The sequence below is a fragment of the Platalea leucorodia genome, assembly GCF_965183815.1.
Source record: "Platalea leucorodia genome assembly, chromosome: 1".
Taxonomy (NCBI): Eukaryota; Metazoa; Chordata; class Aves; order Pelecaniformes; family Threskiornithidae; genus Platalea; species Platalea leucorodia.
In genome coordinates this window covers 104,267,587-104,411,622 of record NC_138823.1, presented here as the reverse complement: position 1 = coordinate 104,411,622, position 144,036 = coordinate 104,267,587, and the positions used below count along the sequence as shown (strand labels likewise).

Sequence of the window (144,036 nt, the reverse complement as noted above, 5' to 3'; positions counted from 1 at the left end):
GCTGCTTGTAAGCGGGAGTGCCTGTCAGGCTAGAGAGCTTTCCATCTGCTTAGATGCAGGGAGAAAAATTTTCGCAGACCATTTGTGACATGAGCTCCCTTACTTGTGCACCCCTTCACACAGAACACTTCACAGGTGATTGCTTTTGCTTTGGCCCCTTACTGCTTGAAATTTACAGGATGAAGCATCCGTATTGTGCGCTTGAAGTCTGCAGAATGAAATGTCTCTGTTGGTATGGACTGTGACTCCAGTATCCATAATGTTCAAAACCTCTCCTAGATTTTTATGTGTGAAGCAGTTCAAAAGTATACACTAAAATAGAGCAAACTTTAATGCTTTATTTCTGTATTATTTTTCTGGTTGAAATAAGTTGCAATTAGAAGATTTCAATGAGTGACTTACAGAAGTAGACTTCTGTAATGCTTTATGATATCATCCTGGGAAATATCTAAATGCTAGCTAGATACAATTTCTTTAATGAAATTTCTTGGGAGAAAAAGGAAGGAAGGTTATAAGACTAGGGATCATTCAGTGTTATCTTGAGTGAAAGGATCATTATCATGCCATCCCTATTTTAACTGCAAAAAGATAGAGAGCCGTTCTCGTTGGAATTCGTCAAACCTTTAAAGAATACTTCATATACAACAGCCCTTAAGAAAACCAAAAAGAGAAAAAGAATCAGATCAAAAGACCAGTGATGGCACTTTGAAGTACGAGCTTGTTAGCTTCAATATATATCAACATGAGTTTCCTTTAGTGTCCATCTGTTAGACGTGATTAAGAAGGCATCTGCGCCCTGAGGTAAATATAAAACCTCTGAGATACTGTAATCTTTATAGATCTACATTAATCTGAGTTTCTCATTTAGAGGCTGATGCAGTCCTGGGTTACAGTAATACTTACACATGGCGACTGAGCTCCTGCAGATTCCATATTTGATCAGAAAGCCAGGAGATTTAAAAGAACTTTGGAGAATTTTTTTTTCTGCACTCCTTAGGGTTTTAGTTGCATCCACATGCCTTATCTAAGTGGTATTGCAAAAACTAGGTGGTCTGCCCAAGACACCGACACACATGCACTTGTGAAGCAGCAGTAGTGTTTAAGGAGCTTCCAAGACTAGCTCTATGTTACTGATTCCTTTCCTAAGACATAGCTGCTCAGGCAGTGGTCTAGTCACTGGGGTTGTCGTGTGTTTTGGTGTGTTTGTTTTTCCTTTATAGTCTTAAGCACTATTGGAGGTGACTTATATAGGCCAAAGTTCAGGAAGCTGTCATCTCTCGAGATGATCTGTTTACCGTGTCTAAGCTGGAGTACAGTAACTTTATAAATGATTACAGGTGGTTTATATATGAGTGACTGATTAGGTTATGAATCAATCACTCAAATACAAACTTGTGTGCTTTTTCTGGCTCCCTGGCACCCTCTTTCAAACTGTCTCCCTGGATGAATCCTGACACTCGGGAAGTAGGAGCTACAAGTCCTAGCAGTGTATCTGACTGTGGGCCTGAAAGAGGTGGCGAGGCTGAAGGGACATTGGCTTATCCAGTTTTCACAAAGGAAATACTTTCAAGAATTGATGGAAGAAATTGAAGCTGATTCTCAAGCAAAGTTGTTCATGTGAGGCCCTACTCAAAGAAATGCATCGGAAAATTTCCATAAAAGCAAGGAAAGGGTATTTAAAATCAGAGATGATGCCAGAGAGGAAAGGAGGTGAGAGAGCTAGCCATCACTTGGTGTTGCTTAGGCACAATTTAGTATGGACTGATGGCTTTTTACCCAGGCAAGTATCTCCAATACCCTGTTCAAAACAGCACTGAGACAGTGACACATGCAATGAGAAATGAAGTCATCTTCCTTGAGGAAGGCTTGGGAGTCACCTGACAAGCTAAAAATAATTATAGAAAGAAAAGCATCATAGCAAGGAACATAATGCAGGTATTTTTGAAGCGTTCAATAAAGAAATGGCTGTGCAAGACCACAAACATGATCTTATGCAATAAAAATTCAAAAGATGTGAAAATGATAAATTAAATCAAGGCTGAAAAATCAAGGCTAAAAAAGTGAGAAAGAAAGACACCAAGCTGTATCGCCATCAGTTCTCATGCCATCTGTGCATATGAGGAGGTGCTAGACAGAATTTTGCTGATGCATCCTATTTTATACTGACAATAACACAAGTATTGCATTGTCTGTACTGCTATTTTCGTTCTTTCATACAGAAAATCATCCCAGAATGAGTTTGGTTTATATGGACTTTGAACAACAACAACAAGAAGACCCCAAAACATGGACTGTTGTAATCTAGGCAGCTAGAACACTGAGATACGGAGAAAGCACAGCTCTCCAGTAGAGAAAAGAGGAGTGAAACGATAACCACTGAAGGAAAACACACTTTCCTCCTATGTAGGAGGAAAACCATTATTCTTTTTATATATCAGCCATCTTCAGTATAGTGAAAGGACATAAAGCAAGCTGGAAAATACTCATGTAGTAGATTATGTTTCTGCTGTGAATGTTGAGAATAAGTTTTCCCTGATTATTCCATTCTGCAAAGGGCATCTTGCTACTGGCTTAAGGCAGCCAGAAAAAGCAGTGAGCTTTAGCATCCTAGTCTGTGATGAGGCTTCTTCCCTTGCTTTCACAGAACAACAACTGATAACTTTATCTTGTAGCAAGTCCTACTGGGCAGCTCTAACTTTTCTGTTAGCAGATGCAGTCCATATTTTAGTCTCCCACTGCATGCTCTGATCTACAGTGCAGTTACTTAGAAAAGGACCATAGTTAGTTCATGTGGTACAAATGCATAGTGCAATTGTAGCCAAGTATCGTATCGGGGAATGTGAAGACCGTATCTGTAGGTAGGACAGAGATTCACTGCAGTCAGGAAAATTCCAGCATTGCTAATGCTGCCGGGCTGCGCACCGTAGCAGTTGTATGTTCCTGACTGGAAAAAGTAGGTTTTCCATTCAGGTGTATTTTTATGCATGTGCAGTCATGTCATGCCACAGTTAGCAAAGCTACGCTTGGATCTCTTTTGAAGGGGAAGATTTTTCTGCCAAAAGCTCTACAACTACTACTGTTTTCCCTAGGTTTACAGCACAGTACTCTCCCATCTTGTTCCAAGAGTCCAGGAATGATGATGCATTGAGAAATGGAAGTTTGTTTATTTTTCAGAAACTGTTGTGTTTTACTGATAGTCCCCTAGGTTCAGCTGGAGGCATACCTGATACTTCTTGCACATTTTTCCTCTTGTCTTCAAAGTCACCCTTTTGTAAACAACATGGACATGCAGGATGTTTTAATATATTCACGTTTGTTACTGAAGCAATCTTCAAAAGCTAACTCTGGTGTTTCACTGTAACAGGAGAGTGTCTGAATTCTCCTGCCATTCTCAGACATTCATTTTCCACTGTTTCATACAGTTTGAGTCCACTTACAGAATTTAAGTACCTAAGTTATACATCTAGAGTAGGTTCAGTTGCCTAAACAAAGGCGTCAACTGCCATAGTAATGTCCTGGGATATCTCACACATTTACTTAAGCAGGCTGATACAACACAAAAGTGATGAAGACGCGCATCTTGCTGCAGTGCCAGCTGGCAGGCCCCAGAGCGTCTACAATGACAGTAACAGTTTTGTTTAGACTGAAACCTGTCCTTGGAGTGGGATGATGTGAATGTGTGCGTGTATGAGGTTATATACATAGACATCTGAAAATGGTAAAGATAGCAACTGGCCTTTTTGTAATTGCAAAAGTTTACCAGTTTTGAGTTTAGTTATTGTTTTGTTTGCTTCTATTTGAGCAAGTGCCTAAAATGAGCCCAATGTTGTCATTATTCTGTATGCTTTCCTGATAATGTCAATTCCTGTTCGTTACAACAAGAAATCAGCCTGTAATGCTGATCTTTTCCCATCTGCTGCTCTGTATATTATCTACTTTTGATTGTATGCTGCTCTATGGGTTTACTCCTTAAGTTGAAATAAAAATAGTAGGCTGTGGCATATCTTTTTTTAACAAAGATTAACTCTGGGGGCTCTTTCAGCTTCATTTTAATAATAATTTAAAAATATTCTTTGCTTTGAAGATCAGTCTTGGACAGAGGTGACTGGTCAGAATCAAGGCAGCAGGAAGCAGCTTTGGGTTTGTTCTGTTTTCATTTAAGAGGAAAAGGCACTGCACTTCCATGAATGAACTGAACAGAATGACCTTTTGAATTAAGACTGCTGTCTGAAACAGTAGGCTCATCCTATGGGGAGAGCAAATGTACAGATCAGAAAATTAGTTTCATCTTACTTGTGGTTAGACTGATGGTGTTATTTTAAGTTGCTCTTGTGCACGGAAGAGCTGCTGGTGTTGAATGTGAATACTTATACACTTAATATAAGAAGGACATCAAACTATTAGAGTGTGTCCAGAGGAGGACAACCAGGATGGTGAAAGGTCTCGAGGGCAAGACTTATGAGGAGCGGCTGAGGTCACTTGGCTTGTTCAGCTTGGAGAAGAGAAGGCTGAGGGGTGACCTCATGGCAGTCTACAACTTCCTCAAGGGGGGCAGCGGAGGGGGAGGTGCTGATCTCTTATCTGGTGACCAGTGGTAGGACCCAAGGAAATGGAATGAAGCTGCATCAGGGAAAGTTTCTTCACTGAGAGGGTGGTCGCCCACTGGAACAGGCTCCCCAGGGAAGTGGTCGCAGCACCAAGCCTGTCAGAGTTCAAGGAACATCTGGACAATGCTCTTAGTCAAATGGTTTAGTTTTAGGTAGTCCTGCAAGGAGCTGGGAGATGATCCTTATGGGTCCCTGTCCAGGTTTCAGCTGGGATAGAGTTAATTTTCTTCCTAGTAGCTGGTATAGTGCTGTGTTTTGGATTTAGGATGAGAATAATGTTGATAACACACTGGTGAAATTTTAGTTGTTGCTAAGTAGTGCTCACACCAGTCAAGGACTTTTCAGCTTCCCATGTTCTGCCCGGTGCAGAAGAAGCTGGGAGGGGGCACAGCCAGGAGGGCTGACCCAGACTGGCCCAAGGGCTGTTCCATACCGTATGGCGTCATGCTCAGTATATAAACTGGGGGAGTTGGCTGGGGGGCAGCGATTGCTGCTAGGGGATGTGCTGGGAATCGGTCAGTGGGTGGTGATCTATTGTGTCGTGTATCACTTGCTTTGTATATTATTATTGTATTATATTATTATTATTACTATACTACTATTACTACTATTTTATTTTACTTCAATTATTAAACTGTTCTTACCTCAACCCATGAGTTTTCTCACTTTCACCCTTCCAATTCTCTCTCCCATCGCACCGGGGGGGGAGTGAGCGAGCGGCTGTGTGGGGTGCTTAGTTGCTGGTAGGGATTAAATCACAACAGTCCCTTCCAACTCATGATTCTGTGATTCTATGACTCTCCTTGTGGCACCCTTTTTGAAGCATGAAACAGTGCATCAGAAACAGTGTGGCCAGCAAGACCAGGGAGGTGATCGTCCCCCTTGTACTGGGCACTGGTGAGGCCGCACCTCGAGTGCTGTGTTCAGTTTTGGGCCCCTCACTCCAAGAAGGACATGGAGGTGCTGGAGTGTGTCCAGAGGAGGGCAACGAAGCTGGTGAAGGGTCTGGAGCACAAGTCTTATGGGGAGCGGCTGAGGGAGCTGGGGTTGTTTAGCCTGGAGAAGAGGAGACTGAGGGGAGACCTTATCACTCTCTCCAACTACCTGAAAGGAGGTTGTAGCGAGGTGGGGTTTGGTCTCTTCTCCCTAGTAACGAGTGGTAGCACGAGAGGAAACGGCCTCAAGCTGCGCCACAGAGGTTTAGGTTGGATATTAGGGAAAACTTCTTCACCAAAAGGGTGGTCAGGCACTGGAAGAGGCTGCCCAGGGAAGTGGTTGAGTCCCCATCCCTGGAGGTATTTAAAAGACAGGTCGACGTGGTGCTTAGGGACATGGTTTATATTTATATATATTTATAATTTATTTATATTTATTCTGTATTTAATAAACAGATTAGTAAATATGAAACTACTTTTCATATGTTTGTTGTGTAATTACAAATCTATCTGGATATGACAAGCATTTTGACATGGTTGCTATATGATTTATTGTTTTCCTGCTGTTGAAGTTTTTTGGTATTTGGATTCTGGTTTTGTTGCAACTGACTGTGCTATTTAGATCAAAATGGGACACTTCCTTGCTAAAAAACCCGTATCTGCAAAGACACAGAGCTATTCTGTGCAGGGTATCACAAGCATTCAGTTCTTATAAAGTGTTTTTATTAGTTCTAGTCTAGGTCTTCATTGCACTATATAGGCTTGAAGTTTGGCATTTCCCACACTCAGTTTTTTATGTGCGTTATTTACTGATATGTTAAAAAATAGTTCGTAGAGAAGGAGGACTCAGCTGACTAAGATACCAGGTTGTGGCTAAAAACCTTTTTCCTTTCTTTTTAAAATGCCTTTATTCTCCTCGCTGCAATACCTGGGATTTTCTTTTCTGTCAATGTACTTAGTAAAAAATTGGAACAATTTACATTTTCTTCTTTGACTGCCATGTTCAGACAACTGGTATGTGTTGCCTCTGTTCTGTTTTTTCTGTTTTCTTAGTTTCAAAGGCATGAGCTTGACAGTCACGTAGGTAGATTGATTTGGTACCTGGAAGGAACAGGACAGGCTGCTATGTAATGGCATCTGCCTCTGTTTTATGTGGCTACTTCATGTTAAAGTGCAGTTAATTGGAGGCAATTAATTTATTTGCAATAAGTTTTAAAGCTTCTACAAACTGTAAAACGTCTATGGACCTGGCAGAAAATTTGAGTTAGGTGGAGTAAAAGCAGGTATGCAAACTGGTCATATGCTTTCTTTTTCTCCATATCTATCTGATGCAATACAATCCAGTACTGATACTTTTCTTATTTGTCATAAGCCCTATTTTTGTGCTGCTAATTCTGTTACTTTTGGCTATCACAGCCTGTCATAAAATTGGTCAAACTCAAATGCATCAGTTGTATGTGCACATTGATGCTGAACATGTAAAATAAAATATTTATTTTCTGAATATTGCATTTAATACTCATTGTAAAATCTAGCTGATTTGGAAAATAAGATTTTCTTAATACTGATGGGGGAGAAGGAGGCAATTTTAAGTGATGCCAGTCAAGAATTCTGAAACTCTTTATAAAAGCTACTGTTTATTTCAATGATTTCTTTGTTTTAACTGAAAAAAAAAATCTCCCCCATGTTTAGGAATTGCTGGATTATTCTTATTCTTGCCCCTCAGGAAGTGGCTCAGCACTGCTATTTTTTCTGCAAAATGCTAGTAGATGTAGGTAGGTCAAGAGTTAATCATGTCTTACAGCAAAAATGTAAAAGCACCAAATCAAAATACTTTGTCAAAACTTACATTATACTTGTGAAGCATTCATATCTGAATCTAAAAACTTTACAAGTCTTATTACATAAGATTATTCTACCTTTAAATCATTTAATACACGTTTTCTTCATTGGAAGGAAGGTCCAATTTGACAGTTACTCATCTGTTTTTAGTGATCTGCCCATGTATGGAACCAAAACAACCATGCTATTTCACATTTAAAGACAATTAATTGTAAAGTTAAAATGATAATTATTCTTCTGCCTTCCATCTTCTATGCATCTATACCACAGGTGAAGTACAATTGTAATTTAGTATTAGAAACAATCTCTGTTTCTCAAGTCATCTTCTAATTTTAAAGTATTCAATAGTGTATCGCTGTAGATACACTGGAGGGGATTACTAAAATTGCAATGCATTGAGTGATTGAGTTGTAATTAGTTCATTGACGTAGAAGGTGGAGCCAGTCTGGATGATACTATGTTTTACATATACCAATGAAAGAGTTTTTCTGTTGGGCTTTTGGCTTGCTTTTTTGTTTTTTCTCATCAACAAATAATGCGTGTCATTTTTTCATTCTTGTGAGGCTGGTTAGGGAACCACTCAACTCTTTTAGCTTCCTGTTTGGACCTATGAGAATAAGAATATATTTGCTGGAACCTCAATTAATTATTGTTCTGCTGCACTGGAATTAAAGATTTTGGGAACATCAGTACTGTTGGAAGAGGGAGAATGAGAAAGAACAGTCATCAACTCTACTTTCCCTACTGAAGATCAAAGACACAAGATAGCAATAAATCTTTTAACTGAGAGTGGAAGTCTATTATCTTTATTTTTCCCCAGAACTGAACATTTTTGCTTTAGGCATCAGAAAGACATCATTTCTTAAGAACTGAATGGCAGTGAATTTGTTTACAAAAACCTACCTAACCTTTTGAGTTATTGCAAACTCACTGCACCGCTTTAAAATCCCGAGACTCTCCCATCTTTAATCTTATTATAAATGTTCAAAAGCTGCAGAGAAAAACAACCAAAGTCCTTAATACAAATCTACTTAAACTTTGCCCAGCTCTGAAAAGAAATGTGTATTCAACATTATTCAACAATTTATATATATATATATATATATTTTTTTTTTTTTTTTTTTTTTTTTTTTTTAAGAAAAGGCCACAATAGAGAAGTCTGGAAAGCTCAGTGGCAAGGAGGGAATGTTGCTGTGAGTATCTTTTCATCAAGGGATTAAAAAAATCATGATTTAAAGAAGCTGACATTTTTAGTACCATACTACTTCGACATGAGTGTATACTGGTATCATTTCCAAGTAAAAAGCACTAATTTTTCATATATTTATCTCTTAATGAGAAAATCTTAGTAATGTCCTTTTAGGATTCGGGGCGGGGGGAGTTACGTTGTACTTAATTTTTGTTCAAGTGTATAATTCACTTGAAATTTTGTATCGAGAAAAGAACCTTTGAATTATCATCTGAATTATATGGCTTTGAAATATTTTTTCTTATAAGCTTGTAATTTTGCAGATAGTTATCTCTCTGGTTTTGTTTGTTGTTTCTTAAAGAGAGATTCAAAAAGAACATGATCTATATGATACAGAGGCTTTTAATTTCCCTTTTTCAAACTAAGGCAACAAATATTCAGGCTCCCTCATATGTTATGAGACTGGAGAAAAGTGTGCATTATGAATCTGTCTAAAATTATCATTTTCATAGTTTATTCATTTACTTAAATCCTAATAAAAACCAATTTTACTTCATTGGTGAAACAGAAAAGTAGTCGTTAGGATAAGACCAAGAAGGAATTGATCCCTTTTAATGGAATGCAATTCTTACTGATCAGTGAGTTCATAGTCATTGGCACAAAAAAGATGGTTTGATAAGAAACAAGGATTGTGTTTGGATTTTTTTTTCTTAAAAAAAAAAAAAAAAGAAGGCTGGAGTTAATCAGTAGCTTTACTGATAGATTTACTGATCTACTCCAGCCATATCAAATTATTTTCAAATGGAAGCACAGTAACACAAGTTAATGAGAAGAATTTCCTTTGTGTTTTAAGGTTCATTGCATCAGACGTGACATCAAGAAATTCCAGTAGAAATTCAGCCTTGCTACCACAAAAATGAGTCACTGTATAACTACCTGCAGTGACATACAGTTGATAATTTATGGTTGTTTAAATTTTATGCTTTTTGTTGCAAGTGGTCTTGTATATCTGCATATTAAAATATCTGGGTCAGAAGGTAAACCAGCGACAGCACATAGGCTTTAAAAAGTCAAAATATCTTCATTTAGAATTGTGCTGCTGCATTGCTGATCTCGGTAAGGAATTTTCATTGAACAATAATCTCTTTTGTAACAAATTCTGGATTAAAAATAACCTGTTCTCCTTGTCGTTAGTAAATCTGCCATGTGTTTGAATGAGGAAAATGAAGAAAATGTAGCATTTATTGGACAACTCGTGTTGCATACAAAATTATAATATATAATATAATATAATATAATATAATATAATATAGGAATAATATATCAATCTGATCAGAACTCTGACTCTATTAATCCTAATACGTCACAACTGATAACGTGTGGTTCATGATTTATTCACTTGCACACAGAAAATGCTAAACAGGATAGAAAGACGGTGACGAAGATATATAATGTCTGTTTGGTTGCATTGTACTTCACAAAAGAATGTTACATCTTTTAATTACCAGTGCTGATAGTTGAGGTAATTATAAAATCAATGATCCAGAAGCAAGGCAGAAACCTAGCAAGGATAACTTCTCAATAAATTATGAATATTGCTAGAAAGGATTTTTAATCTAAACTGCCTTTCTTCATAATATTTTTTCGAAACCTTCCTGATTTTTGCCACTTGACATTTAAGATTAAATAATAAAATAACTACTGCATATCTATTAATAAGTGTGCAAAACTAATTCTTTTATATCTTTTGGGATCTGGGTAATTTTATTTAGCTATGTATTTTCTGCACTGTGCTTTCTCAGATAGACCTGTGCTATACGTTCTTCTGAAGAAAATAGTTCTATAAATATATTTAAATCAAAGCACAGATTTTGCCAAGATTTACTATTGTCAGTCGTACACTCAAGCATCTGCAGTAGCAAGAGAGAAAGGAAGGTATATATAACTAATTTTCTTGGAATTAATTCTGCAGGGTTATTTCTCACTTTTTTTGTAGCATCTATAATTCCTTTCATTTTCATTACCAGGAAAGACTATTTTTATTAGCTTTTCTCAAAATCAAAAATCCCTTATATTATGGAGCAGAGAGTAGTGGTGTTAAGGGGTTGCTGCAGTGGTTGACTGCGCATACAGCACCGCAGCATATACAGTGCCTGCGCTAAGGCAGAAGACAGTCGTGGGAACTTTCATTGACTGTTGAATGAACTTTTTACAAAATTTAAGACTTGATAAGATCTAGCAATTAAGTTCACAAGAGCAAACAGAACTTCTCCTTCAACTATATAATAAGTGAAGTAAAGAAAACCCTCGTTTTCTATCTGTCTATCTCCTTTGAAGCATTTGAGGCCATAACTCCCATGATATGTAATCCCAGTTTGTTTCTACTATATCTTAAAATATAAGAATGTGTCACACAGAAAATGGATGGAACAGATATGCAACAAGGAGTTTGAACTTCGTGCTAGAAAGAGATGAAATCCAGGAGGTTTTGAATGTGGGAGATGAGTCCTGACATTTAGAAAACGTTCTCAAATGCAGAGCGTTTCCTAGAGATGAAACAGCTTTGTTTGTTGCGGTCTTTTGTGGTGATTAGGTCTTATTCTGAGGCTGACAGCATAACTTTTGTTTTTTAATCACCAGAAAGGCTGAAAAATTTCAACAGCTTCCTTTGCTAGGTTTCTCTTCCAGAGCACACTTACAGGCAGTCACTTACAAAGGCCCAGCCAGAACAAGGGTGCTTCAAGGTCCTTCAGGTTTGTTGATGAGCACCTTCAGATCTGCCCTTTACAGCCAAAAGTCCATTACAGTAGTCTCTGCCCTGCTAGTGAAGGCCCCATTCATTTCTGAGACACAGCCTGGAGGTCTGTGTGAAGAATCAGAGAAAAATAGTCCCGAAAAAGACTCCAGAAATCATCAAACCTTCCGCGATCCTCCAGAGCGAGATAACCCATATCCATGTGCTTGGCAAACATTTGCCTAGACTACTTCTGAAAGATTTGCCAGACTGTTTCTGGTGGATATTCTACAACTTCCCTAGGCAATACATTTCATTACTTCACTAGCCTTATCTTTGGAAAGCTTTTCTACCTGAATTTTCCTTGCTTCAGTTGTTGTGAAGGGAAATAAGATATGTTTGCCACAACTTGTTCGTGACAAAATGCATGTTGACCTTCGCTTGCTGTCATGGTGATACTCAAAAATAATATTGGATGATTCATTCCAGGTTTGTTTTTATTTCCCAAACAATCAAAACAAAATTGACTGCTATATAATTTCTTATCTCTTTCCTTTGTCCTTCTTCAAAAGAATCAGTGCCCACTATCCCAGCCTTTTGGTACATTCCCAGTCCTTCCCAAGCTGTCAAAATCACGCCAAGTCCCAACTGTGCTTCAGCTGTTTCTTTAAACTCCTGCAATGAGCAAATCACCTTGAACTAATTTGAAGGCAATATTCTACCTGTTTTCACTTTTTCTCACTAAGGAATATAGCCAGCTAGCTAGCATCTTCCAATAATATCAGGGTTTAATTAGTATAGATGAAATAATCTGCCACTGCCTGTTAAAGCATTTCTGCTTTGCTGTGGCACTTCAGCCTTTCTATGTATCTGATTTGGTATTAAATAGATAATACTGATTCATTAAATTAAACTTTCATTTTGAAATATTTTTTATCTTAATTTTAGGCCTTGCAGTAATGCATTCCTGGACAAAGAACGGTTCAGATGTTGGAAACAATCCTAGACTTGGCACAAAATGGTACATGGCACCATGTCACTCTCGATGACTCAGCTTTGGCTGAGGGCTTTGATGCCTATAAGCATATTGACATGTGGGCATTTCTTCTTGTTCTATGGGCAATAACAAGAACATTCAGTAATGGTAAGTCCAAAAAAAAGAAAAGAAAAATTAAAATTTGAGTTTTTCTAAACCTGTAAGTAGAATTAGGGATTCCTTATCAATGAGTTAGTGTTTTAGTGACTAATTAGCAATATTAGAATTGCACTACTAATATAAAATCTGTTCTGTAGCAACAATAAACACAGAAAAAGCAACAAACGTTAACTTAGCCAGCCAGAAAATCAATATGCCAGAATGCTCTTTTCCCTTACCTGTGCTGCATTTGGAAGCATGCCCTCGATACTTCCTATAAAGAATGAGTTTACTCTGTTTGTTGCATACCACCTGTTTAGGAGCAAGATGGAGTCTTTAGGCATTTTGTAGAAATGGTACCTTCAAAATTGCACACTGATGTTTGAGATGGTGTATTTTGCTCATAGGTAAGGTATTCAGAAGCTGCAGCATGCTTTACAGGGATACACGAATGATAATAGGCTCCTCTGGGAAAAATTCAGGGAATGCAAGAGGAAAGGCAAGGAACACGTACAATTCCTGCAATAGTGTACTAGCTCTAGACACGTGGTCTGTTTTCAGCTGTTGTTTTTTCCATTCATTGAGGGTTTTTTTCAACTTGTTTTACTTCCATTGTTGCATATTTTCTTCAATTTATATTCTGAGTGATTTCTAATAGGTATCATAATTTTTTTCCCCCCATTTTGATTTCCTAGTGCAACTGTAAAATCCTTCACATCCTTTTCAAAGGAGAGGATCTCCAGCTGGTCGTCATAAGGCTAGTGATCCAGAGACAGCTAGCTGATTATGTGTCCTGGTTTTCTTTGGTTTGCAGATAACGCATTAAGAGATCTAGAAGTGGATTACGTTATTTGGTTCAATGTCGGTTTATGTGACAAACAGCTCATCCCCACAAACACGAAGGAGCACAGAGGCACAGCGGCAGGTGGGCGAACCCCTAAGCCCAGTAAAAGGAATGGAGATCCTGTCCCAGCCCACCCCAAAGCTGTCCTGGGAGAGCCATCAGCCTCGCTGTTCAGGCGTAAAACCCAGACGATGAACCTGTGGGACAGACCCAAGGTGGGAAAAGGGAGGGATCAAGGTGGTTTAGGGAGGACCAAGCATGGGAAAAGAGAGGGAAAAGGGGATAAAAGGGGCTGGTTGTGTATAAACAGGTGGCCGGTCATTACACTTAAGGTCATTATGCTTTGGTCATTACATTAAGGCTGCACCCCGTGCTGTACCAGCACAGTCTGTCCTGTCATCTCATGAAACTCCATTTCTAACTATTTTCTTGGGCGAGGGACAGTGTATTCTGTGTGCACCAAGGTCCGAGTGCCAGCGAGTGGAGCTGGGCCACAGGTGACAGGGCCCACGCATCTGTGCTGCAGCAGCTGGCGCAAGGGAGGGTGCCTACGTGAGCGCGTGATCACGAGCGAAGGTCGGGCAGGGTTTGTTAGCGAGCAGGTCAAGCAGCCTGAGAGACAGGTATGTGCGTGCCTTTCTGCAGGTGGGACTCCTGGAGGAGCTGGCTGCCAGAGCAGCAGGTCCAGGCCAGCTGCTGGAGAGATCATAAGGTGTGGGGTTGACTGGGAGACCAGTTGGCATGTGTCTGTGCAGGAGGCAACTGGGGAGAGAGGATGCAGGACCAGCTACTGGATGCTCCGTGTGTCTAGGCCCCGTTACTGGGGGGATCCAGAGCACGTGCGCCTGCGTGCTGGTGTGTGTATGGTGGGAGGTCCTCTGCCAGCAGCTGAAGTGGGGCTGCAGGCCGTGGGAACTCACACGCCCAGGTGCCAGTGGCTGGGCAGGGGTGAGGATCCGGGGGCAGCTGCTGGATAGACTGCCAGAGCCTGGCTGCTGCAGGGATCTGCACTGTACGTACACATGGAGGTTTTACACTAAGAGATCCCCGTCCTGATCAGCCGGAGAGGGGAGCAGGACGAGGCTGTCGGTGCCGTTTGTGTGCGTGCTGAGTGCTTCTTGCTGTGTTGCTCTGGGTGCCCCTGCCCATGCCCGCTGGGAGGAGGTGCTCAGCCCTGCGACTCGGGGAACCGGGGGGCATGGAGCTGCAGCAGCCTCGCCGCTGTCGGGCTGCCACATTCTGCAGATCCCCAACATGTTGTTCCCATGAGATTTTTTTTTTTTTTAAGTGTTTTCCTCAGGTTTCAGCAAAATGACCATATTAGCATTTTGCAAACTTCCCTTCTGTTATTAATGCTATAGATATGATGTTAATTTAATTTCAGTCGTTCGCTTAGCAATTTGTTGTTCTTATTATTGCTGGATAGGTGTAGTCATAGGTGTTGAATAAATAAGTAAATAAACTTTCATTTAAAATAGCTTTTTCTTTAGGAATTGCAGAAGAATTTAAAGTACCATTTTAGGACTGTGTTCCACTATTTTTCTTACATCTTCAAAGCTAGGAAGTACAGAACAGCAGAAACCACACCAGATGACTTTCAGACCCTGTAAGTATTTTAAAGATAAAATTTTGCTTCTGTTTTTGAAAATACTCTTGCACCTCTAAATGTGCATGATGTATAATAAAATGCAGCTTGATAAAGTACACTGACAGTTCCCCTTTCCCCAGCTTTCATCTCATTATTGTGTCTTCCTTATTTGCTATTTACTGAGTTAAAACACAATTAGGTAGTAGTGTATATAGGTATGCATAAAGGGCATCACTTGTATAATTTAATTTGTGACATCACTAATGGATTACTTGATTTACCTATTGAGCCACTAGTAAGAACATTTTTAAACCAAGCTACTTCTTCATTTTCTCCTTTTGAGACACTATGCATAGGACTTCATTACATTTTTGAAAGGTTATTTATTCTCAGGCTTTCCTTGAGAAGAGCGTAGGCATCCAGAAAGGTGAGGGGCTCATAGCTTTTGTCTTGGATGTCGATACTTGGAGTGCAATGCTACAGGCTGGGGGAGGAGTGGCTGGAGAGCTGCCTGGAGGAAAAGGACCTGGGGGTGATGGTTGACAGCCGCCTGAACATGAGCCAGCAGTGTGCCCAGGTGGCCAAGTGGGCCAATGGCATCCTGGCCTGTATCAGGAATAGTGTGGCCAGCAGGACCAGGGAGGTGATAGTGCCCCTGTACTCGGCACTGGTGAGGCTGCACCTCGAGTGCTGTGTTCAGTTTTGGGCCCCTCACTACAAGAAGGACATGGAGGTGCTGGAGCGTGTCCAGAGAAGGGCAACGAAGCTGGTGAAGGGTCTAGAGCACAAGTCTTATGAGGAGCGGCTGAGGGAGCTGGGGTTGTTTAGTCTGGAGAAGAGGAGGCTGAGGGGAGACCTCATTGCTCTCTGCAACTCCCTGAAAGGAGGCTGTAGCGAGGTGGCGGTCGGTCTCTTCTCCCTAGTAACAAGCAATAGGACAAGAGGAAACGGCCACAAGTTGCACCAGGGGAGGTTTAGACTGGATATTAGGAAAAATTTCTTCATTGAAAGGGTAGTCAGGCATTGGAAGAGGCTGCCCAGGGAAGTGGTTGAGTCTCCATCCCTGGAGGTATTTAAAAGATGTGTAGATGTGGTGCTTAGGGACACGGTTTAGTGGTGAACTTGGCAGTGCTGGGTTAACGGTTGGACTTGATGATCTTAAAGGTCTTTTCCAACCTAAACGATTCTACGATTCTACCCACATCCTGCCTCTGTTCCACTGGAGGAGCTGAGATTTGGAGGATGGCAATCCACTAGGACAGCTGAGGATTTAGGAAGAAGTAAGTGCTGAAGGAACCCAGGAAGATGAAGCATGAAGTGTATACAATGTTTACATGCTTCCAAGCAGTCAATTTATTTTTTTCCATTTCAATTTTAGTTTTATGTATCTTCAATCTTGATTTAGATCACCAAATTTTACTTGGATCTTGCTGTGTTTTCTGTACATATACATATACACATACATAATTTGGATATCAGCTACAAGAGAGATCAGGTGCTTAGTGACTTTTACGGTCTGGTTTAGTCTCACTACCTAAGTAAATATGAGCATTTTAAAGGGAAAAGGTGGGGGTTTTTTCAGTCTTAGTTACCAAAGACGAGAAGAATTTAGCTACGAATTTTTGAATATATGGTGCGGGAGCTTTAAAATTATTCTTTAGGATTTGAATTCTGATCTATTGTATATGATTTCAAATTTAACAAGTTATTTTGCTATAGCATATATTATTTCAAGCTGCCTAACAGAAGAAGTTTCATTTGATCCTCGTGTCCCCGTGTAGTGATGGTGAGGAGGGGACTACTGCACGTGGAGGACCCAGTGACCCACGTCAGTGTGCCTGAGCAGGCTGGGCTGGGCTGTGCGCGGCCCTTGGCTGGGGGACAAACTCAGCCAGCTGACTGCAAGTGAGGAGCCCGCAGGCAGCACTCGCTCTCACGAGCCCCACTGCCTTGTCCCAGAACTTGTTCTCATCAAAAACGGTGACTCCCTCTCTCCATTCTTCTCAGACGTGTGTGGCTTTTCCTTTCCTAGCAAAGACATCAGAGTTCCCTAATAACTTCCTTCACTGTTAAACTTAATATGTAAATTATGCATATATATTTTTATTACAAAAAGTTACAGAAGTTAGAATAAATAAAGCACCTTTTTGACATTTTTATTAAGGTATTTTGAGAAGTATTCAGGATTAATGCATACTAGCAAATTTCTACCCTAATTCACATGTCACTCAAGTGTAGGTACAAATGGGAATAGGCATTGATCTGTAATGCACACAATTATAATGTCATCTTGACAGAACTTGATAGCTAATGTACGGAATAGCAAGAATAAAATAATTTTATTTTAGCTAAAACTGATTAGTTTCAGCTAGTTTAACTAAAACTGATTTAAATAGCGTGACACAAACTGGTTGCAAAAAATGGAATTTTATGCCTTCCCCTTTCTTTTTTATCTGCCAGTCTACATCAGTTTTTTTCTGTTTGAAATTAGAAGCAACTGCATAATTGTCAATTAGCAGCATAAATGATTTCATACTGCCCACACCCATTTTTGCAAAGCTTGCAGACTGTGTTCATATGGAAATGTATGTATAGCAGTGAATGAATTACACACAGTTCTTCAAAGATTACTAATCGAGAGAGTATTATAATTGCTAAAACGTGGAAGAAAACATATAAAGCTCTTTGGGTGCTTTAAAATATCTCGCTGTAGGTGCAGGTTATGATATAATTTTTAACACAATTCCATAGTACAGTAAAACATAAAAATAACCTTTGGAAAATATTCCAGCAGCAATTTGGTCCTTAAATGCCATATGGAGAAGTAACTAATCCTATACATGCCTCGATGATTCAGTGGGATAATCCACAGAAGAACTTCCATATGGCATTCTCTGTGTTCTTCAACACATCCTTTTCTATCTCCAACCCATGCTTATGATACACTGGCAGATGCACTGCTGATACTGAAGCCTGAGTTGAAACGCAAAATGAATATCCCTTTTAACTGTATTCAAAGACATAGATGTGTCATCGCTTGCTAAATGCTGTTATTTGTCCTCTTGGATGGTGAGCCAAGGCCAGAAAGACGACAGGATTTCGACTGGCACGAGCACGGCCCATCTCTACTACAGTACAGTTGTGGCAAACTTTATATTTAGACACGAATTTAGATTCGTATTTGGATCATTAAGATGGTTGGAGGATTCAACTGGACTGAACACGATTCCATTTGAAATACTCTTTTTCCACATTTTGAAGGGGTCAGTTTTCTACTCCACAAACTCCAGAATCTCTTCCAGTATAGTTTCCCTTATTTCCAATTTTTCAAACTGAAAAAAACCCACTTTTTTCTTACATCAATCCCTTAATGTTATTCCAGAAATCAAATTGAAATGATCTTCCGTCCCATTAGAGAGACTTTCACCTGAAGGTACTCCACACACTTGCTAGCAACCCTGGCCTACGTATAGTAGTCTTGAAGGCAGCAAATTGATACAGTTATGTTAATACATAACTCCATTATAGAGAGTATACAGTACAAAACTATAGAGCATACAACACAGTATAGAGAGTAAAAAGCATCTGACCAAAAGCGTAAATGTATCTTGGTGACATTTTTTAGGCATTGCTTTTAGCATCACCTTCTTTAACATGGAAGGAGATGGTAATTAGGCTTCACTAACAGTTTTTCTATGTCAAAGAGAATGAACGGTCTTGATCCTTCCATCAGACCACAAGCTGTTTTTAAATTATCCATTTCACAAGCTCTGTTACCAAGAAGTGTATTTTACTTCACTCAGCATTCTCAATTGAAGAGAAGTAGACATGTCTCTAATCCCATAACTGATTTCAGAGGTTTAAAATTTAGACTGATGGGTGAGTTTAGTTTCAGGTCATTTGCTCTGTTGAGAAAAGTTACGCAATGTAAAGCAGAGCCAGATTTTTTTATGGTACCTTTCATGAACATCAAAACTGCCTCTTTCAGCGAACATGAGATCTATTTCAAATTCATTTCCAAAACTATAGAATAGTTTCTTAACTTATGCTCACTGATGATGACAGAACCTTATTTACTTCTTTACTACCTTCATACCAAATTGTAATTAATTATATACTCCACATTTATTTAATCACTTTCAGTCAGCTATCCTTCCAGACTTGGATGTATGCAACATTAATTATTTGCCTATAGCAAGATTTTATGAACTCTAATATGCACCACATGTTCAACTTGCTTAAAATTAATTGCAGACATTGTATTTACCATTAACGTACATCTTTATTGGCTTTAATTTCACATTTGTGTTGCTTTATATACAACTTTCTGTATCAGTGTAACTGCACACTGCCTCTGATGTGCATAATAGCAGCCACCAAACCTTGCTTTGTATTTTTGTTTTACCTTTTATTGTAATTGTTATGAAAAAAACTCCACATTCTAGTTTTCTGGTTTTAAAAGAAGGGATTTGAAAACAAATTAATCTTTCTTATTCACTATTTGGAAAGTCAGCTGTAAAACGCTGCCTGAGATCTAATGGAGGAAGAATAAAGTAGCTAAGGTTTGCCTGACCAAAAAGGTTTGGCTGTTGAAGAACAAAAACTCTTTGAAAGAGGCTTTGTTGTGGCAATCCATCCTCAGCCTGAAGAAACAGACAACAGCCTTGCCTACTAGCTAGCGGCTTGTTAGGGACAGTCCCACAACTGGTCCAGTTCCCACCAGTTTGCACACAGATGCATTTGAGGTAGGTGTAAAGCCCTACCTAGTTCCAACAGAGATGAAACAGAACAAGCCTCACCATAGGAAAGCTATTCAACACGCACTAAAAATCTGGCACTGGCTTATCATGCAGGTATCTAGTTGTTGATACACAGGTTAGACAAATTAATGCTAATTAGGGTAGCAAATTAATGCTAAGTAGGGTTTCCAGTTGTAAGATGTAGATATCCTAAGAACTACAGCAAAGCAATTTTTTAAAAAATATTCATAGCTAAAATACAATGTTTTTAGAAATTACCAAGAAGGAAAATGCTACTGGCTTCTAGTAATAAGATAAAAATAGAAACAGAAGGTATACAAGGTGAAAACAACCTTTTGTCTGATAAAGTACTGTGCTGAGAGGGGTAGCTCTGTATATTGGTTCTTGAAGTTCTTAAAAGGTTGGGAAGCCAATTTTATGGTGCACAGAATTTATGTACATCTCAAAACAGTTATAATGGTATGTTAAATTCAAATATAAGGACAGTATATTTTCAGTCCAGAGAGTAATCTGCTGAAACATAAAGAGATATGCCATATTGACAATATGGTTCTCTAGATTTAAGAAAAATGTGGCATCATTTTACTTTCCAAGGCAATCCTGATCAGGTCAGATCTCTTTCAGTAAAATGTATGTTTGGACCAGTAATTCAGACAATGACTACATCAGAATCTTCACCTATTGCTGAGGGAGACTTCAACATAAAATACAGAGTAATGTTCGAACCTTTTAACTTTTCAGCAATTTTTAGGATAAGGAAGCAGGATCAAACACTGCTCAGAACAAAATATAATGAACTAACTATTCAAGCTAATACAAAAAATGTAGCTAAATGAGCAGTTTTTATTATATTCTAAGCAACAAGAAATACAGCATATAGAATAAAGTATTCCTTTTCCCTTAGCAGTTGACAGGAGCAGCAAAAAACAAGATACATTTGCAGAAGGGTTTCTGTCTGATCACTAGACTTAAAAACTATGCTGTCAGTGTATTTGTAGCAAACTGCTTTACACTGAGGCATTTGATTATTTCAAGCCCCAAAATTCCACTTTTCATTGTTAAACATCGGGCAGGAATCAATTCCAAATGCGTTCTGTTCTAAGAAGACTGACATGCACGGTTTAACTGGAAAACAGTAGTCCGCAGATTCAACATCCAAGCTCCAAAGGAACAGAAGTCTCTGCTTTCTAGAACAATTAGGTTAAAATTTATACTGTCCTTACTGAAAGCCAAGTTTTTAAAGCTTATATTATTTCAAAGTTCAGTTTGCTTCTTTAAAGTGAAGGAAATATTTTCAGTGGTCTCAGTTACTTCTTCTGGAACTGAAGCGGTGACTCGGAGTGATAACGCAGAGCCCTTAAATCACCAGACACACCAGCATCTTTTCTCTGCCTGTTCGCTTGTGGGGTAAATTATTGATAATGACTTCGCACATAAATGGCATTCAAAGGAAGCAGTTCACCCTCACCTAAAATCGAGCCAAATTAAACCATTTAGCATAAGCAGGGAAAAATGCATCTAATCAGTTCAGGCCCCTTGCATTTTCAGAGAAACTAAAGCAGCCTGCAAATTTGGCCATCTGGTTAATTTTGCTTTTGGATCTGCTGCCACCTCGTGGGGCCACAATGAATTTTAAGTCCCGAGACAGTAGGTGGAAAATTAACAAAAGTTAACCTTGGGTTTTGGGGGGAAAGTCCAGCTATTTAACTGACATGTAAGCCCACTTACATGTAAGCATCATTCCTGTCCTGGTGTGAAAAGTTTCTTTTACGGTCAGGTTACATTTGCCACTTTTCAGTTTCTTGAATTCACAATTACAGCAACAACTTTAATTTATTAGACTTCAAATTAAAATACAACTAAATGTACTCTTATTTCTTATGGCTTTGCTCCATAAAGAAGTAGTACAATTCAATCACTCTATACCAGTGTATAGGCAGATAGACAAGATACAAAACTTTTTCATCTCATTGGAGTGTTCTCCTCTATCTCCTTGGCGTTTTTTCTGGATCATTTATGAATGTGATACTGGAATTAAAAAGCACTGGGTTCCTACAGATTCTTCAGGCCGTAAAAAGACCATGGAGTCATTAATAGCTTGGTAGCTCGTCAGACTCTCTTTGGAGAAGGAGTTCATTGGGACGACAGATTGGAAAAAGGATATAAGCAGTTTGTGTGACACTGAATTTTCTGGGTTCTTAAAAGTTTTCCTGTTTACTATTGCCAGAAAACCCAATAATGGGGTGCTAAGGTGCTCATCCAAGAAATCTGGAGCTGTCAGAAGCTGATCCATTCGCCTTGGAATGGCCAGACTTCAAGGCAAAATCGTTCCTAGCTACGAAATGAGCAGTAACTTCAGTTTGCTTTGACTTCACTGGATAGCTTATATTTAATTTCTCTTGAATTCTAAAAAAAAAAAAAATGGGATCATTTGATCTCTACAGGGAAAAGAGACCACAGTGGTGGCCCTGCTGTACAGGGGTTTCTTCAGTTGCAGGCTCTTTTTCTAACTGCCGACACTGCGGGCTGAGCCTCCACAGGTTAGGCTGCCTTCTTGCTGCCAGGGCCAGGAACGTCTCGCCACTGACCCCGGCTGCAGCGCGGACACGGAAAACCGACAAAGGCCACGCAACCCAAACAAAAGGTCAAAGAAGAGGAAAAGCGGCAGCAGCCGGGCAGAGCTCTCCCGGTTCCCTTCCCAGACTGGAGTCCATCACAGGCAACACCAGGAGGGAAGGACAGCGAGGAGGCACGCCGTCCCGGGGAGGCCGCCGGCCGCCTTCAGCCTGGCGACGAGCCACCCCCAGCCGCGCAGCGGGCCGAACCCCGTCGACACCTGCCCGAGCGCCTCGGGGAGCTTGGCCCGGAGCGAGCGGCAAGAGCTGAGGCTGAATCAAGTCGCAGCCACGACGGCCCCCTTGTCCCGCAGCTGGGGGTGTCCTCCCGGCCGCAGGCACCCTTCCCCTGCGCTCACCGACGCCCCGTGCCGTTCAGCCCATTTCTCCCACACGGACACTGGATACACAAGGTGATTTCAAGCAGGAAGCAGCGCTACACAGTTGGCGTACAACCAATACTCTAAAAGTAACGTGTAGAACTATATTAATAATGCAAGTACGACATAAAGAGAAATAAACCGTTCCAATGGAGGGCTCCGCCTCCTTCACAAACGCTTTCTCCTAAATGGTGTCTCTTCTCCCCTAGCCCTCTTTTAAGCCATACCCGCCCGAAGCCCCGCTCCGGGCTCGCCCGTGCTGCTCCAGGGGCGCGGGGGGAAAGGAAGGCAGCGGGGTGCCGGCGCGGGCGGCGGCGGAGGCTGGCACAGGCACCACAGCGCCGGTGCCTGCGGACAGCCCCGCCCCGCCCCGCCCCGGCCGGACGGCGGGGGAGCGAGAGCGGCAGGGGCAGGGCGGCTGCTGCCGGTACCCACGGCTCCGCCGCGGCCCCGGCCCGGCCGCGGGCCCCGCCCCCGTCTGCCCGGGCGGGCGGGGCGGGGCGGAGCTGTCCGCGGCGGCGGCCCCGGGCCGCCGGAATGTCCGCGGCGGGCAGGCGGGGGCGGGGCCTGGCGGGGGGCGGGGCCGGGCGGGGGAGCCGCAGCCAATGGGGGCGGTGGGAGGCAGAGCGGGGCTGGGGGAGGGCGCGGGAGGGGGCGGGGGCGCTGCCCGCGTCAGAGCCCGTCCGTCGGGCGGGCGGGGGTCGCGAGGCGGGGCCGCGCGGCGGGTGCTTGGCGCGTCAGCGTGCTGCGGGTTCGCGACCGGGCCATGGCGGTAACGGCCGCTCCGCGGCCCTGGGCCCTGCTCTGCCTGGCGGCGGCTCCGCTGCTCTTCCCCGGGGCGGCCGGTGAGTAGCGAGCCGCGGACGGGGGGGAGGCGGCTCCGCCAGTCCTTCTTCGACAACATGGCGCAGGGCCGAGGCCGCCCGCGGGGTGCCGAAGCCTTGGGGCGGTGGCGTCGCCCGCGGGGACGGGGCGCGGCCCGGGGCCGTGGGTCCCTCCTGTCTCGCCGCAGCCGGGGGCGGGCTGTCTGGGCCGGGGGAGAGGGGGGACGGCACCCCGGCACCCGCCGCCGCCCGCACCTGCCCCGCGGGAGCGGGAGGCCGCGCGGGGCCGCAGCAGGTGAGGGTCGGGGGCGGCTGCCCGGGTGCCCGCGGGGCGCTGCCAGGAAGGGGCAGCGTCGCCTTCCTGGTGTCGGTCCCCTTCCCGCTGCTGCTGTCTCGGTGTCCGGCCTGCCCGTGGAGAGCGCCCGCCTGAAACCCCGGTGCGAAGGCCGGCAACCGGAGAGAGGGGGCTTCAGTAGCTGAGGTAGCGAGGAGTGGGGCGCAGGGGCACGGCCGTCTTTCCCACATCCCCCGGCAGTGTGATGGGGAGAGACCCCTTCTTTTACCCCACCGGGTTACGCGGCTCGGGGCTGGGATTTGTGTCTTTGGCTGTCAAGCTGGCAGCAGGTAAGTTCCGAAGATTATGGTTTGAAATGGAGAAGAGCTGGTGTCTTGCCCCAGGTGGGTAAAACCTGACTTTCAGATCGACGTATGAAATCTCAGAACAGCCCTTGTATTCCAGGGCTTGTATTCCTTATGGTTTTGCTAACGTTTTCAACAAGAAGAAGGGTGTTGAGCAAGGTATTGAATTTTTTAAAAAGAGAAGGCAAAACGTATAATAGAGAAAGATAATGGTAAAATAGTTTCCTGCGTTAAAGTTGGGATAGCAGGTAACTTCTTGACAGGACCGAAAAAAGAGTAATGAAAAAAGAAGGCAGCACAAGCACAACAGTTTTTACTAAATAGAGCACGTTGATAATGCTGTCACAAGAATGGAAAACACAAAATATGTAATACTTTAAAGCAGAAGACTGCAATCACTGAGGCATTTATGGGCATTTCATTGTTGTTGTATAGTTCTGATTTCTAGTGATGCACAGTTTTAGGAAGAAGGCAGTAAAAGGCTAGTGGAATGAAATATGACATACTCTAGCCTGACTTTCCCTTGATAAACCTACTCACGTTGCTGAGATAGCAGATCTTATCAAAGAAGGAAGTGTAGATATTTCATAGTTGGACACTAATACAATTTTGAAATGAAACCTGGAAATTTTTTAGTAAAACCAGAGAAAGTGGGAATAAAAAAGTAAGGGACTGACTGAAAGAGATGTCATAAGACATTTCAGAAGAGGCTAACTGAAAGACAACTGAGGAATTGTGTTTGGAATGGATATTGTTAATAACTTCCATTTCTGACTTAAGCACTAAAGATCACTCTGGGACATTTTAATTTGCTGCTAATTCAAGTTACCATCAAGTGATGAGGATTTTGTATAAAAGGAATTAAACAACCATAAAGTTTAGTATATTGTTACTTCACTGTTACACTCTTTGGTATAATTGATAAGACTTGAAACTCAGCAGTGGAAGTGATTGAAAAGGAGAACTGTCCTGGATGTGTGTTAGTTCATCACAGAAGGGTTGAGAGCCACTGAAAACTAATGGATAAAAGGCCACAGCGTATTAAATAATCTATGTGAAGGAGCATTTAATAAAATGTTGCCTAAGATATTAATGAAATAATATCGTAGTGACACATGCAGTTAAACATATGCATTGTCACCTAAGCCAATGTAAATTCTCTTTATAAGTTGGGAACTCTGAATTCTTGGGTCTCTTAAATGTCGCAGTTACTCTCAATGAAAATTTATATAATGAAAAATTTCTGGGACTTACGGTGAAACAAAACAGCAAAAATGTGATTGAGTAGCTGGTATTTCTGTTTGTAAGTAAAGCCTATGTTTAAGTACATTTGGTTGGATTTTTTTACTTATGACTCTTAATTCGCTGGATATCTTTTCATTGTGAACCTGAATGTTTTCTCCAGCACTGTGTTAATGTGCTTGCAGTCTGATTGCATAGCACTGAAATTAAGAAACAGTTCTGAAAACAAGTGCAACTCTTGCCTTAAGAAAAACTGTCTGTTCTTCAAAGTTAATGTTATTTATTGTAAATATATTTCTAATACCATGTCTTTATAACAGGACAGAGAAAGTGTAAAACAAAGCTTTTCAGTTAAGTAAAATAATAATTGAAGTTTGAACATGGTGGAGCCTGCTAATGATGAAGTTGATTTTTGGCACAGACCAGCTTACTGAACATAGTGCAGGAAAACCTGCAAGATCCCATGTGTAGCCCTCAAATCGGAAAGATTTTTAAGCCATCTGTGTCGTACCTCAGTCCTTTTCTGCAATGGTAGAAAATTGGCAAAAGCCACTAAAGTCAATTTTACAATTTCATTCTTTCTTTTCATCGTGTTGTAAGCAGGATTTTGGTGCTGTCCTCATTTATTACAGGCATTTTGCTGTATTGTTTCTAATTAGTAATTAAAACATTCACCAGTTACACATCCTACTTTGGTTTCTCTTCTTTCCTCTTCAGGAATGATAGATTTCTGCATTAAAATATAGCTCAATCCTGTAGCAGTCATTTTAAATTGTGACTGTTTCAGACAACCTTTTCGGTGATATCCTTCCCCCCCCCAGTTCCTCAACATTTTCAGGCTGAAATTTTCTTTTCTTTTTTCACGTCATTTCAATATTGGAGAATTTTGGGTTTGGTGGTGGTGGATTCTCTTGGGTTTTAAGTTGGTTATCTTCTTGTAACAGCTCTAAGCTTTCAGATGGAAACACTTGTAGGCTGTGAAATGATCAGGGAATTTATGCCCAAGATCACTCTAATTGGTTTGGTCAAAAATCTATTTGGTAACTAGGTATCGTGAAATACAACTTTATATGTGTGGTGTCATTGTACAGTATTGCTTTTTTGTTGTATCGGTGTGATGTGTAGTTCAGATACAGTTGAGCAGAAATCTGTAATCATTAAACTGTCCTGTGTGTGAGGATGCGCGTGGAAGTAAAAGCTTTGAAGGAAACCTCTGTCTGTCTGTTTTCTAATACGCTGTTCCATACACTGGGCAGTGAGGATGAAAATGAGTATCAAGGAGTTGTGCAATTCATTTTATATTGGCCAAGCTTAACTCTGAATGAAGGAAATATTTGGATGGTAGGGGGAACAAAGCACGACAAAGTATAATGTTAAAAATGCTGCTTTAAACTTTGGTGTTTCATGACTTCTCAGTGCTTCAGTTCTCACTTGTTTTCCTGTTGATGTGTTCATGTCTGGTTTTGCTCGATGACTTCCATCTAGTCTGGCAAAACCACTCTTAATCACCCATCACTAGTGAAACAATTTACAGTTTTGTTCCAAGTTTTTAAGAAGCTAGAATTCAATGAGCAGCTGTGTTCACCACTGTGTGAAAAGGGGTTCCTGCTCTGATTTCTTTTTTCCACCGGTTCCTAACTGGTTCTTGCACTTTTCAGATTCTGTGAGATGATTCCATTTGCAAAAGCGTATAGTCTCTGTGGCGTTTTTTGGTGGGTTTTTTGTTCCCTTGTTGTTATTCTATTCGGGTGGGGTTTGTTTGGTTTTTTTTTTTATTTCCCCTGGGATAATAAATTGAATTGTCTCATGAAGGAATATGGCAGGTGCCAAGCCAGTGCAAGTTCAGCAGCAGAAATGTGGCTAGAAGCAGAAGGAAGGGGAGTGAGGTCTCCTTTTGGTGGCAGTGAGTGTTCAGGGGTAATTCTGTGAGACTCGATGCACGGATCGGCGTCAGCTTTGGAACAAAAATTTCTCATGTTCTTTTTTGCCTGCTGGGAAGGAAAATTTCTCATGGTAGACCAGACAAATCATCCTGATAGGCCATCAAGTAGGCGCTTCTGTTCAGAAGTGATAGTTAAAGTGCTTCAAGTGTTTTAAGTATCTTTTTCCCTCCCCCTGCTTTTCCACAGGCTTGTCTTGTTGTTACCATGCAAAGGACAACTTAATGTGCCGTGATGTCTGTGAACAGGTAAGCTTGTTTTAAATTTGGTTTATCCCTCAGAGTTAAAATCATGCCTTTAGACAATGATGTAGCAAGATTAGGGTTATAAGCAAATGATTTTCTGTGTGAATACTATGTGTGAATCATGAGATGTAATGTTATTGTTATTTAAATGAGAACTTAAAGGTATAAAACTGTAGTCCTCTTTCATAGCGGAAAACAGGTTCTGCTGAAATTGGGGAGAAATAGAGATACAAATCTGTGGTCAGGATTTGGTCAAGAAGTGATAAGCGTGTTAGGAAATGGGAGGGGTGAAGGTATTTTACCCAATTTCTGGATCTTGTGTGTTTCCAAGTTTTGGGGAATTTAAAATGAAGAACAAGATGTTAGTACTGTTCTTTCTTCCTGACAGTTCTCATTTCTTAGCTAAGCATCTGACATACTTATTATGATATATGGCTTTGTGAATCCAGCAGAAATCTGCCTACTTACTCTGTTCATAAGGTAATAACAAAGAGCTGTTTGTGCTAAATTCAAGCTTGGAAAATATTTTTCCACAACTTATGTTTAGATTTGTACCTTTGGATAGTATGTCGTACAGCTTTGTATGTGTGTATTTATATAAATTTATACACATAAAAATTTTACATCAGTAAAGCTTACATACACATATGCACAATTTTTCTGTTAAAATTGTGTCCTTACATCATACCTGCCCCCTTTTCTTGTCTTCATTACCCACTTTGGGGCTATTCAAGCACTAAACCTGGTTATGATTAAGTTTATATTTATCTGTGATTGTACGAACTAACAAAACTTTTAGTTTAAATTGCACTTCTCCCTCCCTGATATATTTATAGAATGCAACCAAATCTCCTTTCAGCTTTCCTATTGTTAGGCCAAATAAAGAAAAGTCTGGCGGTCTCTTTGCATAACATATTCTCTCAATTCCTATAATTATTCTTGCAGCTCTTCCAGCATAAGTTTATCTCTTTGAATACAGGTAAGCAAAACTGTACATGGTATTATAAACAAAAATATAGCACTCAGTCTTAAAAATTGTGTTAAAACTTACGTGTAAGTTAGGGAAGGATATCTGTTCCTGTATATAAACAGATTTAATTGGCAGGTTTAGTAGCTGCATTGAGAGGGCATTTGGAACAACCTGTCCAATTCTTTCTTCTGTTCCATTGGTTTGAAGTTCCCAGTTTATCATGTGAATTCCTCTTAGCCCTTCATGAAAGGCCTTGAGCTTTTTACTGTCAAATTTCATTCCATTTCTGTTATACCGGTTCTAATTATTGTGTAGGGTTTTCTGTGGTTTTTGTAAGATACTCTGATTTTACCTCATCTGGATGATCTCTCTCTACTCAGATAATCAGCATATTCAGAGTCTTTGTGGTGAAAGGTCTATAAGAAGTCTAAAGCAAGACTGGCGCCCCTCAAATTCTCCTATAAGGAGCTGTCTTAGTTACTTCACATCAGGCTGGTAGCATTTTCTGAATGACCCTTTGATATAGAACAACAAACTGGCTGAAGAGGCTGTCTACTATTTTTCTACTGATTTTCATGTTCTGTAACTTAACCATTTTGTACAGCACAATTCAAATGCTTTGTCTTTGTTGAATCCATTTTGGAATGTATTATCTGATACTTATCCCCTTGGCTTAAATATAAAATTTGTAGGATGAAGGTTTACATGGGAGGTGACTGTAAGGCAACAGAGTTGGCTGAATGATTGGCCTTTTTCCATCTTTCCAAACACCTTTTCTAAAATATTTGCAATGCACTTGTTGCCTTGTCTGTACCACCACACTGTACCATACTAACATGATAATTTATTTAATAATAATAATAAAAAAATGTTTTCCTCCTAGACTTGGTAGTTTGAGCCATAAAACATTGAAGTTGCTTGCCAAGGACAGCAGGGAAGGAGAGCAGACTTGTGCCTCATCTTTGTATTTAACTAATGCTTAGGGAATGCCAGCAACCAAGGTGCACAGACAGAAATTTGGGTGTTAACACAGATGTTTCTTGTGGAGAGGGCCAGCAGGATGTACTGCTTGAGACTGTGTGCACCTGTTGTGTCCAGCAGGACAGTCTCTGGCACTGACTGGGCCAACCACTCATGACATGTTGGAGGTCTTGACCCAGAGGGAGCTCTTGTTGAAGAATGTGTCCATCCCCATCTTGGGCTGCAGGGAAAGGATGGTGTCTCTGCTTGAGTCAATGGCACTTAAACTGTGGGAGTCATGCTCTGGTCAGCTTCCTTAACTGTCAGATAAAGAAGCTGAGGATAGAAGCATTGCTTTAGTGTAAATGGGAGCTAGACAAGCTCTTCATGGAGAACCTGCAAGGGCAATAGCCTGAACTATGCATTGCATGGAAAGAAGGATGGCCAGAGGCTATGCTTAGTGGAGACTGAAAGTTTGTGACTCCTGACAGCAGGAAGAAGTGTCTTGGCCTGTCTTTGGATATACACTTACAGAATAGATTTGAGGCCTTAGAACAGGTGGGGAGGAACAAGCTCCATCAGGGAGCCATCTTGGCTTAATCAACTGGTTATAAACAGTGTCACCAGGAGAAAGACTCCCTTTGCAGGGGATGAAAGCACTCATCTGCAGATGACACTTGCTGTCTAAGATGGTTTGGTTTTTAGGGGCTCAGATCTAGGATGTTGCAGAAACTGCAAGGGTTTTTTGACCCTTAGACTATTACCCATTCGCTGCTCATCTGCATGGACACCGGTCATACTATTGAGGGAGGCCTTGCATTGGTAAAAGGTAACTACAGCTGAGGGGCTAGGGTGAAGGGCACAGGAGACCTGGTGGTGTTCTCCTTGCTTCTGCCAGTTAAGGGAAAAGGCTTGATTAAGAGTAAGGAATTCTGCTAACTAGTAATTCCGCTACTTTAAGTGAGCCCTTTGGAAAAGAAAACTTGGATTACAGATTTGTTTGTCAACTAACATGATTCAAACTTTTAATTATTTTGCATTCTTAGTAGGTACTATTCCAAGCTTAGTTTCAGTATCATCTCCTTTTCACGATTATTTGATAAGTCTGTCAGATACTGTAGCAAGGAATAAGTGGGCCTGTCTTTTTTTAATTGACTTTTTTTCCTAAGTTTATTTATGGGAAGTTTCACAATTATAAGGTTCCTGGCAGCATTCATCTCTGTACCACTCCAGAGATCTCTATCCAGATCCTCCTCCAAGCATAAGAACAGTCCATCCCAGTCCTCAGGAAAACACTTTAATGTTTCAAGAGGCTGGCTTGGCTAAACAGAGAAGTCAGGAACAAGCTTCAATGCAGAAAGGCAGTATAGAGAAGGTGGAAGCAGGGAAAGGTTGTAAAAGAGGAATTTGGAAAGTATGCCAAGGCACGTAAGGTTATACTGGGAAAGACCAAGCTGAACTGGAGTTGAGACTTGCAGAGGGTATTAAGGGCAACAAGACATGCTACGGCAGTAGTTAAAGGCTGAAGAAGGAAAAATGTGCAACTGTTGCTGAATGCAGCACGTGATTTAGTGTCAGCAAACACAGATAAGGCAGAGGTACTGAATGCCTTCCTTCCTGAGTCTTTGTTAACAACATCTCCCAGTCCTCTGTGCACAGAGATGGGGTTCAAGGAGGAGTACTACGAGTAACAGGTGATGGTTGAGTCAGGAATTACTTGAGAAAATTTGACCCATACAAGTCCATGGTACTAGACAGACTGCATCTCAACTGACAACTGGCTGGTGTCACTGCAGGGTTACTCTCTATCATCTTTGAAAGGTTGTGGAACTTGGGGGAGGTCCCCAACGATTGGAAAAGGACAAATAATGTACCCATCTTCAAACAAAAAAAAAAATCTCAAAGGACAGTTCTCAATCCAGCAAACTACAGACTAGTCGTCATCTGACCTGCTCCTCCACCTGGATGTGCACAAGTCCATGGGCCCAGATGGGATCCACCTGAGGATACTGAGGGAGCTGGCAGAGGAGCTTGCCAAGCCTCTCTCCATTATTTATCAGCAGTCCTGGTCAACTGGGGAGGTCCCGGATGACTGGAAACTAGCAAACGTGACTCCCCTCTACAAGAAGGGTCAGAAGGAGGATCCCAGGAACTACAGGCCTGTCAGCCTGACCTCGGTGCCGGGGAAGGTCATGGAGCAGGTCATCTTGAGTGCCATTATGCAGCAAGTGCGGGACAACCGAGGGATCGGGCCCAGCCAGCATGGGTTTATGAAAGGGAGATCCTGTTTCACTAACCTGGTCTCCTTCTATGACAAGGTGACCCATTTGGTGGATGAGGGGAAGGCTGTGGATGTTGTCTACTTGGACTTTAGTAAGGCCTTTGACACAGTCTCCCACAGCATTCTCCTGGAGAAGCTGGCTGCTCACGGCTTGGATGGGTGCAGTCTACGCTGGGTTAAAAACTGGCTGGACGGCCGAGCCCAGAGAGTGGTGGTGAATGGAGTCAAATCCAGTTGGCGGCCAGTATCAGGTGGTGTTCCCCAGGGCTCAGTGTTGGGGCCAGTCTTGTTTAATATCTTTATCGATGATCTGGATGAGGGGATTGAGTGCACCCTCAGTAAGTTTGCAGATGACACCAAGTTGGGTGGAAGTGTTGATCTGCTGGAGGGTAGGAAGGCCCTACAGGGGGACCTGGACAGGCTGGATCGATGGGCTGGGGCCAACTGTATGAGGTTCAACAAGGCTCAGTGCCGGGTCCTGCACTAGGATCACAAAAACCTCGTGCAACACTATAAGCTTGGGGAGGAGTGGCTGGAGAGCTGCCTGGTGGAAAAGGACCTGGGGGTGTTGGTCGACAGCCGCCTGAACATGAGCCAGCAGTGTGCTCAGGTGGCCAAGAGGGCCAATGGCATCCTGGCTTGTATCAGGAATAGTGTGGCCAGCAGGACCAGGGAGGTGATAGTGCCCCTGCACTCAGCACTGGTGAGGCCGCACCTCGAGTACTGTGTTCAGTTTTGGGCCCCTCACTACAAGAAGGACATCGAGGTGCTGGAGCGTGTCCAGAGAAGGGCAACGAAGCTGGTGAAGGGCCTGGAGCACAAGTCTTATGAGGAGCGGCTGAGGGAGCTGGGGTTGTTTAGTCTGGAGAAGAGGAGGCTGAGGAGAGACCTTATTGCTCTCTCCAACTACCTGAAAGGAGGTTGTAGCGAGGTGGGGGTCAGTCTCTTCTCCAAACTAACAAGTGATAGGACGAGAGGAAACATCTTCAAGCTGCGCCGGGGGAAGTTTAGGTTAGACATTAGGAAAAACTTCTTCACTGAGAGGGCAGTCAGGCATTGGAACAGGCTGCCCAGGGAAGTGGTTGAGTCTCCATCCCTGGAGGTATTTAAAGAACAGATAGATACGGTGCTCGAAGACATGGTATAGATGGACTTGGTAGTGTTAGGTTAATGGTTGGACTCGATGATCTTAAGGGTCTTTTCCAACCTTGACGATTCTATGATTCTATGATCTCTGAAATCCCTGGGAAAATCATGGACAGAGTCCTCTCGGAACACATTTCTAAGCATGTGAGGGGTAAATTATGCCTGACAAACCTGATTGCCTTTGATAACAAGGCTGGATTTCTGGATGAGCGGAAAGGAGTGGATGTCATTTATGTTGACTTTAGTCTCCCTCAGTATTTTTGTATACATTTTAGGATAATATGGTTTTGATGGATGGAAAACTAGATGAGTAAAAAAAACAGTTTGGTAATCAGGCTCAGAGATAGATGTTAGTGGGTCCTTCTCTGCCTGCAGGCTAATCAGAAGTGGAATACCAAAGGGGTCTGTCCTGGGACCTGTCCTGTTTAACACCTTTATTAATGACCTAGAAGAGGTGGCAGATTCCACTCTTGTTGAGTTTTCAGGCAATACCAAGCTGGAAGGAACAGTTGATTATTGTAATGGCAGGACTGTCATCCAGAGGGACCTGGACAGATGGAAGGAATTGGTCAGCAGGGACTTTATGAAATTCAGCAAGGACAAATGCAAAGTCCTGCGCCTGGGAAGAAAGAATCACTTGCAACAATATGAGTTGGAGATTGATTCTCTAGGGAGCGGATTTGCTGAAAAAGGACCCAGGGGTGCTGGTATACAGACAGCAAGCTGAACATGAGCCAGCAGTGCACCCCAACAATAAAGAAGGCATCCTGGGCTTTATTATCAGGAGCATAGCCAGTAGGTCTAGAGAAATTATTTTCCCCATTTAGTCAGCACTTGCTGACCACATCTTGAATACTGTGTCCAGTTTCGTGTCCCCCCCCCCCCCCCCCGTTACAAGAAAGACATCAGTTAACTGGAATGAGTTAGCAGAGAGTCACCAAGGTGATCGGGGGCTGGAGCACATGCCCTCTCTGGTGACGGTGAGGGAGCTGCCTTTAGCCTGGGGAAGAAGGAGCACCTCGGAGCAGCCTTCCAATATCTGTAATAAGATTGCTCAGAAGACAGAGCCAGGCTTTTCACAGTGGTACATAGTGGGAGAACAAGTGAGAGCAGTCATAAACTGAAACCAGAGGGTTCCAGCTAGTTGTAAGGAGGAGCTTTTCCACCATGAAGACCCAGAGGCTGTGCATTCTCCATCCTCAGAGGTTTTCACAACCTGACTGGGTAAAACCCTGAGCAACGTGGTCTGGCCTCATAGTTGACCCTGCTTTGAGCAGGAGGTTGAAATAAATTATCTTCTGAGATCCCTTCCAACCTGAATTATTTTATTATTCTATGACCCCAGAAGACCCCAAATACTACTGCAGTTCTTTTTTTGCTCTCATTTCTGAAATCAGCACTATTGTTCTCTTGTTTTTCTCTCTCTGAGTTTATCGTGTTGCAAATTTAGAATAGAACTGTAATGTATTTCTCCCTCTGAAAGATCTGAAATGCATCCATGTTTCAGTTATTCCTGTAATTTCCAGTTTCATATCCCACATTAATAGGTCTGTTTCCATCCCTTTTGTTGCCCAGTTTCTTGTTTTAATTTAGAAGTGTTTTACTTAATTGGACTGCTAAAGGAACAAGAACTAAAAACATGATTAATGTGGGACCAGAAAACAATTTAGAATGTGCTGAGAGCTCAACCTACGTTAACACTTCCATGAAACTTTAAAAAAAACCAAACCAAAACAACAACAAAAACAACACCAAAAAGATTAGTGAGGTAAAGGCATCTTGTAATAAACTGTTAAAATATTGCTACTGTTGTAAGGAAATGAGATGAGCAACACTACAAAATGGTCTGAAAAACACCTGGGAAAAAAAGATAAATTTACATGATTCAGAATTGTGTATGAAAGTCAATAAGGTAAGGTAAGATTTCTTCCCAAGTATAGCTATGCAAAATAATTTAAGTTGGAAGAGTTATTTTGTCTAACCTCCTGCTCAGAGAGGTGCTAGCTTCAAAATTAAATCAGATTGCTCACGATCTTGTTAGTCAAGTTTTGAATATCCTCAAGGATGGGCTTTCCACAGCCTCTCTGGGGAATCTGTTCCAGCACTTGACTGTTCTCATGGTGAAGACTTTTTTTTCCTTTGCATCCAGTCAGAATGTCTCTTGGTGCAACTTGTTACTTTCGCAGCTCATCCTTCCACTGTGCAGCTCTGAGAACAGTCTGACTTGCCTTTTCTGTAATCCATCTTCAGGTACTGGAAGACAGGAATTTAAATCCCCCCTACTCCCTCTTAACCCTTCTTCAGTTTGAACAGATTCTTTTACCTTGGCCTTGGTATGTCATAAAGTCCAGCATCCTTTGTGGCCTTCTACTGGACTCTCTGAAGTTCATCAATAATGTTCCTTGCACAGGGGTGGCACAAAACTGGGTTTGGTATTACAGACGTGGCCTCATCAGTGCCTAATAGAAGAGAATGGTCATCTTCCTTTAACCTGCTGGCAGTGCTGCTGTTAATGACGTGCAGCATGCTGTTAGCTTTCAGTAGTGCATCAGTGCACTGCTGACCCATGTTCAACTTGTCATCCACCAGGCCCCAGCACCCTTTTCTGCAAAGCTGCTTTCTAGCTGGTGGGCACCCGGCCTGTACTGTTGCATGGGGTTATTCCGTTTCAGCTGCAGGATTCTCTGTTTGCCTTTGTTGAACTGCTCGAGTTTCCTGTCAGCCCATTGCTACAGCCTGTTGAAATGCATCTGAGTGGCGGCTCCACCCTCCAGTATATTGATGACAGCTCCCAGTTTAGGCTCATCTGCCCACCTGCTGAGGATTTTTTCTGTCCCATTGTCTGGCTTGCTAGTAAAGCCATTAACAGTATTGGTTTGACTCCTGTATTATACCACTTCTAAGTGGCCATCACTTAGACACTGAACTGCTGACTGCTAGTCTTTGAGCCCTACTGTCGAGGCAGTTTGCTGCCCACCTTGTAGCCCACCCGTCCCATCCATGTTCCACCGGTTCAGTTTGCTTAGGTGGTGCTTAACTCGATCTTGCTCTGCTGTGCATAGTATTCATTCCCCTGTTAGTTTTGATAGTCTCTTTAAGTAATCTAGGTTTTGTTCATCTTTGTTCCACAAAAATTACTTGTTTCAGGGTTTTTTTGGAAAGAGTTTAGTTGCCTGAGGTCATGTAACCTGTAGCAGAAGGTTAATTAAGTAAATAAAGTTGTATAATATTTTGATATGTGGGGCAGAAATCCTCTATGTTTTTCACACTGCCTATTCAATAGAAACTTTTTGATTGAAGTGTTTGAGGAGGAAATTCTCATTCACTTCTAAATACAAGAAATCCTTCTTCGTAAAAAGTAAAACATATTTGGAAGACTATAGATCTATAAAAGAAAATCTTAACTTTGCATTGTTTACATATTAACTGTTAGCCAAAGTTGTCTAAGGGTAGATAGCAGTGAAACTAAAAATGATGAAATCAATTGAAAGAAGTATTCAATGTGTAGTTACATTCTGTATGTTTTAAGCTGTGTTTTGTTTCTAACAGATTTTGTCTTCTAAGAGTGATTCCCGTTTGAAGCACTTACTGCAGCGAGCACCTGAGTATTGTCCAGAATCAATGGTAAGGCTTGCTAGTTTTTAATTAAAGAAAACAAAGCAACTAATCTTATATTAACAAAGTTTTGCTTGCAAAAATAAGGTTTTAAAATTACTTGTATTTTATTTACTCACTGAGTTTTGAGCTGGTAGAACATGTGTGTGTATCTTCAAGCTTTTTCTTCCTTGTTATGAGGAGCAGAAAAATTCTTATAATGAGATTTGATCCTCAAAGTAGGATTTTTTTTTTTTTTTTTTTTTTGTAAAGCCATCATGTATTACGCTACTTGCAATAAGAGGGGACTTGACAATTTTGCTAGGTGTCCTGGTTGTGTAAGCTATGAAATGCAATGAAAATCTGACCTATGTTGTAAAAAAATCATGCTGGGTGATTGTCACTTGGATGTTGATGGCAGCGATTTAAAGTAGATCATGTGTTCCAGCTTGTGTATGGGAAAAAGCTGTGAGGTCTTGGTTGGGCTAAGGCAAGGAGACCCTCAAAGCTGCTCTGAGTGGTTTACGGCCATATCTGACAAACTGAAGTAATACTTTTATTGAATAACTAAGATTATGGTTTCCTAAAAGTTCTCTAGTGCATGACTAAAAAAATGAAGAATGTAATCTGTTCCCTGTCTTAGAGATGATCTAATCGGGGAAGAGGTAAGCACTATCGTTCAGACTGTGAATTCTGGAGTCTTATCTCTTGGCAACTTAGAATATCTCGATACATTCGCTGTCAGAAAGGTCTGCTTGCTTCTTGTAATTTTTGTTACTTCTAAACAATATCAATACTGTTTCCAGCTAGCCTGAAACATGTACTCAGCTCAAATGGGCAATATGTAGGAGTAGTAAATCTGAGAACAACATTTTATAAGCAACTTTGCAAGAGTGTGTTTGCTCATAGATTCTTTCTTCCTGTGTGTCAAAAGTATGTTTTTTCAGTGTTTTGTTTGTGTGTATCATCAGCTCTGAGGTCTTGGAAAGTTATAGACAGCTGATGGTATGAGTAAAACCTGTGGCATGAAAACATATCAAAGTGGTGAATAGCATTTGTTTTGGTACTGGTTTTCTTTATCTTCTGTTCCCTGCTAGGAAGAGTAGGATCTATCGGTATAGTAGAGGAGTGCATTTTTAGAAGACAGGATTGGAGAGTGTCTGAAAGGGGGAAAACGATTGACAGAATGATTTTTTTTAAGTCCTAATTACCATCTTTTATAAAGATGGCAACTTTACTGTCAAGTGTGTGTCTTAAATTAATATCGCTGAACTGGTAATATTTATAAACTTTTTAAAAGACATCTGGATATAAAATAGTTAACAGTTCAACTTAATACCATATTTGCTGTTTTCAGATACCACTTGTCTTTATTGGAGAGGCGTGTTCTAGTGACATTCCACAGATGAGCGGATAGGTTATGAATTTAATCAGATGGTCTGTTTTCTGGAGCACTGGTTACAGACATTATGTTGTCTACATTCCTTCAGGTAATATGATAGAAAGGGTATTGCCTGCTATTAAGTAATACAGTAACTGCCAACACAAGAGGCAATTTTATCTTAGAATCATAGAGTCATTTAGGTTGGAAAAGACCCTTAAGATCATCGAGTCCAACCTTCTCATGAAATAAAGGAAGTCACCTGAATCAATGGGGCGGAACTAGTAGAAGTAGCAGCTTTTTACCCGTTTCTGTTGAGCTAACTTTGACTCTTATCTAAGTGGGAAACTCCCACAAATACAGAGGAGGACAGTTTTAGATCATTAGGATCCATTGCGACTTTAGAAAGTCATTAATTTCTGTGATGACAGAATCATTGCATGACAATATGGGTTGCTGTTTCAGTGTGGTTGAATTGAACTTTTCATTTTGTCTTAAAGTGTTCAACACTCTTTCATTTAAAGCCCTTTGTGGTGAGTTGACCTTGGCTGCACACCAGGTGCCCACCAAGCCACTCTGATCACGCCCCCTCCTCACTGGACAGGGGAGAGAAAATATGACGAAAGGCTCATGGGTTGAGATAAGGACAGGGAGGGATCACTCACCAATTACTGTCATGGGCAAAACAGACTCAACTCAGGGAAATTAATTTTAATTTATTGCCAATTAACAGGTCAGAGTAGGATAATGAGAAATGAGAACAAATCTAAAAACACCTTCCCCCCACCCCTGCCTTCTTCCGGGGCTTAACTTTACTCCCAAATTTACTCCCGAATTCTCTACCTCCTCCCCCTGAGCGGCGCAGGGAGACAGGGAATGGGGGTTGCAGTCAGTTCATTGCACGTTAACTCTGCCACTCCTTCCTTCTCGTGCTCTTCCCCTGCTCCAGCATGGGGTCCCTCCCAGAGGAGACAGTCCTCCATGAAGTTTTCCAGTGTGGGTCCTTCCCATGCACTGCAGTTCTAGACTAACTGCTCCAACGTGTGTCCTTTCCACGGGATGCAGTCCTTCAGGAACAGACTGCTCCAGTGTGGGTCTCCTGCGGGGCCACAAGTCCTGCCAGGAAACCTGCTCCAGTGTGGGCTCCTCTTCATGGGGTCGCAGGTCCTGCCAGAAAACCTGCTCCAGTGGGGGCTGCTCTCCACAGGGCCACAGGGCTCTCCATGGGCTGCAGCTTCCTTCAGGGCACATCCAGCTGCTGCAGTGTGGGGTTCACCACCGGCTGCAGGGGAAGCTCTGCTCTGGCACCTGGAGCACCTCCTCCCCCTCCTTCTTCGCTGACCTTGGTGTCTGCAGCTTGTCTCTCACATATTCTCTCTCCCGGCTGCTGTTGCACAGCAGTTTTTACCCTTTCTTAAATATGTTATCACAGCGGTGCTAGCACTGTCGCTGATTGGCTTGGCCTTGGCCAGCGGCCGGTCCATCTTGGAGCCGGCTGGAACTGGCTCTCTTGGACATGGGGGAAGCTTCTGGCATCTTCTCACAGAAGCCACACCTGCAGACCCCTCCGCTACAAAAACCTTGCCACGTAAACCAAATACACCCCTTAAGACTTGTCATTTGCCTTCTTACTCTCTGCAGAATTTTCCTCTGATTTCATCTAATTAAGGTTTTCCTAGTGCTTGCTTAAAAAATATTGAATTCAATAACATTGTACTAAAATACTAAAATGTAATCCTTCAAGGCTTTTCTGTACTCTTGTCATTTTAAATACTATACTGTGATCATGTTGTCTAAGTGTTCTAAGACTCCAGTTGCAGGATGTTAAACATCTAGCATACAGTGTATAGCAATTCTCATAGTTCTTAATTCTTCAGGCTTCTAACACAGTGCACCCACTGTAATTGCAATATATACTTGTTTCTGACCGTTGAACTAAAATTCATATCTTAGATGGAATTCTTCCTCTGCTGCCTGAACCTCCTTCTTCCAGGACATTTGTAACTTATTGGGTGGGTAACTTCAGTACCTGTGGCAGACTGGCGTCTGACCTGAGATTTCTTTTATACTAGCCCCAGTGTAAAGAATCCCCCATAGTCAGCTTGGCCAGTAGTCTCAGTAATAGCAGTAATGGGAGAGAGCGGGATAGCAACTCTTTGGTAAGCTCTTCACCTTGTTTTTTCTGAAAAAAAAAAAAAAAAAAAAAAAAAAAAAAAAAAAACCAACCAAACCAACATTTACAGAATTATTCTGCCTAATACCATCAGGCACTTAGGTCATTTAGCAGAACCTGTGCTTAGGACCAGAAGTGCTTTGCAGTTGGGGTGAACCCAACAGATCCCTATTGTAACTTTCCATGTTAGTAAACTTCACTTATACAACTCTTTCTTCCACGTATCTGTCTTTCTGTGAAGCTACATTTCTCTGGTCTCTGGGGTACCTTAAAACCTCTTTCTTTTGTTTTGTGTGTAGTTATATGTGTTGTTTGGGGTTTTTTTTAAGGTGGTGGAAAGGAGTGCTAGGGCAATAAGCTTCTCCACAGATCTTGGTCCTAGATGAATCTTTTTCTTTGTCTAAATAGTTGCTACTTAGTTCTCTAAACACTGGTCGAGAAAGTTGACTAGCTAGCATATTCCAGGTAATCACAGCATGTTCTGCACCTACAAAAATAACTGCTGCTGGGTCCATACTCTAGATAGCAGCCTTCCCGACAAAGCCAAGTGATACTCAACTTATATCACATAGCGCTTCTTCAAAAGATGTTTTAAACATAAGAATTCTTCCAACAGGATATTTAAAACCCAGGGCAAAAATGCTGGAAATGCTGGTTTGTGTCTGCTAGAAACTCTTAAGACTCCTGTAGACTTACTTTTGCTTAATTGCATTTTACTTTTCAGGGAGAAGTGTGGGGTTGTATAAATTCTTCTTTGCCAGGTAAGAAATACTAGCTTACTATTGAATCGTGTTGCTTTTTCACCATATGCATGTTTTGATGTTGTGTCTACCACCTGTACCTATAGATTTCATGATAATTTAACTTTCATTATGCTTCCCTTATAAACTAAAAGGACTAGTTTCCTTTAGTCTGAACTGGGTTACCTGTGCCTTTTTTTTTTTAACACTTCTTTTTTTTTCCTAGTTAGAAAATTTTTAATATGTTTGTATGATTAAACATGTGTGCTTCTGTCACACATCCAAGAAATATCAAAGTTTCTTTCCTTTAAAGGTTTTCTATTATTTTTATTTTCAGTTTACCTTAGCCTGATGTATAAAATCATGGATTATTGCAACTTTGCTCTAGATGCAGTATAATTTGGAAAAAAACTGAGTAACAGGGAAACAGTAAGAACTAGACAAACAGTTTAAGAAGTGCAGAGGCTCAGATCAAGAACCAAACTGCTTGGTATAGGTGGATTTAGAAAGTTAAAGCATAAATCACAAGACAGGACTCTCATGTTAAAAGGAGAAGTCAAAAATAGATTAAATTAGACTTAACTAGTACTATTGTATCATATGTCATTTCTAAAAGACTTTGAGTGAAATTATCATGCTATGGTTGAAAAAGTGGTAGTGAGGAAAGAGGAGGCTGTAACAGTTTTATGGCATCTGCTCAGACTTGCCCCCCACCCCACTTCAGAGGCAAGCTGTTGATGCCAGTGCATGCAAAGAGACTTGCTGTGTTATATTTTGCTAGTTTTACTTAACCAATAATATCTTTTGGAGTTACAGTGCTTCTGTCCCATCTAAAACCTGATAAATTTTTAGCTGTAGATGATATCTAATCTTCATTGAAGCTGAGTAGCTGTGTACAAATGAGTGGCAATGCTTTTACTGCAAGTGAGAAATGCGTACTTTATTTTGAATGTTAGGTTTGTGTAAGTAAGTGAAAAAGCATTGGAAATCTTTGTTAATGAACCACTTCCAAATTGTCTTCCTGTACTTTCTAAACTGGTGTGTGGCTTCTTCAGTGCCTTTATGGTAGGATGCTACTACCCTCTGATTTGTGGAAAAAAATCACTTCTTCAATGGTGCTGTAAATCATAGTTTAGTCCTGTGATAAAAGTGAAATCTTGTTGTAGTATCCTGAGCTTGTATCCTGAACTTTGTACCTGCACAAAGCCAGTCACTTTTCATTCTTCTTGCATGTGAAATTATGTTACTGTTTTCTTCTTCAATGCGAGCCACTTTTAAAATTAAGTATTCTGCAGTGATTCCATGCACTATAGGATTTTGTAAATTAATGGTGTGGTGTATGCAGGACAGCATTCTAGAGGAAGCTCTTATTCCCTTTCTGGGAAGTCAGTGCAACTGAGTGCCTCTGTGAGGTCCCTCTACGCTAGTGCACGCAGCACGGGGAACAAACAGGAGGAGTCAGAAGTCTATGTGCAGTTACAGGGTTATGATTTTATCGGGGTCACAGAGACGTAGCAGGAAGGCTCCCATGGCAGGAGTGCTGTGATGGACAGGTACAGGAAGGACAGGCCGGGAAGGTGAGGAGAGGGAGTTACACTCTCACATAAAGGGCAGCTGGCATGCATGGAGCTCTGTCTGGGGATGGACGATGAGCCCGCTGAGAATAGCACGTGGGCATATGAGTGGCATAGTGTGGGCATGTCAACATACTAGTGAGCAGCCCAACATGGGGGGTGATGTGGGTGTCAGCTACAGGCTGCCTGATCAAGAAGAAGTAGTAGATGAGACCTTCTTCATACAACTGGAAGTCGTCTCATGTTCACAGGCCCTGATGCTCATGGGCAACTATATATAATCACTCTGGTACCTTTTGAAGAACAACACAGGAGGGCACAGGCAATCTGCTTGGAAGAATCCCATGGGATACCGCCCTGGAGAGGAGTCCAAGAGAGCTGGTTGATTTTCAAGGATCACCTTATCCAAGCTCCAGTTATGCATGATGGGGTTAGAAAAGTGAGAGCCTATCTGGAGTTGATCCTGGTGAGGTATGTGAAGGACAGCTAGAAAGCTGCGCTGTTTTTTTTAACTACAGCAGCAGCAAAAGGAAGACTAGGAAAACAAGGGCCTGCTGCTGAATGGGGCAGGAAGCCTGCTGACAAATGACATTAAAAAGGCCATTGCTGCCTTTGCCTCAGTCTTTACTGGTAAGATGAGCCTTCAGGAATGCCAGATCCCTGAGATCAGTGGTAAAGTCCGGAGCAAGGAAGACTTGCACTTGATGGAGGGAGGATCAGGTTAGGTAATACTTAAGCAAACTGAACACAAGTCAATGGGACCTGATGGGTACCCTTACAAGTGCTGAGGGAGTTGGCTAATGTCATTGCAAGGTCACTCTCGATAATCTCTGAAAGGTCATGGCTGTTGAGAGAGGATGCTGAGGACTGGAAGAAAGCAAATGTCAGTTCTGCCTGTAAAAAGGTCAAGGAGGACCAGAGGAACTACAGGCTGGCCAGTCTTACCTCAAAGCCTGGGAACGTAATGGAGCAGATCTTCCTGCAAACCATTTCCAAACACATCAAGGACAAGGAGGTAATTGGTTATAGTCAGCGTGGATTTATGAAGGGGAAATAGTGCTTAACCAACCTGATAACCCTCTATGATGAGACGACTGGCTTGTTAGATGAGGGGAGAGCAGTGGATGTTGTCTACCTCAACTTTAGTAAGGCTTTCAGCGCTGTTTTTTAAAACATCCTTATAGACAAACTGATGAAGCGTGGGCTGGATAAGTGAACAGTGGAGGTGGATTGAAAACTGGCTGACCTGCTGGGCTCAAAGGTTTGTGATCAGTGGCATGGAGTCCAGCTGGAGGTCAGCATCCCAGGCATTGATGCTGAGTCTAGTCCTATTTAACATCTTCATGAATGATGGGACAGAGTGCACCCTCAGTGTATTTGCAGGTGATACAAAACTGAGGGGAGCGGTTGCTAGACCAGGTAGTTGTGCTGCCATTCAGAGGGCTGCTGACAAGCCGGAGAAATAGGCAGACAGGAACTTCATGAAGTTCCAAAAAAGGAAATGCAAAGTCCTGCACCTGGTGAAGGCCCTGTGCTCCACAGCACGCAGGAGGCTGACCAGCTGGAAAGGAGCTTTGTAGAAACATACCTGGGAATCCTGGTGGACAGCAAGTGGAACATGATCCAGCCATGTGCCCTTGTAGCAAAGGCGGCCAACAGCACCCAGGCTGCATTAGGGAGAGTGTTGCCGGCAGATGAAGGGAGGTGATCGTTCCCCTCTGCTCAGCATTAATGAGACCACATCAGGGATACTGTGTCCAGTTCTGGGCATCTCAGTACAAGAAGGATACGAACACACTGGAACAGGTGGCAAAGAGCCACTTCAAGATGATGAAGGAACTGGAACATCTATGACGACAGGCCGAGAGAGCTGGGATTGGTTACCATTGTCAAGAAGAGAAAGCTGAGGGGTGTGGATTTTATCAATATGTATGATTATCTGATGGAAGAGTGTAAAGAAGATGGAGCCATGCCCTTCTCAGTGGTATCCAGTGGCAGGACAAGAGGCAGTGAGCACAGATTGAACAACGGTAACTTCCATTTAAACATAAGAAAAAACTTTTTTACTGTAAGGATGCTTGAACAGTGGAAGAGGTTGCTCAGAGAGGTTTTGGAGTTTCCATCTGTGGAGGTATTCAAAACCTTATTGGGCATGGTCCTGGACAGTCTGCTCTAGCTGACCTTGCTTTGAGCAGGGAGGTTGGACTAAACAATCTCCAGACGTTTCTTCCAACCTCAGTGATTCTGTGGTTTTCTTTCTGATTTTTCTCCCCTTTGACTGCCCTCAGTACAGAAAGTATTTCATAACAGAGTTTAGAATAGGGCCACAAACTGAATTGTGGCTGGATCAGCATCTCTGATTTTTCATAGTACAGCAGCCACAATATGTTTTCACACACACACGCACTATGATGAAACTGTATACCACCCTCCCAACATTGGCGTTATCATGGACAGTTGCAGAATATTGACTAGATAAACAGATGACTGATAGTTATTTTCTTTCTTAACAGCTGTACGACATGCCTGGCAGTTTAGTTAAGAATGCAGGTAGAAACCTCTTTTGCATATGGGTTTCAATGGCATCATGTCATAACATAACATATATACTAAATAATTTGGCGCTCTGCCTTATAATTTGCTGCTTGATATATCCTTTGTGTATTTTCATTATAGTTTGTGTTTTCTCCTCTTCCATTCTTTCCCCACAGCAACTTGATATTACTGACCTGTGTTAAAATTTAGAAATTGTTTGATTCATCTGTAACTTCATCACGATAGTTACCTTAAAACGTTAAAATTCTCATAGCTACCACTTGAGCTACCATTCTTTTTCGCATTTGTTTCCACTTCCTTAAACCCATCATGATGGTCCTCTGTTAACTTTCTTTTATGGCTCACGCTCTAAGTCCTGTTTTATTGTCCTTGCCAAGACAGTGTTGTAAGCCTTAAATACTTGACTAGATGCTCACGAATGTAAGTATTCTCCAAAACAAAATCATTTTTTCATGTTTTCTGAAGGCAAGTATCATTAGTTCGTCAATGTTTGTTTATTAAATCCAGTAGGCCTACAGAACATGTGTTATTTTGGGGGATTTATCTGGGAAATTCAAGTTTCTTTATGACCATACACACACGATACTGTTCAAGAAACTGCCTACAGAAGATGATTGAGGGACCCCCAGCTGGGGGGCGGGTGCGGAGAGCAAACCCAGCAACTTGAATAACTATGTTCTGATTTTAAGCTTTATCATTTTCTGTAAGCAGATTGTAAAAGACTTCAAAGAGACAACAGAATTCTGATTTGGGCTTTCTTGCACCCTTCTGACACATGCAACTCTTGAACATGAGAAGCCCAGTTGTTTTTCACTTTCTTCTTTTTCCATCTTGCTTTTAGTTTTCCTCCCCAGTTTCCTAGGGATCATGGTGATCCAGCATTTCTCAGATATTTTCAGAATGTAGAATGTTTCTCTCATCGCAAAATAAATGTACGACTTTCTAATTTTTCATGTTTATGCAGCTTTTTACCTCTGTTTCTGACTTCAATACTCTTGTGGAGACTGCAGTAAAATGTTTATAATAAGGAAGAAAAATGTGTGTGTGTGTGTGTGTGTGTGTTGTAAGTCATCTCACTAATGTGATGTGGCTTCTGGAAACGTTTTGGAGGAGATGCGGGACAAGAGCCTGTGTTATGCAACTAGACGATCTTTTGTAGTTCAGGGATTTGTGTTGTACTTTATCAGTTAATTTGGTGAATAACCAGAACTATGGATTCCAGTCAATTAATTGTGCACTGAAGGTGTATTTTCATCTAGAAATGCACGCGTTTTAATTACCTTGACTACAAAATTAATTTGTAAGTTGCTGTATTAAAATTGCAGTTCAATGTTTTTTGAAGATGTGACATCAATTTTTTTCTCTGCAAGCTTGTCTGCTACTCATAAATATCCTGGGGAGAGGGCCCCTTGCCAAGAAAATGCTAACTACGGCTGAAACTTATCAACGTTCTTAATTTGGCATGTGTTTGTAGATTGTTTCATTCTTCTAGCACAGTTTAGTTCCGGTAAAAGTATGTCTGAAAACCACAGGCTCTGTATTGCACAAAATACGGATGCTTGATTATTCAGTGGTGATTCACTGGTGACTATTCAGTGGCGACATTGCCCCTAAAGCTGTACAGCTGTATTTATCATGTGTTTTTCCTGGATATAGCTGGTTATTACAGCAGAGATTTCTGGAAATCTTGTTTTCATATTGCACATGATATTTCTTTTACATTTTTTAGATTGCTTATACCTTACAATATCAATCCTACTAATAAATATTCTACCAAACATTACTGTTTTGATTGAAAGGAGTCTGCGTATAGCTCCACATATGAATGTTGTACAGAAACAACTGCTGCATTATTTGGGCCTAAAATAGAATGTGGTGGGTAGTTGATTTGGCAATTAACTGTACATACAACGTTAAACGTATGTGCGTGACTTCCATGTAGACATGCATTATCTTTTGGAATTAGTGTAAAACAATGCGTCAAATTCCAGATTTTTGAACATTGATTACAAACTAGTGATATTTGCACAACAGCCGCCTCTTTAACACTTTCGAAAAGATGCTCAATCTCTGAAAAACTAATTCCATACCCCAATTATGGAAGGTGAGCTGAATTTGCAGTTGTTTGTGGCCTTCACAGCTGCTTTGAACTAGTTGGAATTGGAAGGGTGAGCCAATACTCTGAATACATGTAAAGAGGATGTGGACAGTCTCCAAAAAGACCTGTAAATCAGTGGCCTACAGCGCTTCCGCAAGGTCTGGACCATACAGGTAGTACACGGCCACTTCAAACGGACAGAATGCAGGCTGCAACTAAAAGCTTTCACCTTTGCCTCTCTGCTCCTTCCACCCGCTGTGCAATCCTGCTGCCTTGCTTGTGTCAAGCATAAAGGTTTTAATTTGCATTTTAACAAACATAATTAATATTTTAATTTGCTGTGAAAATATGTTAATTTAGCTAAAGATTTTGCTTGTCCTTTATGAATTTACGATTAGTGTATTTTCTTAATTTGCCCATCAGAATGCCATGAAAGACTGATACTGGTAAGAATTTCTATGCCACCCATGTTTGTAAAGCCAACAAAGTGTATTTTAAAGGCAATTTTGTTCATGATAAATACCTACCGGTGATTGTTTTCCATTGATTGCAATGATTTTTAATGACTTTTTTCCCAATATTTTCTTAGCATTGGAATTTAAGCTCACTGGTTTTCACTCCTAGCTCTTTCGCTTCCTTTTTTTAAAGCTGGACATTCCATGTGGCTTTTCCAAATAGGTATTTCTACTAGGCTTAAGAGCATTTTTTTAAATTACGTGGTTGATTCTTTTACTTTGTACTTTTTATTTCTACATAAAGGATGTAGTTTGTGCATGTCCTAAAATACTGCTTTATTTTTAAAATATTCATAACAAAAATGAGTGGTTCATTTGACCTAAATAATTCCACCCCCTGCCCTAAGAAAAGAGTGTAGCAAATTTGCCACAGCTGCTGGGCAGCTGCAGAGGTTAAACCTTCCCTTTAATTATTTCTGTCTTTAAAGTTATGTGAGAAATAGATAGAGGAATGCATTCCTCTTTTATTTGATTTCTGATGTCTTGAAAACATCAGACGATCTATATTTGTTAATAGATTAAGAGGATGAAACAATTTATGGCAGCAATTTGCTTTTCTATGTAACTTTATGGTAAGTAATGAGGATAATGGGAATAGTGCAATAACTGGGGAAAGAGAGACAGGGAGATGGGAAACTTTTATTGGAGATAATTCTGGGTATGAAACCATGTTATTGGGGGGCTTAACTACAGAGGAGGTGTCATGGTTTAACCCTGGCAGGCAGCTAAGCACCACACAGCCACTCGCTCACTCCCCCGCCAGTGGGATAGGGGGGAGAATCAGAAGGGTAAAAGTGACAAAACTCGTGGGTTGAGATAAAGACAGTTTAATAATTTAAAAATGGAAGGAAGAAGGGAAAAAAAAAAAGGGGGGGGGGGGACCCAAGAAAAACAAATTATGCAAAAGACGACAGTTGATCACCATCAACCAACTGATGCCCAGCCAGTCCCCAAGCAACGGCAGCCCCTGCCAACCTCCCCCCTGCCCAGTGTTATTGCTGAGCACAGTGTCATATGGTCTGGGATGTCCTTTTGGTCAGCTGGGGTCAGCTGTCCCCTCTGTCCCCTCTCCCAACTCCTTGGGCACCCCCAGCCTACTCGCTGGAGGGTCAGTATGAAAAGCAGAAAAGGCCTTGACACTCTGTAAGCACTGCTCAGCAGTAACTAACACATCCCTGTGTTATCAACACTGTTTTCCTCACAAATCCAAAACATAGCCCCATACCAGCTATTGTGAAGAAATTCAACTCCATCCCAACCAAAACCAGTACAGGAAGCTTGAAGAAAAAGTAAGAAACATATTCTGCGTTGACAAAGTTGATAGAAAAATATGCTATTGAAACCAACAAGAGGATGTGTCTGTAGGAGGTAATGTTGTTAGTTTTAATGAGGTTTTTTTCCCTGGTGGTTTCTGTTGTTTATATTTCAGATTAGATAAATTATCAAACTGATACTTCTAGTGAATGTATAAAATAGTTTGCATAAAGCATCTTTAGACTCGGTGCATAGAAGGTACTTCATAATTGCCAAGTTCAGCATTTATTAAGGCACAGACTTGCTCTTTTCTTGCTTAAAGTTGGTTTGGAATGGCTTCATAAATTCCAATAAAAATGCAATCTGTAGATAGGCTTCTTGAATGAGAACAGGATTATCAAATTTGACAAGTAACTGACTCATGGGGAGGAAAGGGAAAATGATGGCTTAGTTTCTCTTTCTACTGTCATATGTACTGTCATCTTATTTTCAAAGGAGTGTTGAAGAAGTCTGACGGGTGGGTTGGTTTAGGGTGCTGTGAGCTAGCTATTGCTGTGGAATGTCGGCAAGCATGTAAACAGGTAAGGCTTTCTAATTGTTTTTCTGTGGTTAACATCCAATGACGCTGTGTTGAATTCATTTATGTATTACTGTTTATGAACTTCCAGCTTAATGCATTTTTTACATCAAAATTGAATTATCATGTAAACTCTTTTTAAAATTGCAAGATGTGACTAGATACTTCCCAGGAAGTACTACTTGTGATAAATGCCAGCAACCAAATTCCAAAAACCCAAACAAAGAGTTTATGTTTTTAAAGTGAATTTTCAGTAAAAAAGTAAAAGTTCAAGTCTACTGAGATGAAAACCTAGTTAAAAAAAAAAAGTGGTGGGTTTTTGGAGGGTATTTTTTTGGATATGTGTTTTCAACTGTGCCGTAGGACTAGGCTGCTTGCTATGACTTGATGAGCCTGAAGAAGAAATTTTAAGACCTTAGGTTTAGCTGTGCCTTTTTTATACATTCTGATGTCACATTTAATTGCTCAGTAATGAAGATACAGTGAAGATGAAATCTTACTGTGTTTATAACTTTGACACCACAGAAGTTCCAGTGTGAGAGCCGGCGAGCTGGCTGCGGGCATGTCCTAGCACCCCTGCGCTTGGCAAATGGAGCTAGTCCACTTAGTTTTGCTTTGCAAACAGTAGGCGCGTGATTAATGCTGATGTGCTCTAGTGTGTTACTTCGTAGTAATTTATTGACTGAATCCATAAAGATTCTGAAGCTCTCTCTGGTTATGCTAAACTTAATTTCTTGGGTTTTTTGGGTTTTTTTTGTGGTGTTTTTTTGTTTTTTTGTTTTTTTTTTGTCACAATCTCTACATGAAAGTTGTTATTTTAAAATAATGCTGAGTGGAAGGCAACGTGTGGCTATTTCTAAGCTCTCTCTTTTTTTTTTTTTTTTTTTTTCCTCCAGTGATGCAAAAAAAAGGTTTTGTTTAGTGATGCAACATTGTGGTGACAGCCCCAAATAGATTTTTGTGCCTCTTCAAAGAGGTTTTTGTTCATCATATGGAAGAAAGTTGGTTTTGGTATTACTGTATCACTGTTTTTGTCAAGTAACAATTTTAAGCATAATACATAAATTTAGCAATGACCTTTTTATTAAAAATCTGTGAAGCATTTTGTGCTTCCCCCCCCCCCCCCCCCCCCATATATGCTTGTGACCTTAAAAACATCTTCAGAGTCAAAGAGTGTATTATTTATCATCATACTTGTAACTCAGTTCTGGAGCACAGGTGTACTTAATATTCACTGTAGTATCTTGCATGTTACCTGTGTCATCTTAGTCTTGGACCAGCAGCCTAGTGCAAATTGTGTCATGCAAAAAAAAAAGATGCGTATAGTTTAAACTACTTGGCAGGAGATGAGCAGTAGGTACACAAACTGAGTAGTGTGGAAAAGAGATGAGGAGTGGGTAAACAAACTGGGTACTTTTGATCTTCTGAAAAGAAGTTACATGTATCTGTTCCCAAATGCATTTCTTAGCAAAGTTTTTAAATTTATCTTAATGTTTAAGTGTTCTCCAGACCTGATAAAACCATTTCCATTTATTGCAGTGTCCTATGAAATTCCCTTAATTTAATCTTATGATTGTTATATCATTTCTCATTATTCTCAGAATCAGATGCTGTATTGTTTGATTGCGGTCTCTGCTGTCTCAGAATCTTGGCTATATTTGGTACTTTAGCTGACTCTGGTTGATACATTTCATATGATTTTCATTTAAACTAAAATATAGATACCTGCCAAACATTAGGGATAATGGGAAATATTTGGATTTTAATTTTGATTCTTGAAATTTGAGGGGGTTTTGGAGGCATTTTGAAGAAGGTGATATGATAGGTCCAAGGTCAGACTTTACCCTGGTATTTCAAATTACTGGAGGGGGAAATAACTAATGTTAGTAGTAATAATAATTTTGAATATCTGTCATATGAAAAAGGAGCAAGAGATACTCTACAGAAGAAACTGATCTGCAGTTTGAAGGGAGAATTTCTGCAACTCAGTTTGACAATAGGAACTGTAGGACTGTATGTACAAGAGGAAGGAAAAGGGAAAGAGGCACATAAGTGGTACTGAGCATGCAAAATGGGGAGATTTTTATGCTCAAATTCTTCCATTTCCTAAATGTTTCCTGTATTCTGCTCTATCTGGTAAACCTTTCACAAAAACAAAGTTACTTTGTGTGCTTCCAGTATCAGCTAACTTGGTGCAGAAATATGAGGTTTTGGTTTTTAATTAAATGTAGTATTGACAGTCATGGTTTCTGCTTTTTTTTCTTAAAGCTTTACATAGATTCTTTAGGTTCTTAAAGAGAAACATTTAAATAGATCATGAAAGCATGGTTATCACAGTTAATATAGGTAGAATCATCTTTATTTTGCAACATAATTTTATTATTTTCTACTGCAAATGGAGAAATTTTTCTGTCTTTCAGGCTTCTGCAAAGAATGATGTTTTAAAGGTCTGCAGGAAGGAATACGAGGTATGTGTATATGTGTCTGGATATATCTTATTAAAAATCAACTGTTATATGAATTCTGTAAAAAGTATCCTGTAGAAGAGGGAAAGTCCAGTCGTCTTATGGTCATATTTCTGGATATAGTCATTTTTATCCAAATGTAAGCTATCTTTCTCTACCGTATTTGTGAAAGTACCATCATTTTCTGTAAAAAGAGCTTGTCTTTTTTTAGACTTGCATGTATCTTAATTTGAATGAAAAAGATGCAACTTTCAAAATGGAGACATGGATTCCAAAAAAGCTTGTTTCATAGGAGTTCTGTTGAAAGTCAGCGTTCATTGTGAGCATTCATTCCGTCAGGAACATTTCGGCTTCTATAGTGGGAGAGTCAGCTTAGAAGTGACCTAAAGAAATAAACTCAGGAAAGAATAACCTTTGAAGTATCCTATCCTAATGTAAATCATTTCAAATGAATAATTTTTTGTAACATCAGTGAAACTATGAATGCTTACAATTATTTTTACTGTTCTGCTCCTAAAATTAATCATCAGGATATTTTCAGAAATCTGCCTTTACCTATATTCTTTTTAACATATTTTGTAGAAATGCTATTCTGCTGGGACTTTTCTTTCAATCTCGTTCTTAATTAAAAGCCAGATTCCTCCTCCCCCCTTTCATCTCATTTCCTTCTGCCCTGAATTAGGTAGTCCTGCATAAATTCTGCTCATAATCAACAGTTCAGGATAGCAGACAATTCTGTGTTCTCTTGATTTGGGCAGAAGTGTAGCAGGTTTCCTGTTTTTTGAGGAAACATCAAATTCCTTTTTTTCCCCCTTTGGTCCTTTTATCTAAACAATCTACAGAGTATTTTCCTAGACTCTTCACTGTTGAAGTTACCATAGCTTGTTCTCTTAAAAACAAATTTTCATTTTAAGTAGTTCTGTCTCCTCTCATGCTATGATATGCTATACTGTCAACATCTGTAAGCTTCTCCTCTATTATGCTGGTCTGTTTCCTTCTTTTTTTCTGGATTTCTGCATTGCTGTAGGAGGTTGGCCAATATGGGTTGAAGGAGAACGGGAGAGGAAAGGTAAGAGATTAAAGAATGACTATAAAATGGTGACAGTCATCTTATTTACTTTTCCTAGTTCTTCTTTTTCCAGTTCTTATCTGGAATTCTGGAAAGCGGGTCCCTCACTCTTATTCAAGAGTGATTTTGCTGTTATTGTACAGAAAACCTTAATTTTTTCTATCTATCTGTGCAACACTAAAAGAGGAGAGGGAGAAAAATGATGGAAGAAGGAATCGGTCTTCTGGTTGGTGAAGAAGGAAAGAACTTTTTTAATGAGCACTAGGAGTAGTGGATACTGTGTTAGACAAAAATTAAGTATCTGACGTGGTAGATCTTCAGTTATTATAGAATTTTGTATGACAATGGGTTTTCCTATGTATCTAGGCTTACAGGTACTCATGAAAAATAGTACTTAGAATGCTCTGACGAGACCCATTGGTTATATAAAATTCAAGGAAGTTTTGCTGAAGATAGGAGATTCAAAAAAAAAAACTTCTGGAGGGAACCTGAACTTTTTCACACCCTAGTCATTCTTTCTCCTTTTCTTAAAAAAAAAAAATTTCTTAGTGCCTTGGTGAATGTGTCCTGCTCCCTCTGTAGTCTCTAAGTAGCTTCTGTGTCTGTGACTGGTACCATACTTTGTACTCAGTTGGGTTGGCTGGGGAAGAAACTGAACAACTGGGAAGGGAGTGAGTAGTTAAAACTGAAAGAGGTGACATAAGATCAGAAAAAGGCTGTGAATCACATAAATGCAATGTCATACATACTGTGTTTGCGTTTGTGTTTAAGAATTCATACTTCATTCACTAAAAAGGATCCAATTTGAGAATTAGTTTACAATATAGATCATAGTGCTTGTTCATTGACTGTCAAGTCTGTTGTTGAGGTATTGAATATTTAAGCACATGACATGTAAGTAAAAACGAGCTGAATTAAGAATATAAAAGTATAATTCCCTTTTTGTAAACACTCTCATACCTTACCAACTTTTACAGCTTACTTATGTACTCACATAAGGATTTCCCGAGGATTTTCACAAGCTTCTTAAAATAGTTGACTGAACTGTGCATAGTACTTTTCTGTAATCTTTTGAGATTACAGAAGCAATTTCATGAGTTAGTTATCCCTCAACTTCCTACTAAGTTAGTGAGCGTGAAGAATGAGGTAAGTCTTCAAGGGTAGGGCATAGGGTTCGGAGCAGTGAAAAAACCCGAAACTCCAAGCAGGAGGTGTCACAAAGTTTGCAGCTGCTAAGCAGAGTCTCAGGTTGTACAGTACCGGGATCTCTTTAGCATTGATGTGCTAGGTTTTCACAAGACTTATTGAAAATGCTTTTTCTGCTGATCATATGTTTCTGGATTACTTTTACTGTAAATATTTATGAAGCATGTGATTCTTCTAATTTGGAGATTTTACACATTTTAGAAATGAATCATGTTGTAGTAAGCTATTCATTTTTGATCAATGCATTGAAGATTGTGTGTCCTATTACATTTTTATTTTATTTTCAAGTAGCACTGCATACAGAAATTTAAAAAATTAACACAGCTTGCTGAGTATTTTTGAGTATTACTGAAATGTACTTTATTTGCCTTCTTTTGAAAGATTTTATTGTGGTAGTCCTTTTTTCCATCTTCTGCTTCTCAGATACTCATTTTGTCATCTTCATTTTTTCTCTAGTTCTATGCATCTCAACTCTTATCTTTCACTACTTCTTCCAGCTTTCTGCTATCCTGTTCATCTTCCTCTAAAAAGAAGGTAGGTAATAGTCAAAGGAAGAAGAAAAAAGTGGAGACTGTATGGATTGTCTGTAGGTTTTTCTGAGTTTCCTATTTTTAAAAGTTTTGTGTAAAGTTGATGTTCTCTTTTTTTTCTTTTTCTTTTTAAAAAAAAAAAAAAAAACACATGGAATACATCCTTGGAAGAGTACCTGAAAATAGTTTATAAAGCTTGAAATAAGTTGTAAAGGCTTTATTATTGCATTTAAGATCACTTTTCTTTCTTCTGTGCATGGAAAGGGTGGTATTAAAATTTCCATTAGATTGCATACTGTGAGTTCACCCCTCTGCACATTAAGAACTCCAGTTATTTCATGTGTACTAAATAAGACGTTCAAACTTCTCTAGTTAATTGGCATTGTGAGAGCTTTGCTGCAGCTCAGCACTGTTAACATCTGCCATGCAGTCAAAATGTAATTGGAAATGTTGCCAGTTACTTAGCTTCTGCTCTTAAAACTATTTCTGACACACAGTAGTAAATACTTCTGATGTCCTTGGACTGTTTAAAGGTATTTTTGCTCTCACAGATTTGAGCACTGTATAGCTTAATCTGACTTTGTTTTCTTACAGTTTTTAAATACAGAAACTTCACATGCAGTGCCTGCAGCTTCAAGTGCTGTAGTAGGGATACAGAAAAGTATTCACTGTGCTACAGTATTCGCTTGTTTTATCTTCTAGGGTCGTATGATCCTGCTTTCTGCTGAGGTTTCAGTGAATGCTGGCTCCTAATTACCCCTTCTGAAAAATGCAGCCAGCAGTTTTTAGCTCTTCTCTAATTGTTTGTGTGGATTACTCAGAGACAATGGATTATAACTCAAGGAGCTCTTTAGGACATCAGTTAGGAAAAGGTTCCAAAACAGTTTCAATGAACTCCTAAGGCACATGGCTGTGTGTAGCCTCTGGAAGTACTACTGAACGAATTCAGAGTGGACTCTGACCATATGCTACACATTGTAGCTAATATTATTGTCATCTTCTGGTCCTTTTTGTCTCTATTCTCTACTGTTCAAAGAAGGTTGATAGAACGCTCAATGATCTTGCCAAAATTTGAGTTCCAGCGATTTTGTTGTACCTTGCTGTACAAGTGCTATCACTTCTTCGCCGGTTTACATAACTGAGGAAAATCTTGGCCTTACTTGTTAATTACTAGAAGTTTTTAAAGTTCTTAACCGATGTGCACCATCATTTGAAACTTTATCTGACTCCACTAAACCTTAGTATGTTTTCTACTGACTTTATCTTCTGTTGATAAATTCTAAGATTAAATGAAGTCGAGGAGAGATTAACAGGACTTTCATTGCTGTTCTCATAGAGAGTGAAACATTTTGTTTCCTGGTGTATTTGTTAACTGTTGGTAATACTTCTAAGTTAAGATGGCCTTAACTGGATAGGACCTATGTTCAAATATTTAACATGGTCAGGTTACCCAAGACAACAGTACTAAACGTATTTTTCTGTCAGTTAGTAGAATAAAGATAGCATGACAATTTTTAGGGAGGAAAATAATCTTTGATTTTTAGCAAAATACTCTTAATTTCTTCTGGTGTGAAATAACAGCTTTGCTGTCACTTTTCATTCAGGACACAAGGGGCAGCCATTTAGAAAAAATGTGTTTATAGTATAAAAGCATGCTTTACAATGCAGAAGACTTCTTCCTTTAGCAAAATGTCCTGCTCTATTTGTGTTTGTGTGCATGCATTTTGGTTTTTGAGCCGTTACCTGCAGCTGATGAGCTCCAAAAAGAGCGAAACCAGTTAGGTCCTGCAGTACTGGCTAAAATCTTTCTTCGAGCTTCTGGTGAGGAAGACTGGACAATGTTATCTGCTGGATAAACTTCAATTGCCTTTTTCAATTTCCGTAACACCAAAAGATCTTTGAGACTGGTCTCTTTAAGGCATACACGGTTGTGTTGCCTGTGTCTGCCTGCCACTTTCCATTCCTTCTGCTTATAGTTTCAATGGCTTTAACCACCAGTTTCAGCAACATTTGGTTTTAAAAAAAAAAAGAAGTCTGAAAGATGAGATTAATGCACAAGTAAAACAAAGCATTATGTTTGTGTTTTATAAATTTCAATATTGCCATCTTTGTACATTTAATATTTTATTCACAAGTTGAAAATGGAGTATCAGACTCTGTGTGTGTGTACACCATATTGCCTTTTTATCCTCGTTCTCCTAGATCTTCATGACTTAGTCCTTCCGTAAAAGAGAACATCCTTTTCTGCCCTTTTGGTTTTTGTGGGTTTGTTTTGTTTTGTTTTGTTTTTCCTTACCTATATCTCTGGTTTATCTTTTGCTTTGTTTTCTCTGTCTTTCTCTTCTGACAGTTCACCAGCAGATTCAGAAGGATGCTTGAGAGGGCAGAAAAGCTGCTGATTTCTTAAATATGAGTGCTACTTTACTAGAGATGGGCATTAACCCTGTGTTTTATAATGAAGTTATGGTTAGTAATTCAAATCAGACTGACTGTCTAACGCTGTTATCAGCTTTATTTACGAGCAGGTGACTACACACTAACTTTTTTTTTTTTAAGATTCTCTCATGTCTGTGTAGCTACACTCCCCACATGTGTACCTGTACTTTCTGGGAAACTGAACAGTTATCCAGACCTACACAAAGAGCAAAGTCAGCACCCTAACTAGCACTGTGTCCTGTGGTGGCTACAGGCTGTATTCTGTGGTGGCTACAGTTTCATGAAATATGGTGAGTTGCTTTAACAACTCAGTGCAGCTGAAGTTCTTCCTGTTCCTTTGTGCAACTGCCCTTTTTCCACACACATTCCCTCGCACTGCTAGCCATTCAAATATACTTCTCCTTACCTTGCTCCGCCTCTGGCATCTAGCGGCTCTTTCTAAAAGATGATACCTAAAAGATTATTCTAGTCTAGTCTATTCTAACTTAGTATTGTACCTGTTGAAATAGCTGTTTTAAATTCCTAGGAGATGAGAAAAAGGAGTTTTCAGCAGGGTTACTGAAAAAACTCAGGTCATGAGAAGATGATTAGTGCCATAGCTGGTGTAAAGGCAGATGAAATAAGACTATACAACTGGGAACATGGAGAGAAGAGTTGAAAACAAAGTGGAAAAGAGAAGTAAGACCACCTCCTCTTAACAGAAATGCAGAAATTAGTACAGTGATTCAGCAGTCTGTGGAACTATAGTTTCAATGTACAGAAAGATGATGATTTGTTATCTGGTTAGGGCATCCTACCTGTATAAAATTGGCAGGTAAAATTTCTGTAAGAAGATAATTTTGTCTCAATTTGAGCCCTTTTTTAGAGGAGGAAGGTTGGTAGACACTATAATCTTCTCAGTATTCTTCTCTATTTTGTGTGTAGTTATTAACTGCAATCTGAGCTAACAGGGCCAGTGACACTATTATCCCTGAACTGCTTTTTAATGTGACAATTTTTAGCTGAGTTTATAGCAGCATTACATCAGGGCTATCAGCCTGACCTCTGTGCCGGGGAAGGTCATGGAGCAGATCATCTTGAGTGCCATTACACAGCACATGCGGGACAACCAGGTGATCAGGCCGAGCCAGCATGGGTTCATGAAGGGAAGATCCTGCTTGACCAACCTGATCTCCTTCTACAACAAGGTGACCCGCTCAGTGGATGAGGGGAAGGCTGTGGATGTTGTCTACCTGGACTTTAGTAAGGCCTTTGACACTGTCTCCCACAGCATTCTCCTGGAGAAACTGATTGTTCACAGCTTGGTTAAGTGCACTCTCTGCTGGGTTAAAAACTGGCTGGACGGCTGAGCCCAGAGAGTGGTGGTGAATGGAGTCAAATCCAGTTGGCAGCCAGTCACAAGTGGTGTTCCCCAGGGCTCAGTATTGGGTCCGGTCCTCTTCGATATCTTTATCAATGATCTGGATGAGGGGATTGAGTGCACCCTCAGTGAGTTTGCAGATGACACCAAGTTGGGCAGGAGTGTTGATCTGCTGGAGGGTAGGAAGGCCCTACAGAGGGACCTGGACAGGCTGGATCGATGGGCTGAGGCCATCTGTGTGAGGTTCAACAAGGCTCAGTGCCGGGTGCTGCACTTGGGTCACAACAACCCCATGCAACGCTACAGGCTGGGGGAGGAGTGGCTGGAGAGCTGCCTGGAGGAAAAGGACCTGGGGGTGTTGGTCGACAGCTGCCTGAACATGAGCTAGCAGTGTGCTCAGGTGGCCAAAAAGGCCAATGGCATCCTGGCTTGTATCAGAAATAGTGTGGCCAGCAGGACCAGGGAGGTGATCCTCCCCCTTGTACTGGGCACTGGTGAGGCCGCACCTCGAGTGCTGTGTTCAGTTTTGGGCCCCTCACTACAAGAAGGACATCGAGGTGCTGGAGCGTGTCCAGAGAAGGGCAACAAAGCTGGTGAAGGGTCTGGAGCACAAGTCTTATGAGGAGCGGCTGAGGGAGCTGGGGTTGTTTAGTCTGGAGAAGAGGAGGCTGAGGGGAGACCTTATTGCTCTCTCCAGCTACCTGAAAGGAGGCTGTAGCGAGGTGGGGGTTGGTCTCTTCTCCCTAGTAACAAGTGACAGGACAAGAGGAAATAGCCTCAAGCTGCGTCAGGGGAGATTTAGATTGGATATTAGGAAGAATTTTTTCATGGAGAGGGTGGTTAGGCACTGGAACAGGCTGCCCAGGGAAGTGGTGCAATCACAGTGCCTGGAAGTATTCAAAAAGTGTGTGGATGTGGTGCTTAGGGACATGGTTTAGAGGTGGACCAGGCAGTTACGCTAACAGGTTCGACTCGATGCTCTCAGAGGTCCTTACCAACCTTAACAATTTTATGATTATAAGTATTGTTTGTGCTAACAGTATGGTCAAGTACTTAGATATAACCATGACAGACAGACTTCAGCCTTTTCTGGAGCTTCTACTGTCCCAGTGCATTAATTAATCAAGTTACAATGATGCTTTCTACCTGGCTGGTTAGTATGCCACGTTCCAGTGCTTGATACAGGGTGGGTGTGGAGAAGTCCGATATTCAGCAGCTTCTGAAGACAGTCAGTTTTGAGTCAGAGTGATGTTGTGTATGGCAGTTCCTATCGGACAGTTGTTTCTTTTTTCATACACAGAAGGTCCCAAAGAAACCAAGGTGCCACATTGAAACAGTGACTTTCTGATAACCATTGTCTGGCATCCATAGAGAAGGATGTATGGTGCTATAAAAACAACACGAGCCTTTAGGCAACAGTACAAATCTGTTCTTTACAGATGTAGGATGGTGACTCTGTCTACATGTTCCGTTTCCATGAGTTCTTTTGTCCCTCATCCATGTTATGCAGATGAATGGGTGACAGGATTTGCTTTGTGGGTAGTAAAGAGGGAAAATGTGAAGTCAATGAGATGAAAACTTGCTGCTGGGATGAGGAATGTTGCTGCAAATTCATTCTCAGTCTCGAAGAAATTATGTGGTATCTGTGCTATTGGGAGAAGAGATCTAAAATTTGGTAGAGGATATTAGAAGAATGAAAATAAAACGTCTGAATTGTTTCTTTGGGTGTTGTTTTATGTAAGGCAGACTTTTGAATTTTTGTGTGAGGTGTTCTCAATAGACCTGTGCTTTTATTCATGATCGCTAAAATTATAAGTAGCTGCTGTTCATGGAAAACTTAACTTGCATTTTCAAGTTAGACTTGTGTTTATTCTCTTAGGGACATTATTTCAGTGCCACATCTGCCATGGCTTACCCATGGTTTAAATTAATTTCTGACTGTAATTAGAAGAAAGTGATGCTGCTCACTACAGTATTGGGACTGTCCTCTTTAAAATCTTGCATTTGACTGTTAACGTATTTCACTATCCAAAAGATGATATAATGTAGAAAACAGGATTGTGGTACTATGATTTACATGGCGTAAAGAGTAATTGGCAAGTTGGAAGTTGTGATTACAGCATAAAATAAAAATCGTTAATGGCATGATACAAACTGAAACATCAAGTCTTGAGGCTTTTCAAATCTAAGTTAAAATGTGGGTCTTCCATCTTTTGGTACAGTAAATAATTCTTTTGGCTCTTCAGATGTTCATCAGAACTGTCTGTGCAGGAATGCTAATTCATTTGAATGCTAATTCACGCATAGAGAGCCAATCTGTGTTCTGGAGTGCTTACTCTTAAATGAACAACAGAAAAGAGAATGAAGATAGCTATGAAAATGAAGAACAACATTTAAAAAAGAATCATGTTTTTACTTGGGTACTTACAAAACTTCCATGAGGAAAAAAAAAAATTTAAAAAAGGGAAAGTGGGATTGCAGAATTCTCCGGTTCTCTAGTGGAATACATGTGCTTAATGAGTAGCACTTCAATGAAATAAGAAGTTGGGACTCTGTAATATTTACTGAATCTGGTGTCAGGATTTAAGATGTCTTTGAAGGTGACTAGGTAAGGGAAAGGGTGCCGAAATGTGGGTTATACACTGAAGCCATCTAGTAGAGATGAGACTGCCTGTTTGTGCCGCTCCTGTGAATAGAGATAAGTTCTGTATTTACCCTTCCCTGTTCAGCATAACTGAACGCGAGCAAGCTGCTTGAGAGGAAATCCTCAGCATTCCGGTGTTGTAGTTGCTGGTATTTTTATGATTTAGCCACTGGGAGATTTAATCACTTTGATATTTACTTTGCTTTTCTCCGTAACCCTACCTAGACTGTAGGGGGGAAAATAAGGATGCTGCAAAAACAGATTAATTGACTAAAATGATCTCTGAGAAGAAAGCAAGTAGAGAATGAATTGAAAAACAAACTCCTGCACTCTAACCAATGTCTAAGACAAAAAGAAAACTAAAAAAGTCAAGATGATTCCTGACACATTTGTATTTTCTTCACTTTAAAAATGTAACGCTTCCATCTGTTTGCAGCAGTACAAATTTTCACAAGAATACCCCAAAGATTATTGGGGATACCCACTTCTCTGCAATGCAGTAAATACTAGTAACTAACATAGGTGAAGAACCTAGTGAACTACTGAGCTTAAGCTAGGTCTGCATTTTGAGTTCTCTTCTTTTTATTGTGTAGAGGTAGTAGCACATCTGATATTTTGCTGTACTGAAGCAAGATTTTAAACCCATAATATGTTTGTGGATCAGTGTGACGGTGTTTGCTTTCTTTTCTAGATGCTGTGTAAAATACAAACTTGTTTAATGATGGGAATAGGGGAAATTAAAGAGATCAGGAACTTTATGAAGATGGGAATTATGTTTTGTCACTATGTTAATGTGATCACTTTTTTGATCACTTTTTATAATCTGCTGTTCTGACAAGTGTGGAGGTCAGGTGTGGAGGGGGTTCAAATTTCTCTTTCACAATCATATAATTTTAAAGTCTTTGATAATTGGCAACTACATTTTGGAATTTCAACCTCATGACTTCATCTTTTCACAGAGTTCTGGAAAGCTTGTATGTGGTATCTATTTTTTTAAGAAGAAATGTGCTTTTTCAGTGTGGGGAAGACTGGTTGTTTTGGGCAAGAGTTCAGTAGTCTTGAGGGAGGTGATTCTGCCCCTCTGCTCTGGTGAGACCCCACCTGGAGCACTGCATCCAGCTCTGGAGTCCTCAGCCCAGGAAAGACATGGACCTGTTGGAGTGGGTCCAGAGGAGACCCACAAAAATGATCAGAGGGACGGAGCACCTCTGCTATGAAGAAAGGCTGAGAGAGTTGGGGTTGTTCAGCCTGGAGAAGAGAAGGCTCTGAGGAGACCTTATTGCAGCCTTTCAGTACTTAAAGGGGGGCTTATAAGAAAGATGGGAACAGACTTTTTAGTAGGGCCTGTTGCGATAGGACAGGGGGTAATGGTTTTAAACTAAAAGAGGGTAGATTCAGACTAGATATAAGGAGCAAATTTTTTATGATGAGGGTGATGAAACGCTGGAACAGGTTGCCCAGAGAGGTGCCCCATGGAAACATTCATGGTCAGGCTGGACGGGGCTCTGAGCAACCTGATCTAGTTGAAGATGTCCGTGTGCATTGCAAGGTGGTTGGACTAGATGACCTTTAAAGGTCCCTTCCAACCCAAACGATTCTATGATGCTATGATTGCTCTGTGGATGAGAGTCCTCTGAAACAAAACAGCAGGGTGTATGTGTTTCCCTTCTTCTGTCATTTGACCTTGCATATCCCCCAACTGTACGTTTTGGCTGCAGTTTGAGGGAGTTGATAGCATGCTTTACCTTTTAAGGTATATTGTTGTTGACTTAGTTTGTAGAGATTTTCTATTTGCATGTGTGCATCTGTGCAGAGTTTTTTTACATAGAATCTTTACAATAATTGTCATTTAAAAAAAAAAACAAACCCACAACATTTTGGGATATCCTATTATAGCGTGCTGGTTCTAAGTTCGTCCAGGAAAGTCCTCCTGTTTACTTGCTTGAATATTTATCTATTTTATTACGAGTGCACACAGAACTCAGGTGACCCCTGGTCTTTTAATTCCTACTTTCAGTGGTTTTGTATAGTGTTTTTGTTTTAATCCAATGTAATTGGAACAAATAATAACAAAGTTACATTTATTAGCTCATTGTAAGAAATGACTGGACGCTTAAATATTTATTTGAAGTTTTCTGGCTTGTAACACTATTTTTGTTTTGATTTCAGAATGCTCTCTTTAGTTGTATTAACAGAAATGAAAGTAAGTATGTAATGAATAGTTTGTTTTTTTCTTTTTCTTTTATATCATTCTATCCTTTTTTCTCTAAAACGTAAGAAATTTTGTGGGTGTGCATATACACAAATCATATGAATTCAGTTCCATAGAAGGACAAAGCACATGCATCAATTTTCATACTCAAGTGATAAGGGGATTGGGCTGTTCATATAACTTATATCAGTTTTACATTTGTGTATCTGTATTTGTTTTTTCTGTCCTATTTTGATGATTGCTTAGAAGCTCATTTTTTCCTTCTGCTTTGTTCATTTGATGAGTGTTAAGTAACAAAATGAAATGCATAGATGAAATCTTGTGCCATGCAAGTGTTTTGTTGCCTGATGTCTGTCTACATAAAACGAAATCAATGTCTCAGAATTAATTCTAGTTAAAGTATTTCTCAAGAACTGTATATTTAATAACATATCAAAAATGGGTGAATCACAATACCATCTGTCTATTTTTGAATGACTTTTAGGATACTACTCTTATATTTATTTGTTTACTATTAATATTTGTCTAATAATTCAATTATAGGACAAGTCCGGTTACCTTAAATAAGAACAAAACAACTGGTGTCTTGAACTTGAGTGCAAGACGGCCTTGGGGACTTTTTTCTCCAGCCAAACAAACAAATGCAATTTGGCTAGTTACAGATATTCCCAGTCATTCTGCAGACAGAGATTATTTTAATAGAACATAGAAGAATTTATTCATTTTTTCTCAGAGTAATACCTTGAGCATCATTGTGTGTGGTACAGACATGCTCATTTCTTCATTTCTCTGTGTAGGAACCCATAGATTTTCTGTTGTTTGTTTGTTTCCCCAGTGGGGTCAGTCTGTTGCAGTTATGCAGGTCATCATACAAACTGTCGGGAATATTGTCAAGCAATTTTTCGGACAGACTCTTCTCCTGGTCCTTCACAAATTAAAGCAGTTGAAAATTACTGTGCATCTATTAGCCCTCAGCTTATACACTGCGTGAACAATTATACACAGTCATATCCAATGAGAAATCCTACAGATAGTAAGTATTAAAAAATCCTTCTTTACTGAAAGTTATAAAAAATACTGAAAATGTTTGAGGATTGTATGCACTTTTTATATAAAATATGTTATTGTATAAGTCTATTGTATAAATTGTATTAATGTATTTCTATATTATAATTGTAATTATATGAATTTATATAATGATAGCTTTTGTTTGTAGGTGCCTTATTGATTTTTATTTATTTTTTTAATTCTGCATATTGGTGGTTTTTTTGCAAAGTAAATTCTGTTTGCATTTAAAAGAAGTAATGTTATTTGAAATTACTTGGTGGAGAAGAAAACCTCCTCATAGCACTTTTTCTCTGAGGGCTGTTATGCATCTTGGTGGTTGTTGTATGCTTGCTCATTAACTATTTTTAATTTTTTTAACAGGTTTGTATTGCTGTGATAGAGCAGAAGACTATGCGTGTCAGACTGCTTGTAAAAGAATTCTAATGTCAATGAAAACAGAGCTTGAAATTGTTGATGGACTTATAGAAGGCTGTAAAACAATGCCTCTCCCTCAGGATCCACTTTGGCAATGTTTTCTTGAGAGTTCAAGATCTGTTCACCCAGGAGTCACTGTGCACCCTCCACCTTCAACAGGCCTCGATGGAGCTAAGCTCCATTGCTGTTCTAAAGCAAATTCTTCCACATGTAGGTCAGTATCTTGCTACCCTCATTTCCAATTGTGAAAATGCCTCAGAAGTTGTCTCAGATCAGGCCTTTGCCCGAATCCTGCTATGTACATCAAATAAAGAGTTCTGTGAATTCTTAGAAAAAAATAACAGGTTTAGATAATCAGATGGGTGTCACATTCTGTACAATACTTACTTTGTTTCTCAAAAAATACTGTTCCATAAGAGGAATCACACTTTTCTCACTTTTAGCACTGGCTTCTTATAGCAGACACACTAAGTTAATGAAACCTATACCTTACTTGTGGTCATAATAGCCCATATTGCAACAAGATGAAGAGGCCTTAACCAGATGCTAAAGAGAGCCAAGAGGACAATGAACTGCACAAACTCTTAAGTACCTGGTTGCTGCATGTTAAAACCTTAGCAGTATTCCTTACTAAATGCTATTCAGATTTTTGTCAATGAAAAATAACTTACGTTATTTAATAATTAATTAAATAACGGAACTAACTATTCCGACATTAAGAAAAAAAAAAAAAAGGTTTTCAGCAAATAGTTGCACACTTTCAAATAACTGTAACTGGAGCATTTTTAGTTTAGAGTGGTTATCTGTCCACGCTAAAAATAGATCATTATTGCATTTTCAATACGTTGATATGTCAAAATAAGTTGCAAACATTGATTTTTGAGCTGTTACTTCCTTTGATATAAAAGTTTCCAGTAACAAAACAACAGATCCTGAATGCAGCAGGATCTTATAACGAGTTTAGTAGTAGACCCCTGGAGTTACATTATTTCTTAGAACATTGTAGCATAGGGCAGTTGATATAATACCTTTTAGTTGCTTGCTTTAACAATGAGTTCTAAAAATGCATCCTTCCCTCACATTTTCAATATGCAGTAGACTTTAATAGTACAGTGAAGTTCCATACCATCAGTTGGGATGGGAACAGTTGTAGTTTGTAGCATATTGCTGTAAACAAAATGGCTTGGGTATTGCTGACACCAGGAAACATCTCAAACACAAGAAACAAACAGTATACCTGTTTCAAACATCAGGGCAAAAGAAGAAATGTATTTTGCTTGCCGATCATTTCTGTAGAAGGAGAAGGTGTGAAGTTGAAGGATGGGATTTGAAGTTGTTCATTACCCTGTCAACCTTGATTTATGACAAGTAAAATTAGCTGGGATAGTTCTCACTTCAAAGTCATTAGTTCAGGTTTCCAACTATTACGTTTTTACGGATATTGCAGTATTATATTCTGAAGTCTTTCAGTCTTACTAGCTGTCGTGTTTTAACCCGGCAGGCAGCTAAACACCATACAGCCATTTGCTCACTGCCCCCACAGTGGGATGGGGGAGAGAATTGGAAAAAAGGTAAAACTCACGAGTTGAGATAAGGACAATTTAATAGGACAGAAAAGGAAGGGAAAATAATAATAATGATAAAAGAATACACAAAACAAGTGATGCACAATACAATTGCTCACCACCCGCTGATCAATGCCCACCCAGTTCCTCAGCAGCAGCCATGCCCCTGTGGCCAGGTCCCCCCAGTTTTTTGTTCGGCATGTTGTCATATGGTATGGAATATCCCTTTGGCCAGTTTGGGTCAGCTGTCCTGGCTGTGCCCCCTCCCAGCTTCTTGTGCATCTCCAGCCTCCGTGCTGGCAGGGCAGTATGAGAAGCTGAAAAGTCCTTGACTTAGTGTAAGCACTGCGCAGCAACAACAGAAACACCAGGGTGTTATCAACATTATTCTCATCCTAAATCCAAAACACAGCACTCTACCAGCTACTAGGAAGAAAATTAACTCTATCCCAGTCGAAACCAGGACACTAGCTTTAAAGATTTGCTAGCATTCTTAAGCAAAGCTGGAAAACTTAGAAAACAGTGAAGTGGGGTTATTTGCTTTGAGCACAACATTTGGTTACTCTTGCAGACTTTATGGGCATTAACACAATCTTCTACAGTGAGTGCAGGCTGTTGTGCTCAGCAAAGAAACAATGGGCTCTGCTATATCTGAACAACTGCTGTTCTTTTAATTTTTTCTTCATCTATATTTTTTTTCAGAGAGCTCTGCACTAAACTTTATAGCACGAGCTGGGGCAATTCACAGAGCTGGCAAGAATTTGATCGCTTTTGTGAGTATAATGCAGTTGAAGTTTCCATGTTGACCTGTTTAGCAGATGTACGAGAACCTTGTCAGCTGGGCTGTAGAAATCTTACTTACTGCACTAATTTTAATAACAGGTAGGAGAGAGACACTGGATATTTTATAAAGGAATTGCTGTGCTTTGATTTAAAAAATAAAATAAAATGTTTTTCAGGCTTATTTTGCGATTGTATGTAGCTGTCTTTCTGCAAATACTTTTTTAGATAATTTAAAAATAAATAGTTTTTCTCTAGAATAAACTTTTGGAAATGTGTTTAACAACAGCCATAACAAATCTTACAAGAATAAAAGCTAACCCATGAACTTGTAAAATGTCATCATGTATTAGCAGCATATTCCTCTGTATTACTGTATAGACAAGTAAGCCATGATTACTGGAATCTTGTGTATTATAAATAAGGTAAAAATTCTTGTTAAATTTACATGTTACTCTTTTTCAGAATTCCTTTTCTTTCAGAGATATTGCTGTGGTTTTGTACTCTACAGGGCAAAATGCATTATAGTAATTGCAAGGTTATGATTAAATAGTTTGAGCTTCAAAAAAAACATGTAAAATTTTGTTAGCTATTAGAGATCTCTGGCTTTTCTTTGAAATAGTATACAGTGGCATGAGTGTTATATGAGTAGTAGAATCACATATGTGATAGATGCAACCTGGGCAAATACAAATGATAAATCAGCTTGCATTAGCGATTCACCAGGAGACACTCAGACAGATATTCAGGATATCTAAGATATTTGCTTTTAAGTAAACTTTTTTCAGGTAAGAAAAATTTAAGTGATATTTGATCTAAGAGGTAGAGATGAGAAGGGAGTTTCAGCCTTGAGTTTTAAAGAGCTTATTTTTCTTAAAGACAGAATTCAAACTGATTTTGATTTTGCTTAACTGTGGAAGGGATTCATTTCTTTTATACCCCAAAAAGCAAGCCGTATCCAGGTTGTAGAATTCGTATGGTAAAAAGTAAAATGTATGATATTTTCTTTTTCTCGTATGCATGCCATATCTTAACTTCTTCTTTTAAGACCAACAGAACTTTTTAGGAGCTGCAATACTCAGTCAGACCAGGGAGCCATGAATGACATGAAGCTATGGGAAAAAGGGAGTATTAAGATGCCATTTATAAATATTCCCGTGCTTGATATTAAAAAATGCCAACCAGAAATGTGGAAGGCAATTGCCTGCTCACTGCAAATTAAACCTTGCCACAGCAAATCTAGAGGAAGTATTATCTGCAAGTAAGTACTGTGGGGGAAAAAACACAGTTTAGAGGTTCTGCTAAGGATTTTAATGAGAACTAAAAAGCTGTTGTAGGACTGTGACTTACGTTAGAAAAACACGGCAAGGCAAACACAGAAGGAATACGAGCTTGCGAAGTTGCCATTGCTTGAATCTCCTTCACTGTAAATGGAAGATGCTTGCCTGTTAATGAGATGGATGTATATGCTTCCATTGTAAACCTGATTTATTGTTCAGGTTTTTTGGCTCTCTGCGGTGTCTATAAAACCTTTCCTCTTTTCCGGTTTTTGGACCTACTGGTGATTTTCAGCTGACAGAAAGGTCTGAAAAAAATTGGAGTTTATTTTTTAAAAAGATATATTTTGAAAGTAGGTGATTGGGTAGGGAAGAGACCAGTTAATAGTACAGGTAGTGAGACCGAGTTCAACCCATATTAGACATTAGTAAATCAAGGAACTGCTTGGTCTTGAAAGATACATGCGTATGATGCCATAGAAAATAAAGATCACCAGGCCCAAAGTAGAGAAAGAGTAGTATAAGCGATAGTTCCTTTCTTTGTGTCATAAATTTGTTCCTCCCCCTGTATGTAAAATGTAGCATTTGCATATATATATATATATATATAAAAAAATATTTATATATAAACACTCTGTTGTGAGGCAGAAGGGGAAAGTTGTGGATTCAGGGACAGGAAGAATGTGGAAAGAAGTCTTTTTCATACAAGACATTTTTTCTTCAAGTAGTGTTATTGAACTTCTGTTTCTTTATTTATCTGAAGATCAGATTGTGTGGAAATACTGAAGAAATGTGGAGATCATAATAAATTCCCTGAAGGCCACTCAGCTGAAAGTATTTGTGAGCTCTTATCTCCAACAGATGACTTGGAGAACTGTATCCCTTTGGATACGTACCTGAGTAAGTATCAACATACCTATGCAACAAAATTAGAAACCAAGATACTTTGAGTGCTTATCATTGCTTTTAGTAACTGTCATTATTTCTTTTAAAGAAAATTGTATTGAATTTGAGACATTTTATGTAGCGTATTAGAGAAAATTGGATTTTTCAAATTGCCATAGCTCATTACATTTATTCCGTCTTGTATTGGGTGTATATAGCAAGGTTGCTTTGGTAGCAGTGGAGGCTGCAGGGGCTGTATGGGAAGGTGTCAGGGACCACACTGTGCCAGACACAGCCAGCTTGGTAGTGGGCCTATTATAGGCCAAAGCTGAGCCACTTAGCAAAGTTTGTGGTGCCTCTGTGAAAACATATTTAAGAAAGGGCAAAAAGTGCCAGACAGGTGGAGGAGAAGCGAACAGGAAGAGTGAGAAACAACAGAGGTAGCAGCAAGGCGGAGGAGCAGGAGGAGAGGAGGCGCTCCGTGGCAGAGCAGATATGCACAAGGGAGCCTGTGGAGGACCCCGTGCCACAGCATGGGGGGTGTACCCTGAAGGAGGCTACAGCCCATGGAGAGCCCGTGCTGGAGCAGAGGAAAGACGTGACAAGGAATGAGTGGCAGAGAGAAACTGCTGTGTACTGACCATAGTCACCATCATCCCCCACTTCCCAATCCCCACTGCATCACTTGGGGCAGAGGCAGGGAAATCTGGAGTGAAGGTGAGCCTGGGAAAGGGAGGAAGAAAGAAGTTGCTTTAATACTTGCCTTTTTGTTCCCATTACCTGAATCTGTAATTAGATACATATTTTAACTGGCAATAAATTTAGTTAGTTTTCCCCAAGTCAAGTCAGTTTTGGCCGTGATGGTAATTCTTACACAATCTCCCTGTCTTTATCTCAACCCACGGGCTTTTCTGTTCTACCTATTTTCTATCCCCATCCCGTTTGGGGTGGGGGGACTGGGTGGAAGTTTGGCTGTTACCCAATGATTTTTACCTACTTGAAAATAGACTAGTTAATCTTACTTTAAGACAACTCTGTTCTTCAAGAAGTCATCTTATATGCCAAAGAAGTACTATAATAATAAAACCACTAGCACTATTTACAGGACAAAAGCTGGATCATGCTTGGGAGGACTGATGTCAAATAAATGTCACTTAAACAATAGCATGATTTAGAGTACAACTTCTTGATGTACAAAATTACACTTTTGCCTGATGCATAAACTCTGTTCTTTAACTGTGCAATTAGAATAACCAAAAACCAAATTAACGCTTGGGGCAATAGAACATGAGCTTAGGAGGTATGTGGAAGAATGAAGTTTTTGTGATTCTGTTTTCTTTTAGCATGTCTTATCCCTCAGTGTGGAACACAATTGTATTAGTAAAATTTCATCGTGGTTCTAGATTTCATTTAAGTATGTCTTATATTATTTTCCAAATCTGCTCTACCCTGTTACTACTTCCTCTTGCATATTTATCTCTGTAAGATTTAGACTTTTTAGCTTTATAGGATTTATCTGTTTTAGACCTTCTTCCAAATTAAATTTTGATATTTCTTTTGCAGAATCCCAGGAACTTTGAAAATAGTAAAATTTTAGTCAGTAAGAGCTGCAACTGAAAGTATGCCTCAACAAATAAATTGTTCCCAGAAAGACAATGTATTGAAGCTTTGGGTGCTTCTTTCCATTTAGCTGCTGCTTTTCCATGTTTTCTTCCATTTCTTTAATCTTGTAACAGGAGAACATTACTAGTGAGTTAAAGAAAAAACAAAAGCTTATCAATGATAGCAAACTTGGTTAAACATCAAGTGTGCTTTAAACCTCCCGTTTGTTAATCATTGACTATGGGACTTCTCTTGATTAAACTGCCAGTCGTTGTCAGTTTGTATTTTTTTCATATGGAGAAAATTATTGGGGAAACAAGATAGAGGGCATATATTTTGCTTGTGAAGAATCATCTGGGTCATTTTTTCCAGGACTGAGGACTTAACTTTTGAAATAAGTTAACTACTTTGTCATGTCAAGCTTCTACAAGTATAGATAAAAAAATAAAAAATATTTCGCAGAATTGCCAAAAACATGATTTTACTGAATGTAAGAAATGCCATGCTTTACTCAAGAAAAATAAACCTCATTTAGATCAATATAGATGCTGTATATTCTGTTTGCAGGCCCAAGTTCTTTAGGTAACATTGTAGAAGATGTTACACATCCATGTAATCCAAATCCATGTGCAGCTAATCAGCTATGTGAAGTAAATAGAAAAGGATGTCAGTCTGGAGAACTGTGTCTTCCATATTTGTGTGTGCCAGGTAAGGGCTTTTGGACTTCTGTTTACCTGAATTTTGCTGATAAACTTCAGTATGTTACTGAAATTTTGTTGAAAGTTTTAAAGTGAATTGCTGATATCCCAAAAGAACTATTATCGCAATTATCTTTTGTTTTCAAAAGCTGTAGCCCACCTTCTAGCTCTTCCCATTTCTCCATGTGTTTCTATTTTTATTGTCCACTGAAACACAGCATCTTATTAGAAGGTATATTACTTATTTTGCCTCAGAAGAAATAAATGTTCATACATAGTCTCTAAGCAGCCTGCCTGCTATTTAAAATTACAAGCGTGCAATACTGCAAATACAGTGAAGCTCACTGCTTCTGCAGACACCTGACATTTATTGCCCTGTATTTCCACACATTATTAGCCATATCCGCCTTATTTTCCTTACTGGTGAAATAAATGGACATTATGTCTTGCCTTGAAATTAATGAAAATCAGGCTGTCCGTCTTTGAAGGACATTTTGAGAGCTCTGAGAATCTGATCAAATGCAGGGTGCCCTGGGATGTACATTTCCATTGGCAGCAATTCCAGTGTTGTATTAAAATTCAAGATGGTGTCTTATATGGAATTGTCCCAAATCCTTCTTCACAGGTCAACTTCTCAAAATCTCTCCAGCAGCTCATGGGTAACTAGTTCCAGTCTGAGTAAATTAATACACAAACTTTTTCTTAAGAGCTTCACTGTTGCTGCTTCACTGGATTCAGAGTGCCCACCCAGGTTTAGGGCTTGGGAAGAAAGTGACATGGCACATAATTTGCCTCTTCTTTCTTCTCTCTACTACCTGAGCTTGCAGCACTGATGCAGCATCTCTGCATTTCATCTTTAATGACTGACAGTGCTATGAGTTCATTGACTGGAGAAAAAGGCAGAACCGCAAGGGCGGATTAGCTCTGTGTCTCTCCCAAATCTGTATGTAGACTTGTAGTTTGGAGGAAAAAGATGCTGACTTTGGGGAACATCAAAAATGTGAATAATGGACCTTGTGCTGCCTTGTCCTTCCACGGGACCCATGGTACCGTTTCTCATTAAAGATGATGTCTGGAGATGCAGCAGTACACAGCTGGCTGCATTTCTGCTGCTGCTCCATTGAGTGATACTTTTAATGTAGGTGCACCTCACTACAAAGGCATTCATGGTCATTTGGGAACGGGTTTTTTAGAACATAGGGGTTGTCTAACTTCTGCACCATAAGTAAATGTGAGCTGCCTGGGGAGAGAGCCTGACACAGAATGAGTTTCAGCTATCTAACTTTGAAACAGCAGGATTGGATGGTGTTGATAACAAGGGTCAAATCTACAAAAGGAGGTGAGAGACTATGATGTCCAACTTCTACAGCCCCCTTCAATTGTTCTGCCTTAGGCACCAGTAGTGCTTGCCACAATTTTTCCCCTTCCTTTAAAGAAAAAGGTATAATTCAGTGACTTGAGGGATCACCTGTGGTTCTCGAAGCAAAGAGGAAAGCTTGCATTTGGTGACCGCTTGAACGCATATGTTGAGAGAGACTGAATTGAGTGAGAGCAATGCTGGTTTTTAAATTGAATTGCATGAAGCAGCCTCCTTTCGAGAGGAAGTGATAGAGAACATTGCCACAACTGTCTCACATCAATTCCCTGACCCTCTTTTGTTCCAGCAGTTCTGTGGCTGATCAGCAGTTTCTCCAGTGATTTTTAATTACAAAGAGGAAACCTGGGTTTGGCTTCACTCATACATCTGGTACACTTGTGCTCTTCTAAAAGTGAGGATAGACTTCAGCTCATTCTTTTTGTGAGCCTAGGGACATTGTTTTGGTTATGTTTCTATGACCCTTGCAAAATATTTTTGTTTTTCTGAAAAGCTGAGTATTATTACTGTAGAGGTTGTATTGTCTTCACTTGCTGCAAAAGTCATTCAAAGTGATGTGAAAACAAGCTCACCCAGAGCTTTTGAAGAGACAGTTTACCTCCTGTAAAGGTTGGAAGGTGATTTTTATGTTTTGATTCAGTCTTTTTATTGGTTGCAAATTTTGGGGGATTTGTTGCAGTTCATCACTTTTAGGGTAGTTTTAATCTACTATTTCTTTTATTATTGTTTCCTTGCAATTTTTAAAACCATTTTTCTTCTTTTCCATTCTTTTTTTTTTTTTTAAATCCAGTTTTCCTGCTTTTTCTCCCTTTCTCCTCTCTTCACGTCTACCTATAAGAGTCCTTCAGTGTTCACATAAGAGGTACAAGTAGGGAAGGAAGACACAACAAAATACGTGAGAGAGCGGAAATGACTGGGCTTTGCTTGTGAGACCCTTTAATTCAGTTTGTGTATTGGAGAGTGTGAAGTGTATGTGGTATTTGTTAGATCACATATGTTTCATACCACTACAGAACTGTGGAAAATGAGATTACTTGAGAATTGTTGGAATTACCAGCTCTTTCTCTGAAGTGAAATTTCTACAGGTACTTCAGAACGTTGTCTCAAGCAAATATCTTCTATTTATGCTACTTGCTGCCTCTAGGAAATGGGTGAATCTGTCTAAAGGGCGAGAGCAAGGCTGCTTTAGGAACACTTTAGCTTTTTCACAAGTCAAAGAGTAGTAGGTTTTTATGGTAGTGGCACTTGCCAAAGTATTTACTAAATATGAGCTAAAATTTCTCCTTGTATATAGGTTGCAAACTGGGAGAAGCCTCAGATTTTATTGTCCGTCAAGGTACACTTATTCAGGTTCCATCCTCAGCTGGTGATGTTGGGTGTTACAAGATTTGTACCTGTGGACACAGTGGATTGCTAGAAAACTGCATGGAAATGCGTTGTGTTGACCTCCAAAAATCATGCATTGTTGGAGGACAAAGAAAAAGTAAGTATTAGAACAGTAATTATACCTTTATACAGCACCTGTTCCTTAAGTAATGAATTTTGAGGTACGTATGAAGACCCAGAGGATCTGAATGCAGAGTTTATCAGAAAATACAAAAGTTTTAATGTTTGCATCCCTATATATAATACCTGTTTAATGCTTATATATGCTGGAGGGTTCCATTATTTAAATCAATACTGAACTGTGTCTGTCTCAACCAATGAAAGTCCTGTGTGAAGCGTGTTCTTAGTACACCATTTTTCAACCAAAAGGTCACTGGCTTGCCTCACATCCCTCATATTTTATGGTACTTGATAATAGGTAGCTTCCTTTCTGGTAGAAGAACTTGCTGGTGGGAGCTCTGAGGACTGAGGAGGGAAAAAGTTCTGAGAGGAGCCAGTAGGCAGCAGGGATGAAGCAACAACAGCAAAACAAATTGATCTGTGTTAAGCATGCTGTAGTTCTGAGGTTTAAGCACAGTATAACTAACTATAAACAGCTGCCCATTTCCTGGATTCCAACTTTGCGGGTACTCTCAGTCTAATTTTAACAGCATTGGATATCCAGTGACCAACAGAGGTGTCTGGGGAAGAGTATGAGAAAAGGCAGAGGATTTAATCATACTTTCCATGAATATTCTACCAGGATCTGTTCTGTACTTCAAACCACAGACCTCTTGAGCAGGGGCTGGTTTCTTTACTAGCCCCAAATGGTTTGGGAGGTTTTGGATTTCGTTGGGTTGGGGTTTTTTTCTTCCATGGATTTTAAATATGGGTTAAAAAAAAAGTCAGAAACTTTTCTCATGAGCTATAACCTCTGGCAGGAAGTTCCACATGTTAAGATATGTGTGCCTAAAAACCTCCTTTTTTTTTTTTTTTTTTTTTGGCAGTTTGCAAGGAATTTCTTTTAATTTGAACTTTGATAGTTTGTTTCATCTGGTTCCTCTTAGTTCATGAGATTCATCCTAGTTCTTGTACTGAAAAAGCTGATGAATGATTGTTGTGTATTTGCCTCCTCTTTCAGACCTCTGTCATATTCCTCTCAGCTTTCTGGGTTTTTCTCCAAGCCAGTTTCTATTCTGTTTAATCATTCCTTATATGAAAGGAAAGTTGTATGTTTTTTGATCATATTTATTATGCTACTGTGTACCTTTTTCTAGTTCTTACATTTTCTTTTGAAATGGGAACTGGAACTTCATGCACCACTCACAGTCAAGTGCCCAATCAAGTGTATGTAATAGCAAAATGATTTTCCTTTCATAATTATTCTGAACATTATCTTTTTTTGGCTACTGATTCTATTGAGGTCATGCTTTCACAGAGCTGCCTATTATAACACCATGGTCCAGTTCTTAAGTGGAAATGGTCTGCTCACAGCTCATTGTGTGAATTGTACAGAATCACTTTATGTTCGGTACAATTAATCTCCTCTGCTATATCCTTTCCTAGTTGCTCAGTGTGGTGAGATTTTCTTGCAGTTCTTCATTATTTGGTCCTTTGTACCTTAATGTTACTGATAGACTTTGTCATGTAAATACTTGCATTTGTTTTTTGGATCACATAGAAGTGTGTTGAACAGAACAGCCACTGCATAGATCATGGAGACTCCTCCAGTGACCTCCCTTCATTGTCTGTTTATTCTGTTTCACAGTTATTTATCCATGTGAGCATTTTTTTTCCATCTCTACTTTTTTTCTTGAAAGCCTATGTTAAAGAGCTATTAAATGTCTGTCGAATACTGAAATGTATCAACCTGATTTTCTGTTGTCCACATGCTTATTGACTCCTTCAGATAATACTAAAAGATTTATTTTGTGACTTGGACAAAAACTGTGATTCCTTCCCCTATCATATTTAGGTATGTGTCCACTGGTGCAAACTTTTATACTTTTATGACATTCGTGTTCCACAAAATTAAGCTTACCTATCTTTATTATCCACAGAACCCTTTTAAAAAAATGTATATATTTTAGCCACTTGCATTGGTATCCAAACCCTGGGGCAGTTTAAAGCAAGAGGTTATAAATAAGTTTGCTTATATGAGCAAGTATTTCACACCTGAGTTCATTTGGAGTTTTTTGGTGAATGTTTCTGGTCTTGCAGCGTTGTTAGCATTTGTCTGTCCAAGAGCTGCTTCTGAGGCAGGTTCTCTAACACATTGCCTGTGAAGAAGGTACTCAGCTTAGACTTTTAACCTCCTCTGCAAGGAACAGGGATGCAAGAAAATATTTTACTTTTTTGTTGTTGTTGTTGACTTATCTTCTGAGATAAGTGGTTCTTCTGTGTATTGATCAGGTGTTCACTGTATGGTCCTCCCTCCTACCACAAAGCTAGCGGTAAAAGTTGCATAAAACTAGTTTTGTCAAAATAGTTGTTGATGTCTGAATTAGTAGTGAACAAAACCAGTAATCACTGGATGTATTCCCCATGGACACATGCTGCTAACATGGCCAGCCACACTGATCAACACAGGCAGAAATTAGTGCTATTATTGGCACCCCCATAAACACACATAGCATTAACACAATCATGAACAGCACATATGGCCCAAACCTGTTCCTGTTCTGCTGCTGATCAGAAATGAAGCCCGCTAATGAAATATATGCACACAGAATAGAGTTCTGCCCAGTAGCAGGCCCTAGATGCACAGTTTCTCTGCCAGCTGCCCCCCAGATCCCAGTCTCCCAGAGCTGGTGGCATCTGGACCCATAAGCAGCTCCCATGGTTAGTGTTTCCACTCCAGTGGCTGGCACACAGACCTCTTATCCTACTTACTGATTCATCCAGCTTAAAGTTTGTTAGCATTCACACACATATGCAGAGTAGGAAGCACACGCACACAAAGAAGGTAAAGATAGGATTGATTAAAAATATATTCTAGATTGTGGTGATCAAGTGCAGGGTTCAGTCAGAGAAGTGTACTGACCAGCCACCTGTCTACACTTCACCATTCCCTTTTTCCCCTTTTCCCTCTGCTTTCCCACACATCTTCCTGCTTAATCCATCTTAATTCCTCCTTTTCCTCATCTTTGTTCCTTCCACTAACCATCTCATAATGAGTTTTGCACAATCCCAAAATTGTCTTTCCTTGGCATCACATGATAAATCTGATACCCCTTCAGGCAATGATGCTGGTTTAGTTCGCATGGCATTCTGGAGAGGGAGTTTCTTTTACTGAGCGATGTTGATAGGTTTCACGCCAAGGACAATGGTTTAAAAAACCATTGTTTAAAAACCAGTGTTTAAACCAGTGTTTAAAAGAGGGTTCTGCTAATGTGTACAAACATGTTAGAAATAGATACCTGTCATAGACTGTCCTCTGCACTTGGATTTCTTTGAAACATTCATAGCCTGCAATTAAGTATCACAAGGTGGCCTATGCATTTCAGAAAAAAATCTTATTAAATTTTTTAATGAAATTAATATTAAATAAGAATTATAGTTTAACATATTAATCAATGGGGCTAATACATGCTTAAAAATGAACATGTAAGCAGATACATTCTCATAACAAAGGCATATTGAACACTGTGGTTCTTTAAAGTCTTCCTCAGCATGCTGGATCTCGACCTCATGCTGATTTCCTTCTGCCAGGTAACTGTAAGATGAACAGCTTTTTATTTTAACAATAAAAGAATGCTAGCTATCTCTTTCTTGACTTAGGTTTAAATTATTAATTTTCTGAAATAACTTTACTGTTACTGTTCAGAGATTAAATTGGCCTGGGTAACGAGCATTAATTGGGTTCTACCTCATCTGACAGTCAAAGTAGTTGAAAAAGAGTTGACAAATGATGCTTCTTAAAAGACGATACTGATTTATTTTCAGTTTTATTCATTGCTTGAGAGCTTTAATGGTGTATTTTTGTTGTGCAAACCGGCACTGTGCTCTTTGAAAAAGAAAACAAAAAGCTACTACTATGATAGATAGGGAAAATCTTACAAAATGTCTTGAATATAAAATGGAGTCTGTGCTGAGCTGTAACCCATCTGAAGCTGATGTCTTTGAATTAGTTGGCAAGCAAGCGCTTTTCTGCTAGTGAACAGTCACATATTTCAGCACTGGACATTATTTAGTGTCTGTAAATCAGCCCTTTTAAAATGCTGTCAGACTGAAGTCCAAGCATAATTAAAGCAAGTCAAAGATACCTAATAAGTCAAAATAACCAAGTCACTTTTTTTTATCAGGTAATAAGAAAGAGTTATTTTCACATTAAGTACGTCTTAAGAAGCAAGGCACTTATTGTAGTTACATTTGTCACAAACATGATTTTCTGATTGTGAACCAAACCCTGAAATCATGAAAGAGTAGGTAATTGGGATATTTCTTTCTCTTAAAAGATACCAAGCAGATCTAAATAATCAATTGTACAATTATTTTCATCATTCAGGAAAGTCTGCCTGTAATGTTCCATGCATTTACAGCTTGTAATGTATTTTTTATTTGTTCATCCAAAGAGGGTAACAGTCAGCCAAACACACTTAAAACTTATTTTGTATTGCTGAATTTGTACGATTTGTTCATGGAAGCAGAACACTGAAAACATTTTAACCTTAATGATATATTTGATGGGCAGTTATAGAAAGTATCTGGTGAAAGTAGATGTTTTTAAAATACAGTCATTAGCAAATATATTATTTAAATGGCGGCTGAAACCTTTTATGGACCATTCTGTCCAAAGAAACTTGCACTTTTTCAGATTATTGGTGAAAATAATCACAGAAACATCTGAAGTTTTATTTGTGTTTTATGTTTGCACAGTGTACAGCTATCATTTGTTGTGGTAACTGTAGCAACGATATGTGTAGCTGGTAGGTATTCGGTATTGAGTAAGTGCAGTCCATTAAAAAACCAAGGAAACAAACAAACCCCCACAAAACCAAAACCAGACAGCTTCCGCTCTTGTGCCATAATTACTCAGGAAGTGTGTGTGGTGATTAAGACTCTAGGCAATATATAATAAAAGATAAAAATTACTAAATTCCAAATTCATTAGATGATATATTGAAAACAATTAAAAATTTATGGTCACCGTATGAACTTTTTGTAGTTACTATATTTACTTGGTTTATATGTCAGTTGCAAAAAGCTAGGGTTTAGTCATAAAATCTGAACTGTGGTTTTTAAAACCATTCTCTGTACCACCCTGAAGGCTTTATCTGATGCTGGGCGTTTTTGTGTTGCGAATTGACTCCGGTTATGAAATGACTACTGATGAAGAGGAGAGTTTGCTGTGTGCGCTCTTTGATAGTGAAAGGCAGTGGTCTTGCAGAATTTTCAAGTGGATCCTAAGTCAGTTACTCTTTACTCTGAAGAATCACCTAAGAGGTCCTGTGTTTGGCATTACCTTCAAATCTTGGGAACTTTTCTGATTCACTACTGACAAATTCCTTCTTCCTTGGGTATTTCTGTGGTTTAAACGGAGCTTTCTGTGCTACAGAGGCTTTCTCTTCCAACCCTCTTGTTCTCCCATCACTTGCCTAGGAGTACCTCTTCCAGATTGCTCAAATGCTGAGGATTTTCCTTGTGCCCCTGTAATATTTTTCAAAAAGTCTAATCCTTAATCTCAACCCTTTGAAAAGAGATGATTGCCTTATTTTGTAAGGCACAGTTACTCTTACGTTTTCCTGAAGCGCTGTGTATTTGTTCGTAGTCTTTAATAACTGACCTGGTTATGGATACATTGGCTGTCATCAACATGAATTGATTTTACGTAAAATATGCAGCACAGTGTAGGGCAGTCATAAGGACAGTTTGCAAAACCAAACTGGAATTGCTAAATTGAAGAAAAATTCCCAAAGTTTGCAGTTTGATTCTTAGATTCAGGTGTGAAAAAGTTACTGACGTATAAAATGCAAAAATTAGGCAGCTTGCTCCCTTCTCAAAAAGCAGCTGTGATGGTGTCGGTTGCATTATTAAGGGCTCCTTTCTGAAAGCCAGTGGGCGAACGTAGACCTCTGTGTGCTTCTCATGCTGAATCTGGGTCTGGGTTTCTGTTCAGCTTTGCTACAATCTTTCTTGTTCCCTGCTGCGGACAAAGCTGCATTGTAACTTGTACGGCTGGTTGAGGCTGAAATTATTACTACAATGGATGTTGCAAAACAATGAAGACTGGAATGAAGCATTGACACTTTTTACCTCTTGACAAAAAGTACACACAAAAGAAAAAAACGAGCACTACAGAGGAGTTTTGCATTGTGTATGAGACTATGGCTGAAAGTTTAGCAGTCTTATGTAAAATTAATTTAGGAGAAGAATGCGTCTTTACAAAAGGTTTACCTTTAAAAATATGGAGCTTGCTAGCTAGAATTTATAAAAGTACTATGTACTATGCTGCCACTTCTTCTGTTTTCTGAGGCTATGTCTTTTTGCAGCTTTAAATTGTTCTTAAAAAGAAAAAAGAAAACCTATCTTATACGGACTTCGAAAGGATAAAGTGCTTGCTTCCTTGTTTAACTAATTAATCAAAAACACATGTGAACAGACTTCTTTTAAACAAAACTTGAAATCTAACAAAAGATAGACATTTCAATGGGAAAAGAAACTGAATGAGGGAAAGTAGAGGAACCATTAATATTGAACATGTAATATCTATGTAATACATATGAGTATATAGCCTTCTGGTATATTTGCATTAATTGTATGCATTTATCTAATTTCTTTTATTTTAAGGCCATGGAACATCCTTTAATATAGATTGTAATGTCTGTTCATGTTTTGCTGGAAACTTGATATGTTCTACGCGTCAGTGTCTAACTGAGCATAGTTCAGAAGATGAACGTCGGAAGTTTACAGGTAACCTTCCAAACTATGGAAACTGTAGGCTTCGTATTCTTAGAGTGAGGATTAGCTTCTAAATTTTGTTTACAGTATTAATGGAAAATACCCGATAATTTGTTATTAATATGTTCTTTTAACTATTTATTTTTCTCATGTCCAACCTGCACTTTAGAAAAAACACATACCTTTAAAAAAAAAAAATCAGTACCAAAAAATAAAACCTCAGGTGATATGTAAAAGTAGGCAGAGACAGGGTAATGCTACTGGGGACAAGAGATAAGGAGTTTGGGGAAAAAATGGAGAAAGGTGAGTAGAATTAGCAAGGAGGCAGGGCACAAACTTCCCTTCCTACGACTTATAAGTGCATATGTGCTACAGCGTGGCTGAACTACGGGAGGGAGGAAGTGGTTGAAGATATGGCACATCTTTGCATTTGCTGGAAGGCAAATATACCTTAGTGACCCCTTGTGTATCTTCTGTCATAGAAAATAAGCGTGCACCAAATTCCTGTTATATGTGTTGCTTTTACAGGTTTACCATGTAACTGTGTAGATCAGTTTGTACCAGTATGTGGTCAAAATGGACGCACCTATCCAAGTGCATGTATAGCTCGTTGTGTTGGCCTCCAGGACAATCAATTTGAATTTGGATCATGCATTTCCAAGGATCCTTGTAACCCTAACCCTTGTAATAAAAATCAGAGGTAAAAGCAGAATATGTTTTTAAGCTTTTCTTTGGCATCATCTACTCGTGAAGCAGATCTACTTTTTCTTTGTGTGTTGTATATTGTAGTAACATTCTACTTTTGGGGTACTCCAATAAGAATAGCTGTTTGAAGTAGCTACTTTTTATTTATCATAGTAATGGACTGTAATAACTGCCAGTTCTTGGTTCTGTTTATGTAGTGCTATATTGTTTAAATTCATTATGCAGATCTCAGTTTTAGCAATAAAAGAGAACTGATGTATACTTTCAAAAATGGGAGAAGCGAATTTTGTTGAAATAGCAATAAGTATCGTTTTACTGCTTTGTTTTACACCACCTTCTAGTAGTTAAACTCACACCTGAACTCAAGACTTGGATTCAGTCTTGCTTATTCAGTCAATAATCTGTGCTTTTTATCTCTAAAATAGGAAGATATCGATCACTCTGGAAGACCTGGGTTTCTCTTAATTAGATTGGTATCTTGTGAAAACCATGTCTGTACAATCTCCGTTTTTTCAATGTCAGAAAAAAACCAAAATCTGTATAGACAAACATATTAAAACAAAAATATGCTCTGTACTAGCGTCAGGAGAAAAGAAAACCTGACCTTTCTTACAGAAATCAAAGTCTGCGGCTCATAATAGTGGTCTCTGTCTTCAATTTTCTCAGTGTTGTGCAATACCGCAGCCTCCTTTGAATTTGTACATTTTTCTATTTTGAAAGAAAGGCACCATAAGAAGTTGTGTAATACTGTGCTTTCATGAAAACTGATTATAGCAATTTTATTTTTTTCCTTTTTCTGCACTTTAAATGCCTTGATGCAGAAAACTGCAGACTAAACACTGTAGGTTTGTAGCTGCAATACCCATTATGGTGTTGAAAACTGGAATTTTGAAGCTGCATTGTGGATATACACTTTTTTACCTTTTATATTTTTAATTTGGAAAGTATAGAGAGGTTTTTCAATTTTACAGAATAACCATTTTGCTTAGAAGCTCAACTTTCAGTAAAGGGCTGTACAGAGTACATTTTTCTGGGTCAGTTTGATAATGCCACGTAAACTAAACATGCTCATTTTAAAACATCTCTGAAGTGCTTAGAATCTATTTAAGATCTTACATTCCACTTGTAAAGTGTTCAAATCTCAGAATTTCTAAGTCTTCCGTAATAGAAAAGGAAAATGTGTAATGCACAGGACCGCAGCACTCGGAGAGAATAAGGATGTATTGTACCTAATCCAGCAGTAGCATTGTAGTCACCTATAGGAGGAGATTGTTAAAAAAGCCGTTTGGCCTTTCATCAGTCTATTCATCAAACTCTGTTGGCTGGCATTTCTCTAGCAGAGGGATGTCTTGCAGCGTATATGGAAAATCTTTTGCAGATAAGACCATGGAAAGTACATATTTAATATAAAGGGGAAAGAATTTCTGCTGTTTGTTGCTCTCTACTTCTTATCTGTGAAGGTTTGAAAGGGATGACATGCCAAAAAAGGAAATTGTGTTAATACTAGATTTTTCCATTTGTTTGCAGTCATCCTCAAGATTGGATGTGGTATAACATACTGAACCTACAAAGCTAAAACCAATTAGATATTTGTGATTGAAACCATATAATCTTGTGAGTCTTGTTTTCAGTACCTTCTCAAGGAAGGGTAAAGCTAGACCTCTGCAATATAATCTTTTTCTCTTGCAGTTCACTGTTTTCATGTTTCCTCTAGTTTTCCTTAAATATGCATTTACAAAATGAAGCTTGTGAGTAGCTAAGAAGTTTATCCAAGCCTTTTTCAAAAATTCATTGAAAAATGCTTGGTAAAAGATTAATTTTAGTGGAAACTGTAGTTGTGTTCACATACACTGACTAAACATAATGTGAACCAGTTTCAGGTTTGTGATGACACCTGAAATTGGCGATTCAGAATGTTTTATCACATGTATTTCCTGCAGCTCTGCTGAACCATAGTTAGCTCTAAAGCACTGGAAAAGGTTTCACTGAAAATATTTTCCCTGAATATTTTGAGACTTAAAAAAAAAATCTGATGACGTGATATGAAATTGTTATTACTTTTATGCAGGTGCATACCAAAGAAACAAGTTTGCTTGACTAGTTTTGGAAAGTTTGAATGTAGCCAGCATGAATGTGTGCCAAGGCAGTTAAATTGTGACCAGACACGGGATCCTGTTTGTGACACAGACAACATGGAATACAGTAACTTGTGTAGTTTGTACCAAAAAGGAAAAAGTTTAGCATACCGAGGACCGTGCCAGGTAGGAAGTGGTTCTGGCAATAAATATCAAATCTTCTTTTTTCTTTAATGTTCAGCTTTGCAATATTCTGGTTTTTATAGCTTACAAAATGTTTTCATTGAAAATAATCCTTTAAAAATGTAATTTTCACTAGTATAAAAAAATACTTTTACAACATTATATTCAGAATTTTGTCAGGCATTTCTCTGCTTTAGTCAACAGTTGTCTCAAAACCAATCAAAAGCTCTACTTATGCTTTCTTGGGGATAATACTCTGATATTTATATTAAGTCTTCCTATATTTTTAACTCTTAAAGCTTGCACTGAGGTATGTTTGCAGTAATTAGTGCAGTTCCTTGCTTAGTTAAATGCTAGTTTTCACCAATTTAAACTAGTTTTAAATAAAAATTAATGCCTGGTCATAGAAAGTGTTTAGTGGTTCGTGTGATTGTGCCCCAGGTTTACCAAGTTCAGGATCTATTTACACCTAAGTTTTGTTGGAGACTAGGCAGTCTGTAATGTTTTCTTTCTTTGGTCTGGATTGGATTAGTCTTCATATTAATCCCTGAGAAGGATTAGGATTAGGATTAGGTTTAGTTCTTCCATCCCACAGCTCCCTACAGTGTTAGTAGAGAAGCTATTTCTATTGCTTGACAAGAAAAGTCTGGAGCTACTCTTCTCAAAGTTGCTGGTTTTGCCGTTGATAGGCTGTTCATCTCCAGGTTTTTCTCAAAGATGAAGATTAATTTGAGACCTTCTCTTGGTGTCAACTGATGGGTATTCTAAGAAGTACAGAACATTTTTTCAGGGTTTTTCTGTATTATAAATGCTATTGCTCTTTTACCCCACTTTTAGTTTCTGCCTTTCTGTCTTTATACCTTCTTTTTCTTGCCCTTTTTCAGCAACCTCGTTAAGTACAGATAATTCTTCTCATTGCACATCAGATATCTCATGAGATACTCAGAGAATGTTCAGCCCTTGAACAGTAAGAATCAAAGGAATATTGCATGGCTGTTGTTGTTTCTCCAGCAGTTATATGTCTAGTTGTATCCATGTTCACAAAGTCTTTGACACTGGTAGCTTTAAGTTTTCACTCTTCCTTTTATAGGGAAGGTGACTGCAAGATATGAAACTATTTGGGGTGCTCACATTTACTTCTCTGTTTTGTTGTTAGCTTAGGTGCATAACATGGAAACTGTAATTGTCTTGCTATTTTAGAGGATATACAGTGATCATATAGCTATGGTGACTTACTTGAACTATTAGTTTAATAAAATATTTAGACTTTAGCAAGAAATTATGGAATGAGTTGCATCATTTCACAAGACTTTGGACAAAAGTATTAGTCATACCTTGTCTGCAAAGAGTCAGCAATTCCATTTGCTTCTGTCCATGTTCAGAAGCTTAAATTCATGAGCATTTGACCTCTTGAATGTGTTGGACTAATATACATGCACAAACAGGATAGGAAGAAACTATATTACAGTTTTCTGTGATTTTTACATGTGTTTGAAACAAATGACATGCGAGATATGTTTTCCTGAGAGAAAATGGACACAATAAATGTATTTTTGTATATGTAAAGGTCTCAACAATAAATATATTTTTGAGAGGTATCTAGTAATGGATTTTATTCTTCTGAAATAAATGTATACATTTAGCTTCTCAAATAATGTGTTAGAAATACATAGAATCATAGAATCATTTAGGTTGGAGAAGACCTTTAAGATCATCAAGTCCAACTGCAAACCTAAAACTGCCAAGTCCACCACTAAACCATGTCCCTGAGCGCCGCGTCTACACATCTTTAAAATACGTCCAGGGATGGTGCCTTAGCATGCACACGCACACACTACATTTTAAGAACACAAAAATACACTGAGAGGAATGAATAAATAAATTATTAATAAGTCATTAAAATATTAATAAATACTACAATCACAAATGCTGTATTAATTTTATTAATAATACTTTATTACATAATAAAATTATAACCTTAATTAATTTAATAAGTAAGTTAATTTAAATGACATGGTCATTTTATTTAAGCATTAGCACAGAACAAAAATTGTTGTTTCCCAAAACATGTCTTACTGTACGTTTCAGAGATCCCAACTTACATTTTTCTGTCACCTTCTTTAAGTACTTACTCTTTGCATTTGTTACCCATTCATAAACTGGCAAGTTTTCCTTAATTTTAATGTTTTCCTAGATTTGAATGTTTGACAATATTAGCAGTGAATTCCCATTAACTTTGGTTTTCCTACTGTTAAAACTACTCTGAAGTTTTGTCTGTAGCGTGAATAAATTGATCTTTGAAACACTTCTGTGTGTTTCAGCCGTTTTGCAAATCAGCGGAACCCGTATGTGGACACAACGGGGAAACCTACAGCAGCGTCTGTGCTGCCTATTCCGACCGTGTGGCTGTTGACTATTACGGACACTGTCAGGCTGTGGGTGTTCTCTCAGACTACGGTTTTCATACAGAGTGTGCCTTTGTTAAATGTCCGCAGCTTTCGGCGACTGGCTGCAAACCAGTTATTGCACCAGGTACGTTAATTCATTGTTGAAGTTTACTGCAGGTAGGGGAGAGTCTTCAGGCTATGTGTATAAAAAGGTGTATAGTTGGAACAAAACTTACGTTTTAAAATAGTCTTCCATTATGTCTTTGGGACATCTAAGAGAAAGGATGAAGTAGAGGTCTTTACTTAGGGCTAGAACAAGCCAGCATCAGGACTCCGCCGAGTAATGCTGAAGTGGAAAGGTTTGGGCTTTAGGAGTCACGCTCCTTCAGTCTTTAGAAACTTGCAGCTGTCCCCAGAGGACTGGTTTGGGAGAAACGAATGAGGTCTGTGGTGTCTAGGGTAGAATGTCACTGGGAGTCGGATGAGTAGTTTTTCGGAAGTGGCAGCACAGATACCGCACTGGAATGCCAAACTATCGTCAAAGCGGAGTTCCCAGAAGAACAAAGATTATAGTTAATTAGAAGACAGGGTAAGACACCATATGTATTTACAGTACTGTGAAAGAGGAAGACAATAGGAATAGTTTTGCAGTTGTGCTGTTTTGAACTGTTCTTTTTATTGTTTTCACAAATACTCCCTTTAGGAAACAGTAACTAATCACAGGTAATACACAGAGCAAAGAAAGCTCAGTTCTTAAAAAGAAAGTGGTTTATGCATTTTTCTCATTCACTGGTTTGAAAAGGGGTCTTTGTGCTTTGGTATTACATTTAATATTGTAAAAGTCACTCTGTGAATGTGAATTACATATAATAAGTTGGAGGTGAATTAAATATACAGTCATGGGTAGGAAGTTGAAATATTTGCCCTTTGGTTTCTGAGATACTGAGGAAAAACAGTAGGAGAAATATGACATGCTTCTGTGTTAAACATGAATCTGTCAGACAAATCCTTTTCCCCCCCCTTATTATATAAGGATTCTAAGCTCCAACATGGTATAACTGCATAAATTAATGTTTGCAGTGACATTCTGTCATGTCCTAGCTATTTCAGCTCTTTAAATTCATCATTTCTGTAGTTGCATATGCATGCATCCATGTAAAACCTTGGCTTGTAGTACACAAATTGCCTGTGGTTTTTAGCTTACAATGATGTATCATCTTGAAACAAATGAAAATTCATCTTGTTGCTTCATGTTGGTAGTAGTAAACGTGTGTGTAAAGGTGACTGCTTTTGCATTATAAATGTTTTCAACATTAAAAAAACCTTAGAAATTGTGCAATTCTGCTATCAAATGGAAAGATTTACTTTGCTTTGGTAGTTTTGCTATTTTCATTCTCAGTTAACATTCAACTTTTGACCTCTGCTTACTTAAAAGTGAAAAGACTCTTTGCTTTTATTTCTGAGATTATTTTTTTTTTTATTCACATAGGAGCCTGCTGTCCACTCTGTGCTGGAATGCTGAGAATCTTATATGACAAAGACAAGCTGGATACTTTTGCAAGGGTAAATAGTTTAATCATGCCTTAACGTTAACTGGTGCATGGAAAAGTCAAGTTACTGTATACTCTCTCCTGAAAAGTTAACATATTATAAACCCAACTATTTTTCAGTAGATAGTGTGTGATTTGATTTTTTTTTTCTTTATACTGTTTATATTTTCCTTTATTTCTTAATATCAGGTATAGAAATTCAATTGCAATGCAAAGCAAAACAGAATTAGAGTAGACACAAACAAGCACTTTCAGGTTTGCAGTTTAAATGACTCGTAGTAGTAAAGACAAATGATACAGGAACTGTATCTATCTCATGGTAGTAATACAGCGCGTATTTGTTATTTATGGCCTTTTTGTTAAGATTATTCTGCTAGCTCACTATTTCCTAATGTAGGTAACTTAGTTCTGCAATTCTTATGTTTAAATTGGATTGTTTTACACTCTTTGGGTTACCTAGATAGTTGTCACTGATTTTGTTGCTCGTCAGCTAAAATGTTGGGTTTTAATTTAACATCTCTCTAAGTTAGGCACCAGCATCCTTCATTGCTGCTCTTTGAAAACCTCCAGTGTAAGATGGATCTTCTGATGTTCCTTGTCTATCACTGAACACAACATACTAGGCCCAGACTCCCCATGTGGTGTAGAAAAGAATTGCACTTTATTGACCCCTGCTTTTATGCTTCGGTATATGGAACAGGGCAGAACGCTTGATTTTTGGCACGACATCACAACAAAATAGGGTAATATGACAATCATGCCTAGTGAAGCCAAACAATTCATGTTTGCATCTGCACACGATTTTTATTTTTTTAAATATCAAGAAGAAAGAGAATTTCCCCAAAACAGTATAAAATTACATTAACCTATTTATATGTTTAGAAGTAGAGAGAATTAGCTATTATTGTAAAAACACAGAAAAATTCAGCTTGAACAGAACCCCTGGAGGGGGCTAGTCCAACCCCCTGCTCAAAGCAAGGTTAACTCCGGTCAGATCAGCTTGGCCAGCTGAGTTTTTAAAACCTCCAGGAGTGGAGATTCCACAAGCTGAACGCTGCTGGACTCTCTCCAGTTCATCAGTGTGGCCGGGGGAGGCCGTAAATAAAGGGGGACGATGACTTCTGCTGGCTCTGTTCTTGCTGTTGCAGCCCAGTGTGTGATTGGCCTTCATCTCAAAGGTGTGCTGCTGATTGATGTTCTGCTGATGTCCTCTGAGGCATTTTGTGTTTGCGTGTGCCGTGTGTGCGTGCCTTGACCAATTTTGCTGAGTAACAGTGTCTGTTAGGTCATGGCTGCATCCTGGAATGTCTTCCAGTTGTCATCTCTAGTGGTGCCAGGGCCACGGTGACCACTGCAGCTTCTCTGTTCATACCTTACAACACGTGGCTGGGAAGAGGAATTTTTTAGTTTTAGTTACAAGAAGGCTTTCTAGTTAAAGAAATTTATTGGACTTACTCAAGTAGTTATTCAACTAGTTGGTGACAACTTAACTACTCTCTTCTCACCTACTAAGTACCCTAATACCTGGGTTAGGGTACTTAGTAGTTGCTTTTTTTCTTCTTTTTTCCCCGTCTCTTTTTAGTTCCCTTTGTCACCACAGTCTTGCTGACTTTCTCTTCTGTTGCTCACCTGAAGTCACAATACACAATCTTCAAGTTTTCAGAACTCATATATATATATATATATCTTTACATTTAAAATATGTAAATATATATATATATATCTCTCTTTACATTTAAAATATGTGAACTCTCAGTCATTCAAGGCAGCATTCTCTTAGCACATACTTGAAATTACAGAAGCTTGACTGAAGCTCTCTTTTGGAAACTTCAATCAGGGGCCATTGAATAAGCCCCCAGAGATGCTCTCTAACTGGTCACAGCCACCTGGAGACTCTGCATGGTGTGACACTACCCTGAGCACAGAGTTAGAAGCTCTGTGCCTTTATTACACCAGTGTCAGTCAAAGGCCGGCTAATATCTCCTAATAATACAATAGGAGATGCCCAACTGTGTATTTGAGTAGATTTGATACTTTTGTCATCTACATGAAATTAATGTTAATAACATGGACCTCCTCTGATGCCATCAATAAAACTACGGGATTGGTGCACAGCTCTTGCTTTTGACAGTGTATGTATACATATAATGTATACGTGTATTGTCCTGGAGATGGTTAAGTCTCAGATAGATGGAATCATTGCTAGAAATGCTAGCATACACTTTAACCAACCCAAGAGGGCAAGGAGTAGTAATGTATGCGTATTTTAGTTCAGACAGGTGGTTCATATGAGAAAAAACTGCTTCGATTACTGAGGAGTTCTATAAACCTGACTTTTTTTTTTTTTTCTTCCCCCACCCCTCTGGCCTTTTTTGTAAAGATAGCAGGAAACAAAAGTCAGCATCTACACAGCACAAAGAAACGTTAGAGATCTGCTAAGATTCTAATCTACTCTACTAGGTTTCTAATCTAAGACATTAAAATCCAAGTTTGGCACTATCGGTCATCCTTAAAGTATCCATGTGCTTCTGTTTTAAGACTGTTTGAACAGGGTTTGCTGATCAGTCAGCATGTCAGACTACATTTTAATGGGGCTATGACAAGGAAATCCCTCAAAGATCTGGTAGAAGTAGTGTTGTGTGACACCTTGCAAATTTGATCCATGTAGTCTACTTGGATTTCCCAGATTTCCATTTGTTAAGGTCCCGTACCAGTGGTCTTAAAAGAAACAAAGCTACAGTAGGATAAGAAGGATGGATCTCTTGCAACTAAAGCTAGAAATCGGAACACAACAGAATGACCGGGAGCCACATGTGAAGTATTTGTGTTGCTGTCTATACTGTTCAACACATCCAGAAGTGACCTGGAAAAAAGGTGAAAAACCTTTATGGTGTGGCAGTCCTTAAACAGACTGAGCATCTACAATCAAATTGTTGTTTGTCAGATACAGACAGCAGAATAGAGATAAGAATTTTAAGAGAAAAATATATTTACCTGGTAATTATGTAGTGATCTTGAAATGTCACGTGTTCCCATACATACAGACATATATCTGTCTCCACAAAGCCATAGCTCTTCATTTCTGGTGGCTCTTGGAACAGGTTCTGTGATGGTAAAGGAGTGCCAGCTGGTAGGGCTGCTCTGCCTCTTGTTTCGCAGCATGGGAGTACAAGCTGCCGTAACAGATAACCATTTACATTATTTTGAGGTACGTGATGCATGTACACACTAACCATGAAGGTGGAGAACACCACATATCAAAACCATGGTTAATTTAAGAAGTAAAACATTTTTCCCCTTCTTCCTTTCACTTTTTTAATGTTTTTGGGGGGTTGGTTTTGCAGGTTTTTTTGCTAGAGATTAGAACTGAGTAGTTTAATGGCTGGAACAAATTTTCTGGCATGACATAAAGTTATTAAAACTGAAGAGGAGAAATGTAATTTTGCATAATATCACATCATCCATGAAGTTCTTTTTCTTCCAGGTAACAAATAAAAAGCCTATAACAGTACTTGACATACTTGAAAAGATCCGCCTGCATGTCTCAGTGCCACAGTGTGATGTGTTTGGATACTTAAGCATAGAATCTGAAATTGTGATTCTCATCATTCCTGTGGATCAGAACCCCAAACCGTTGCAGGTAGACTATGTTATTATTTTGTTTACCCAGCATGGATTTACTTAACTTTTATATGTGTACGCTTTACTATTTTCAATATAGCGGTTTTAAAATTGTGCATTTTCCTGTGTACTGAATACATGGGGATTTCTCTAGTGACTGACATCTGAATAGCTACTATTATGGATGGTAAAATGTGTCTTGAGAATCCTGGTTTTCTGATACGAGGCTTTTGAGTGTCGGTAATTAGAGGAGGGAGGTGAAGGAAGGCCAAGGATAGAGTAGTATGATTTTTACTTTAATAAATGTAGAACCCTCAACTTACTATGGCTAAAATAACAGAAAATATAAACTGACGAAAATAAATTACGAATGACTTCTTAAATTAATAATAATTGTATATTAAATGCATACCTGTGTATGAAACAGTACTCCTTTGTTGCCAGTGTAATGGTTAAAAGTAAATTGAAGTATATGTGATGCTAGGCTGAAGCACATCATACATGTTGATATCATATTAAAACATTGCGCATGTCTTGATGTTAAGCAGTAGGTCATACCAAAGAGGATCTGTTGATGCTATTCTGAGACCATCCTGGTTTTGAGATTCCTTTCCACCTTACGGTAAAAAGTGCTGGGAGATCCCAAAATGCTATTAGGACCTTAAAAAGGAAATAACATTCCAATACGCTGCCCGGCTTGCTGTGTCATAGCTAGTTCATGCTAGCAAACAAGAACCTAACACTCAGTACTAAACTCTAAAGGTAAACCAACAAATGCAGCTCAAAGTTCTTACAGTATTTTCTTAGAAGCCGTTCAGAGCAATGGAAGCAAGGCTTTGGCTACGTATTGCATTATTATTGTCTTGGAGCTGTTGCTTCATTTTTACTTTCTGCATGTTAACCTGTGCAAGACCAGTGAGGATATCTTCTTCCTATTAAGCAGAGCATAATTCCTTGCCGTTTTATAGTTGTTTCTAATAGTCTTGCCTGGCCCTGCTGACAGCACTTAATAATGAAGTCCCTTTGGATATCAGGTGCTCTGACTAGTTCGTTCTGGTACCTGACGTGTTGATGTGTACTAGTGTAAAGTGAAGGATTCAGCTTTGAAAAGGAAGGGGAGAGAAAACCTGCCCACAATCTCTCTCTTATCTTTTACAATTCAAACAGAATTCAGGCAGGTTCATTTCTCTGTTGTTTATTTTATATTGATGGCCGCTTCCCATTTCCCTTTTATTTCTACAGTCTAATTTTGCATGCTCAGTATTGCTTCTGGGATGGGCTAAAGTTGTGGTATAGTGTGAGGGGATAGAATCACTGCCAAAAACTTTGCAAGCTGCAGTATCTAATAGGGTAGTTGTCTCTCGGGCAGATATATTGTGTGTGTTTTGCTTGCCCATGCTACTGGAGCAATCCTGGTATGTCCAACACAGCTCCAACTTATGTCTCCTCCTTTAGCAGAAATAGCTCAAAACGTTACCAGGACTTAGGAAACAAGGCCTGGAGCCTTGCCAGTCTGGTCAGCTCTCACTCGATCTGCAGCAGGTGCTGCCAGACTCCGGGGGAGAGGAGGACTCTCTGAAATCAGAGAGGCCACCTGAAGCTAGAGAGGAGCTGCTCATCTCACTGGTGCCACCCACTGCTGAGCTAGAAGCTCCTCAACTTTCAAAGCTTTGGGCATCCAGATATTAAGTTTGTCAAGTTGAAACTTCACCAGAGGCAGCTTCTAAAGCTGTTAAAGAGACTTAGTACTAAATTGATTCCTGGGTTGCAGTAGAAGGTAAGGTGGAAAAAATGGATTTTCTAACATAAATTCATTATTATCATCATGTCAGTGGGGGAATGGAAACCTGGAAATCTGGGTTTTCTCAGGTTATCCTATTACTTCCATTCTTCTCTTCCTGTAAAAGAAACCAGTTTTCCCTGATTGGGAAGAAGAAGCCAAATAAGTAGAAAATCCTGATTTTTCCACTGTTGCAGACTTCAAGGCAGTATCTTGGTCAATCAGGAAGGAAGTCCTCAGTTTTAGAGGTACTTACTTTAGTTATAATTTACTGTGAGCTTTTTGGCATCAACATTCAAAACACATCACCCACAATAACTTGTACGTAGCTTCCTTCCTTCCCTTTTGCTACTACTCAGGGCTTCCACAGTAGTTTGCATAGAACCAAAGTCTATGATAAGAGCTCCAATATATTTTCTAAGGAATACTCCCCAAAATTATATAAATCTTATGTGCTGATGGGAATAACTCAGATTTTCTTTCCTGAATTATGCTATCTAGCAACATTTGTGCATTGGCATTTTACATGGCAAGAAGAGAAATAATAACTGTTATTTTTTTTTTCCTCAGATTGAAGCCTGCAATAAAGAAGCAGAAAAGATAGAGTCACTGATAAATTCAGACAGTCCAACACTAGCATCACACGTACCGCTGTCAGCTCTAATTGCATCTCAAGTACAAGTTTCATTTAGTATTTCTTCTTCTTCTCTTAAAGTGGTGCCTGTTCTGCACTCCCTGTTCATAAGCCTTTTATTCACCTTGTCAGGATTAATATATTCTATCTAACTGCTTAGAAAATACGCATGAGTATTGCGGTGGTTTATATTGTGAAGGACATATAGAATTGTTGATCACTGAATCGGAAAACAAAAATTGTAGAAGATTTGATGAACTAATATTTTTCAATGAAGAACTAAAAGTATTTGGAATAATGTGAAAAGAAGATTCTTTTATTCATTACTAGTCAGATGACTGTTTCAGCACAATTAGATTGTTTTCCATTGATCTTGGAAACACAAAAATACTCTGGAAGGTTCTGACATTATGGATTTATGAGTTTTGCGAGAAGGGATCTTACAGGGGTTTTTTTCAGCAATGAACAAAATAGTGGTTTGAATTTATTGAAGAATGTTAATTTTATATTATTCAGATGGATATCAGTGACAACAAAAAGCAAGCACCTATTTTAAACATCATTTTTTGGAAGAAACAAATTGCTGCTACTTAATTACCTTACCAAAAATTTAAGAGTTTATTCTCATGTAAATACGCTTTCATATTTTATTATGAAGAAAACTAACTAGCCCTGGGCCTGTTTCAGTAGACGTCTTTACTTGGACTAGTGAAGATTTGCAGGACATGGGGCTCAATGCTTGTAAAATGACAATCAAGCTCTATACTAGTACCTGACTTCAGTGAAGAAGTATGTTCTTTTTATAGTTTTGTACATTTCAGAATCTCGTATTGGATGCAAAATTATAAAGAATCTCAGTATCTATATTTAAGTGCCATTTAAAATATTGCAGTATTTGCATGTTATCTAATGAAATTTATACTTTAAATGTTTATACAAACAGTGTGTTTTATTACTTATTGTATTTTATGCACCTGACCTTAGTCTACATGAAGTATTTTATATCAGTATTATGATAGCCAACTTTTGAAGTATATACAGAAAAACTTATTTTTGCCAAAATGCTGAACTGCGAAAGAAAGCACTGAAAACTTTTTGAACGTCTATGTTGTTGTAGCATGTTTGTAGCAATTATTTTCTGCTAAATCTTTTAAATGCAAAAGTATTAAAGCTTTTTATTTTAATAAAACACTGTCATGTGTCCTTGTATGCGAATGCATGGAATTTTATAGAATTCTGCAGTACAGTGTATATTTTTCTCTCTCAAATCAACACTTAAAACCAACGGCAATTACATTTGTGACTCACACAGTTTAATCATAGAATTGTTAAGGCTGGAAAGGACCTCTGAGATGATCAAGTCCAACTGTTAACCTAACTGCCTGGTCCACCTGCTTGTCCCTAAGCACCACATCCACACACTTTTTGAATACTTCCAGGCACTGTGATTGCTCCACTTCCCTGGGCAGCCTGTTCCAATGCCTAACCACCCTCTCCATGAAGAAATTCTTCCTAATATCCAATCTAAATCTCCCCTGGCGCAGCTTGAGGCCATCTCCTCTTGTCCTATCACTTGTTACTAGGGAGAAGAGACCGAGCCCCACCTCGCTACAACCTCCTTTCAGGTAGTTGTAGAGAGCCATAAGGTCTCCCCTCAGCCTCCTCTTCTCCAGACTAAACAACCCCAGCTCCCTCAGCCGCTCCTCATAAGACTTGTGCTCCAGACCCTTCACCAGCTTCGTTGCCCTTCTCTGGACACGCTCCAGCACCTCCATGTCCTTCTTGTAGTGAGGGGCCCAAAACTGAACACAGCACTCGAGGTGCAGCCTCACCAGTGCCCAGTACAGGGGCCCTATCACCTCCCTGGTCCTGCTGGCCACACTGTTCCTGATACAAGCCAGGATGCTATTGGCCCTCTTGGCCACCTGGGCACACTGCTGGCTCATGTTCAGGCGGCTGTCAACCAACACCCCCAGGTCCTTTTCTGCCAGGCAGCTCTGCAGCCACTCCTCCCCCAGCCTGTAGCGTTGCATGGGGTTGTTGTGACCCAAGTGCAGGACCTGGCACTGAGCCTTGTTGAACCTCACACAGCTGGCCTCATCCCATCGATCCAGCCTGTCCAGGTCCCTCTGTAGGGCCTTCCTACCCCCCAGCAGATCAACACTCCTGGCCAGCTTGGTGTCATCTGCAAACTTACTGAGGGTGCACTCAATCCCCTCATCCAGATCATTGATAAAGATATTGAACAGGACCGGCCCCAACACTGAGCCCTGGGGAACACCACTTGTGACCGGCCGCCAACTGGATTTGACTCCATTCACCACCACTCTCTGGGCCCAGCCGTCCAGCCAGTTTTTAACCCAGTGCAGAGTGCACTTATCCAAGCCATGAGCAGCCAGTTTCTCCAGGAGAATGCTGTGGGAGACAGTGTCAAAGGCCTTACTAAAGTCCAAGTAGACAACACCCACAGCCTTCCCCTCATCCACCAAGCGGGTCACCTTGTCATAGAAGGAGACCAGGTCAGTCAAGCAGGACCTCCCTTTCATAAACCCATGCTGGCTGATTCTGATCCCCCGGTTGTCCCGCATGTGCTGCGTAATGGCACGCAGGATGATCTGCTCCATGACCTCTCCCAGCACCGAGGTCAGGCTGACAGGCCTGTAGTTCCCCAGATCCTCCTTCCGACCCTTCTGGTAGAGGGGCATCACGTTTGCTAACCTCCAGTCAGCTGGGACCTCCCCGGTTGACCAGAACTGCTGGTAAATGATGGAGAGTGGCTTGGCAAGCTCCTCTGCCAGCTCCCTCAGTATCCTCGGGTGGATCCCATCTGGCCCCATGGACTTGTGAGCATCCAGGTGGAGGAGCAGGTCGGTGACTGCCACCTCTTCGACAGCTGGGGCTTCATTCTGCATCCTATCTCCATCTCCCAGCTCAGGGGCCTGAAAACCCTGAGGATGACCGGTCTGACTATTAAAGACTGAGGCAAAGAAGGCATTAAGTACCTCAGCCTTCTCCTCATCCTTTGTGGCAAGGTTTCCCTCCGCATCCAACAAAAGAGGGAGATTCTCCCTGGCCCTCCTTTTGTCGCTGATATATTTGTAAAAACATTTTTTGTTATCTTTAACGGCGGTGGCTAGTTTAAGTTCTAGCTGGGCCTTCGCCTTTCTAATCTTCTCCCTGCAGAACCTCACAACATCCTCGTAGTCCTCCTGAGTCACCTGCCCCTTTTTCCAAAGGCGGTAGGCTCTCTTTTTTTTTTTTCCTGAGTTCCAGCCAAAGCTCTCTGTTCAGCCAGGCCGGTCTTCTCCCCCGCCTGCTCGACTTACAGCACATGGGGACGGGCTGCTCCTGCGCCTTTGAGACTTCCTCCTTGAATAACACCCAGCCTTCCTGGACTCCTTTGCCCTCCAGGACTGCCTCCCAAGGGACTCTGTCAACCAGACTCCTAAACAGTACAAAGTCCGCCCTCCTAAAGTTCAGGGTAGCGGTTTTGCTGACCCCCTTCCTTACTTCTCCAAGAATCGAAAACTCCATCATTTCATGGTCGCTGTGCCCAAGACAGCCTCCGACCACCACATCACCCACCAGGCCTTCTCTGTTCGCAAACAGCAGGTCCAGCGGGGCACCTCCCCTGGTCGGCTCGCTGACCAGCTGTGGCAGGAAGTTACCATCTTCCACACACTCCAGGAACCTCCGAGACTGCTTTCTCTCTGCTGTGTTGTATTTCCAGCAGAGATCTGGTAAGTTGAAGTTCCCCCATGAGAACAAGGGCTAGAGACTGTGAGACTTCAGCCAACCGCTTGTAGAATACTTCATCTGTTAATGTTTAATGTTAATCTGTTAATGTTAATGATGTTTCCAAATAAAGTACATTTCGGGGGGGGGGGGGGGGGGGGCTGAGGGTGGTGGTTTGGTTTGGTTTGGTTTGGTTTGGTTTGGTTTGGTTTGGTTTGGTTTGGTTTGGTTTTTTTACCAAATCTGTGTCACATCCATGCAAGTTTATGCTATGAGTGTCAGACTCGATTAACTATAGAAGAATGTAGATGTCTTTATGGGTACCTCTTGGGTAAGGTTACAGTCATCATCAGTTTTGATTTGGAAGAGACTTCTCTCACCTACAGCTGGAAAGCTGCACAAACGTTAAGGACAGAATTACTACCTTATTTGTACCTAAACTTTAAGGCTCAACCTCCTCCAAAGCAAACTGAGTGACTAGATGTGTGTACTTGCTAGCCGACAGAGTGAGTTTCTTTGAAACCTCCATCAGTTGCTTTTCTCAGCGTATCTCTTGGGTTTTGTCTCTTAATGAGTGAAGAGCACTTGTATATCTTAAGTGCCGTTGTACTCTCTCTATATACATTTGGTAGGTGAGTACAAATGCAGATGATAATCTTTGTTCTTGCCAAATAACTCCAGGAAGACTCATGCACATAATCATCAAAGTCTGGATACAAAAAAACTTGTTGAATACGTTGATAATCCATCTGTTTCTGAAACTACTCTGTGGATTCTTTAGAAACTTGGACACAAGAACATAATGAATGCATTTGAAAAGCTTTTTGAACTGAAATGGCTTAGATAATCTCCCCAGAAACTGCAAGCAATTCAGATGGTTTATCGAATTTCTTATTTTTTTCCATATCATTAGCAAGTATTTCTTCAACACGTAGCCTGTTAGCTTGCTTAGCGTTTAGCTGAAGCAATCCAATGCCTACTAAAATGAAAGGAATTATAAATGTCTGAAGAAAATACATATATGAATATATATACATCTGTGCACCACACTGAAAAAATTAGTTATGCGCTTAAAAACATACTTTTTGTGGAACAGAATATATAGTGATTTTTTTTTTTTTTTTTTTTTTTTTTACAGCTGTGAAGATTTTCTTAAAGAAAGATAATACCAAAAAAAGTTGCCTCAATTTGTATGATGAATCTGGAAAAAGCTGAATTTAAGCCCAGAGGTTTTTGAATTCACATGTGTGTTCAGTACTTGCTAGAGAAGAGTGAGGATTTTGAGTGGTTATGATGTTAAATATGTACAGAACCAATGAGATTTTGTATAATCCTAAATTCCTGAATGCAAGACCAGCATCCAAAATGTACAGGACTTTTAGGTTCTTTTTGCTGGATGAACAGAGGTACTGAACCTTTCTAGGTTTTCTCAAGACCTCGGTCTACCTCAAAGGAACAAAGAAACTATTTACTTAGGGTTTTGAATTCAAATAATTAACTAGGAGAAAAGATGGAAGAAACCAAGCCCAGTTTTACTTGCAAGTTACGAAATTTGGACCTAATGGGGACAAATTTGATACAGGTTTCAGATGAGTTTTCCATGCAAGTGCTAATGATGTTCTGTCACCATCTGCGTGGAAATCTGGGTTCGCTGAAGAAGGAACGGAGGCAGCACACGGGCACTTCAAAGCAGCACAAGCCTGTTTGTTTGTTTGTTGCTTTTGTAACAGGACTCAGATGAAACATTTACAAAACATTTTCTTGTCTGCTGAAAACCAGAGTTAATGTCAATAATTGGCTCCGGAGAGACACTTCAGTTCTGTTTCAGTTTATTTAGTTTGGCTCTTCTCAACAGGGTGGCAGCGAAGCGGAGATGCCAGCAGTGCCTGTTTGTACGCCCCTAGGAGTGGATCAGCCACAGGGGCAAATATCAGAGCAAGTAAGAGCAAGGGATTTCTGGCTTTTACACTTTCTGCTGAGTTTTGAGTCCAGCAAGAGCTGGGATCTCTGAATGTCAGAGAAGGTAATCGTCAGTTCTGCAAGAGGCCACTGTGAGGGGGCATGAAATCGGCTCTTAGAACCGCAGTGTCACTTCACAGTGCTGCTCTTCTGTCATCCTCTAGTTTTATGCTACTTTATCCAGTGTCATACCTTGGAGATTTGCATAGATGTATCTTGATCAAAAGGTTGGGTGTTATATATACATCCTTCCTGACTTTTATGACACTTTTCCAGGTCTTCCTTTCACACAAAACAAAGTACATTTCAGAACTTTTCACCACCACCACTATTTCTAGGAAACCCTGGGAGCGTTTACATGAGCAAATATAAATACACGAGTGCTTTGTAAGATTGTGGCCTAGATGTTTCATATTTGAAGTCTGGACTGTAAGATGACCCTTTAGTCAAACGAATCCCAAAGGAAAAAACTAGCATTGGGGAAAAAAGATTTCTCTACCATCTGCCACGGTTGTGCTCGACTTGACTGCAACTTCCTGCATATTCTGTGAATTAGTACGAGCCCGGCAGCTCCAGCTCTGCCACGTGGAGTACAAATGAAGGTAACAACTGCAGGTAACAACTTTACCTCCTAGCAGTGGCTGCACCTACCACTTTTAAGGCATTCTGCCTTCCACGTAAATGGTTGTACACTGCTCGTTTTGTGCTCTTTCTCCCACTCCTCTCTGGGCTACAAGCTTTTGCAGAGCCCATTGCATAAGCCAAAGAGACTCTTGTTGAGAAAAATGTTTCCAAGCCCTAGGAAGTTTGTTTGTCTCAAGTTATCACACTACAGTAAAAAGGATACACTTTTAGCATTAAGTAGTACATCAGTTTTTGCTGATTAATACCATGAAGCTGAAGGTTTCAGCTATTATATTTGAAGCTGACCAATTCTATACAAATTCAATGCTATCAAGATTTTCATTATTTGAGGCTGATTGTGTATGACCAATGCAGTATTTAAAGCAAAGGTTATTACTTCTTTGAAAATTGAGGAAACATCAATTGTCCAAAACCTTTCTCAGTATTAATGGGCTTTATGCGTACACTGCTGAATGGAAAAAAGTATGCACATTTCATCTCAATATAGGAAAGGCATTTTTTACAGTGAAAACAATCAATCACTAGAACAACGTCCCCAGGGATGTGGTGGAGTCCCCACAACTGGAGGTTTTCAAGATGCAACTGGACACAGCGCTAGATAAAGCACCGAACGGTTGGACCAGATGGATCTGAGGCCCCTTCCAACCTGGGCTGTTCTACGGTTCTATGATTAAAGAAATACTTTCAGTTGCAATACATGGAAATTTTTGGCTTATTAAATCATTTTCAGATCTTATGATCACTGTTAGGATTCCTTTATTGTGGTTTTCAAAATGACATATAAAATAACTACTATTTCCCACTTTAGACAGCCTTTTTCACAATATATACATTAAGGCCTTTAGAATATATTTAAATACTGATTTAAACACTGATATAAGTTTTATTTAACTTACGAATGATAAAATAGACTTCTGCAAGCATAACATAGCAACAGCTTTTATGATCAAGAAGTTCTTTTATCTTCTACTTGGGCTCTCCAGTAGGGAGGAGGAAAAAAATCAAACCTTTACATTAGTCCATTATTCTCAAACTACTGGCTACTGTTATTTAGAAATAGATCCATGTATTTTAAGTACATCTAGTTTTAGTACATCACTGCTACAAAATCCTATGAACTGATACCCCCCCCCTTCTGCATTCTTCAACATGAACAAAGTTACAGTCAAAAACATATTCATTCTAGACATTTTGAAGGAGACTTACCCAAAAGGCAACAGTAAAATGTTTAAAAAGCAAAAGCTCTTGTAAAAGGGTGGGTTTTTTCCTTGCAGTTCCTAGGACATAAAGGAGAATAAAAGATAAAGGATAGCCTGTCCTGAGGGTGCAAGAACTCATGAAATAATGCAGTAACCTTATCATTACTTATATAAAGAAAGGTTGTTAACCTTTAATTTTTCATTAGATGATCAGAACTGTGCTCTTCAACATATAAGATATTATATAAGATATATATGGTGTATCTATGGTATATAGAATGTATCTATGAACCTATTTGCTTTCCTCAAGGCTGGTCTCTGCTTCGTTTGGCCAGGTCCAGTAAGGAGAGTAACCTGAGCCAAAGGGTACTGACGGTTCTGTAACTCTGACATCATTACTTAGTGATCCTATAGATTCTTGCTGTAAAGAGCCACACGTGTGTTGGCAAATGCTTTCTGTTGTATTTGTCAAGGTTTCTCAGTTTACTTCTTTGTGCTTGCATCTCAGCATCAGCTGCAATATATGCAGAAGTTTTCAATCTGTTTTTTCAGTTCCGACTGATACTCCTTCTAAGCTAGTGTTCTTCTAAAGCACTTCTGAATAATCCTAGAGGGTCAAATGATTTAATTAGCAGGTCAGGATATACAGCAGAACAGGAGGGTTTGTGGAAAGCCTTCTCACCAGTGCTAGTGTGGCAGGTTTCAAATTAAAGCCTGCTCTTCAACTCGGTGATCTACAATTCTGCACTGTTCACTGACTGTGGAATGAGTGGATGGGTTATTACTACTGTTTGGTGTATAAATTTACTTTTTAATCAATTTTTGAACTGCAGCAGCAGGAGTAACATCAGTAAATATATAGAGAGATATATTCACATGCACATACATCCATATATATACACTCAGATATATACACATATACATGCATAAATATATTTATCTCGCAGTACCCTGTATCAGGCTTTGTACCAGCCTCTTCAGGAAGAGCGCATTTGGCCATTGTAGAGAATTTAGCAATTTATTTTAGCAATGAATCCAAATTTTGGGAGTTAATACTTTTAAGTTTGGATTTCAAGTACAAATGGCAATCAAAGATGCAGGATCAAACTGTTCGATTTGTAATGTAATTTATACACAGCGTTGTCTAGCTGTAAGTGTGCAAAAAGGTTAAAAAGATGTCTCTGGATTGTTGCATTCTAAAATGCACCCATCAGCAGCAGTTCACTTTCCTCTGCGTTAGCAACACTGCGGTCCCTCCTGGTCAGGGCCATAAGAGCAGCTTCCAAGTACCAGTGCAAGTGCTGCCATCAGTCAGGAGCAGCTATCAACCACTGACCACCAGCAGGAGTTCAGTTCCTCTGGCATAAGAAAGTAAGTTTACATATTTGCAGCCATTAATTCCTCGCAGGAATTGAGCTGTTGCCAGCGAGGCTGTGGTTGTATTGTCATTAGCAATGGCTGTGTGCACTACCAGCTCATCTGAACGCTGACTTCACCCAGATCAGAAGTAGGGGCGTGACTACATGCTCCCGACTCGGCCAGAACACAAGATCCAGTGAGCAGCCTGGCTGGTTTTTACGCTGGAAAACAAATGCTGTCATAAACACATTCTCTGTGCATGTGTTAAATCTGTCAGGTTGTGCGTTTTGCTTTTTTAACAGATTTGAAGTGGCTGCAGGATCAGCAGCTCATGGCTGCGGCGTTTTCTGAAGCGCTGCCCAGACCCGTAACGCTGGACTTACCGTGTCCCTGAACCACAGCTTTAAGAGCTCACACAAGACCCAGGTGAGTCAAGGAAGAAGATGTGAGAAATGCAAATGCACATCTCAAAACTAGAAAAAAATAAAGCTATGGTATTTTGAACTCAGTTGAGCTAAGTCAGGTTAGAACAGTCATGAAGACAAAGTAACTTAGGTTTTAACTTTGCCAAGCAATATGAAGAGGATGTGTGTCTTTGATCTCTGAACGCTTCTAGTACGGTCTAAGACAACATGGATCCTTAATTCCAGTGCTGTGCTACGCAGGTTTTATCAATAGTAGCACCCTCTGCAGTTCTCAGCATGGAAATTGTCAGTGTCTGGTCAAGTAACTATAGTGTTGGATAGAATAACGTATTAGAAAAAATTATCAGATGTGGCCATGTCTGTGCAATGGAAAATCAGTAGGTTTAGATTCCCTGGTTTCACAAGCCTCATTTGATTGAAACTCGGTTTTCCTAAAGGCACAGGATACCACCACAAAACTGTAAGTTGGCATTTACAAAGCTTTTATAACTGAATTTTCTAGGGGTTTTGGGTTTTTTTTACTCCCCAAAAGAAAATGTTATATGGAATTGCTGATTATTTCTTCAGCTTATGATTAACATGAGGCGCTATGTAAAAGTAAATTATATGCTATGTCCCTTAATCGCTCCTCCTTGTTGCTGTGTGCTTTGCTGCAGCATAGCGAAGACTGTGGGCACAGCTGGAAAAGTTTAGAGTTGCTCATAGGGTTCGTTACAGTCATTTTAAGAACATGAAAATAGATGGATATCTCTTTTTCCGTGTTCTTGGAATCTCTCCACAATTTCTATCATCACGTAGCTCCCCACCATCATTTCCAGCTTATTTTTCTTTTTTCCATTAGTTGCAGTAGTTTTGACTTGAACATTTACTTGTCAGTACAAACGAACCTTTCTTACACAGCACTTAAAAAATTACAAAACACTTTGGCTATGTGTTTTTTACAGCAATTTAGAAAAAAACGTTCTCTAAAAACAAAAATAAATTTTTGATCTCCTCTTCAGCAGAGTGTACTCCTCTGATGACAATACAAATGCACGCTCCATTACTTTGTCTTACATGAGTTAACTAACCTGACGTTACAGTATAAATAATGGATATCCCCTACGTATTTGGCATATATGAGTGCTACCTTTTTAATTGGGTGCACACTAGTGTGTGTAGAAATGCTTTATTACCACAGCAGTTCCTTTCCTGTGTCCTATTAAATTAATTTGAAAATTGCAAAATATTTAACTAAAAGTAAAATGTCTGTCTTTCTTACCTCCAAACTGCAATGTAAGCTTGTGTGCTAGCATTGCTAGTGTATCTGTGGTTGCATGGCATGGCATATTCCGCTGTTGAAGCCTGCATTGCAAGTCACGAACTAAGTTCTCCAAGTCTTTTTTTTTGTTTTTAAGTTTTTTTTTTTTTCTCCAAATGAAACAACTGCCGTGGTTTCACAACTTTCTGTTTGAATTCTGATGCCAGATGTAGACTTCCCCTGCTTATGATACACTGTAAAAAAAAAAGGAATTCAGTTAGCTATCCAAACTCTGTTCCAGTGTTTATCTCAACCCAGCTAGAAATTTCATAATGTATGTAAAACATGGTATCACAGTAACAGATACCTACTTCCTCTGTGTGGTACAAGGTTTGCTCTCATTATTTTACAACTAATGACCACCATGGTATTAACAGGGTATATAGAGTTGTGACGCTGTCTAAACACCCCAACCACAGTCTCACCCATGTTTAGCTGTTCGCTCAGAGCCAGTGAAATTATGGTTTCTAATCCTATCACAAAATGTATTCATTATTAAATATTTTCTTTCTAGCTTTAAAAGGTTGCAACAGGAGAAAGCGTACAGGCAGAAAGAGTCAGAGGAATGAAACCATATAACAGAATGCTTATTACAAAGCCTAACAGAAAAGAGAGATGGAAACTATTTCCATCCTCGTCTGATGTAATGGGGATGCGCCATCACCAGCAAGCTCGAGCACGGACTTCTCAGGCCTGCTCTGGGAGATGGAAGCGCGAGGCGGCGCTGATGACAACAACAGAAGTTTGTAGCTGTAGTAACAGGGCAGGCAACTTGTGGCGCGCGATGGGGAGCTAAGTCACGAGTCTCTCAGATTAGTTAGTTGGGATGCCGAAACAGCTAACGCAGTCTTGATTGTAACAGTACCGAATTATGTTACTCCATTATTTTGTCATTACTTTTCTTTCATAGTGATTGCCATTTTGCAACTCTGAGTGAACTTCTCTTTTTAATCATCAAATGCTTTCTAGTAGCAAAGCTCAACCTGAAGTTGGGTTAACCTGCCTACCGTTTAGGTATTCAAACCATACAGGCCTGCGGCTGAACTGGCCATCTATGGTTCCTATATTGCCCATGGAGAGAAATAAGCATTTTCAGGATGAGTCATCCAATGTATTTTAAATATGCGTTGTAGGGTAAGAAAGACGGCACTGTAGGAACACCTGCCTGGTCAGAGGAGAGCTGCTCTCACTGACCTAAGGAACAGTGCTTGGGGTCTCTCCTCAACAGTGGTACACCTAACCAGGATGCATCTCATTATTCTTAGAAGTATTTTTAGCCAGGATTAAGCGTACTCAAAAATATGCAAGAGCCTGATTACAATCCGGTAATATGCATCCGTCATGTCCATGGAGAGAAGTTTCTCTTGGCAAGTGTTTAAAAAACTTCAAAGGCAAACAGCATGGGTGTGGGCAAGGGCCAGAGACTCAGAAATTCTCTTTGAACTTTTCACATCATTGTTATTGCATCAAGGGTATGTGTAGTACAGAGGCACTGCTTGAAGCACAAAATGTTACCGTCACTGTGACCCTTCTTGCTCTGGTGGTGTAACACGTGATCCATTATACCTCATATTCATTTTCTGTTAGGCAGTTAGAAGAAGCACACTCGCACTTGCACTCAACAAGTAAATAAAATAGAAAATACCCACATTAATAGGCAGACTGAGTTAACATCACTGTTATGAAATAATTATTCAGTATTTGTTCTCAATGCCACAATAGATTTCCAAAACTGAATTGTTCACCTGAGTTTCCTTTGTACAGCACTGTTGTACATCCGACATGAACTGATCCAGATGAAGATAAGGGCATTGGCAACATGCACATAGCAACTGTGTCATCCCCTGATATTCTTATTTTTAACAGCAGAGTAGATGTTTCGTACCAGACCATAGCAGGAACATTTCTTCTTAGTAAATGCATGTGCAGCTGCTGCTGATCTTTGATTAAATTTTACTGCACACTGCAACAGACTTTTAATTGCATTATTATCGATAGATGCCAGTTTTCCAAGGACACATTCATAATCTGGCAAGGGATGTGAAAGGCAGCCAAAAAGGTTTATACAAGTACATAAAGAGCAAAAGGAAGACTAGGCAAAACGCGGCCCCTCTGCGAAATGCAGCGGGGGGCTGGTGACACAGGGCACAGACAAGGCCGAGGTACTCAAGGCCTTCTTCACCTCAGACTTTACTGGTAAGACCGGGCTTCAGAAATCCCAGTTACCCGAGACCAGAGGGGAGGCCTGTAGCAGGGAAGACGTACTCCTCCTTGGTGGAGGAGGACCCGGTTAGGGCGCATTTAAACGCAGTGGACATAACTAAGACCATGGGCCTGGAGCGGTTTCACCCACGAGCATGGAGGGAGCTGGCGGATGTCAGTGCGATGAAGGGGCTGGAGCATCTCACGTATGAGGAAAGACTGAGAGACTGGGGACTGTTCAGCCTGGAGAAGAGAAGGCTCGGGGAGGGATCACATCAGTGTGTATAGATGCCTGAAGGGAGGGAACGGAGAAGCGGGAGCCAGGCTCGTCTCAGCAGAGCCTGCTGATAGACAAGAGGCCATGGGCACAAATGAGAAACGTCAAATTCCATCTGAACACAAGAAAACACTTCTACTGTGAGACTGGTCAAACACTGGCACAGGTTGCCCAGATAGGCTGAACGCATCTTCCATCCCTGAAGATACTCAACACGTGACTGGACACAGATCTGGGCTCCAGGTGGCCCTGCTCTGAGCAGGGGGTTGGATTAGATGATCTGAAGAGGTCTCTTCCCACCTCAACCATTCCGTGATTCGGTAATAAAGCTTTGAGTAGCTGAAAAGCAGCACTATACATGCTAAGCAATTTGCTGGTCTCCTCGCTTATTTTGCATTTTTAAAATGTGGCTATTTCCAGTATTTGAAGCTCTAATCCATGCCATATTTTCTCTTTGCAAGTTAATTCCAGATCAACAATTCCTTTGCAGCAACACACAGGACGTAACAAATATCAAATATCTTTGAAATGTTTTGCTTTGTGTGTCGGACCCACCTGTAGCCATTCCACAGCGCTGTGCTGCACCCACCAGGCAGGTATTTGACACCTGAGGAAAAAAATGGCACTGACTCAGCAAGAAGGTCGAATTTGTCCAGTCCCTACCTGTCAGAATAAAATTGGCTACACATCCAGCAGCCCTCTGGACTTGAACAAAAGCTCTATGTGTTACTTCGGGAATTCAAGCCTTCAGTAACTCAAAAGCCTTTTCATAGATTGTCTTACTCTGATGATTTTTTTTACAAGACAGACCTAGGATGTGCTAAGGGGTTTTTTTTAGAAATGCTTCTGTGGACTGTAGCAGGAACTGAAAGCAGTTCATGAGTTGTATGAGGTGTTTGGCTCAGATTTGTATTTGCTGAAGGCAGTATACCAAAGTTTCTGAGAAGGAATTTAACTTTCCTTGAATTAAATACAGAAATAGCTAGGTACAGTGTGGGAAACATTTATTTTTATAGACTCAGGGGCACATCATGCTCTTGTGGTTTTAAAACAAAACTTCAACCCTAAGATTAAAAATATAAACACTGTGGCCAGGTTTGTGTTCCCCACAGAAATCCCGTAGGTGGCATCACAGCATAAGTTTAATTACATTTCAGCTGCTTTTAATTTAGAAGGAATGCAACTGGTTTGGAATTTTTTTCCAATTTTTTTTAAAAGCTAGCGCTTTTCTACAGCTTCAGCTCTATCTTCTGTGCCATTTCATTCTCAAAATCAAATCTGCACAGGCCTGATAAGTGTCTCTCGCTTTACATAAATTTACTTTCTCCTGCAGATGCCAATCGGGAAGTATTCAGGACTGCCCCAAGAATGTAATTCTCCAGTACATAAACTGGCATGTCGTTTTTGAATGGTTTTTGAGAAACATACTTGACATCAAGGACATGTATGGATGTATTAAATTGTATTAATATACAATTAAATTGTATTAATAACCCCCATGAACAAAGAAGTAAGTATTTTTAAGATTCTTGGAAAACCCTGGTTGTTCAAGGGACTTGTGTGCACAGACATGAAAACATCACGAATTACAGTAAATTCAGCATTATCGCCTTAATTCAGAAGAGGGAAAACAAGCAAATGAGGAAACCGAGTTATAGCTGGAGATGCCACCAAAGACCAGAAAGGATAAGAGAAGCCAAACCTTCCGCAGCGTGTTTGGCGATGTCGCAAGCTGCTGGACCATTTGTCTATCATTCAGAAAGGACATTATGTATTACTAGTACATTAACATCTGAATAATAACCAGTAGATGTCAGCACCATTTTTTCTCTGATTATCAGGGGCCTCTGCAAAGGGAGGACTGGGAAGAGTGGCAAGGAGCCAAGCTGCACGCGATCCAGCCCCCGTTCACAAAGCGAACGTCCCAACCCTGCTGCTGACCATCAGTGCCCTCGCTCGTTACGGCAACGTGTAACTGTTTGATGTGCAACCCCCCAGGCACAATGTATATAATCTGCTGTTGAAAAGAAAAAGGACATAAGCTGAGGCAGGGATGTCCTTGGGCTGAGACTCAACGACATGCCTGACCTGACCCTCTGCTTCTCCCTTGCAGCCCTCCACATGGTTTCTGGAGCTCCCTGCACTGGTTGCAGCATGAGTGGATCATTCTCAGTTGTGCTGGCTCTGAAACCCCCCAGCACATTGAGTCTCAGATGAAAACAGCACCGAGTATTGCTCCCACTCGTTTTTGAGGCACGTTCTGCAGAGAAGGTCTCTCCTCTCAGGGGCCTCTGACCCAGCTTCTGGAGGCCTCGGACTGCACACCCCCAGTGTTACGGACTGCGGCTCAGACCCCTCATCGACATGGGACAGGTGAGCGGAAGCTGACTTGTGATACAACCACAAACAGTATACTTTTATTTAGCAGTACGGAGGGAAGGGAAAAAAAAAAAAAAAGAAAAAAAAGAATCATCCTTGCAGGGTTTATCGCCCTGCTCAGGGCCTGTCACCAACGTAGTATTTCCAGCACAGTTCATCCCTCCTATCGCAGCTGGGTCTGCTTACAGGGTTTGTGAATTCCTCTGTCTAAAACTGCCTGTGTAAATCTTTGCCCTTCGAATTCCTTTAAAAATCCAGCTCCTTCCACCCGCAGAGAGGGAAGAGGGCTGGCCCCACCAGCTAAACATCTTCTAATAGTAACGTCACTGTCATCAAAGTTTTATAGCTGCAGATTTCCCAAAGAGAAATCTGTATTTCTCAGCATGATGCAAATACTCCATCTACAGCATGAAAATCTGGCCAGCAAAAACAAGTAGATCCAACAATGTTCGGTCACAAAGTAGTACAAAGCAAAAGTTAGGCAAATAACGGAGATCTCACAGACAGTTAACACTTCTCTTCCACCTACTCCAAAACCAGACAGAAGGTGGATAGGAAGTGTGAAACCCACACCAATACTTCCAGGTATTCCTATGAGAAGTTGACCTAATTGCCCCAGAGGTATGTGTGGCTTAGGGCAAGAGAAACAGTAGGAAGCACACAGAAGCATCTGCTCTGAGAAAATGTCCTTTTTTTATTAAATACATCTTTTTTGCTAAGTTCTGTTCCCCCAGGAGCCTTGAACTATTAAGAGGTTTTTATTGCTGCTGTTGTTCTGGGTCATCCCCTCCTCCCCCCAAACTAAAGCACACAGAATTGTATGTGCAATTTTTTGAATAATTTTTATTAGAATATTTTTAATTTCTATATAAGTATTCCACATTTTATTTCTTAGAAGAATAATATTTTGGAATAATTTTTATTAGAAAGCCTCTGGTCCAAGCTAATATACCCAATAAAGAACAGAAATGGTATCAGAAGAATCTGATAAAAAGGCAGAGGTCTTGTTTGCAAGAAGGACCTCTGCTCTGCCCAAGGAGACATGGTCCCCTGGCAGCCCCAGGCCCCTTCGGTGCAACGGCACCGGCCCAGCTCGGCCTCGTGCCTCAGAGGGGCCCTGGAGAGGCTCCCCTGCGGCACTGCCGGCTCCCACAGCCCCCCGGCACCCAGGGACCCCAGCTCCTCCTCACTTCTGCAGGCACCTCCTCGAAACTGCCTCCGGTTAAGGCCACGTTCAGCAAACTCCAGGCCCTTCCACACACATCCCAGAAAGAGAAAGCGAGTGCAAGGCGCAGCCCCCGGCCCTTGCAGACGTTTTGGAAATTTGCCCGCAGTAGCCATCCCTCACTCAGTTTTTTAACAGGGAGCTCCCATTCCCCTTCAAACCACTACCCCAGCTGAGGTGAAATGTGCCTGCATGTCCTGACCGCAGCAAGCACCCTGCCCGTGTTGGCTGGACTTTTCAGCCTGCCACCGAGCTAGATTGCAGGCATCGGCAGGTAATCGTTCCCACGGAGACTGTCCAGCATGGTGCTACACTTGCTACCAGCTCGTTTCTCTCATTACTTTCCGGCACTTGGGCTCAGACATCCTCTGCAAATTCCCAGAGGTGCGTACCAGCACCCAAAACGCACAGAGTGAGGCCTCCGGAGGCCCGGCAGCGGGTGACACCGCCACTCAGCCCGATGGCAACCCTCCGAAGACGGCGGACGGAGCAGTTCAGTCGGCGGGACCGGCCCTCGCCGGGATGCGGGGCTCACACCCCCGCTGGTGCTGCTGCGGGGAACCCTCGCCCGCTGAAACACGGGAAGCCAGGTCCCGAGCCTGGGCAGCCACCCCCTTCCTACCAGCCACCTCACACACCTCCCCTCAGCCAACGCGCCCGCGTTCATCTCAAAGCCTGCTTTCTGCCCAAACCGCACTTGTTGCTTCCCGAATCTCACGGCCCTGACCCAAGCGCTGGTTTTGTATGCTCCCACGCTGAATGCACGGGTGATCACATTTCAACCTCTGCTCGTGCCGAGGTTACCATTGGCCTTGAGCAGCAGCAGCCCAGTAGGCGAACCTACGCCGGCTAGCCTTTATGCATGCCTGTTTCTATTATGTCCCAGCCCTCAAGTTCTTCAAATATGATACTGGCTCTTCTCTGCACCAGTGCTGCCTGACAGCTTTTCTTCCATTAACAAGTTTGGTTAATAGACTTGCACTTTTCACGTCATTAATAACATCACTAGGATCAGTCCCAACAGCTACCTTAAAATGAGCTCTTATTCCAAAATAAGCAAGCCAAGACAGAGCAGATTCAGCTCTGCCTTCCACCTCTGCTAACGCACGGTGCTACGTGTAGGATCTTTGTTGACCAGCCCACCTTACACTTTTAGCTCCGTTGAGGATCCCATGCAGCCACTGTAGCATTAATCACACACAACTTGATCACATGCATGGTCACACATACAGCAGACTGCCAGTGCTTTCAAAGGTAACTCCACCTGTTTCGGGATAAGGAATGCCCTTGCAACACTGTTCTGAGAGCTCTGAAAAGCTTGTAATTCAGTCCTCAGTCTCCAGCATAGCGTGTGATGCCAGTCCTGTGGCAGAAGGATGACGTTGCATGTATTTGCTATGCAAGATGACTTAATAAAGGAAGTTGTTAAGGGCACTTGTCCTTCATGACCTAGAAATGACTTCACAGTGCATGCTCCAGAACTAGGTCCTTATGTGGCAAAGATAGTACCTCACTGAGGCTCCAACAGCATCCTTTCTGCATCAGCTTTTCTAAAAGGCGATGCTGCTGGCATACCACGCGCGTGACAGTACAGCTAACAAGCCACAAGAGACAGTCTTCCACGTGTCTCAGTCAAGACTGGAAACTGCCAGGGGAATTTCTCACCCCTTTCACTGTTTTTCTGCAAAGAACAACTACAAATCTGCAGTGCTTCTCTGTAACCTCTCTTCTGCTACTCATTTATTATTACTACTTGACTGTGCTTGAGTTGGTGTCTTGGCATTTTTCCCTCCATCCGTAACTGTGCATTCTGCTTCAGTTACTCATACAACAGTTGCTCTAACGCCAGTGAGATGTAGGCCAGCCGAGAACCACCGAGCAGCAAAGACTACAGCAATCACACCAGGAAGGCTGCCACCCCCCAAGCCTCACCATAGCCCTTTCATTCACTCTAATCGATGCACTACGCCATGCTGAGTGCAGCTGAGTTACCTAAAGCCATAGATGTCTTCCTTAGCAAGTCCCTGTCTCATATCCATGCAGCAAATGGATAGCAATGCTGCTTTATGGACTTCCCACTTCGTTCAAAATTTAGTATCTTTTTCAATTCCCAACAGACTGTAAGCCAAAATGACACCGACTCTGATAATACAGTTAATCAGATCTTTCTCCAGAAACGTCCGTGCCCAATGGCTTTCAATCACACTTACGCACCGTCAGCTGGTCCATACTTAGCTTACTCGGTGCAGCTTGATGCATAAAATACCTACTGGTCTCATAGTCTTTCCCACATTATATGCTAGATGGCAAGAACTGCTATTACTCCAATTTAACGGACAAGCAGCCAAAATAAAATAAGAACAACTACTTGCAAAGATACTCAAGGCCTCTACCTTCCCCTGACTTTATTATAAGGTGCTCTTCAACATACTACTAGGTAAAACTCTGTGGTAATAAACAGTAGTTTATGCGGAATTAGAAGATGGGCACCCAACCCACATTTGTGTTCCCGATATCTGCAGACCTACGCTCTTCTCAAACACGCAGGGCAGTACTGTAAGCACACACCACATACGTCCCCTCTAACTCGGTATGTCAAACTCAGACAAATGCAAAGCAAAAAGAACTATGTCACACACGTTTTGGGGTCTGGTACCTACGTAAAAAGAGAAGTGGTCACAACTGCAGCTTGCCTGTCAAGTCAGAACAGCTGAAATGAGAAATGAGATCCGTAGGCACTAAAGCACAAGTGTTAGGTCAGACTTTAAATGCAGCACCACAAAGTTCTGCTTCATTCATGAATACCCTCAATTTGTCCTTTTCACACACATTTTGCAGATGAAGGAGTGAAAACTCTTCTGACCTTTGAAACAAGCCATGCACATTTTTCTTCAGGTTTCTCTGGTCTTTTTTTCCACTTGCTATATTAGACTGCAGCTTTTTTCTCCATGTAGCTGTACTTTGCTACTTAGCATCAAGTATCTCTCCTAGAAAAATGTGCCCACAGTTAAATTTGACAAATGTATGTTTGAAAATGACACAGCCAGTTGCAGCAGAATTATAGTTTTGTAAAGATATTTGTTGGGAGTTGCACACCCAAAATTATATTTAACAGCTACTTAAATAAGGCCCTAAGCTTTCCTGAACAACTTAAAACAGTGAAGGGCAAAAAAAAGTTTGATGCGATGGTGAACTGTAGTATTCTACACAAGAATACAGTACTGAAAACCAATCACAAGGGTGCTCTGCTCTTTGTCCCCTTCCAAAACGTCAGTTTACCAAACAATATTAACTCCCAGCACATTAACATATACAGAAGAAACATGGCCAAGTCACATTATAATAATAATCCTTCCTACTATGTATTCAAATAGTAAGTTACCGCACTATTTCACAAGCACAATTTTTCTGCTCAAAAACTCAAGACACCACAACAAAGTATTTCTTGCAGAGACTTCTCCAGGCGAATACATTTCAGAAGCAGAATACATGCAGGTATTTTGTTTTTAATTCCTGTAAGGAACAAATACTTGCTACAATCAGTCTGCAAGCCAACCAGTATTCTTCCTAACTGGACTTCATTTACAGTGGGCCAGAGCTTCATCCACGTGCTTTAAGGACTTGCGTTCGGAAAGTCTGCTGCAGAGGGCAGCTCCTTTGGTAATTCATTTTCCCCAACAGCATACACCAGGAGTGTTAGGCTCTGGCCATAGAAAAGTGCCAGAGAGGCATGTACCACACTGCCCACACGTAGCCCTAGACAGGGGCAGCAGTACCTTTCCAGACTAACACTTTCTAACCGAATGACTTCACACCTGAGAAGCCTACAGCAAAAGCCTAATTTAGTTAAAGCCACTGATTTAACTTGGCTGTTTTCAGGCTCCTTGGCTTTTCTGAAAACCATGACCATACTGTGTCTCAGTCACTCCTTTCACATTTCAAAATTCATCTGCTCTTTGTTTCTACAGTCCTCATTTAATGACAGCAGGAGTATTTAGTGATAGCAAATTAGTACCAAGATTTAAGAACATCAGTCTCTAGGAAAATATGCAGCTGTCAGTATCTGAGATAATAGAAGGTATTACTATAATGCACTAAGGTCTACCTAAAGCATCTGGATCTAAGTCCTAGGTCTTACTTTCCTTTTGTGTCTTTTAACAGCTATTTTGCACCAAAAGAAACTTTCACATCCAGTTCCCTGAATATACTAAAAGGGGGGGGGGGAAGGTGTAAGTAATCATTTGCACACACACCTAAGAGAAAGTTAGAAAGCTGGTTTATTTGAAACTGTGAAGCCAAAGTCCAATAAATAAAATGCTTAACATCACCCCTGGACACTATGTAGGAAAACTCTGGTAAGACTGGACTGCTCCTTGGTGCCCCAAGCATGGATGAACCCTGAAATGACTTCCCAGCTCCCCACTCCAGGCCACGCTGTCATCTCAAGAACAATCTTTAACCACTGATGGCAAGCCTTCCCCAGATGCACGCTGCCGAATTCCTCCCTGCTGCAGTTTTACCGATACCAGCAGAACTACCCAAAGACGACAGGGCTCACAGCATCAAGGTTTTAAGAGTGAAAATGAGCACCTATATTTCAGAACTTCTATAGAGCATCCCTCTTTCTCACTCAGAGCCCTTCAAACTGGTTCATGAAGTGTGCGATGCCCAAATATCACTTTTTTATTTTTAATGAGCTATTATTAGCCTGTAAGAACACACACTGCTTCTTACGCACTGTCACTCTTTGGGGCGGGGCGTGCGGACGATCCCATAAATGGTGCTCATATTTGTTCAACACTGCTATTAAATGACTAGATTTTTCCAAATAGCAAATTTTCTCAGTTTAAGTTAACTGTATCTTACATATACATTAAAATTCTTTGAAGTTATCAATACGAAAATATCAAGATTGTATCCAAAATAGAATTTCAAACAGCTTACAGAACCTCAGGTGGACAGTCACCAAATCCTGCTAAAAATGTCATGCTCTTTTAGAAACAGCACAAAAAACAATTCTATATCTGCTTTAAAAACTATTGCACAGGCCAAAAGTATGCTTAGTACTTAAATAGAAATAAGCTTGGGCATAACACGCCTTACTTGTAACGCTAGCACAAGTGAACTGGCAGAAGAGCCTGCTCCTCTTTTTCTTTTGGGAAAGAAGGGTGGGGAGACTGGGATGAAGAGGAGGAAGAAAAAATAATGCATATTTTAGGTTATTTATTATATAACTGGCTATTAATGAATATTGGAGGCACTGTTTGACAAGCCAGATGAAACCAAGCATATCCAGAAAGGACAGTACTAAACAAGGCCGCAATGTGGCCACCAGTACTACAGTCTGTTCTTCAACTCAAGTGACCCTTCCCAACAGCTTTTCTGTAATCTGTAATAGGGATGCTAGTTCATACTGGACAAGATAGTCTATTTGGGTTTTACGCTATTCTTATGCTCTCTATAGGACACTAAAAAACAATCACTACGTGAGTATCATTGGTTCAGGCACTCAACAGTTTAAAGTCTTGATGCTACCAATTAATCCAGTTTCAGTTTGTACAATTTCTGACTCAAAGGAATTCAAACCGTGTATCTAATTTGCTGGGGAGGAGGCACTGCTCAGTTACTACCTCATGCAACAGCAATTTAAAATAAAAATCAGATTTCTCACCAAACTTTGGTGGTATTTGGATAAGGCTTCTACAGGTAAGTTATGCGCACAGAAATCATATACTCCACGTCTCAAAGCAATCTGACACTCTCCAAAGCAGTTTTGCTTTTTGAAAAAGAAAAGAAACCAAATGCTGCTACCAAGCTTTGAACAACAGGTATTTAAACAACCAGGCTTCAATACCAACAAGAAGAGTAAACGCTTCCGGTTAGCAAGATCTATTTAACAGATAATAACACAACCATTTCAAGTCAGTTAATTGTAACACTTCAATAGGCACCCCCAAGCCCCTCAATCCCCACCATGTTAATACTCCTTGGATACTACAAGTCATCGGACTTAACTGGCACGGGTATTTTGACCGAAGAAAAAAAAAAGATTGCCACGTATTTTATTGCTACCGGTGCACTGGGAATTTGAAGGGGCAATGGATGTGAAGGCTACAATCGCTTCTTCAGTAGATAAAACAAAAATAGGTTAAAAAAATTAGGAGGACTTAAAAACACGAATAATCAAATAGATGTTTTTCACGTAGTTTACCTCAGTATTTTAACCAACATTATACATTTTATTGTTTAGAAAAGATGACGACATCGCAGAAAAATAAAATAAAATTTGTTTTGAACAGGACAAATGTTTTACATGGTGGTATAAAAAGTGTAATGGGAGCCTGGAGGGGAAGAAAGGAAACGGAACAAAAAAAACCCCCAAAACCCACTACTCCAGAAAAAGTAAAAAGCTAAAACAAATTCCAGATGTGTAAGTCTGAAGGTTTTAGCTTTTTCAAATACACAACTACGTGTGCCTTTCACAATAACAGTCACAACTGAACGAGACTTTTTGTACTACTGAACCCTTCAACAGGCCAGTCTGCAAGTTAAAACAAATAATACAATAAACTGCTAAATCGGTAAGTATGCAATTATGGATTGCTTTTAGCTGTTATAAAAAGCTTGTTTACATATCTAATGGTTCATCTTTTATATTCAAACTGTGCTTAATATTTTTTAGTTCAGACATACTGAAGCCCAGCAGCACAGATGGTTTGTGATTATTTATCGCCTTTAAGCATATATTCCTCCTTTTTCCAAAGAATGATGCAACGTCAATTTTCCACGCATATAGCAGCGAGGACAGTAATTCCATCTCTTTTTTAGAAGGATATGGCCTCTCATGAAAGTAGTCTGTCAAAAACTGTTTTTGAGCCTCGTACGAATTGTGATCATACTGTCTAGGATCTACTGCCAGAATGCGAAGATCCTCACTAGAAGGAAGCTTCTTCATCTCAGTCCTAGTATTAATCTTTTGTCGCTTGAAAGGCACTACCCCTGACTTCACTTCTTTTTCTGGAGATAGAGCGATGCCAGTACTTAAGCTCAGAGGCTGCTGTTCCTTATTCCTTTGGTCTTCTGCAACAAAGCAGGAATCCGATTGCTTTCTTTTCAGTAGCGCAGAATCATGCTTTTCACCATTCATGAACAGCAGCTCTTTCTTCTCAGACCGCTCAAGCTGCATCTTCACACTTGAGTTGCTGTCTTTGGGAGCACTTCTACAACGGAGCAAATGTACAGCGATAGCTGTTAGAGTCATATTTCCAGTGTACACACCGCAACAGTGGATGCACTTGAAAGCAGGAGACTTCAAAATTGTATGTACAGTTGGCATTATATGATGCCGCTCTTTCAAATGCATTTCATAGGTTTCTTTACTAACAAACGTACCAAAGCAAAAGGGACAGGTTAACACTTTTTTGTTGCACCTACTATTCACTTCTGCTGTCTGAGGTTTCACTTTGATGTAAACAGGGACAAGTGTCCTTGAATTTAGTCCAGCAAGCACTGCCAAATGTACTTCTCTTTCACCAATGTCTTCTTTTGGTAACACTGTACTGAAATCAAAGTGTGGAAATACAAGGTCACCCTGAGCATCATTACCTAGCTGAAATCCTCTGTTGCTATAATCTGCATGTAACTGCTTTTTCCCATTGTGTGTAGCTTTATTGTGCTCCACGAGGCTTTTTAAGTCATGGAAAGTAACTGTGCAAAACAAGCAAGCTAAGCCATGCATCAAGAGATGTTTCATGAGCTCTTCTTCACAGAGAAAACATTTACAAGAGAAACACCGGACCGTCTTTTCGGTCATCCACCTCAGAAAGGGTGCGCAAGCTGCAAGTTTGTCAGGTTGTGGGGTTTCTTCCATTTTTACTTCACCGTGTTTGTGGGCCACCTCCATGTGCACCTGGTAGACATTTGATGGGAAAAGCTCATTGCAAACAGGGCAAGTCTTCCACTGCTTAGCCTGTCTGATAGCCTGACTTGTTTCAGGGCCAGGCGGGGAGGCTTGCAACGATAGATTCTGAGACATTAAAACTACGGGAGGAGAGGGCGCACCAGCCGGAGACTGGGACAACTGAGCTACTGTCCCAGACTGCATTAGTTGGTTGGGCACTTGTGGTGGCGTAACAGTTGCTACTCCACCACCAGGAGGTACGGGCAAAGTAACCGAAACTGGGGCAAGCGTGTACGTAGGTATCCCATTAACCTGCTTACCAGTTGGAATCAACTGCCTAAGTATAGAACCTGCAGTCAAAAAAGTTGTGTTTTGAGAAACTGCAGGTTGAACTGGCTGATTTACTAGGATAACCGCTGGGGCAACAGGTTGATTAAGCTGAAGAAACCCAGGTCTGACAGGCTGTCTGACAGGAACAACCCCAGAGGCAACAGGCTGCAGAACCCCCGATGCAACTGTCGGCGCCACAGGAAGGACCCTGGGACCAATGGGTCTATTCACATTCCCAAGCGACTGGTTGATGGAGAGAACTCCTGGTGCAACCGGCTGATTCACAGGGAGGACTCCTGGTGCAACCGGTCCATTTACAGGGCTGACGGGTTGAGTAACAGGTAGCGTTCCAGCTGCAACCGGACCGTTTATAGTACCAATGGGTTGATTAATAGGAAAGAGCCCAGGCCTGACTGCGGGGGCCACAGTTCTATTTACGGTCCCGACAGAATGATTAAGAGGAATAGCTCCAGCCCTCACAGGCTGATTAAGGGGGAGCCTATGGGAAACAATGATAGGCTGGGAAGGTGATGGCTGAATATTGACGTTATTCTGACCTACAGGAAGATTACTAGATACAAGAGTAACGTGCGACGGGGTAACAACTGGAGCAGAAGTTGTATGTGGAAGGCTACCAGAGGCACTTGGAACAGGCAGTGGTCTGACTGTGTTTTGAACTGCTTTTGGCTGCACCACACTCTGGTTTTGATTATTCTGTGGAAACGCAAGCTGGATGCAGGCCGGAGCTGTGACAGAACCTGCGGGGGCAGCGGCAGGCCCTGCAGATGGAGCAGGCACTGCCACACCTTGGGGAGGCTTTGGAGCAATATACATTTGTTTCACCAGTCCTGGTTTCTTAATATGTTCTGAAATCACAGACCGAAGTTTGTTCTCCAGGTCTCGGTGTGTTTCAGCTGTCAAAACATGATACATTAAAGAATCTTGGCTGTTTGCAGAAGCATTGCATTTTTTACAGTAGTGCTCAATAGAATTCTCTTTACTTTCATCAGGTTTCTGGCCAAAATATGTACTTATTAAGTTTTGAAAATGGTTCATCAGCACATGTTTCTTCATATTGTAATACAACGTGTCTGTAAAGTGACATTTTAGACATGTAAAGTTTATGATGTCACTCCTGAATTGTTTCATGCCATCCAAAATGCTGACTGTATAGTTCTGTATTCTTTTATTAGATGAATGAAACATCCGGATATGTTTTCCCACTATTTTGGGATCAGAAGCAAATGCACATTTTGGGCAAGGAACCACCAGCTCTTGGTCCATTTCATCCTCATGGTAACGGTGCAAGTGATTCTTGAATGAAGTAAGCAATTTTGACGAGAACTTGCATAAGCTACAGCAGTACGGCTTTGTTCTGTATCTCTGCAAACAAAACAAAAACATCCACTTAGAAACTGCCAGTTTCTAAATCCCTGCTATCTATTTGAAAGTAAGTCTGCACTATCACCTGTCAAAACTGCCTTCATTGGATGTATAGCATGTATCTTCTCAGTTTCGTGGAGATCTGTTTTTGAAAAGCAGACTTAGAGATGACATACTTAAAGGGAGAAACATTTGTGCCTTTTTTGCTTCTTTATAATTTATTAAGAAGCCTTAAGTGAGTTCACTTCTACTCCAGCTCACAAGAAGTAATTCTGAAGCCCCTTTTTAAAGATGGGTATCACAGAACAAGGTAAGAAGAATTTGTACGCCACTGTACGTAGGAGGTGAAGCCTCAGCAATTAGGAACAGCAGCCCTTTTAATATGACAGTTTTAAAGCTTTATGTAGTTCAGGGCCACCTCCTATCTACTGGAGAAAAAGAGCGAAGAGAGAAGGGGTGGGGGCTTTTTTGTGTATTTCAATACCCTACACTTCACTGAAAGCTCTCCAAAAGCACCTCTCCCAGCAAAGCCACAAAAGACTAATTTTTTAAGAACATTCTTTTGGAGCCAGATTAATAATAGAAAGAGAAAGGAATAAAACCCCCTTATATGATAAAGCAGCAATGACCTCTCTGTATTAGCTCAACATACTGGACATCCCATCACAGTAATTTCTTTAAGAAACTTCCTCTAGCACACTCATTATAGAGCATATAGATCCTTCTCAGAAAAATATTTTAGCTGTATAAAAATAAATCTAACTATCTTTCACTAACCAATGGCTTGCTCCCTCAATTACATGTCACTTCACAGCATTGTTTTGTATTGTACATTACTTTTTGTATCCATATGAACATTATTTGCTTTTTTGAAAAAACTGGTAGCCCTGTCAACCATATTTTTCTTATCAGCTTCCTAGGAAGCTAACCCTGGCTCCTGACAAAAACTACAGAAACAGTCACAGCAACATCCAGGTGACAAATCTGCACTCTCAAACATCTCGTGGAACTTGTCTGTTCCCTCAGATGTATTTTTCACCCTACTGACTTCTGCCCCTTAAGAAACACCATCCAAAGGGAACAAGCTGTTCCTCCACTACAGCATCCAGCCTAGCTAGATCACACACATACATGTCACAGACACGTTATAAAGAACTGTAGCAAAAATTTGTGCATTTTTTTTTTGTCATTTCATATAGCCATGAAAGTGTCATCTATTAGCAGTACTAGAAGAGTCTCCTGATAACCAAAATCTAACCTCCAAATTCAAAAGATTGGGTCAGATAAAGCCACTGGCTGGCTAAGGCTGCTGAAGAGTACAGTGTGAAGGTATCAGTGAATCATCCTCTACTTATCCTCTTCAGGTGTCTGGTCTCAGCTGCTAGTAAACAGCACCACAGCAAATTAGAAGAACCTTCAATCTTAAAGTATACTGAGTAGAGAAAGGCCACTGACACTACTGAACGAATGAAGCATACAGAGCATTACTAGAAGCTGCACCTCACTAGCTTTACTTCTTCAGAAGTCAGGTAACAAAGAGAGGTGACTGCTTATTTTAATTGGTTGTCTGAGGCTAGAAAAGCTTATATGCTTTTAAATACTGGGCCCATACACTCTTTAGTTCCTCCCCACCCCACTTCTGGTTTGCCTCTTTCTGTCCCCATAAACTTACACCATAGTGTAATACACTGTTGATATTTCCTTGCTGCCAAGTCCAAACAATTATTGTTAGATGCATGAGAACACTCTACAAGTAAGTGGTCCAAGTGCTGAATGAATTTACTATTTCATAGTAATGATGTGTTTACTTCTTATAGAAACAAGCATTGCAGTATACCACTAAGAAACTGCCCCAGTACCTGCATATTGGTAAGTCTAGGGAAAATAATATTCCATGGTTCTATCAAATTAGGACAAATCCTAAAGTCCCATTACTTAGCTCAAAAAGAAAAAAAAGACAACCCAACAACAAAAAATCCCCAAAAATTCTGTTTCAGCAGAACAGAAGTATGTGGAAGTCCGCTACTTTGATGTTTTCTGTATGAAATAGAGCTCTTCCACACAAAGGCCTTAGAAAATAATCTCATGAGCATGTTCTCCTTGCATACACATCTAAGCTGCTTTTTATGTTCGCAAGTGCTACTATAGTCTACTAATGGCATCTCAGTTTTACAGAAAATTTGACAAAATAAGAATTCTAAGACACTTAGGAAAAATGAAGCATCTTGGAGATTGACCAACATAACCCTAAACTGTACAAATGGAATCCAAAAAGGTTTATTAGAGGCATTTAGGAAAACTCGATTAGTCCCACTCCAAAGAATACACCCCAGAACAGAGTAACACTTTCTGCTGTGTAGTCTCATGTTCCGCACAACCTAGAGACAAGCAGAAAGACCAACAGCCTCCAAAACTTGATGTTCTTCCAGAATTAATGTCTCCCTAAAAATAGTACTAATTGTAGAAACCACCACCAACTAACAACTAATCCAAATAGACATTTTCTCCAGCCCACTGAGTTTCCAACGTAGCTCAAACAACTTATTTTCCCCTTATGATAACAACTCTGGAATAGAACGTCCTGAAAGACCAACTTCTTGTCTCCCAAATCTAGGCAGCATGATGCCAAGACATGCGAATAATATATATCAAGGAACCATGGTTGTTTAAAGAAAATGGATAGGAACAAGTTTAGCATGCAAAAGATATAGCTTGACAAATCTGTTCCACAGCAACACATTACAAACTCTACACTGAAGTTCACCAGATCAGATTCCAATCTTGTTTTCTGGACAGATATAGATACTACTGGTCATGCTGACTAGCTGAGTCAAGATCTGTATTTCTCCCTTCTGGTAAGGGATCCAGTCTCTCTGCCTGGTCTCTCTCCAGACAACAGGAATGAAAGAAGATTCCCTCTCCAGTGCATCATTTTTAGTTCTTTTCCATTTTCACTGAAATGGCTAATTATTTTTCCTAAAGGACTGTGGAAGGAAGACAGAAAAAAAAAAAAAAACACCTTTCATCTTAAGTTTTAGACAGGAAGCTTCACTTGCTCTGTCTTCATCCTCCTCTTCCCTGTTTCATGTCTGGACAGGAGGGGGAACCTCCCCTGCTCAGCTAACACAGAAGATCTCCCAACACTGAATTTCTTTCTTTACTCAGAAGGTGGAGGAAAGGGCAAAAAAGAACAAAATCAGCAAGGCTAGAGCTCAGATAACATGCTGACTGGAGCCAGGAGACCTGGTAAAAGGAGAAGTTTTCCATGTGCATAAAGAAAGAAAAAAGAAGGGAGGGAAGGGGGGGGGGGCAGGCAGGGACAGAGAGACCATCATAACCATTAACGAGATTTAATCCATTCACCTAAAGGTAGTCTTGACTGAAGGTAACTGTAAGCTTTATCTGAAGCGGTGCCAAGAGGCTAGATACAATCTGTCTTTACAAATCTAGTCAAACAAGTCACATTTGAATCATCAACAGATGAACCTCCAGTCTTGAATGTGTGAAACCAAGTTCAGGAAAGGAGAACTAGGAGACAAAGCAGACAAAAGGTCCTGAACGGTAGCAGGGGTCACTTTCTACTAAATGACAGTTTGGCAAAGACTGAGTGGCTTTGTTTGGTCAGCCTGTATGTTGAGGGCTTTCTTAAAAAATGCAACTATTGCACTTGGCAACCTCAGTTTGTTTTAAACATGGTAAAGGCAGATAAAAAAAAATCCTGGCAAACCACCACCAGACTATTCTAAACCATTACCTTTTGATCCAGGATGAAAGGAGCAGACCCACCACTGGTTACATGCTGTTGACAGGCCTTCCTCATGAAAGCAATCAGAAGCCCTAAGACTATTCAGCAAGACCAAGAAAAGACTACCTTTTCTTCTGGATATACTCCTATGCTCTACATAGTATCTTAGAAACTTGCTAGAATATAAAATTATGGAAATCCTTTGGTTTGTTCGTCTCAACCCCACCTTTCTTGTACATTCTACCTTCACACAAGATTCCAGCTATAGAAAACTAAAAGCCGTTTCACATACACAAATCTAACTGGAATATGTTTTCTGCTGCAAGCCTATCCCAAGCCGCTAATGATAATTTCAGCTTAATGCACTTGCATTTATGCAATCACATTTTCACCCTTCCAATGAAACAAGAAGCATGTTGTATACAAGACCATGTTAAGACTACACATCAGATTAGGCTAAAAAGGCAGAGCATTAGTATGACATCTTAAATACTGATGTTCAAGGTTGTATCCTTAAAGACAGCAAATGGCATACATAGTCCTTAAAGCCAGCTGCATTACAGGGAAGAACACAGAGGGAATGAAAGATTATTCCCTGACTAATTGTACTTAGAAAACAGACGTTAAAGCTATTTTTTTACCATAAAAAAAGGTGTATTTTAACTTTTCCAGGACTTCTGAAAGTGATAAAATTCAGCAACTCCACGTGTACGTCGACCCAGAATTTCTAACACAGATATACATACCTTCCTTTTGCCCACAGACTCCCAAGGAGAGACATCACTCCATGAAGTGTTACAAAAGTGTTTTTCACCTGGGTCAAAACTCTTAAGATTCTAAAAGAAAAAAAAAGAAAACAAGAAATAATCTGCTTTTGCAGTCTGTTCTGAATACAAAAATATCTCAATACAGAGCAAGGAAAAAGAAAAAAGGAAAAGTCACACAAACAGAGGATGAATGAAAAGTCCATACAGTATTACGATACAGCTCTCAAAACTCATTTCAAAGAAATTACTACTCTGACCCCTCTTTGATTTATTTTCCTCAAATAATTGTTCACATGACTGCCTCATAATATAGCAGGAATTCTGAACACTTCATAGTTACTGAAAATAATATAGGAGTGAAAATATTTACATTTTAATTCCATTGCTTCTAGCCAAGTTCACAGTGAACACTGAAAGATATTTTCTCCTTTTACCTTCCTCCTCCTCAGTCTGTAATATTTCACTATTTACTTCCATTTATTGACTTAGCACTATGGTTTATTTTGCAACAGGTTTTAGTATTACATCTTCATAGCATTGCCATGCTTTCACTTGGAAAAACAAAGACATTCCCAGAAGCTTACTTCAAAGAGCAGCAATATTTTTCCTCAAGCTGTAAAAGCAACAATATTATTGTGTCTGGAACAACCATGTCAGGGTAAACAGCTTTCCTTATAGCATTCTTCTAATCAATCCCATCAGAGCAGTTTACGTTCCTCAAACCAAAGCCAGCTACTTCTCTAAAAATCTTAAGTTCCTCTCCAATTTTCTGAGGCCCACACATATGCAAACACAAACTTAATGGAAAAAAAAACTAGATTCCTGTTTGCTAGGCATTCCTGAAGACCCTAGGCTAGCTTCAACAGCACACTAGAGCGTCTTAGATGAAACACAGGCTACAAATCCAGGCTTAATCCACAGAAAACTAGCATCGCTTCTCTCCTCACATTCTCCTTCCCTTTCACAAACCCCTCTTCACTCAAAATTCTGCAAGATGCTTAGAGAGGGTGAGATGTTTTCACCTCTGCACCAAACCCCACTGGAAGAGCAGAAGCATGTAATAAAGACCATTTAAGATTACATCATCTTCAAGAGAAGTGGAATTCATAAATCTAATAGTTTGTGGTCAAAAAAACCAATGCAACATTTATGTGAAATTTACAAGCAACCCAGGATATACTGAGCAACAAAAAGAAACAAAGCCTCTAGCAGTCAAACAAATACACAATCCTACTTAATGCAGGCTCTGTCTGAGCTAGGCTTCTGTCCACACCGTGCAAATGTCAGCATCCCTGTGTGTATAACAGATTATAGTGAGCCAGAAGCTCATGCCAATGATAATTTGATTTAAATTAAATTATTCAAGAATTTAGAAAAATGTAGTTAAGTTTGCAATAAGCTTTCTAGCTTTTTTCAACCTTCAAGTTTCCCCAAGGAGAATCCTTTAGAGCTCAGCGCAACAACAAACCAACCCCTTCCATTCTGATCGACATCTAGGCACTGAATGAGTCATCTATTTGCCCTTCAGTCAAACCTTCTTTAAAAAAAAAAAAACCAAAAAAAAAACCAAAACACACACACCACCTTAGAGAGAACCCTTGCATGGAACAAAAGAACTCCCACAGCCTTAGAGAACGTGATGCTTTTCTTACATATGTTTGATAGAGAAAATGAAGAGACTCAAGATTTACTAACAATTCTTCAGCCGAACACGCTGCAGTGAATTACACACTGTTAAGAAGTTTTATTGAAGTTTATGGCCTACCCCAAACATGTTCTGCTTTTGGTTTGAGAACCCTCCACCAAGGGAGGCTCCTAGACTTGAACACCAGATTCCCACAAGCCAAATGTATGTGACAGTAAGTCTAGATCATTTTGCTGAAACATTTGTTTCCTACAGAGAAATATTCACAGATAAAGATAGATAACCATTCTTATCATTACAATTAGCCAGTGCGAACGGCCATTCTGAACTCCTGCTTTAAACAGAGATCCATGTTGACATCCCAGAAGCAAGTTTTGATCCGTTAACTTGTTACGCCCTTCCCACATTTCTCACTTCAAGGAGGGGAGGAAAACAGGAGAAGGGAAAGGTAACAAGAAGGGAATAAAAACGCTCTGAGAAGCCTGATTAATATTTCTAAGCTTAAGAGAAAAACATTTTAGAACGAAGAACTGTTCTCCCCTCTGTATTAAAACCATAACCGTTTTCCAGAACAGAAAGATAAAATGCTCAGTTTAAATGAAGACTTAAAGATCACAATATGTTAAAGAAGTTAAAATCATTTCCTAAAGGAAAGCCTCTGACTTTACAGTGTACTTGAAAGTACTACTTTGAGAATCCAACTAGTAATCTAGCACAAAAGGCTCATGTTTTCTTCCTAGCAGAGATCAATCAAGAACTTTTAGCCTAAAAACTAATCCATTTGGTCTCCAAGCTACAAAGAGATACTAGTTGTATGTGAAATTCCTTCACCTTCCTCACAAACTACTGTCCATTATCATGCCTTATTAGAACAGTTTAAGACCAATTTTAAGACCAGATGGCAGGTCAAGTTTGTATCATATCATTTCATATCGTTTCCTAAATGGTCCAGCTTCCTCACAAGGACAATGTCCAGAAATAAATCATAATATTTGAGGGGAAAAAACAAAACAAAACAAAAAACTTCAGCTACTTCTCACCTATTAAGACATCACACACCCTATTCTACCAAAAAGAAATACCACGATCATATGAGCCAAGTACAAGTCAAGTTCTAAAAACCATTCTTCTTGCTGCTAAAGTTATACCAAAACGAGCCCCAGATTACCTGGAAAAAACAAACTGAAGTTATGAAATTGGTTGAGGGAGAATTATTTGCAAAGAAAAAAGTGGTATTTTTTTGCCCACATTTCACAGAGCTTTTTCCAGAATGGAAACTGTGCTGGGTTCCCCACCACCACCATTTATTAAAAACGAAACAAAACCAAACACACACCACTCTCAATCCCAAAAAAACAACCAAACACAAAACACCTTATTCTTCATTCCCCATTAAACCCCATACTGCAATCAAAAAGTTAGACTGTAATCAGTTTCATAGCAAAAACTAGCATCATCAAAACACTTCTACTTCAAAGGGTCAAGACAGAACAGCTTCTGACTTAGGTTTAATTACAAAACAATATACAACACAATAAAAAGAGTTAAGAAAATAGAAATTACTAGACAAATACACCTCTTCCTGAGCTCTTATGACATTTATTTAGATATATCAAACATTGTTCCACTGCAATAACCAAGAACATTCCAAAATTAGATATGCACATAGACCTTAAGCATTTTTTTCCCCAATCGCTTGCTTACACAGTTTCAGAAAAAGCACCACAAAAGAAACACAGCACCCCTAAAGAGAGTTAACTTACTTTAGTACCATCATACAGAATTAATCCAAACTCTTGACTATGGTCAACATGACGTCAAACATATAGAACAGCCAAAAACTCCTGTGTACTAGCTGGCTGAAATACATTACCGGTTAGTCACCGAGTTGCATGACTAACCTGGCAGGCAGCTAAACACCACCCAGTCGTTCGCTCACTCCCCCTCCAGTGGGATGGGGGAGAGAATCACTACAACAACAACAAAGGTAAAACTCATGGGTTGAGATAAAGACAATTTAATAGGACAGAAAAGGAAGGGATAATAATAATAATAATGATAAAAGAATTATCAAAAATAAGTAATGCACAATACCATTGCTGACCATCCACTGACCAATGCCCAGCCAATTCCTGAGCAGTGCACCCCTGGCCATCATTTCCACTAGTTTATATGCTGAGCATGACATCATACAGTATGCAATATCCCTTTGGTCAGTTGGGGTCAGCTGTCCTGGCTGTGTCCCATCCCAATTTCTTATGCACCCCTAGCCTATTTGCTGGTGGGGCACTGTGAGAAGCAAGAAGAGACCACAACTCTGCGTAAGCACTGCTCAGCAACAACTAAAACATCAGTATGTTATCAACATTATTCTCATCCTAAATCCAAAACACAGTACTCTTACCAGCTAATTGGAAGAAAATTAAATCTGTCCCAGCTGAAACCAGGACAATATCCACCCTTTATTTTAGGCCATCTACGTCACGCCCAGGTCTCACACTTACAAGACATCCCAATTAATCACCGCCACCTTTCCTGTATTTTGATGTACACACACAGATATCATTCCCCAAGCCTATGGGCCATTCCTCTAAAATGTCTGTTGAGTTCATTTAGTCCATGACTTTGGGCTCCATCTGTCATAACAGTCCTTCAGGGCAGGAGAGATGGTGCGTGGTGTTGGATTGTTGCATGCTGAAGCCAGTTCTGGTTCCATCACCAATGCCCTTGTCCGGTTCTATCATTGCTGCACTTTGCTCCATTTCATCAAAGTTCATTCTTCATTAATTTGGGTGATTCTTACTGTAAGGCCGTTGATACGACATATAGCCACCATAGTAGTGATATTTATTATATAAATTTATTTTTTAGATATATATAGCTATATATATTATATATATAGCAATAAACATCATACAGTTCAAATCATTGGCTATTCTCACCCAAAATCAAATCCCCTTGAGGTACACATTGGACTTCCCCATCCTTCCGCGTTACCCACCAAGTACACCCAGGTCCTTGAGCAAAAGCAATCCCACGAATGGGTTTGCCTTTGCCCGAGGCAGGAATGACCCAGACTGTCTGCCCCAGCCCATTCTTTTTTATGTGCACTCCAGGGACTTTATCCCCCTCTACAGTACGTGAAAGTTTTGACTGGGCAGGGCCAGCTCGATTGGCAGATCCCCTAGTGTTGACTAACCGGGTGGCTTTGGCTAAATGTGTATCCCAATGTTTGAACGTCCCAGCACCCATTGCTCTCAGTGGAGTCTTTAACAGTCCATTGTGTCGTCCGGTTTTCCCAGGGGCTGGTGCATGACAGGGGATGTGATACACCCACTCAACGCCAAGCTCTTTGGCCCAGGTGTCTATGAGGTTGTTTCTGAAATGAGTCCCGTTGCCTGACTCAACAGTTTCTAGGGCACCAGGTCACCACAGGACTTGCTTTTCAAGGCCCAGGATACTGTTCCGCGTGGTGGCATGGGGCACAGGATATGCCTCCAGCCGGAGAGCTGGTGGTTGCTTCCACCATTGTATGCACATGGCGCTTGCCTTGGCGGGTTTGTGGGGGTGTGATATAACCAATCTGCCAGGCCTCCCCATATTTATATTTCAGCCATCGGCCTCCATACCAGAGAGGCTTGAACCGCTTGGCTTGCTTGACTGCAGCACACATTTCACATTCATGGATCACCTGTGCAATAGTGTCCATGGTCAAGTCCACCCCTTGATCACGAGCCCATCTACATGTTGCATCTCTTCCTTGATGGCCTGAGGTGTCATGGGCCCACTGAGCTAGAACTACTTCACCCTTATGCTGCCAGTCCAGATCCACCTGAGCCACTTCAGTCTTAGCAGCCTGATCCACCTGCTCATTGTTTTGATGTTCTTCAGTGGCCTGACTCTTGGGTACGCAAGCATCTACGTGGCGTACTTTTACAACCAGGTTCTCTACCCGGGCAGCAATATCTTGCCACAATGCGGCAGCCCAGATGGGTTTGCCCCTGCGCTGCCAGTTGCTCTGCTTCCATTGCTGTAACCATCCCCACAGGGCATTTGCCACCATCCATGAGTCAGTATAGACATAGAGCACTGGCCACTTCTCTTCTTCAGCAGTATCTAAAGCCAGCTGGATGGCCTTCACTTCTGCAAACTGACTCGATTCACCTTCTCCTTCAGCAGTCTCTGCAACCCAATACAGCAGCTTTCCACCTCCGAAGCTTGCCCACAAGACAACAGGACCCACCAGTGAACAGGGCATATTGCTTTTCATTTTCTGGTAGCTTATTATACGGTGGGGCCTCCTCAGCACACGTCACCTCCTCCTCCTCCGATATTCCGAAATCTTTGCCTTCTGGCCAGTCCATGATCACTTCCAAGATTCCTGGGCAACTGGGGTTTCCTCCTGGAGCCCATCATCAGATCAGTGTGACCCACTTACTCAACGTAGCATCAGTTACATGATGTGCAGGGGGGGACCCTCTCTTTGAACACCCAACCCAGCACCAGCAGTCAGGGTGCGAGGAGGAGCTGTGCTTCAGTACCAAGCACTTTCAAACCCCTTCATACGCTGCCAGTTTCTCTTTTTCAGTTGCAGTATAGTGGGCCTCAGATCCTCTGGATCCTCAGCTCCAAAACCCTAGGGGCTGACTTCCAGTCTCCCCTGGTGCATTCTGCCAGAGGCTCCAGGTAGGGCCGTTCTCCCCGGCTGCGGTGTAGAGCACATTCCTTACATCTGGTCCTGCCCGGACTGGCCCAAGGGCTACTGCATGAACTCTCTCCCATTTAATTTGTTCAAAGGCTTGTTGTTGCTCAGGGCCCCGTTTGAAATCGTTCTTCTTCTGGGTCACTTGATAGAGAGGGCTTACAATCCGACTGTAATTTGGAATATGCATTCTCCAAAAACCCACAACGCCTAAGAAACCTTGTGTTTCCTTTTTGCTAGTTGGTGGAGACACGGCTGTTATTTTGTTGATCACATCCATTGGGACCTGATGACGTCCACTTTTTATTCCCAAGAACTGGATCTCCCGTGCAGGTCCCTTGACCTTAACTTTCTTTTATGGCAAAACCAGCTTTCACAAGGACGTGGACTATTTCCTTCCCTGTCTCAAAAACCTCTTCTGCTGTTTTTGCCTCACACGATGATGTCATCAATGTACTGCAGGTGTTCCGGAGCCTCACCCTGTTCCAGTGCAGTCTGGATCAGTCCATGGCAAATGGTGGGGCTGTGTTTCCACCCCTGGGGCAGTCGATTCCACGTGTACTGGACCCCCCTCCAAGTGAAAGCAAACTGCGGCCTGCACTGTGCCGCCAAAGGGATTGAGAAAAACGCATTAGTGATACCAGCCCTGGCATACCACGTGGCTGCCTGTGACTCCAGTTCGTATTGAAGTTCTAGCATGTCCGGCACGGCAGCAGTCAGCAGCAGCGTGACTTCATTCAGGCCACGATAGTCTACTGTTAGTCTCCACTCTCCGTTAGACTTTTGCACTGCCATACGGGACTGTTAAAGGCGGCGTGAATCTTGCTGATCACTCCTTGTCTCTCCAGCCGACAAGTCAGCTTATGCATGGGAATCAGGGAGTCTCTGTTGGTGCAATGTTGCCGCCAGTGCACTGCTGTGGTAGCCACTGGCACTCGTTGTTCGTCAGCCCTCAGCAACCCCACAACAGAGGGGTCCCCTGAGATACTGGGCAAGGCGGACACCTGGTTAATTCCCTGTCTCCAAGGCAGCTCTACCAGAAGCCCACCTGTGCCCTTTTGGGTCCCTGAAATACCCTCTCCTGAGTCAGTCTATGCCAAGGATGCACGGGGCCTCTGGGCCTGGCAAAACGGGGTGCATTTGCCACCCATTCCCAGTTAGGCTCACTTTGGCCTCCAACACCGTCAGCTGTTGGCATCCCCCGGTCACTCCAGAAATACAGATGGGTTCTGCCCCTTTATAGCTTGATGGCATTACTGTGCGCCAGTGGCCACTAAAGCCTTATACTCGGAATTTCCTCGTACTGCCAGAGTTGGCCAGCCAATTCATCCACCATTTGCCCCTCTCCATCTTGCCAGGTCATTACTGCCAATGAGTTGCCATATGACACTGGTGCGCTCTGTACAAACTTCCGCCACGTGGGTCGCGTGCGCTTGACTTCATCTGGATCTTTGGATAACTGCTCGTTGTCCCGGTCATCACAACTCACCTCCAGCACAGCTAATTCTCTCAGGTACTGGATACCTCTCTCCATGGTGGTCCACCTGCCTGGCTGACATAGAACACCTTCCTTGAAGGGATACCTTTGCTTCAAGCCTGACAAGAGGTGCCTCCACGGGCTGAGGGCTTGTTCCCCTTTGCCAATTGCTTTGTCAGTGCCCCCTTCCCTAGAAAGGGATCCCAGCTGCTTGGCTTCCCTACCCTCCAGTTCCAGGATACTGGCCCCATTATCCCAGCATCAGAGCAGCCAGGTGACAATCTGCTCACCTGCACAACAGCTGAAATCTTTTCACTTGCCTTAGCTCACTCAGGGATAGGGATCAGGTGGTTGCTGCCTCGTTTATGAGTTCTGCCTCTTTCTCCTCCTCTTCTCATGATGGCCCTGCTTCAGAGTAGCCTGCCTTGTCCACTTCTTCCCTTAGCAGGGGAAGAGTTTCTTCCCTTCCTAAACAAGCTGAAGTCACAGCAGACTTTTTCCAAACATTTTACTAGTTTTTCAGGATTCTGCACTTGTTCAGGGGGGAAGTTCCAAAATATTGGAGGTGCCCACTGTCCTAGTACTTGCCCATCCTATCCCACACGCCCTACCACTCCTAACTACCCAGCCTTGCGACAGATCTCTGGCTGCTACACTTAAACACTTGTTGAACCTTAAACAAGACCGGAAACACATTCAGGAGACACAGCAATAGGAACAGGCTCGTTTGAACATCCCAAGGATATTCCAAATCCTCAAGAGCTATTGTAACTAGCCTGGAGGAGAAGGGGAAGGGGAAGCAGCAGGGCAACTGTCCCCCCTTGTCTCCCCCATAAATTGGCTCTCCCAGGAGAAAACGTAAAGAGTGTATTATGAATAGTTTCCAAGAGATGGTTCCCGAAGTACGGAGACGACGGCAATGCTGAGCACTGATACCAGATCAGTCTCACGACCAGTAATTCTATCATATCATAAGCCAGTGGTACACAGAACAGCAAAATGATAACCTTAGTCCAACGCCCAGAGGTGATAAACAGCACAACAGGGAACATCATATACAGCAAGTAAGGTGCTACATAACACAATTCCGAGAACAAGCACAACAACTCCGAGAGCAAATAAATCAACATTGCAAGCAGCAACTCTTAACCTAATAAGGAACGCTTATAACAAATTTGTTTTAACACACTCTGGTCAGATCTGTTGTTATCTCAACCCTTCAAACCCCACGCTGGGTGCCAAAAAAAGGACTGTCGTGGTTTAACCTGGCAGGCAACCAAACACCACACAGCCGTTTGCTCACTCCCGCCTGGTGGGATGGGGGAGAGTATCAAAAAAAAGAAAAAGTAAAAGTCATGGGTTGAGATAAAGACAATCTAATAGGACAGAAAAGAAAGGGAAAATCACAATAATGATAAAAAAAATATGCAAAACAAGTGATGCACAACGCAATTGCTCACCACCGGCTGACTGATGCCCAGCCAGCTCCTGAGCAGCGGACCCCCGGCCATCTTTTCCCTTGGTTTATATGCTGAGCATGACACCATATGGTATGGGATATCCCTCTGGTCAGCTGGGGTCAGTTGTCCCAGCCATCTCCCCTCCCAACTTCTTGTGCACCCCCAGCCTACTCGCTGGTGGGGCAGTGTGATAAGCAGAAAAGGCCTTGACTCTGTGCAAGCACTGCTCAGCAGTAACCGAAACATCAGTGTATTATCAACATTATTCTCATCCTAAATCCAAAACACAGCCCTATAGCAGCTACTAGGAAGAAAATTAACTCTATCCCAGCCAAAACCAGGACACTGTGTTTGCACTTTTTCTGGTATTACGCCTGCCAATCTGATGGTTTGAATTCCTCCTCCTTCTTGTTGCACAATACTTTCTCCTGAAAGTGGCAACTATGGTACTAGGTTCATCCTGATCAGCCCAGTACACTTGCGTATACTTTTTAAGATGCAGAACTGAACTATAACTCAATAAGACAAGTTTGGTATTTTTCCCTGGACAGAAAGCTTAAAGGCCTGCAACAAGATTACGGGGTCTAACTGCTTGTCCATTTTCAGAAATACTGACAATTCGTATATCCTTCAGAGGCTTGCCCTTGATATGTGATGGGATGCCTTTGTGTAGACTCAAGTCTTCATCTGCTTGTGATTTGAAAAGAATCGCAAAGAAATTGCTGTGTAGTACACAAATAACATTTCATTAGTCTGTGGTGTTTTTCCTAAAGCTGTACCGTTTCCTCTTGTTGAAATATTACTAGCAGAGAATATGCAGCGCCATCCATAACATATCTTGCTGAGAAACAGAGTTTCTTTCAATGTTATATACTAAAACACTAAATTCCACCCCTGGCATATGAGTAGTCAGTCATGAGTAATCCTTCAAGTGAAGACAGCACCATAAAGATTTATGGCAGAGAGTATCATATATACACTAAAAAGTGAAATATTTTTCAAGGGTTTATGTTTCAGATTGGTTTACATTATTTCCAATGCTTTACCTTCAACAATTCCCTGCAGCTGTCAAGCCCAAGATCCACAAGAATGCCCTTCACCTTTTTTCGAGCCTTCCTGATATTATCAAGATTTTGAACAGGGATTTGAAACATTTTGCACTTTTCCTGAAAAAGAAATACAAAGAGGTGATGGAATACTTGAACACAGGCACTTGCATTTAACAGTATTAAAACAAAAACTAAAGTCCGAAAAATGTGTTCTTAAATATGAAAACCCAAAAGCCTTAAGCCAAAGAACAGGTCTCATTAATACTTCCCAGTACATCACTTGCTTCCTCTTAAAGGAAACAGAACCTGATTTGGGGGAGAAAAAAATCCTTTCCACTTCTTCTATCTAAACAAAATTTCAAGTTTTTCTTTCAGATCTCTTTGTATCTATAAGGCAGCTATACTGTGTTTTGTCGGGTTTTTTGTAAAAGAACACGAACACCAGTTTTACTAAGTTCTATTCAGAAAATTACTATCATCTCATTTAGGAAGGAGGAATTCAACACGTTTCACCTTGAATGTTAGTATCAAGATGAGAAGCCTCTTTGATAATTTGGTTTGTCGTCATGTATGTACATGCTTAAAATATGACTGCTAGTAAAATCTAAATTTCCTGCAGAAGTTTCTGCTGCTGTAAGCTGATATGGACCTTGGCATAAAACAAGCTACTACAATATTAATGCAGTAGAACTAAAACATTATTAATGTATGGCACTGATAGCTGAAGTGAGACTTTTTTTTTTTTTCATACCCATATGCTTTTAGGCCTCCTCTGAAGAAGTGTATGTAGCTCTATTACCTTCCCCTACTCCAGAATTTGGATTTATATCCTACCCTGCCCCCTCCAGCAAGCTGCAATAGCTGCCATCCAACATACAGAGGAGGATGACGACTAAAGCAAGATTACTGAAAAACAGATTCTCTACTGCAGGTCATCTATTTGAAGGGTTGTTGCGCAGCGTGGTTGCCCATCTGTCTAGAACATACCACCAAGAAGGGTCTAGCACTTCCCCAACAGCTAGGCTTTTATCACTCCCCATGCAGCTGGGCTATGAATGCATCAGTTGCTTATCTTCAGCTCCCAGTACATCCTAAGGTATGCCCATGGGCTTAGCTTTAGAAGTATGTCCCTTTATCACCTCCTCCCTAGATTACAGTAAAACACAATTTAGACTGAGATTTAAGAAACTTAAATGGGCACAGAATGCAACAGAACTATGCTGCACTGGAAAAGGTCACTGGGAGCTTCACAGGTACTTTGTTGTTCTTAAATAGCTGGCAGAGGACCCAATAGAGTTTAAAAGATCTGTCCTTATGGCTAAACAATTCATCCATCCAGGACAAGTTCTCACAAGAATAAAATAATAAAGAAAATCCCCAAACAGTACGTCAGCTTTGATGGTCCTGAATGTCTTGAAAAGCTATACTTCTCAAAAAAAAAAAAAAGCAAGATCACTGTAAACATGAAAGCTTTGCCTTGAAAGGCAAGACCTTCCTGTAAACAGCTGTTAAAACCCCTTCCACATAAGACAGAAGCTACAAGCTAAGCCTCACCAGAAGAAGAAGAAAAAAAAAAAAAAAAAAACAACTTTTTCTACTCTTGTATGTCATCACTCAAGACAAAAAAACCCAAATCTTAATTTTTGTACAAAACATACAATTGAGGTTTTTTTAATTAAAGTTCAAACAACTCACATGCTATTCTCCTCTTCTTCTCCCCCCAAAGGAAAGGTGTGTAGAGAGAAACGGAGAGGGAGCCCCATTTGACAGATGCTAGTCCTGTTTTCTAATACTTTTTATCAGTAAGAAGTCTGGAGGACATTCTGATACCATTGGGGTGGGTGTGGAACAGGAACCTATACAGAATGGAATAAATCAGAGTAACTAGTCTGGCATTCTGTCAAAATCCAAGGAGTAAAATTAAGATGAAAATCCTCTTTTTAAAGAGAAGTCAACTGGGAATTTGTATAGTCTCTGGTTAAAGCTTTATGATCAGTCCCTCTATGATAGCAGGTTATGTGCACCAACCCCATGGTCCACTGCAGGTAACAATAGAGCTGACAGGATGTCACCATGCTCAGATCAGCCAGAAGGAGACGTGGTTCAATACGTTAGGCTCCACTGGAAACGGTTCCTCCACTTCAGTCCTTTAACTGATACACTGATGCTACTGAAGAAGGTGAAGCAGACGTTTCTTGAGGCATGTCTATCTCACAAAAAAGAAACATTAGTCTACAAAGGTGATATAGTATGTAACATCCATGTATCACAAGAGTTTTCTTAACCAGTAATCTTTCTGAAACAGAAGTCATTAATCCAGGAAAGAAATAAAAACAAAACAAAAACCCAAAGCAACAAAAGAAGAAACCTGAATACAAATTACTTATTTTCCAGGTTTCAAGTAGTTGGTCTTCAGTCCAAAAAGATGTATATTTCTGTATCACGAGCATGGTTATTCAGCTGGTCTTTAAACAAACTCCTTGGGAGTAAGACTAAGTTACTCATCTATCATTCTTTGCATCCATTAGACAAGCGATGCCCCATCACAAAGGTCACAAAATTTCAACCTTCTAAGCTTATTCCCTCAAGCCCTCAGTTTAATTCCCTGGTTACTATACAGTTTATTATCCATACTCTTTTACTACCAATTTATTTCTCTTGTATTTTGGACATTCTTCAAGCTTTAGCTTGCAGTTTGTTTCCCTGCACAACTACAGTCAATCTTTTGTTGGTACGCATCCCATTCTTAACGAGCAAATTCAACGTGAAAGCACTACAGTAAAATTAAACCTGAATTACTCTAGCCCAAGAGTCTTTATCCTTTTACCGCATTGGCTACCTAAAAAGATAAATTTATCTTCAACTCCTTTTAACTGTGGTTTCCAAAAAACTAATAACCTATTGAGATTTCACAGACAGTACCTTTTCATAAACAGAACCAAGGCAAGTTAACAGCAAAATAAAAGAATCACTGTAGCAGCTGATGTCCCAAACTCAGGTCTAAAAAGGTCATTCAACCCTTGCTCAGGCATTTTATCCATCAAACTATTCCTGCATTTACTGTTCATTTAGATAACACCTCCAGAACAATACCACAAACTGAAGTTTTATGCAACACTAAAGGTTCCCTTCATTTCTACATCTGTGATCATATAACATCCAACTACGTTCAGCTTTTCAACAAAGATCACAAATGCAACTCTTCCCCTCCAGTAGTACTGTAGTATTTTAATACTAGTCTAAACAACAAGGTAACAGTCTGGACAGTATCTTACTAGTCAAAGACGAACACTACTAGTTTGCCAAGTAACTATGCTTGATTATAATTTCTCTGCATAAAAAAAGCAAAAATATTAACATTTCAGCTCTTCGAAGTGAGAAGTCACCACAAAACAGAAAGTTCCTAGTTGCCTTCCTTTTCGTCTGCTTCTTAGAACAACACTCATTCACCTTGGAAGGGGCCTGAAGAGGACACCCAGTCCAGCCTCCTATTCAACGGAGGCTCAACGATGAATTGCAACCAGGGGACTCTCTGTCTTGGCCAGTCAGGTCTTGAAAACCTCCACAGACAGAGGTTTGACAGCCTGTCTGGGCAAGCTCTTCCAGTGATGGACTGTGCTCACAGTGAAACGGGTTTTTTTCCGTTATGTCAAATCAGCACCATTTCAGTTCATGTTCCTAAGGAAATCAGGCATATACAATCAAATTAAATATGAAGCTGTATGGAGCTGGAGTAAGGAAGATGCACAAATGTGCCTTTCACATGCATGCAAATACATCCAGCAAAATCTGACAGTAACCTAAACAATCAGGCATTCCTAGAGATTTCATGAAAACAGGCAGCTAGAGAGAGACTCTATTAGATCCACAGAGAAAAAGGCTGCAATGCAACCCTTTTTAGACACCAGATAATCTACACAGAAGCCAGATCTCCAGACGTGTTCCTACGAATCTGGCCTTCACCAGTCTCTTGCTCATGGAACAGCTTATAGTAGGGAAATTATGAAAGGCTTAAGGAATTTTGTCCTTTCATATTACCTGCTTCGGAAATTAAATCATTCTTAGTTTTTATAGGTTTTTATCTGTAAACTGTCATTAGCAACTGTGGAATAGATGTTTATAAAGACTTTCAGGTTTGGGTATATTTGGGTGGGAAGTATTTTTAAAGGTTTGTTTACCAACTTGTATTTCAGCAGTTATCAGAATTGACAAGCACCAATAAAGAATTCTTTATTTTCATTTCAGTAAACTCATTAGACATTGATAATTCAGTATTAGTTGAGAAAACAATAACTGCTTCATTCCTGAAAATCAAATGAGAGCATGGGATCTACTAATTCTCAGAATCGAAAGAACAAGAACACTGGATGGCAAAGACAGCAGCTAGGAGGACAGGCACGCTGAGAAACTGCCTAGAAAAACATGAGTTCTGCTTGGCCATGCTGAATTTTACTCTCATCGGTTTTGTTTTGTTTCTGATAAGCTTACAAGCCCTCCAATAAGTCATACCTGGATATCTGCTCAACCACATTTTACATGGACAGTTCCATTCCCTGGACTCTTATCTGTGCCTTCTGAGAAAGACCTAACCAGATTTAAGAGTACATTGGCACCATCAAAACTTATCCAGCCTTTGGAGGGAGAGGGAAGAAACGCACATAGCCTCCTATCAACATCTCTAGGTGTTTTAACAGCTTTGAAAGATTTGACTCCTGGAAAGAAAAACAGTCAGTTGATTAGAATGGATACTATTCTTGCTTATTATGTCATTTGTAAATTAAAATTAAACTGACTGCAGAAAAAAATAGATTAATAAAACCTACTAAGTTCCCGTCAACAAAATAATGCTACTTTATTTTCTTAAATTCCAATTTCTATCTAAGTGCAACTTGATAGCAATCTCAGGTTAAAAAAAAACAAACATTTTTTTGGTCAACTAAATCAGAAACCTTTAGGGGTCTCCAATTACAGATCTCTTATAGTCACAATAATTTTGCTCCTTCCTTGGCTATAAACCACATACCCGTTAAAACAGTCATCTAATCCAACACAAAGATAGCCACCATTCAGCAGTTGCTAGCACAGCAAAAAGCATTACGGTATGTGATTACATAGATAAAGATACAGCACATCAACCTGCATCTTACCTAAAAGGTCAAATCAAAACAAACTTAGATCGCTAACTTTAGCTACTGTGGTTTAAATAACTATTCCGATGCTTCATTAACACACAATGAACTGTTACCCAAGACTAGTTAGAGGAGAAGAAGGGACTATACCATTCAAACTCATGGAGCCTTCCTAGAGCACTGTGACTCACACGGAGCTTGACTCCCTTGGGGATCAGCATTAGCCAGAAACTGAACCCCGCAAGACCCAAGCGCATTCTAACTTGAGAATCTACGCAGAGCCTACTCAAATCCTGCAGGACTCACCAGCCCCATGTGCATGTGAGCAGAAGAATCACAGGCCGAGCCCAGTACAACTGCATTTGTACTGCACTAGTCCACCTGGTATGACTCAAAGACATTTCACACAGATGCACAGAACAATCCATAGCACAGATAAGCCACAACCTGAAAATTCAGCAAGGGGACAAAACTGAAAATAATAAGGCTGTGCTACAGGTTTCAGTGGAAGGATTGAAGCGCGTAAACACATGCCAGCTCTACGAGCCTCCAACAAGACTTAACCCAAACCATGGAGTTCCCAATGGTAAAACATAAGGCATTATAAAACTGTTTGTGTGCTCTTCATTGTGTCTGGAGATTTGCTATAATTTGGAGGGTTTTGTTGTTTTTTTTTTACAAAGCGTTCATGAAATGAACAATTAGAATTACAGGTCTTATGGCAGTTTATAATACAGCATATTTATTACACGCTGTTTGTCTAAATATTGCTCTAAAAAATACCCTTTTCTTGTTCAAGATTAAACTGAAAATTTATTTAAAAGATTTCTAGAATATAGATTGGATTGGGGGTCCCAAGAGTAAGTCTTTATAAGTGTTTCATTATAAGTCTTTAGAACTTTTAGGGGTTCAAACATGTACTTTTGATGATAGAAAACTGTCAAGGAAAACAACCAATCCCCCCCGCCCCCCAGCAGTTTACCTGTCAGAACTTAAGTATTTATCAGTTGAAAGGGAGCTGTTCATAATTTGACAGTACAGAACTATGAACTGTTGCAGCAAAAGTCAAATACCTATCTTTTAATCCATTTACAAATCAGGACAAAAAGAACTTCCCACTACTTGCTCTCAAGCACAAGGCAAGCAGACTCAAATGATTTTAATGATTTGCATTGTACGGGTTATGTTTGTTGACATTATGAATACAAATTTTTATTTTTTCTAAGATTTATGCATTGGTGAAATACCACAGGAATATTTAATGTCATTTTGCATTCCATTAACATTTTAGTTCTAATTTTGCATGCGTACTATTCCCGTGCGTATTACAGTTTTCCATGAACTCTTTCAAATGCCCACATTGTCCAGAAGTAATGAAGACTTTTCATCCGCAGGCTTTGAGACAGCCTGTTGAGTTGGTTCCTCAAACACTCCATCGCCCGAGTATTGACAGGAACTATGAAAAAGAGTGGTCCTCAACAGCTCTGTAGTGAACAGTGCTCGTACCGCAGCGAGCCCCCCCGCTGCCAAAACGCCCCTTGAGGCCAACTCCCGCTGCCGACGGCGGGCCCGCCCGGAAGCCCCTCCGGCGCGGCGGGCGCCGCGGGCAGGGGAGGGCGGGGGGGGCGGCCCGGCCCCACGCCGGCCCCGGAGGGCGGCAACACGGGGGCGCCGCCGGGGTTGGGCGAGGCCGGCTACGGCGGCCGCACCCCGCCCCACCCGCGCCCCGGTGGCCGGCCGGGTCTCCCGCGCACGCCGACGAGCAGCCCCGACAGGCCGGCCGGGGGGGCAGGGGAGCTGACAGCCCCGGGGCCGACACCCTCGGGCCTGACAGGAGCCGCCCCCACCCGGGCCGGCTGGAGCGGGCCGGCTACCGCGGGGGCTTCGGCATGAACGCCCCCCGCGCCTCCAGGTGCTGCCCGGGCAGGGAAACTCGGGAGCTCCCGGCTGTGAAGGGGCAGCACCCCCCGGCAGCCAGCCGGCCCCGCGCCCCCCGCAGCACGGCTCGGCGCACGGACCCTCCCCGCCCGTCCCCCGGCGAAGCCCAGCAGCCCTGGGCCAGGCGCGCTCCGGGCTCCCAGCTCCCCGCCAAGGCGAGCGAGAGGCGAGCGCAGCCGGCGAGGCGCGCCGAAGCCGGCGCTCACCGCCAGCCCCCGGCTCGCACCCGCGGCTACAGCGCCTCCGCCCGGGGAGGCCGCCCTGCCCGGGCCGCGAACCGCCGCCCCCGCCTCCCCGCGCCCCTCGGGGCGGGCCGCCTGCGGGCGCCGCCTGCGGGCGCCGCCGGCTCACCCCGCTGCACCTACCCGGCCAGGCTGCAGGGGGAGCCCGCCGCCGCTCTGCCGCCTCGCCGCCGCTCCTGCCGCCGCCGCCGCCTGCCGGGTCCCGGGCCCGCGCCGCAGCCTCCGCCTCCCGCTCCTCACAGCGCCGGCCCCGCCGCCGCCGCCGCCGCCTCGGCCGCCGCGCCCCTCCCGCGCCGCGCCGTGCCCGCCGCCCCGCCCCGCGGCTCCTCCTCCTCCGCCGCCGCCTGGTGCCGCGCTCACTCCGCGCCCCGCGAGGGCGGCGGCGGCAGCAGCAGCAGCATCGCTGGAGCCCGGACCGACCTCGGCTCAGCCCCCGCGCGCAGCGCCCGCCGCCCCGCGCCCGCCCTTCGGCCTCCGCCCGCTCCTCATCCAGAGCCAGAAAGAGAAAATGGCGCTCGATTTATCCCAGGAAGTGACGTCGGGGCTCATTTGCATGCCAGGCAGCCAGCCAATGGGAAGAGAATGGGGCCAATGCTCCCATTGGCTCCCCAGAGGAGCTGGGCGCGGCTGGGGGCAGGGCCTCAGGTGGGGGGGGGCCCCTCCGGGCCCGGGGCTCACCTGCGCCCCCGCCACCTGCCCCTCCTGCCTTCGCCCTCCGAGGGGCAGCACTGGGGGCTCTCGCGAGAGCTGGAGGTGTGACGTCATCGCGGAGTGGGTGGAGCCTGGTTACATAGTGTCCATCACGTGAGGTCACCACGTGATCACCCAGCAACGCCCCCCTGATTTGCATGGCATGTTGGGTGAAGCCTCATTTGCGTCTGCTGGGGGCTGGAGGCCCCTCCCACCTCCACCAGCCAATAGGGCAAGGTGAGGCCTGGCAGCCAGGCTCCCCATTGGAGGAGGCCCCACCTGGCACCTCCGCGCATGGCCCACGCCTGGGCGCCCCGGTGCTCCTCCGCCGGGCCTGGCGGCCATGGCAGGGCTGGGCAGCAGGAGGCCGGGGTGCCCTGGCGAGGAGCTGTGGGAGCTGTGGTGCGGGTCCCAGGTGAAGGAGCCCCACCGGACACCTCTGCGGTGACGCTGTCCGGGAGCACGGTGGCCTCGCGCGTGTGGCGCTGGAAGGCGCCGCCGTCTGATGACGGGTGCGTCTCTGTAGGTCATCCCTTGAGCTGTGTCTACCAGACATCTCCATGTCAAGCAGCGAACACGGTTCTTGCTCCTACCGTGATGGCAGGTGGTTTCTAATGAGCACAAGATGGAAACAGAATTGGTCCCCTGCGCTGGCGGGTGACGGCCATACCACAAGGACCAAGACAACCAGCCACATCAGCAGCGTGGGTGGCTCTCCACCGTTGAGACGCCTGGTGCGGCTCCGTGGCC

General features: G+C 40.9%; 2 protein-coding genes and 1 long non-coding RNA gene across 8 annotated transcripts; 1 reads left to right on the top strand and 2 right to left on the bottom strand.

Moving 5' to 3' along the window:
• Positions 1-23,395: 23,395 nt before the first annotated feature.
• RECK (reversion inducing cysteine rich protein with kazal motifs) lies at positions 23,396-95,222 on the top strand (the record flags this gene model as incomplete). Of its 2 annotated transcripts, XM_082305171.1 has the most annotated exons (22): positions 23,396-23,474; positions 27,464-27,522; positions 36,426-36,500; positions 40,749-40,785; positions 49,257-49,342; positions 51,759-51,806; positions 52,831-52,872; positions 63,218-63,251; positions 64,096-64,293; positions 64,689-64,956; positions 67,010-67,189; positions 68,136-68,348; positions 69,128-69,264; positions 71,419-71,559; positions 74,219-74,407; positions 81,079-81,201; positions 81,718-81,889; positions 83,963-84,155; positions 86,474-86,684; positions 88,029-88,102; positions 91,574-91,729; positions 94,061-95,222. In XM_082305171.1, the coding sequence occupies 22 exons, from the start codon at positions 23,396-23,398 to the stop codon at positions 94,274-94,276; spliced, it is 2,931 nt and encodes a 976-aa protein (XP_082161297.1). In that variant the 3' UTR covers positions 94,277-95,222. The 2 variants fall into 2 exon arrangements, with proteins under 2 accessions (XP_082161297.1, XP_082161298.1); XM_082305172.1 differs by lacking the exon at positions 52,831-52,872.
• Positions 90,780-93,827, bottom strand: LOC309587213. Its single transcript, XR_014227524.1, has 3 exons — positions 92,123-93,827; positions 91,084-91,262; positions 90,780-90,952 (listed from the first exon to the last, which is right to left on the bottom strand). It is a non-coding gene; the product is annotated as an uncharacterized lncRNA (long non-coding RNA).
• Positions 95,223-115,131: 19,909 nt separating the features above from the next.
• Positions 115,132-143,325, bottom strand: ADNP2 (ADNP homeobox 2). Of its 5 annotated transcripts, none has more exons than XM_082305128.1 (6): positions 142,720-143,325; positions 137,316-137,493; positions 136,983-137,143; positions 135,285-135,404; positions 124,934-125,023; positions 115,132-120,442 (listed from the first exon to the last, which is right to left on the bottom strand). In XM_082305128.1, exons 4-6 carry the CDS (start codon positions 135,390-135,392, stop codon positions 117,458-117,460), a joined length of 3,183 nt encoding a protein of 1,060 aa, XP_082161254.1. In that variant the 5' UTR covers positions 135,393-135,404; positions 136,983-137,143; positions 137,316-137,493; positions 142,720-143,325; the 3' UTR covers positions 115,132-117,457. The 5 variants fall into 5 exon arrangements, with proteins under 5 accessions (XP_082161254.1, XP_082161255.1, XP_082161256.1 ...); XM_082305129.1 differs by lacking the exon at positions 142,720-143,325 and adding an exon at positions 141,776-141,800; XM_082305130.1 differs by lacking the exon at positions 136,983-137,143.
• Between the last annotated feature and the right edge of the window lie 711 nt (positions 143,326-144,036).

Coding starts and splice junctions, on each gene's coding strand:
- ADNP2 (XM_082305128.1), bottom strand. CDS start 135,392: ATGTTTCAAATCCCTGTTCAAAATCTTGATAATATCAGGAAGGCTCGA. Junction 125,024..135,284: donor GCTGCAGGGAATTGTTGAAG/GTAAAGCATTGG, acceptor TTTTTCTTTTAG/AATCTTAAGAGTTTTGACCC. Junction 120,443..124,933: donor AGTCTGTGGGCAAAAGGAAG/GTATGTATATCT, acceptor TTTTGTTTGCAG/AGATACAGAACAAAGCCGTA.